Source organism: Nuphar pumila, chromosome 14 (genome assembly GCF_984573655.1).
Source record: "Nuphar pumila chromosome 14, dmNupPumi1.hap1.1, whole genome shotgun sequence".
Lineage (NCBI taxonomy): Eukaryota > Viridiplantae > Streptophyta > Magnoliopsida > Nymphaeales > Nymphaeaceae > Nuphar > Nuphar pumila.
The window spans coordinates 11,707,375-11,851,553 of record NC_143262.1 but is presented as its reverse complement, the minus strand read 5'-3'; the positions used below and the strand labels follow the sequence as shown (position 1 = coordinate 11,851,553).

Genomic DNA, 144,179 nt, shown 5'->3' with positions numbered 1-144,179 from the left:
CCAAGGGAGCTGAATGGTTAGGTCGCACTATCATAATCATGGGGTCTCATGTTTGAATTCCTTGAAGGGTGTCTCCCAACTTGCTTAACGAAAAAGAAAAAAGAACTGTGAAGATCAAGCATGAAGCACAAGATCTGTCCATCAAGAGGACATGATGCAGATCACTACTGCAGGGGGTCACCCACATTGCCAGTGGGGTGATTGTGAAGGCGCTGAGATGATGGCGCAGAATCAAACCCCAGTGGTGCATGGGTGTGTCAGTAGCTTTTAAATGTAGGTCACATAAGGCGGGGTGGTCATAGGCCCCCACCTCTCAGTAAGGGTTCCTGGTCATAAAATAAAAGACAGCTCACCATTTAGATCATGGTTGCAAAGTAACATTTTTTTTTTATAGGCAAGCTGGGTTTAGGCAGACCCCCACCAGTTACACAACATACCATTGGGTTTTGATCTTGCAACGTCCCAACACGTGGTGATGTGAAACAACAGCGCATACCAAACAAAAGGAGCCTCCGTTGGTTGCGAGAGAAGATCGGGTGCAATATGATTGCACAAAAATTATGCATTAAACACCCGATCCTCGTCCATCAGGTCTTGGCCCCCACACCTAACAGGCCCTGTCCCCAAGATAGAGGGTGATCAGGTGCTTAATGCACAAATATTTGTCCAATCATATTGCACCTGATCTTTTCAGGTTTATTGCCAAGTAAAGTTAACCACTAAATCCAGTAGTCCAAATCAGGGCAGAAGGGCCACAAGAGAACTGGCTAAATCCGGACCATCTTGTTTTTCCAAAATCAAGGGTCCACAATCCACATCAAGATCTCACACATGAAACCCATATATAGTCATCAGAACGTGTTTCAAAAATTCAACCAGCCAACTAATCTTTAAGAGACAAAGATGAGAAAATGAGGGGCTATTGTCGCTTGAAATGGTACATCATCTTAAAAAGTATTGGTAATTGTGGGTGGTGATTGGTGCTTGAGTTATGGCAGACATGCCGGTTGGGAGACCGTGTAATCCTTCAAACCCCAACCAACCCTCAAAAGTAAACAAAAAAGAGCCTTTCTTGGTTTTCAAGATGCAGCTGTGTAGATTGGATCCAAGCCAATGGAACCAGAAAAATAATAGAAACTGGGGTAATTTACCTATAGGCACCTAACATGTGGAATTTTTACATGTAGCTGCCTCAAGTTTCAAATATTGGAAAATACGGGCCTAGCTCTTTAAAAAATTGCTCAATGCCCGATGAGTTACTTTTTTGTTCACTCAATTAACTTTTATAAATTATGAGTTCAACCTTTCCATTAGGCAAGCAAGATGGAGGTTTCTTAAAGAATGAACTGTCTTTTTGTCGCGAGAAGTTTTTTTTTATATATATATTTACACGAAGAAACCGCCCTCAGGATCAAAGACCTAGTCACATTGGCTCTGTCTGCCATACTTACAATCACTCTCCTTAAAGCATAAAACTCCGTGGGCTTACCCTTTACCCTCATAGAATCGCCACTCTTTGGATTGCACAAGGGGTGACGTGACGCCCATGAGATTTGAACCTAGACTGCCTACCTAACAGCCTGGGCCCATCCCACTACGCCAAACCCCCTTGGGGCGGTTTTATGAGAAGTTGGTACATTGAGATTGTAGATGACATGTGGTTGCCCCGCGCGTGCACACACACACACACACACGGAAAGGCTACAGATAAAGAGCAAACAAGTAATTTCAAAGGGTAAATGTAGCAGGTAGCCAATGAAACATTTTCTGAAAAAAAGCTGAGACATTTTCTTTAAGTATTTGAAACTTTAAAGCGGCTAGACATAAATTCACCATAAGCTAGGCCCCTATATGTAAACAAGTCTAAAAACAAATAAAATGAGTTGTGTTTTCTTAGGTAAACAATTCCTATTTGCACCACATTCATGAAATTGCTACTATGATCATGAAACTGCTTCCTTTCGAGGTTGGTGGATGAGCGTTTGATGCTTCTAACGCAAGTAAAGTTGGTTATTGGTATAGGAAGTGCCCACTTGATTAGGAACACAAAGACTGAACATTTCTTCCCAAACATAGTAATTTTGGCTGTGATTTTTTTCTTAAAGTGGGTGCACAGCTTAGGTTCCAAAGGTGAGCTGGGTTAGGTCAAATCATATCCCCATTGAACGAGTCCACTTAGACTTATAATTCATCAGATATGTAGCTTACCAGCTAGTTTGAATTTTCTTAGTTGAAAGTTGAAACTACCCTTTTTTCCCTTGTCATTGTTGTTAATTTTGTTATTTCCTACCAATGTGGGGCACCCTGTGGTGGAACGTTGCAGGTTCAAAACTCAATGATAAGTTGAATAACTGGTGGGGGTCTGCTTTAACCCCAGGATCAGAAACCTAGTCACGCTGGCCCTGCCTGCCTGCCTTACAATCACTGTCCTGACAGCGTAAAACTTTCTGGGTTTACATATATAAAAAAAAAAACAAAACAATTTTTTTGTTATTTCTTGGTTGGTTAATAATTCAAAAATCACGGCTACCAGCCAAGTGAACCCAGAGCTGCAAAGCTTCACGTTCACCAACCCACCACCAACTCGTCACCAAGCTATGTTATGGTGGCGGCCAAAGCCATCACCATTAGCGACTGCCAAATCCATCGCCAATATAAATGGTGACGGCTAAAGCTGTCGCAATTACTAGTGCTGATGCCAAAGGCTCCTAGCATTTTCAGCGACGGCCTAAGGCTGCTGCTATTTCACTGTTACGGTGTAGTGTTCCCAAGAATATGGATGGCAGTGGACCGGGGCGAGGGCGGAGGAAAAGGTTTTCACCCTCGCCCCGTCTCAAAATCTTGCCCTCCATCTCCACTTTCATCCCCGCACCGGTTTTTATTTTAACCTCCATCCTCATTTCATGTCCTCCATTCCTGATCCAAACGGGGCAAGGCGGGGCCCCGTTTCCCCTCGATCTATTGCCATCTCTAAAAGGATTGGGGATGGGGCGGGGCAAGGTGGGGGGATTAGGTCAGCCATCCTGCACTGGTTTTGATTTTAACCTCCATCCCCATTTCATGTCCTCCTCCAAACGGGGTGAGGCAGGGCGAGGCCCGCTTCCCCTGGGTTCACTGCCATCCCTACCCAACAAAGTTTACTTCTAAATAAAACAAAAAATAAACACTTTAATAGGAGAATAAACTTGTGCAATATTTAAAATTTGAAGAGAAAAATAATAAGAAAATCGACAAAGCAATAGGTTTGACATTTGTAAAATTCCCAAGAATATGGAAAAATAAACAATTAACTAAATGAGAAAATAATACTAAAGAAAAGAAAATCGATAACTTGCATAAGATAGAAAATTTACTAGCTAAAAAAAGTAGCATATTTAGAAAATGGATCCTACCTCGAAATTTCATATATACGCCTCGTCCATGTGTACTTCCACGTTTACCCCTTGTGGTCAAGCATAGCCAAGAGAAGGAAAAAAAGAAGTTTTTTTTTAAATGTTTTACATTCAATGTACAGGTACACATGCAATTTTTCATGGGGATTAACTTTTATGGGTTAAATTAATCAAGGTGTTTGTGAGAAAGAATTTCTCCATAGAATAGATGAATACTTGTAAAATCTTTATGGGTTGTCTAGTAAATTCCTCGTAGTACGATAAATAAGCCAAGAAGTCAAAATTGGTTGTATTGCAAGATCCCAAGATTTGCAGCCATGTGTAAGTGAAACAAATTTTTTGCAAAGTTTGGATCATCTTTTTTCCAATCTGCCTAATTAAACATGAACACTTGTCAAGATAATAAAGCCATAGTGAGATTCTAGATCATCAAGTCTTACCCAAACCATATGGGGTCTGCTTTGAGAATCCTATTTCTCTATTTTTGTTTATCTAAAGCTACTACTTTAATCACTTTACAATCTTTCATGTCACCTTCAATTGCCTTCTTTTCAAGTCTTCAATAGTCTTCTTTTTTTCTTAATTTCTTCTACTTATACCTAAGGGTGTCAACGGGTCGGGTTTTGTTCGGACTCAGGTGGAACCAGGCTTGAATCAGATTTTTGGGTATGGTAAATTGTCCGAACCCGGGTCTAATTGGGTCTACTATAAGACAAATCATACCTAGACTCGATAAAAGCTACATGAACCAAAACCCGGACCATTCCCAGTAAAACCATATTTTTTATTATTTTTACATTGAAAAATTGTGGAGCTTAATCGGAACTCCGGTCGAGTCAGGGTCTGGTATAAAATTTTATAAACTATACCCGGGTCCATGTATTAATGGGACCTTCGGGTCTTCTTATTTATCACCATACCCGAACCCTATAGGGTTTCGTTCGGGTCGGGTCCTGGTAAACCAGGCCCGTTGATACTCTTACTTATACCATGTCAACCTATGGGTGGGCATCGGGCCGAACGAGGCCCGTTTAGAGCTTGACTCATTGAGTTTTAAGTTTGGTCTAATCCGAAGATGGCCCAGTTCTTAATGGGCTCGGGTTTGAAGAACAACCTATGACTCTTCCAATGGGCCAACATTTAGTGGGCCTGGCTAGCCCTGTCCAAGCCCATTTGTAGGTTATTTTCGAATGAAGTTTATAATTTATTTTTTATAATACCAAAAATAATGAATTAAATGAAATATTAATGCACCCATTTAATTGTTTTTTTATTTTTCATATAATCAATTATATGCAACTAATTAGGTAAATAGTAATAATTACTAAGTTATTATGCAACTAGCTACTGAAAAATTAATTAGGTAGCTCAGATCGGCTCTATAACCCATGGGCCGATCGGGCCTAGCCCATGTATATAATGTGCCAGGTTTCTGTCTTGTAGGGTCAACGCCTAATACCTCGACCCAAACCTGGCTCATGGTGGACAGGGTCGGCTTGGCCCACCAGGCCGCCCAGCCCATTGCCCCACCCCTATATGTCAACCTATCTCTACTTTGGTGCAATGCAAAGATTCGACGAGTCTGTTAGTAACAAATGAAAAAATTAAAACAAAAAACCCAGGGAAGTATTCTAAAGGAAAACTTTAAGAATTTTCTTATTTTATTATAAAAATCTACAAATGTATTAATTTATATTAAATTTTGATTCTTGGAAACAATAAAAGGAAAAAATAATCATAAAATCCAACATGCTCGTACAAAGTCCAAAGCATGTCTCCAAAAATCGATGACTCGTATCGTACCAAGCGGTTGTGGGGATCAAAAAGTTCCACATCCATTGCTTGGAAGCATCAGCTTTGTGGTTCATGAAAGACAGCTTTGTACGACCCCAGACACAGTGACAAAAATTAAAAACGGAAAAATATCGGCAGCCAAAAAACTCTGTGAAAATTTGTTTTTGTTTTTTTATTTGGGTAATAAAAAAATAACTTTTTATAAAAAAATATAAATAAAAATTATTTAAAAATAAAAACCACACAATTTTTTCATGAGAAATAACTGATAAACAAATAAATATCACAATTAAAAGGTGATATTTATGTTTTTGATGAAAAACTCATGATAAATTGATAATATCACGAGAAATTATCATTTTTAACTTTCAGATAATTTCTCACAATATTTTTTGTTTGTAGGAACGGGTTGCATGATTCTGGAACATTATAAAAAGGAGCTTTATTGGCTAATGTTGCCATTACCTACAAATAATTTTTTGTTTTTATTTATTTTTTATTGTTTCTCATGAAACTAACCTTATACATGTGATCTACATGTTTCATTTAGCAGGAATCTGCTTTTGAATTGTCCGATTAGGACACGTAGGCAGGACTTTATAAGACTTTAAAAATCAATGACCTACAATATGTGATACTTTCTCCCGTCATAAAATCATGGTTTTCATAAAAAAACATGATTTAAAAGCATGTTCCTGCTATTTTGAAAATGTTGAATCCATTCATAAGCTAGGTTTGGATCAAAACAACCTGTGCATAGGAGATCCAAACTTGTTTGTAGGTAATGTTGTCCTTCCAAAAGCATTGCCCATTATAAAAGGATCTTTATATATATAATGAATACCTACAAAATGGGCATCATGCTAAATGAAACATGATAATAAATTTCTAGTGTTTTTTCAAAATTCAGACCCCATAGATGTCGTCAACATAACTGATTTAATTTACTAAATGCATCTAATGGTTTAGATCTATCATAAAACACTTCAAACTATGGGGCTTAGTAGTGCAAAACTAGAAAGAGGGCCTAATATGTTCAACTTTCTCTTTCTCTTTCTCTTTCTCTCTCTCTCTCTTTATATATATATATATATATATATATATATATATATATATATATATATATATATATATATATATATATGTGTGTGTGCACGCGTGCGCGCATGGTAACTGGAATATGTAAATCAGGAAAATATGTAAACTCGTATAAACCAAGATTTTTATAAGGATTTTAGCAAATTTAATCTTGCATATGCATTGGTGTGGTCAATTTCCTTAGAATAGACTATTGGATCATCATAGTAGGATCAAGAAATGTGATTTTATATGCTTGAATATTTATGAAAATTCAGAGTCATTACATTTTAAGTCTTAAAAGATCCTTCTTATACATCATAATCGGATGATCTAAGAGTTTCTTTCTATAAAATCAAGCATCTAAACTGCATTAGTAAGGTGAAATTTTAGAAAAAAAAAAAACTATAAAAATCTTGGTGCATACCGGTTTACATATTTTGTTGGTTTACATATTTCAGTTACCCTATATATATCATCAAACACTTAGATTGATGAAAAGTGAGATGAAGCGTTGTTGTTGATTGCATGATATCAAACGGTGATGCTTTGTCATTTTTCTTCGTATTCACAATTTTTAGCGAATCTCTGAGGACAAAACAGAGAATCAGCAGAGACCACTGCTAATTCTAGATTTAAAAAAAAAAATTAATGTGCGTTTGAAGAAAAACCCTTTTCAACAAATAGGTTTTTCTATCTATCTATATATATATATATATATATATATATATATATATATATATATATATATATATATATATATATATATATATATATATATATATATATATATATATATATATATATAGTTATAGTTATATTTGTGTGTGTTTCCGTTAGGTTCATATATTTAATAAGCTAACTAGTGATATCCAATTGGATCATCACTTTGTAGAGCTACATGATTTGGCCTGATTCAAGAAGTAACAAATACATGAGGACACAAGCCCAAATGAGTCAATGCAAGACTTTGTTGAACGTCTGGCTCAGTTTGGGAGATGGCACTTGGAGGGATTTGCAAGGAATTGGGAAGAGTATAAATACTGGGTTCAATGGAAGTGGTTTTCAAGGGACTCCTATTGTTTGGAAACACTAGATCTTTGAAGGATTTAAGCTTTTAACTCCTGATTTCTTGACATGTTTGGAGAGTAATTTAATATAAAATACAATTTGGTTAGACTCCACTCAAATTTAATTTATAAAAAAATTAGATTTGGTTAAATTCTGCCAGGTTTTATTGATGCATTCGCCTTCAATAAAAAAATAAAATGCCTAAAAATGAATACTAAATGCATAAGTGCAATTAAAAATTGAATTGATGCCTTTCAAAAAAAATTAAAATTGAATTAAAATTTAGATTAAATACATTGAAATAGCAATATCAAGCATCCCAAAATAATCAACCAAAAAATAAGAATATAATAGAAATGAACAAATTTTGTGTGTGTGACCGCATGCTTAAACAAGAGATAAAACTCACCAAGTGTTAGAAAAAAAGAACGTGAAAATATCATGATAATACACAGTATTTTTATAAGTGTATGGTGTCAAGCGGATTACCGTTAGAGCTGCCTTTTACCTTATAGGCAATCAAAATTTTATAAGAAACAATTTAACACTTGGCCTAAAAACCTTTTTTTTTTTTTATAAGCAACCTGAGGTTAGATCTAGGTGGAAAAATACACAACCGGCCAACCCGCTTCTTAGGCGGGTTCGGGTTTGGCTTAAACGGGTTCGTGTCGTAAATGGGTCAACCCGCCTAACCCGTTTATTAAATGGGTCGGGTTCGTGTTAGGGGTATGCCAACCTGCCAACCTGGTTGACCCGTTTAATAAACGGGTTAGGCGGGCAGGTCAACCCATTTACCCTAACCCGCCCATTTACCCGACCCGTTTACTCGTACCCGACCCTCCCGCTAACCCGCCAACCTATTTACCTGACCTGTTTATTAAACGGGTTAACCGTGTCGGGTTTCCCGTTTAATAAATGGGTCGGGTTCGTGTTTGCCACAGCCGACCCATTTAATAAACGGGTCGGGTTCGTGTTGAGGTATGCTGACCCACCAACCCGCCGAAACGACCCGACAACCCGACCCGATTGTCATCCCTAGTTAGACCGACCTCTACCGGATATCTCTTAAGCCTCATGTGTCGGAGGGATTCGAACCTGGGCCTTCAGCTTGGACAGCACCCATTCAGAAACCTTAACTCAACCCAAGGGGTCAATTATCCGTGACAAGAAAAAACCTAATAACTTTAAACACGTGAATCAATGATGTAGAGAGAGAGAGAGAGAGAGCTTCGTGCGGTCCACCACCACCCCCAAAAACACAGCTTTGACCAAAAGCATGGCACGTGCAGAAGGCCCCACGCGTGCATCCACACGCGTTCACGAGACGCCCCAGTTGCCACAGAAGACCACAACAGTACAACCTCTCCAATAAGTTGCTAACCTCTCAATGGGTCGGGTTTACCCGAACCCGTACTGACCTGCTGACAGTACTACAATAAGTGTATGGACCTAGGATGAAACTGCTCCTATACCCTAAAGTAGTGGCGTCAATGGGTCGGATTTGACCCGGACTTGTCCCGTACGAAACCCTGTAGAGTTAAGGTTGGTAATAAAGAGGTCCCATTAGAATCTGGGTTGAACTTAAGGGTCCTAGAGTGGGGTATTGTTTTTCAAATTTAATACCAGACCCGGGTACGACCTGAGTTCTGATTCAAATCCATGATTTTTCAATGTAAAAAAGTTAAAAAATATTATTTTATCTTTTCCTGTTCATGTATTCCTTACAAAACCCCGGGATACTTTTTCTTTACGATATACCCGATTGAACCCAGGTGTAAATCCAGTACCAGCACCTTAAAGTCAGATCTGGGTTTGAGCTTAGTTTGGTTTAAACCAGATCCGACCCGTTGACGCCCATCCTCAATCAAGCAAATAAAGAAGAAAAAGTCTCAAGCCAAAGAGAAGCTGCCGTGGGACCCACCCCCACCTTCCCACTTCCACCCACGCACGCACGCACGCACGCACGCCCTTTCGGACGTCGTACGCAACCCTGCAGCCTATAAATACCAACGCCCCCCTTTCCTTCCTCTAACACTACAGAGAGAGAGAGAGAGAGAGAGAGAGAGAGATGGCGATACCATGGCCGTCGGATCTTCAAGGGAGGTGCCTGAAGCACCCCGACCGCCGTCCATCGCCGGGCGTCTGCTCAGTCTGCGTCAAGGAGCGCCTCACCAACCTCTCGAGCTGCAAGCCCTCGTCCTCCTCCTCCGCCTCCCTCTCTCCAACCCACTACTCTTCCTCCTCCTCCTCCTGCGACTCTTCTTCCTCGTCTCCCTCCCTTCCTTCTTCTTCCTCTTGGGCCCTGCCAGCCGGCGACGAGGAGACGAGGATGTCCGTCCTCATAAGCAAGGAAGGGCGGTTCCCGGAGAGGCCCGGGTGGCTGTGGCCGCTCAGGAGGAGCAGGTCGGTTGCGTTCGAGGGGAAGAAGCCGGCGGTCGAGAAGAAGAATAATTCCGGCGGTGGTGGTTTGTGGTCGTCGTTGATGCTGAAGGGGAAGAAGGAGGTGGCGGAGGAGAAGGCAAAGGGGCGGAGGTGGCGCTTCGCGCACTCCAAAGTGGTGAGAGACATCGTCTTCCTAGGTGTACGATGAGTATAATTATAGGCGTGGTTAGCTGATCTAGCCAAAGCACTTTATAAAGTAATCGTACTTCACAAAACACAAAAAATTGCTGCTGTAGAAAAATCACTACACGCACAGCAACTTGTGTATTGTGTGTGGTCCGAACACTTTGTATCATTAGATCTGCTCAACATAATTTAAAGTTTTTTGTTGTGACTTTGGTCAAGGTTGATTTGATGAGATCTGTGTGTAAACTGTAAGGTGTACAATATGTGATATATATCATATTACCAAGTTCGTTTCTTTTATATAATCCATGATTTTGTTGGTAGAGTTAATGATATTTTGGAAACATTGGTATGATCTTGATAAATGATAGTTTTTTTTTTGGAAATTTTCTCTATGATATTTCAAAACTTTGAAAATGTTATTGATTGTGATCTTGAGGATAGATCAGGAGATTTGACAAAACACAAATTTTTTGTGTTTGGAAATCACCACCATCCATTTGTGCAAGCAGTGGGACCCACCAATGTCATCATTTTTTGCATAGTGATTGAAGTGATGGATGTTATAGTGATTTTAAAACACAAAAGTTTGTGATTTGTCAAATCACGTGATTTGTATTCTTGCTAGACTCGTGGGTAAGGATTCAGGAACCCCTAATAAAACTGTAATATTTTTTACACATCCAGCCTTCCCGATGTGATTTGCATGTTTGAATTAATATAAATCAGGATCATGTCATTCTACTGGCTATATAGGATTTTGCAGAGGGTGAAAAATAATCGGCCTACAATATACTAAATTTTCAACCCTCATAAAATTGTGTTTTTATGTAGAAAAATATGAGTCGTTTCTTACTATTTTCACCATGGGGGTTAGTTTTGGCCAAAACAACCTCCTACGGCCCTACCTACATTCCAAGGGGTTCCTTACCCACGAGTCTAGCCAATGTTATCATTATTCAAACGGACGCTTCCTTCCCCCAGAAGAAAATGTACGAACCAGTTTTTATAGAAAATGGGTGTGTTTCCTATGAAAACATGAGGCCCACATGGCCCATTTTCATAGAATGTGAGCCTTTTGGGGTGAGATAAATGACCTCTTTTAGGGGGTCGTTTACTTGTGGTGCCGTGGCACCTCTTCCGTGGATTTCTCTGCTGTGGAACTGAATCGGATCCCCTCCCTTAATGAGAACCGTTTTCACAAAAAAGGGGGTCCAGCATGTAAAATGATACACCCCTCGAGGCGTTTCCACAGTGCCATGTTTGTTTTGGCATTGTGGGCTCTGCAGAAAGGCACACCCGACGCATTTTTGCAAAAAAAAAAACAGATTTTCCATGACACGCAAACGCCCCCTTAGGGAGCGTTTGTTACCAGCCGCCATAAGAAAACCCCTTCTTCGCCATGAAAGAGGTGTGCTGCACGGAAAGTCATTCCCCAGGAAAAGGGGTGCGACCTGGTTTTGAATTCCACATGATTTCTGTCAAAACAAAAAGCTGAGCTCTCTCTCTCTCACACATGGTGATGGTCAAAGATATTCATGATAAAATCTCCATGAAACATGACTAGGGGTGTGAACTGTTCGGGCTTGGTTCAGGCTCAGGTGGAATCAGACTTGGATTAGATTTTTGGGTAAGGTATCGAGTTTGGACCCGGGTCTAATTGGGTCTACTATAAGAAAAAACATACCCAGACTCAATGAGAACTACATGAGCCAGACTAGGACCACACTTGGTAAAATAATATTTTTTTTATCATATTTTTACATTGAAATTTGCAGGTCTTAATCGGAAATCAGGTCGGGCCCGGGTCTGGTATAAAATTTCACAAACTATACCTAGGCCCATGTATTAATCAAACCTTTGGGTCCGGACCCAAGTCTTAATCGGATCTTCTTATTTGTCACCATACCCGGACCTTATAGGGTTTGGTCCTGGGTAAACCCGACCCGTTGACACCCCTAAACATGACCCACAGAATGCTGGTCAAGTCTCTAAACCACCCTTAATGACATGGGATCCGATTCTCATAGTTATGACAAGTGCTTGGGGGAGAAACTGTGGTAGAAAACCACCACAACTTGAAGATTATGGTTTATGATGCTGTGCTGGGCCGAGCATAGTACCTCCACCAACAATAGTCATGGTTGATGGACCCGGGGGGCGTTCGTCCAGAACCCACCAGTGGCACAATGCATCCCGCGCTGACATGTAATAACCAGTCGCACGGGACCCTCTTTGTTCTGTGTGTATCAAACACAGGATGCCCACCGCTGGAACGCTTTGTCCCAGCGGTGGGATTTGTCTGGCAAGTCGAAGACAGGACCAACTTAACAGACTTGAGCATATCTACGATCGAGGTGGTTAACCATTGTCCAGCGGAGTCCTGTGTCATGCTGAAGGCCCAGGATCGAATTCTGCTGGCTCCTGGGGACGGTCGTTGCTTTATCATGGTTGGGGGCACATAAAGACTGTGTGGTCGTGCCCTCAACCCAGAGTTTTACCTCGCAGGAAGGTGAGCCTGTTAAGTGACTCGGTTCTAGGTGAGGGTTTCCTTTGGTCACTAAAAACACACACATGAGCTTGTTTGGTAATGACTCATGAGATTAAAACTCTGGTGCAAATGAGAGAATGAATCTCATTTTTTTTTTTTTTAAAGACGCTCACCAAGAACTGAGTCAGTTAATGGAACTGTCCCCTTATGAGGTAAACCCCAAGTGGAGTCACCAACTCCCAAACCCCAGAGTCCACCAGTTAAAAGCACCCGCACACTCGGTGAGGCTTAGAACCTAGGACGAAGGGGTCAGCACTTTCTCCCTAGACCTGATGCCTCTTCGGTAACCCTTTTGAGTTTTTTCGATAGAAGCATCGACAGTGAAAATATCGGCAACACTTTATTGATGGTGAGTTTTTCGGTAAAAGCATTGGGGTGAGATCTTATGGTATGGGTGAGATAGAAAATTAAAAGTCTGCAAGTTGTTCGTGAGTGTTGCATTTTCATCATGGAGAAAGTGTAGGATGATGATATAGAAGAATTCACTCTAACGAATTGTAATAGTTAAAAAGATGTGTTGGACGATGATGTAGAGTCGACGTATCTCGCAATCAACGTTCGTTCAATCACATGGTATAGGTGAGATAGGAAAAATCAGGAGAACAACACAAAATATAGAATAAACAATGGTATATTGTGTTTTCTCCCTATCAAACATGTGGTGCAATTTGACATTTTTTAGGCCGAAGAGATGAAGGTACCTATATACATACTTTGTTGTAAAATAATTGAATGAATGCAACCCATGAGATACTTCATTTTGTGAATGTATGAGATGAATGTAAAATGTTTGAACAACTTCATTTTGTAAAATAATAGAATGAATGAAATGTATGAGCAACTTCAATTTGTGAAAGAATGAAATGAATGAAATTTATGAGCGACTTCATTCTGTTAAAGAATTAAATGTATGCAAAATGTATGAGCTACTTAATTTTGTGAAAGAATGATATGAATGCAATATATGAGCAACTTCATTTTGTGAAAAAATAAGTCACACATATACATACAAATTCACACGTATATGTGCAAAATTCTTTCAAAATATGTGAATTTTCTACTTATGCAATATTTTTACTTTAAATTTTATTATTACAGAACAAATCCTTTAACAATTTAACAATACATATAAATAGAACTGAAATTTACAACTAAAATTCATCCATAAACATAACAAAACAAGTACAAATTTTGTTAACCTAACATGAAAAATTACAAGCAAGTTTTAAAATACAACAATGAATGACCTTTACATCTAAATGGCATCCAAGTTTTTAGTCATTTTGTCAAAATTACATCCTAAGAAGATATCCAGATGCAAAAAAAGGGTTTAAGACCACAAAAGCTCTAGGATTGCAAAAATAAGGCATCCATGTGCAAATAAGGGGTTGAAAAACGAAACATCATTTATCTAGAACAAAATTTTGCAAGAAGAAAGAAATTCACAATAATCATGCAATACTCGTCGCAATTTCTCAATATCGAACTTTCGCAAGTTTTCTCGTAATTTCGCAATACTTTTGTGAAAATCATTTAGAATTTCAATTTTGCAAGGTACGGACTTCCGCAACACTTCAAAGATTCTCGCAACGTGCCTTGCGATACTTGTCCCAAGTTTCGCAAGTGTTTTGAAATTTCACAATCTTTTTTGGAATATCACAACCTCATATGCGATTTTGTTGACGAGTTTCGTGGGTCTATCCACTTTCAGTGTCACGACCTGCGAAAATAAAAAATTTGCAACTGCAAGAAATAAAAGCATCAAAAAAAATAAAAACCTGCAAAATTGTCTATTTGACATATTTGGTAAACTATGAAGCATTTTTTTTAAATGTGTCATTTTTGTTGTACGGTCATTTCCCCTTAAACAAATATCAAAAAATGAGTGAGTGTTGACAAACCAACTCTCATTCTCAAAGGCAAATTGAGTCATTTTCTCATTTACATGTCTAAAGTGTTTTGTATAATTCTACAGTTTTTTTTTATTATATACTGGTAGGGGTCTGTCAAACGGCAGCTCAGCTCGAATTTAAGCATCTCTAAATGTTGGATTAATCGGATAATTACATAATCAGAAAGAAAAAGAAAAAGTGTAACCAAATCCATATCCAAATTTAATATCTATTCCAATTTCGCTGTTAGAATACGTACCATATCAAATCCGATCATTAATCAGATGTGCCATACTCATTGAGTCTGACCGACGGACTCAGATTTGGTTGGATATCCATCAAAATCCGATCAGTTGACATCCTTACAGGCAACAGCCAGCCGAAAGGACGGCATGGTGTATAATTCATACACGGTTGTTTGCATCAAAATTCAAATACCATACCCAGGGCAAGAAAGAGTAGTAGTCCACAACAGATCAAGCGATCCACACTATCATGTGGAGTCAGCGTGCACCCTCAAGCATACACAACACGATTGTACAAGTGCAAAGCGAAGCGAGATTGGATGCGACTACGCAATGCTACCGCTTCTCCGTCAAGCCTACATATGTGACACCGTAGTAAAGTGACACCTTTCCTGCAAGCCTACTGCGTGCTATGCAAGCTGTAACTGTGAGCAGTATACAACGTCCATACGCAAGATTGTGCTCGAAATGATAGCTTCAGCACGTTATGCTCTAATGCATAGGGACAACCTTGAGACCAAAGCAAAGGCTTTACAGGAGCCATGATTACCAAACGAGGACCTAAACACCGTACAAGAAATAAATAATCTTGTTCAGCAATAAAAAAAACCCACACAAACATATTAACAATCATCTCACTTATCCATACCATTAAGAAATTACCAGTCTTAAAGACGTTACAGAATGACACATACTTGTACATGATCAACAATGCCCAGAATGCGAGCGGTTTGCTCTTCGCAAACCTTTGCATGTTTTACATGCATGCTTACGTGACAAAGACTACCATGAATACAAAATCGCACACTGAACGGCTTTGGCTAAAGCCTCTCACAGACCAATAAGAGTTTGCAAATGCAAGGACTTGGGAGCTGTACAAGAATTTCAAATGATATTAAACACCTGCATTAATTCTTTACAGTAAATACTAATGTGATGCGAGTGTAGGGACACCTCGCTCGCATCATCATCATAATCGTGTCGATAGGTCTCCTTGCAGGCGTGTATTATAACTAATCTTCCCCATATTCAGGGAGTTAATCCGGCGATCAATCACCTTGATTTCCAAACATGGTGGGACTGAGCATCCCATTTCATATGTTTGGTTCATATAACTTGAACTGTTAGTGGTGTTAGATTGCAGGCCTGAAGACTCTTGTATGCATGTCAGTCATCGAAACCATACTCATCCCTCTCCCTCCCTGGTTGTTTTTTCATTCTTTCAAATATCTCATCCAGAGATTCTGATGATGGAGCAGAATTGAGTTTGTTTTCTGGGACCTGGCGCAGCGGCAAGAATCTCCTGGCCTCTAAATTTGCCCTGAAATTCTGGAAATTATTCTTCATTGACGCCCATCTACCTGCCAATCCAGATGGATTGCCTATCAAGTCTTTTGAATTAGGTTCATCTCTGGGGTTGCTTGCTTCAAGCAGGGACAATGAAGCAGAAGGCTTGGATTCTTTTCCCTGCTCATCATTGAGAGCAGCATACTTGCTCGCAATGCTTTCTCGGCCATTCTCATATCTCCAATCATCATCTTTGGGAGTTTTTAAGTGTGACCCTCTCCCATCATCCTTGGATAAACTGACTGCCACTGATTTCATCTCCAAGGGGACATTCTCTGCAGAACCATTCTCACTTCTGGCAGATTTCTGAACAGGATCATTGACCAAGTCACGTTCAGCATGTACAAAGATGAAAATGTCAATTGGTTATCCTTCTATAGTTCTATTAAATCAATCAACAAGTAATAGATATGAAACCATGCATAAAAAGGCCGCATCAACCATGTAATGGTTTTGAGTCAAAACAAGATGATGGGTTGATAATCTTTCTTGGATTTGTGGAAGTCCATTTGGAAGCAACCTGGGGTTTCATTGCACTGAAATATATTCTATCAAGAAAAAGCAGTACTTGAATTTCACAACATAGAAGGAAACGTACCATGGGCATGCTACCAGGTTCCACATCGGCACTTACATCATTGAAATTTCTAGCCAGTGGGATAACATGCTCCCCAACATTGGACCCTTGCTCAAGCCAGGACCGCTCTGAAGATAAACCAGAATCCAAATATATAAATATATATGGAACCATGCCATACTTTTTCGTCTGTGTTTTGAGTGGTGGTAAAAAATTTCCATGCACTTCGTCTACACCAATATATTCCCCAGATGCCTAGGCATATTGGTAAATAAATTTCACAGATTTGTTGAAGATTAAACAGGCACCCATGCTGGTGCCTATCGTAATCACACCCAATCAGCAGAATTTTTGTTTGACCAACTACGAGTGTTCCACAGATGTTGGTTTTAGCAGTGCAGAATATAAATACATCATTAATGAAATTCGCATGCCAAAGTTTTCAGGTATGTCCCGGCTTGAATCCAAGGGAGACCAGCAAATAATATTGAGGATATAATTAGATAAAACGATTCTTCTAGTTTACCTTTCTGGAGGATGATAACTCCTGATGGATCAAACCCATCCATATCTTCAGCATCATTTTGAAATCTGAGCCTTTTCCAGCTACCAAAAAAATTAATTACTCTATCAAAGAAATTGCTTGCAACCAACGATGTGTAAACAACCATAATGAGTGGGTAAATTTTGTTAAACCCTCGTCCAAAGAACGGGACAGCATCATCAATGTTTCCCATCCACTGCACACATCCAACAGAAAAGGTTACAGATTTCCGATACACAAAATTAAAACATTTGCAAAAGATAATGAAATACTCACAAACCACAATACTTATAACAGGATCACTTATTAGACAAGCTATGACAGAAAAAGGGATTGGAACATGCATCAGGAGACAAATAAAATACTCTAGATTGAGAACTATATTATCCAGTCACGATAAGACATGCATGATAAAGGTTGTGGTTAATGATGACAATGATGATGATAATATGAAGATAAAATGGTTGTATAGAAGGCCAAGGAAACATGATGACAATCATGACCACGGCGGTGGTTGCCATGATACAATGAAGCTGTCACTGTCGATAATGATGCTACTATGACATTGTGATGCTGATGATCACAGAGTGATCATAATGCCACTGCTTGCTGTTATTGGTAGTGGTGTTGATGATAATGATTCGCTTGGACAAATGTTGGTAATACTGATAATAGTATGATACAGGCAGATGATGAAAATGACAGAATGGAATAATACTGTTGCTAATGATATTATAACTAAACTACAGTTGGGACAAGCTGATGATGAGGAGAAAGCTATATAGTGCCTGACAAGTTCAAATAAGTATGAACCAGGATTTTACAGTAGCTTTAGATGCATCCCAGGTAACCACCCACAGCAATCTCCCTCTGCATCTTGGGGAAGAAAAATTCAGCTCAAGGAGAAAGGCTGAAAGGACACCCATAATTATCGGTATCATCCCTAGAGTCAGACCCAGTGATTAGTGATTACCAATCTGGGTTTCCTTAGTCCCTTTGAACCTCTTGCCTCTAAGAGGAACGCAACCTACTTAATCCACTAGCTCAATCTCCACCTACTAGAACAATGCTGCCACCAACCCAAGCAATCATGCATTAACTACACCATGCAGTATTAAAAGTTAATTCCAGAAGAAAAACCAGTTTTTCTGTTGCCATTTTTATTTGCATGTCTTCTTTTCATCTTTCCTGACTCTAAATATACATATTTAATCCATTAAAAAAAAGCCAAAGTGAACTTCATTTCCATCATGCTTATTGGTTATTTATACCTCTTTCACGTCTCACAAGCCTTAGGACCTATGTCACATGGATACTCCATTTCAACTCCCCTTCTGTATCCCCTTATATACAAGTCATATCAGAAACTTCATAAAAAATGGCTGTATTCCCATATCTACAGCTGTATCTGTGAAAATATCACAAAAAAGAGATAAAGTGTGCGATGAGCACAACACCACCAATGTGCACAAATGCACAAGAACACTTAGAACAAATGTACACAAAGGTACAATAAAGAAACTCAAATGCACAAAGGCATACAAAATATAAAGAATTTTATTGAGAAGCTTGGAGAACAAAAGCTCCAAGAAGTTTGTATTACAAAGGGGGAACTCCCCTATTTATAATGAGAAAGGAAGCCTTGGAGGGGCTCCACTAGCTGTTGGAGCCCCTCCAACGGTTAGAATTCTAACCGTTAGAGAGGCTCAACAGCTAGTGTTGAGCCCTCCAAGTTGACTTTGAGTCAACACAAAAAAAGGACAAAAATGAAAAAGAAAAAAGAAAAAGAATAAAAGTGAAAAAGCAAAAAGAATTACAGCATATTCATAATTATGAATATGCGCAAAAGGTGAATGACTAAAATACCCTTGCGGGTTTTACAAGAAAAGAAAAGAAACATACATATTTACATATATATATAAAGATAGATACATATACATATATACGTGATATATATATGTATATGTATCTCTCTTTATATATATATATATGTAAATATTTACATAAAGAGAGATACATTTTAACACCCTCCCTCAAACTTAGGGCACAATGACCGAAAGTTTGCTAAGGAGAAAGTTGATTCTTGGAGAGCAAAGCGCCTTGGTGAAGAAATCTGCCAACTGATATTCTGACGTTACATAAGGAAGGTCGATGACTTTTTGTAGATATGCCTCTCGGACATAATGGCAGTCCATCTCAATATGCTTTGTCCGCTCATGAAACGTGTGATTCTTAGCAATATAGATTGCACTCTTATTATCACAACACAACTTTGTGGGTTCTTGAATTGGAATCCCCATGTCTTGCAACAACTGATGAATCAGACAATCTCCATAGTTGTAGACGTCATGGCTCGATATTCTGCTTCGGTGGATGATAGAGACACCTTCTGTTGTTTCTTACATCTCCATGAGATCAGGGATTCACCTAAGAAAATGCAAAAGCCTGTAGTGGAGTGACGGTTATTTGGGTCACCTCCCAAATCAGAGTCAGTATATGCAATTAAATTCAACTCAGAAGAAGAGGAAAGGAAAACTCCCTTGTTTAAAGTTCCCTTTAAGTATCTGACAACTCGGAGAACGGCACTCATATGAACGGATGTAGGAGCATGCTGAAATTGGCTTGCAGTATGCATGGCATGAGAGATGTTCGGCCTTGTGATGCTAAGATACATTAGAGATCCCATAAGTTGCCGGTAGGGGGTAGGATCCTCCAAAGGTTTCTCATCATCGATCTTCATTTTTTATCCCACAACTTCAAGGGTCTCACAGATTTTATCATCAGTAATACCTGATCTGTCAAGAATCTCACAGGCAAGTTTAGTTTGAGACAAAAAATAGCCTCTATGAGAGTAGGCTACCTCGATACCAAGAAAGTAAGTCAGATACCCCAGGTCTGACATTTCAAACCTTTCTTTTAAAGTGGTTTTAATGTTTCTGATGCCCTTTATGTCACTACCTGTTATCAACATATCATCAACATAAAACAGTAAAATCACAATTCCTGTATCAGACTTTTTGACAAACAGAACAGTGTCAGTGTAGCATGAGGAAAAACCATTTTGAACCATTACATCAATTAATCGATCATACCAAGCCTTAGGGGCTTGTTTTAAACCATAAAGCGCTTTTTGCAAACGAAGGACTTTCCCCTTTGGTACGTTCATACCAGGAGGAGCATCCATGTAGACTTCTTCATTAAGATCCCCATTTAGAAATGCATTTTTAACATCCATTTGGTAAATATTTCATTTTTTAATAGATGCAATGGTGATCAAACACCTTACAGTAACCATTCGTGCAACAGGAGCAAAGGTTTCTTCGTAATCGATGTCGTATTCTTGACTATATCCTTTTGCGACAAGACGGGCTTTATATCTTTCGAGAGTGCCATCACTCTTGGTTTTGACTTTAAAAACCCATCTACATCCTATTGTTTTCTTTCCTTCTGGAAGACATTGAAAAACCCACGTTTTGGCTTTGTTGAGGGCTCTAAGTTCGTTGTCCATGGCATCCCTCCATTCAATCATTTCCTTAGCTTCTTTAAAATTTCTAGGTTCTTGATATGAGTGAATGGCACTAAGGCATGCCCTATGTTTTGGAGAAAAAAACTCATAGGATATAAATCTAGAAGGATTTTTCCTAGATCTTTCAGTTCTTCGAGAATTGTTGGAAGATTCACTAAGATCACTATATTTCTCTATTGCACTTCTAAAAGTGCCTTTATCTCTATGAGTATAGGTAATGGGTTCATTTATCATTTCTTCTTCATCATGAATGGTTTGAGGAATACTTTCACTTATATCCTCATTCTCTTTTAATTCATCATCGCTAAAAAAATCTTCATTTCTAGATAATAGTTCAAAGAAAAAAGAATAATTGGCATTATCTTCATGATTTTTGTGTTCTTCAAAACCACTTATGTTTTCTAAAAAGGTTACATTTCTTGAAACATATAGTTTATCATTTTTAATATCATAACACCTAAACCCTTTTTGAGTTTCCGAATATCCCAAAAAAGCACAAGGAATAGCTTTTGGAGATAATTTATCATTCTTATCGGTGAGAACAAAACATTTACAACCAAAAATCCTTAACCTATTGTAGTCGGGTTCTTTTTTATACAAGATTTCATATGGAGATATTTGATTCAAGTTTTTGGATGAGAGTCGGTTGATGAGATAAACTGATGCAAGAGCCGCTTCGGCCCAAAATCTTTTTGGAATTTTTTGAGAAATTAGTAAAGTTCTTGTAGTTTCAATTATGTGTCTATGTTTACGTTCGGCCAACCCATTTTGTTGGGGAGTTTTGGGACAAGACCTTTGATGAACAATCCCATTATTTTCAATATAACTTTTGAAATCATTTGAGAGATATTCTCCCCCGGAATTGGTTCTAAAAATTTGTAACTTACTATTGAATTGATTTTGTATTAACATGTGAAAGATCTTGAAAGTAGAAAAAACCTCATGAATAAATAAACTAACATAATATGAAATCATCCACATAAATAACATAATATGAAAAACCTCCCTTAGACACAACGGGTGCCGGTCCCCATACATCCGAATGCACAATTTCGAAAGGTTTGGTTGAAAACATAGTTTTTTGTCCAAAAGGTAAGCTTCTCATTTTACCAAGAATGCAATCATTACAATTGAAATTGTCTTTACATAAGGTTTTAGCAAAATGTAAATACGAAAGCTTGACAATATTTGGATGCCCAAGGCGTTTATGCCAAACATTTATATCCTTATGTTGGGCAACATTACAAAAAGAGGTTTTTGGAATTTGAAGAAACTCCATGAGATAAAGATCTCCCTTCCTAGAGCCTTCCCAATCAACTTCCCGGACCGGCGATCCTGTATCCAACATTTATTTGATGAGAATTTGATATCACACCCATGATCCGATAGTTGAGAGACGGAAAGCAAATTTAAATTTAGTTTTGGTATAAATCTAACTTTTGGAATAAAAAAACCTTGTCTTTCAAAATCACCAATTCCTTTTATTTCAAGAGAAGCCCCATCCGCGGTGGAGACAAAAGAAGGTGACAAATTTTTTGAGTATTTAGAAAGTGAAAAAACATTTGGAGTCATATGAAAGGATGCACCCGAGTCTAAGAGCCAAAGAGTCTTACCGGGAGGAGAGAAGGTGGTCATGGCGGCTCCGGAAACGGATCCCTTGAGGAGTGGTTGAAGAGCTTCCATGATTTGATTGAGAGCCAAAGTAGCATGATTGGAAGTAGAAGGACCTTCCTCCTTGGTTGATTGGAAAGTAGTAGACATAGCCACCATCTTCTTCCATTTAGGGCATACCGGTTTAATGTGACCCGGTTCTTTGCAAAAATGGCATATGATCTTACTATAATCTCTCCTTCCATAATGCCCACCATTTTCTCTTCCTCCTTGATTTTTGTTAAAATGAGGGGGTTTATAGATTTTAACATTATTCCCCGGTCTTGAGACGGCATAAGCACCCTCATCCTCATCTTTAGAGGGGACGGCCAACACACTTAGATTGGTTTTATTCATTCCCAATCTAGTTTCTTCTCCACTTAATTTGGTAAGCACATCTTCCAACGGAGGAAAAGAGAAAGAAGATAAGAGAGAGGATCTAGTTTGTTCAAACTCGGGTCTAAGCCCATTTAAAAAATTGAAGAAATGATCTTCTTCTAATTGTTTGGCTCTCAATTCAATAGCCTCACCACTCCATTTAGGTTCTTGGAGGGCAAGCTCATCCCAAATAGTGGATAACTCGGCGAAATACTCTCTAACGGACATTTCTCCTTGTTGAAGGGTTAAGGCCTTCTTTTGGAGATAGTATTTATGGGACAAATCTCTTGAAGTATACATTCTTTTAAGATATTCTCATACTTGACATGCCTTTTTGAACTTTAGAATATTGGCATTAATTTTGGTCTCAACCGAAGAGAAGAACCATGAGAGTATTTTGTAGTTTTTCATTTCCCATTCTTCATGCTTCTTATTGTAATCTTCAAAAGCCTTTTCTCTTTCTTCTCCCTCAAGAACCTTGATCTCCCCTTTGTCAAGGGTAGTAATTTTTGGTACGGGTTCGAGAATAGTTCCTTGAACATATCCCCAAAGACCCTTTCCTTTTATATGGGCCTCCATATTCCCGGCCCATACATGATAATTCGTTTCATTCAATTTGAAGCCAAGAGAGAAGTGAGAATCCTTTTCGCCCATTAGAGAGGATACAAAGAGAAATAAATGCGTACCACAATGCGAAATGAGTCCCTTCTTGATGTAGGAAGTTTCCAAAATATAGAATGAAGAGCCGAGTCTTCACTTCAACCACCACAACTTAATGGCACGCTTTACGAGGTATTCCAACGGAGATAAAAAAGAGCACGATCTTCTTTTCCTTTAAGCCTAGCTCTGATACCATGTGAAAATATATCAAAAAAAAGATAAAGTGTGCGATGAGCACAACACCACCAATGTGCACAAATGCACAAGAACACTTAGAACAAATGTACACAAAGGTACAATAAAGAAACTCAAATGCACAAAGGCATACAAAATATAAAGAATTTTATTGAGAAGCTTGGAGAACAAAAGCTCCAAGAAGTTTGTATTACAAAGGGGGAACTCCCCTATTTATAATGAGAAAGGAAGCCTTGGAGGGGCTCCACTAGCTGTTGGAGCCCCTCCAACGGTTAGAATTCTAACCGTTAGAGAGGCTCAACAGCTAGTGTTGAGCCCTCCAAGTTGACTTTGAGTCAACACAAAAAAAGGACAAAAAATGAAAAAGAAAAAGAATTACAGCATATTCATAATTATGAATATGCGCAAAAGGTGAATGACTAAAATACCCTTGCGGGTTTTACAAGAAAAGAAACATACATATTTACATATATATATAAAGATAGATACATATACATATATACGTGATATATATATGTATATGTATCTCTCTTTATATATATATATATATATGTAAATATTTACATAAAGAGAGATACATTTTAACAGTATCCATGCGACACAGCGGAGGACATTATTAACTAGAGTGACAAACATGGTTTCAAAACGAGCAATTGATCCAGTGACTTCACAAAATGAAGCAAGTTATCATCAGCATCTTCAGAAAAGGCAGACGCACCAAAAACATTACAACATATCAATGCTTGATAAAACAGGTCCTGAAACCCATCCATATTCATATTGGAACAGATGAGATCATTCCACCTATAATGTTTAAGAGTTCTGTAATACATCAGATATCATATTTGATCCTAGTAGCCACGAGTAAATGAATCTCACCTTTTCAAAGGTAGTTTTGGCATCTCCATCGAGTCGGATAAGATTTAAAAAGTTGTAAGATATTGGAGGAGCATACCGAGCAACCATCCTAACAAAGGCATTAAATACATGTGATTGATATTACAATTCAAAGTTTGGCATTGACAATGGCAAACCTCTTTGTAACTAGCATTGTCTGAGATACTTACGAACATATCATAAGCAAGCTCACTGAGCTTGTTTGCCTTGGAGTCAAGGAGTAGAACATCAGCATCCCAATCTTGAATAAGGAATAGTACGTACAAATACACATGTACATTAAAGGAACAAATGCAGCAATCTGCACAAGACTTGAACAAATTAATAACAGACCATACACTGAAAGGACTCATTGATGCATGAGAAAAAACAACATTATTGTGAGATGTTAGAATTATTAGTGTCATCACGCAGACTGACCACTTTTTTTGAGAGAGAGAGAATATAAAAAGACTGACCACAATTGTATAAACGTTGCTACTTTTCTATGAGAATATCTTGATGGAAATAGTATGTTAGAATACTAATTGAATGTAACATTAAAAAAACACCAGTAAGATAAAATATGATGGGTAAAATGAACATCCATCATAACCAAGCACAACCATAAGCCAAGACCAAAAACAAAGTGAATCCAACACAGGCTCAAAATTCCGAGTGGGACTGTAGCCATACTTGGCAACTTGTAAATCTAATTACATAGACACCATCCAAACTCAAATCCCGATTTTTTTCTGGCAAGGTCCATGCCCCAACTTTTGCCTCTTCAAATAAGGATGGTGACAACACTGAGGCTAACAACAGCATAAAAGAATGGCATGATAATGAAAACTATATCTACAATAACCTGCACAAGCATCTCTTGCTTTCCAACTGCTTTTATCAGAATGGAGAAAAGAGATAGATCAACACCACTTGGAAGAAGTGTAGCCTCTGCTAGAAGAATGGCAACTGACATACATCCAAGCAAGACAGCCAATAATTTCTTGAAGTGCTTCCTGAGAACGCATCGCCAAATCCACTCTGCAATATATACCAATAATAGAATATTAAACACCATAAGATTTAGGGGATCCACATTCACAGAAATGCAGAAGTGAGTCATTATGTTCAGTTTCTATTTTACAAGGGACATATTTTTAAATATTAAAAATACTAGATCTGGAGAAACAACTGAAATATCCCTTAGTTGGTTTTCTGGAATATGCAGGAGCCTTTCCTCAGAAGAATTCTTGCAAGATAGATGTCACTGTAATTGTAAATGTATGGACAGTATGGTGTATTAAATAAATAAATTCAGATGTCTAAAGAGTTGCTGCATGTTTTAAATGACAAAGCAGCAAAACCAAACTTTTTGCCCATTCAGAAAAATGCTTCCAAACACAGTAAATGGCACGTGCATTATGAAGCTGACAAATGGAAAGGAAACATGTACATTATCACGACACAGTACACAATACTGAGCCAGTGACTCAGGATTCAGGAACTCCAAAAATGTTTAAGACAACACACCAAAAAGGTTTAAGAAGACAACAAAAAGAAGACCAAAATAAGATTTAAAAAATTCTCTTTATCGGAAAAAAAAAATAAAAGTTTCTGAGACCAAGAGATCTTATAGAAGACGTAAACAAGACTGAAGACTCTCATTGTCACATAGCAGCCATGAATATCCAGAACAAGTAAAAATTAATAAATAGCAGAAACAGCCTCACTAATAAACCCATAAAGTAAGTACATAAATAGTTAATACTAAGTACAAAAAAGAAAATAAGCAACGATTGGAAATAGAACTCGTATAACTAATAGGCCATTAATTCATGAACAAGAACATAAAACAGTACAAAAATCAGTTGCACAATTACCCAGCGTATCCAAGAACGGTCCAGTAGTGCCAGTGCGAGCAGATCTGAAACTTGAAACATATTTCCTGCAACAACATGGACTAATAAATCAATCCTCTGCCAAGGCACCACAGACATGAAAGAAAGAGCAACATACAAGAAGGGAAACAGACAAGCAAGAAACACACCATCCTGAAGCATCCCCACGCTCATAATTTTTTATAGTGTCTTCTAATTCTAGGGCCTCAGTGACATATGTCATGTATTCACTGCAAGAACATTGACAGCGGACAATGAAAAGTTCGTGAAACAGGCTTACAAGTATAAAATATGTTTGCAATTCAAATAATTCTCAGAATAACATAATGATATCTGAACTCAAAAGAACCTCAATTATACATCCAGGCTATCCGATCAAAACTAGTCTTTTTTCAATAGTATTGCATGAAGTATGCAGTTCACATAATGATCAGATTCAAGCATCAATATCTTGACCATAATTCAAGTAATTAAACTTTTAGTGCTAGCTCATAAAAAATGGTGACAAATATGTAACAAGAAATTAATGACATCCTAAAATAAGTGGGAGAAAAAGAAATCAATTACACAAAGCAAGAAGGAAACCGAGAAGAGCAAGTGGCCAATACAAATAGCAAGAAGGAAACTGCTTTGTCAAACTCCTAAAACAATCAGCACCTTAAATTTGCAATTTTCTTCTACTTCTACAATCATTTTAAAGGGCTCTAATATTTCAATAAATATGACATTTCTGTGAAACAACTAGATGAGAGGACAAATGAAGAATGACATAGCTTCTTTGAAATATTTTTATTAAGCACACAACAAATGCATTAATCATACATCAAGTTCATTATTTGAACTGACAATCACATCCAATATATAATGGTAAAAAAAAGTGTTGTCATAATGTAAACACCCCAAATTTTCCAGGAGGTCCATTCTGGACACCCCCTTTTCACAGATGTCAACCTTCGTAGATCAGTGTAGGAGTCTAACCCTAGGTTTATACAAGTTTAAGTGTCATTTCACCCGCTTTGTGTCAGTAAAATTACCATTCTACCCCCAGCTCACCTTAGATCCGTGTCAGTTAGGTCCAACCAAGCTCATTTTAAGTTCAGAAGAGTTAGAATGTCAGTCATTTCTAGCTCTTCTGAGTTCACAATGAGCGAATCATGTTCATTTCTGATCATTTCAGCTAAAATTGGTTCATTTCTAGCTCGAATTTCAAGCCAATTGTCTCTGAGTCAGTCAATTCCGATCGGCCCTATTTCTTTGAGTCTAACTTGAGCTCGCCAAGAGTTCAAGTAGTCCAGTTCCAGTTCCAGTTCAAATTCATTTCTCATACCGATGGAGTTCACTTTAGTCCATCTTAGGTCATTTCAACTCATTTCAGCTAAAATTGAGCTAAGTCCAGTCAGCTCAGCTAGTGTTTGAGCTTCAGATTAAGTTCATCTTAGTATAACTGAACTTCATTACAGCTCAAACCCAGTACATTTTTGTAATTCACTTCACTCAAGTATTCATTTCTCACCATTTTCTCGAGAATTTTGTCATTTCTCGATCATCCAGTTTAGGAGTCTAGTTGAATCAGTGTCTTTTTAGTTCATCTGAGTTTAGGAACCTTAAAACCCAGTTTAAACCAGGTAAAACCTTGTTTTTCCAATGTCATTCCTTGCCCTGCAGGGGTAAAATCATTTCTCAGGTCATTTTTATTCAAAACATCAATTCTATCATTTTCCAAGCTGGTACAATTGTCAATCTGGGCCCGGATCAATTCATTTTCTAAAATTTTAGCTATATCCGAGATCCAATTCACATTTAGATATGATCCAATATCGGATCTGGCATCCAATACCCAATTTCTATCCTGAGACGGGAATTTTCAATTCCTTGTCTCTACCAGGGGTTTAGGACTTCAAACCCCTCCTCCAGGGTCTGCATTTCTCATGTCAATTCATAACATAACATTTCATTTTTGAGATCAACACTCTTGTTTTCAAAATACCAAATCCAGACTTGATTTTAAAACTTTCTTTCGAAATCAATTTCAAAAACCTGGGTTTTAAAACCAACTTTCGCCATTTGGCCAACCCCCAGGGCTTTACATTCCTTATTTCAAAGCATTTTCCTTAGAAAAATGATCTGGATTCGTATTAAACTTGATTCCCAATTTTTCAAATTTTCTTCAAGTGGGACCCACCCTGCAAGGGGTGTCAAACACTATTTTTTTCACCTTTATCCCATTTCATTTTATTTTCTTGTTTTGTTCATTTCAAAAATACGAAAAAATTCATAGATATAGGTGTCTTCTAAAGCTTCTTGAAAATCTTGTTTTTAACCCCTTTATTTTGCCTTTTTAAAATCGTTTTTGAAAAACCAAATGGGGCCCACATTAGGTGGCACCACATTTGAGAATACTTAAGTTAGTTTAGATTTTTAATTAGGGTTTTAATTAGGAGAGTCAAACCAAAGGCCATTAGGATTCCCTAGAGAAATCTCCCCCCTCTAGAGTTTATTTTTTTTTAGAATTCCGACAAAATCGAAACTCTTTAAACCAAAGCCCAAATTTCTTTCTAGAAATACCACTCCATAGGGGTCAACCCCCTCATGCTTTTACATCCTCTCTCTCCCTCTTTCCAGCTCTTCTCTCTCCCTCAAGCTCCAAGTTCCAGCAGGCCCCATTGAAGATCCAATGGTGAGCTCCTTCTTCCTCTTGCTTGTTTATTAATTTTTATTTGTTCTCTTTGGATTTTCCATGAAAGCTACCATTGTCGTCCATTGTAGTGTAGATTTTCCTTTTCTTTTCATTCAAGAAATCGTGTATATGATTCAAGAACATGATTTATTGATCATCTAATGTGTTTTACACGTTTTTGATCCATTAATCATGCTTATATCTTGTTTATTTTGTTAAACGCCTAAATAAAGAGTGAGATTCGATCCCTCTATAGATCGAATCCCCCTTTTAATGGCCAAATCAAATTTGATCCATACTCAAGTGATTTTCTTTATTTTTCCATGTTGTATTTATGTTATTTTCATCATCTACATGTTCATGCACGATCAAGAACCCTTGATCTCGTATTTTTATGATTTTTACATGCATAAATTAGATTAGAACATGTTTAGGGTTTTATTTCTGAGATATTCAATTCTGGTCGTCTGCTAATGTTGTTGTTTCGCATGTTTATGTTCGCTATTTAAATTCGAAATTTTTATGGTAGAATCATGCATCTGTCTACGACTTTCAATAAAAAAAATCAGATTTCTTTGAGATCTGTAAATCTGTTTTCAAAAATCAAAACCGAAGCCTGTTTTCTGAACCATAAAAACGCTTTGTAAATCCAGGGTCATCTTGTTGGAGGCATATCTCCCTAATCGGAGATCGCTTTTCTGATCCGTAAAAAGCAGCGCCCTCGTATCCATGTCTAGTTTATTCTGTGTAATTTTTTTAATTTTTCACGGTCATTTACCATCATGTTTTAACCCAAAACCGAACCCTGTTTTTCTGGAATCGTTAGGCATGTTGGAATCCCATCTCATATTGTCGGAGCAATATCTCCCTAACCAGAGATGATCTCTCTGATCCGTAAGAAGGGTTGTTTCTGCCTGAATCTCTAGTTTATCTTGTGTGATTTTCAGAAATTTTTATGGTAGATTGCTATTTTATTTTAGTTAAAAATCAGAGTCTGTGTTTCTGCAACTGTCAGTCGTTATTTAGATTAAAAGCCAATTTGCGCGGATCATATCTCCCTAACCGAAGATCGTAACCCTGATCCGTAAAAAAGAGTGTCTTCATCTGCATGTCTACTGTTTTCTGTAAAATTTTTATAATTTTTTATGATGTCTTGCTATTTTTCTTTAAACCGAAATCAGAGTCTGTCTTTCTTGAACTGTTATACATTGGCTAGAATCAAGTGCATCTTACCAGAACGATTTCTCCCTAACCGGATATTGTATTTCCGATCTGTAAGAGGGTTATTTTCATTGTGTTGTCTACTTTTTCCCTGTAAAATTTCATAATTTTTCATAGCTGATTGATATCTCATTCTAATCTGACACCGTGATAGGTACAAGAGAGCATGTTATTTCGTCTACTTTTCATCTTTTTATTTAATATTTATTTCTTGCATAATCATAAAAATTTATTTTTCAAGTGCATATTACTTTTAGGGTTATTAGCAGTATCCATGTCGATTTTTAGGATTTTTAGAGGTCATTTGATATGTTATTTAGTTATTTCATAAAAACAGGATGCCCGCGGAGTCCTGATTCAACTGAAATACGGGCAAAAATCATTTTTTCTATTATTTCATCTTTTTCATGAAAATTTTCATATTTTTAGGATTTGATCATCTTCATAATCATATCAGGGTGATCTCCACCCGATTTGGCATCGTTTTGAACTCGCTTGGTCTTCAGATTAAGCGTATTACAAAAATTTTCTGAAAAAAAACCTAATTTTCACCATATTTTGCAAATAACATCAATTTTCAAGGGTATTTTGGTCAATTTTCCATCAATTCCGAATTTCTAATTTGTTTATTTTTATTATTTACTTAGTCATGCATCATCCTTTATTTTATTTATTTTATTTATTTCACGGGAGCATGAAAAAAGGCTTATATCCGGATAAATCCCTCAATTTTCAGATATTGTTGGATAAATCCCGAAAAGCAGATATATCTCCACTAACAAGTTTGTTAATTTTGCAGAAAAACTCAAGGGTTTACTTTCTTTTTCCTTTATTTAATTTATTGATGTAAATTATAATTGTAATATTGGAATAATAATATTTTACTTTTCTGCTTAGCTTAGGATGCATTCACATATAGTTGGATTTTGATATATAATTGTTATTGCTTATTATTCATATGCACATATTGCAAATTTACAATGGTCAACACGAATGACATATGCACCTTCTTCTAAGGAGTTAATAAACTCAGTGAAGCTCGTATTTGTGGCCATAGTCAGAATATGAACGATACTCAGATTTATCTTCTTTTAAGTTACAAACAACCTACACTCTTAGGCTATCTTCAAAAGTCATTGCATATTTTCAAAATCTTTTCAAAACCCTCCTTTTAGAATCAAATGAGATATATCCAACTCATATTAGTGACCATAGTCAGGAATATGTGGCGAATCTATCTTATTTAAATTCTATAAGGCACATAAAATCCTTTTATTTTATACAAATTCGATTTCTGAAAGAAAGGAGATTTCTCAAAGCTTTTTCGAATTTTTTTTCTTCAAACATGATTTTATAAAATCACGTTTCATTCATCATATAGGTTAGTCAGCATTTATTTTCTAAGTTTTTTCCTCAAAATCGATTTTCTCAAAATCTTTTCAATTTTCAAAGTCCAAGTCACGATTTCTCAGGTTTTATTTTCTTCAAAAACATTTCCTAAGTCAGGCTCACGATTTTCAAAGCATATCCTTTTCCAAGTATTTTTCAAATATTCAAAGCATACCCCATGTTTTCAATCTGCATTTTTTCTAAGTCATAACACATGTTTGGTTCTTTGTGCATTTAGGAATAAAATAATGATTTAGACAATTGAGCAAAACAAAACATAAGATTGATCTTTGGTTCGATCACCCCTGGTTATGGCGTCATGAACGGTGGAACCTCATACCGACAGGCGAGTCTCATTCTACGGAATTTTTTCGCATTTTAAAATGGAGACGAGTTATTTTCAAAACTTTTTCAAAATGTCAGTTGACTTGCAAAAGTAAAATTTTTCAATGAAAACACATAAGCAACACATCCTTTAAGTATCTACTGGAAAAACAATGTTTCCCAAATGTTGACAAACTAACGAGTACAATGTTTTTTCTTTTCATGCACGCAAATTGCAAATAAAGGGTACAGTTTCTTGCTAAGGCTATATGAGATGCAACTTGTTATCACAAAGAAGATCCACAGAGAAAGGGTGTTTACAGAAAGTTAACAATCACAAAATCATAGTATAGCCATTTTGGATGTGAAATACCTTTTATACCGATAGTATTCTTCTCGAGCTCTTCTAAGTTGCCTTCTGAGCGTAGCCATTGACTTTTGATCAGCATCATAGTCCATGTCGCTTTCCCCTAATCTGCCTCCTGTTGGTTTGAAACCTGGATCTTCTCTAAACTAAATGAAACAGGAAACCATAAAGGTAGTTCTGAGAAAACAATTGCAAATATTATGAAGAAACTTTATACATAGGTGATACAAGTACCATCTGACGCAACATATCATCAATAACATCCATATAGGGCCTCAATGGGTCACGCTTAGACATCTGATTTGATGTTGCTTGAGCAATCTAACACAAAAAGCCAGAAGTGACTATACAATTCAAGAAAATAGAATAAAGTGCAAAAGTTTCTCAAAGTATGTTGCAATGAATAGAAAAAGTTTTGTTACATTCTGACAAAAACAGCAGTTATTGATCATCATGCATGAGATCAAAGTCCAGTTATGAAGATTCCAAGTTGAGCTAATTGTTTATATCGAAGAAAGTTTCTATAACTTAGACACCTATACCATGTAGCATTTCTAATTTAATTCCCATCCTCATTATTTTATGGGTTAAGAAGATGAACAACTCCATGACTATGGTACCTGGACACTCCATTTTGCCCTCCGTACCCGTGTCGACACGCGTCGACACCCAGACACGCCATTTTACCCTCCGTATATATAAGTTTGTATTTAATTTATATTTTCAGTTTATAACTTTATATTTTCAATATATAATATATATTTTAGATATAGCATATATATTTAGATTATATTCAATTTGTTTTGTATTTATGTGATATTTAATATATATATATATAGTCGTGTCCCTGTACCCACAGTTTTTGGAATTGCCGTGTCATACACACTGTACCCGTACCCAGGTTGACATAGCTCCATTATCAAGTTCAAATTCTGAAGTCAATAAAATAAGCATATAATGACTAGTCACCAATGTATGGCAAACTTGCTATGAATGAATATAGTGTCATGCTTGTAGTCATAGCCTACCTAAAGACAGCCACTTTCATAATCAACTAGCCAACAGATCAAGAGACAAAACATAATATAACAAAATAGGTTTCTAGACTAAGCAAGACACACTACTTACTACGATTGCATTGGACAAATCTTGGTGGGCATTGTCAAGATTCAGTGCCATTTTAGCAACTCGATGGGAAAGAACTTTCTGACGAGTTCCCCAGTTTGCATTCCTCCAAATGCTCTTTGGTATCTCACTTAATCCAAATCCCAAAAGAAAAGCACCAGTAACAAGCCCAAAGGTATTGGAACATGCCATAGCCAAGCCAACAACCCCTCCACCCCTGCATTTGAGGCAAATCATTCACTCAGATGAAAACACAAGTACTACAATACTTTGACCTAGAACTACATCACACAGCTTCAAGATGGTATCATATGCAACCAGGTGATAGCAATACACAGATATCCCAAGTGGTGTCCAGACACAGCAAAAGTACAAACAACTATATGAAACTTTCACAAGTTATGCATTATCAAAGATCAGGCCAGTGAAATTAAATCATGTAACAGTTACATATAGACAAGCTAAACAAAAACAGACAACAGGACAGTTCCCAAGAGCCACTATTTGAAATTCATGTTTCAACATTCATTTACAAAAACAAAAACAAAAAAAATCTATTGGAAGCATTCCTGTTTTTCTGGAGTTCAGTAACCCAAGATTACTTTCAGCCACATCTGGAATATCCCACATCAATACTACCACCAACTTAGGAAACAAAATAAATTTTAAATTTTAGTCATTATGGAAATAATATTTTACACAGACAAGTTAATCCATCTTACCAACAGAAACTTTAATCAGATTCTAGACAACCATATGCCTGTGTTTCCATTTGTATCTATTATCTAGGAACCTCCAGGTAATAAGCTTCAAAATTAAATGAACTAAGAAGATATTATCATGGGCTAGTTTCAAAAGGTTATGCAGCAATGTCAGCAGAAATTTTTTATAAAGGAAAAAAAAAAGATGCATGCCAGCAACAACACCACTTGCAATGAAAAACTAAGAAATTTTCAGAAAAGAGAATCAATTTGAAGAATAAGCATGCATATATTATACTTCATAATGGAAAAAAGAAGCAAAAGAGATAGATAAAAACAAAGACTCAACAACATCCATGTCGCCAGGAAAAGAAAGAAAAAGAACAAGGAATAAATATTAAAATCTTACCAGTTTTTGTGCATGATAATGAGTAGAACAAGTCCAAAAAGACCAATTGAACCAACACTAAGATAAAAGACAAGGTTCCCATGTACACTGGTCTTTAGTCTCTCTGTCACTGTGAAGTCTCCTGCATCTTCATAACCCTGGATAGTGGGCACCACAGCCCTGCTTAGACAAATACCATGATATGAACCATAAGGAATACGGAACAAAAGACGTGAAGCTTAGACAAATTACCAGAATCAAAGAAGTATGACAGTGAAGAAAAAAATTTACACACTTAGCAACAAATTACTCTGAATAGTAACATTCGAATTAATGTACATGGTCCAAAGCACAAATCGATAACTCAACCGATAAAAAAATTACCACATCATATCACCAAAAATTACAGTGTGAAATTTAATCCCAAATCGCATGTCCATGTAATGAAACAACAAGTGCACAAAGCCACAAAGTGACTACAAAGGTGCACACTCACAAGTACAAAATCCTCTAATGGGCCAAATACAAAGAGCCACTAAGGGCCAACACAATCTCTCAAAAGAGAACATGAACACATAAAAATAACAAGAGCCTTTATTCAAATATACTTGGCAACAAGCATAACAAATACAAGAGAGGGAGTGCCTAGCCATGCTTAAGGGGCTGGTCCAACAGCTAGTTGGACCAGCTCCCAACACCACCTGTTACATCAGTCAAACTAGATAAAAAAAAAACCTCGTCAGTCAAACTGACACCTATTACAAATTGAAATGATTGAAATACCCTCATGGGTATTTTAGTTTACATACACAGTGAAGTATATATATATATATATATATATATATATATATATATATATATATATATATCACATACAAATGTCTTATATAACAATACATTTTAACACCCCTTCAAACTTACGGTGTGATCATCGAAAGTTTGTCAAGAAGAAAATAAAATCAAATTGATGAAAGCGCCTTGGTGAAGAAGTCTGCTAGTTGATACTCAAAGGTAACATAAGGTAGAGTGATGGTGTGTCTCATAAATTCTTCATGCATATAATGGCAGTCAATTTCGATATGATTGGTTCATTAATGAAATATACAGTTTTTAGCTATGTATATTCCATTCTTATTATCACAGTACAGTCTGGAAGGTGTCTGAAGATGAACGCTTATGTCTTCAAGTAATCTCCGCAACCAAACGATCTGTGATGTGATTGTAGTCATTGCACGATACTCGGCTTCAGTGGATGATAAAAATACTTTATGCTGCTTTTTGCACTTCCACGACACCAGATAATCACATACAAAAACACAAAAGTCAGTAGTTAAGCGTCGATCATTTGGATCTCTTTCCCAATCTGAGTCAGAATAAACAATCACAATTCAAGAGAGGAAAAAGAGGTAGAGCTTTGTAAATATTTAACAATTCTCATCACAACACTCATGTGAACTATAGTGGGAGAATGTTGGAATTGGCTAGCAGTAAGGGGATTGAAAAAGAAAGAGCTACGAATGATTACAGAGAAACCTATAAAGAGTAGGAAGTAAGTCATGCCAAGGTTCTTTCTTTCTTTATGGATAATATGCATGATAAGCCTTGCCCTGATATTATTGAATTTGAAAGAAACGATGAGGCATGGGAATATGTTAGACAAATATATACCCAAAAAGATATGACACCACAAATGGAATATCAAAGACAAGGTACATAATTGCAAACAAAGTGATAAGATCACGAAGGAATACTATAGTACCCTCAAGAGGCTTTGGGATCAATTGGTTAAACTTGAGCCTACATGGGAGACTCTAAATGATGCTCAAGAACGAAAGAAATACAAATTTGAGGAACAATTGTTCTAATTTTTTAGAGGACTTAGACCCGAATTTGAACAAGTTCGGGTCAATATTATTCATAGGAAAAATCATCTTCTCTTACATGAAGTCTTGACTTAAGTATGCATGGAGGAGACAAGAATAAAATCTATGTCCGAATCTAAGGATACAAAGGATAATGTGTTGGCTGTCTCAAGACTGGGTGCCAATACAAATGTTTATAAACCACCCTATTTTTTAAAGCCTTACAATGGGAAGCCTAGATATGATGACAACAAAAAAAGAACTATATTGACTTGTCATAATTGTGTAGAACCGAGCTATATTAGGCTATTTTGCCCCAAGTTCAAAGGAAGAGAATACAAAAATGTAGCATCCGTGTGAGCGTCTCACGAAGAAAGAAGTGGAACCAATCTATATATATTTAAGAATGTTCACTTTCTCGAAAATAAAAGTTTTATTCAAAATGTGCATGAGAAATATGCTTATTCTTTTTTGTTTAAATTCTTGCCTTAAAGTTCTTCGTATGAGAATGATAGAGATGAAGAGACTCAATCAAATCCGGATGGTGAGAACATTGAAACTGAAGGACTCGACATAATTCAATATAAAATGTGTGACAATGATAGTCAACCAAATGCCTTAGAAAGATACTCTACCTTAGAAAATCAACAAACCGAAGAAGTCATAAGATCAAATAGAACTTCTAGAACACCGAATAGATTGGTTTCATATGAATCCCTTTCACCTCAATATAGGGTTTGTCTAGCTAGAATTTTGGCCTATTTTGAACCTACCACATATAAACAAGCAAAAGAATATCCCGAATGAGTGAAAGTTATGAATGAAGAATTATGAGCACTAAAAAAAATCATGATTTGGGAAGTTGTTGATTTGCCTAAAGGCAAGAAAACTATAGGTTGTAGATGGGTGTATAAAGTCAAACCTAAGAGTGATGAGACCCTAGAGAGAAACAAGGCTCGATTAGTTGTCAAAAGGTATGCACAAGAATACGTGATAGACAATGATGAGACATTTGCCCCAGCAGCTAGGATGACTACAGTTAAGACCATTATTGTTGTTGTTGCTATTAAAGGTTGGCCTATATACCAAATGGATGCAAAAAATGCATTCGTAAATGGAGATCTAAAAGAAGAAGTTTATATAGATTCACCCCGTGGATATGAAGTCCGCTTTGGTAAGGTACTTTGATTGAGAAAAACTCTTTATAGTTTGAAACAGGCATCCAAAACTTGGTATGATCGCTTAAGTTCTGTTATACTAAATCTTGTTATATTAGTTATGCTATGTTTACTAAGAAATATGATGCATGGATTGTCATACTTCTTTATGTTGATGATATGATCATTACAAGTGCAGACAAGCATGGAGTAAAGTATAATAAATGTATCCTTAAAAAATATTTTGAAATGATTAATCTTAGATTTTTTTTTGGAATTGAGGTTGCTTACTCTCCTAGGGGATACTTGCTTTCTCAAACGAAGTTTTTATATATGATATTATTGACAGGTCAGACATTATTAATGAAAAAAGGGTGGACACACCTGAAGTTATTAATGCCAAGATGAAGATTGACGATGAGACACCTCTAGATGATCATACTCCATATCACCAAATGATTAATGTTCTTATTTAACTATTACTAGGCATGATATTGCGCATGCATTCTTTGGATCCACCATTGGCTCCAATAACCAATTTTATGAGAATTAGTTATGGTTCCAATACAGATCCATCAACAAAATGTCATAAATCTTAATTCATGGGAATTCTTTTAACCGTTGCAGCCCACATGTAGTTTTTTCCATCAAATTTGATGGGAACAACCGTTACAATTTCTTTATCGGCTATAGTGGAGGAAAGAATGGAGATAAGAATGAAAAGAAAGCAAGGAAAAAGTGTTGAAGAAGTTTGATGGTGCGCTTTTCGATGCAACAAACAAACGAACCAACGCTCCACCAATCCCACGAATCTCCTCTTCAAGTTTTTGCCCAAAAGCACCAACAACACTGATACCATGTAATGAAACAACAAATGCACAAATACAATGCCATAAAGTGGCTACAAAGGTGCACACTCACAAGTACAAAAGCATTTAATGGGCCAAATACAAAGAGCCACTAAGGGACAACACATGATCTCTCAAAAGAGAGCAAGAACACATAAAATAATATGAGCCTTTATTCAAATATGCTAGGCAACAGGCATAACAAATACAAGAGAGGGAGTGCCACTCCCATGCTTAAGGGGCTGGTCCAACAGCTAGTTGGACCAGCTCCCAACACCACCTGTTACATCAGTCAAACTCAATAAAAAGAAATAAAAATAAAAACAGAAAAAAGAAACTCATCCTATTACAAACTGAAAGGACTGAAATACCCCTGATGGGTATTTCAGTTTACATACACAACAAACTATATATATACAAAACATAAATGTCCCATAAACAATAAATTTTAACAGTCCATTTTGTGTACTTTCATGCAAAGAGACTAATACAAAATATTTCCAAACATTCTGCCACAAATATGAAGCACATTGTTTCACCTTAAAGGCCCATTTATCCAAATAACCATAAGTCAGCATAATAAAATCAGAGACACAGGAAGGCATGGTAGACTGTCATCATTAAATTCATTTCATAAAAATTATTTAGAAAATGCTAGAGAAGCCATGTGCATGAATGTGACAAGAGGCCACCTGCCTCAAAAGCTATGTGACAGTGATACTCTAATTCACTCCCTTGTGCCCCCTTAGTTTTAACGAAGGACTACACAAAAATGGTATGCCCCACGTCCTTTTGCCCATGTCCATGTGATATAGCTCAAAAAGAATTCAGACAGTACAGTAATGGTATTAGGGGATCTTCCATACGGTGAAGTGCAGATTGGGCCACATTGATCTGATGTGGATCATGTTCAGGTTGACGTAATTTATAAGCGCTGCAATCCAAGAGGTGTTTGCTTTTGGTGACTTAGCACGTGAATAGAGTCAAGTTTGTCGTAGGTCAAGGATGGGCCTAGAGGCACGTGAATCAAGTTTGTCGTAGGTCAAGAATGGGACTAGAGTTTATTCAAACACTCAGATGAAGAAGCCTTCTATCTCATGCCTAAGCATTTTAAATTTCATACCATTCAGGGTATTCTAAAACTTTTCTAGATTAGCCTTCAATTTTTTTTATAGTATGACCAATAAAATAAGAGAAAATAAAAAGTAATAAACTATTGGATACCATTCAGGGAATTTTAAAATTTTATATAGATCAGCCTTCTAATTTATTGATAACTTATTATAACCTATAAAATAAGAACAAAATCAAAACTAACAAATTTTGGACACAAGAGAAACCATGGCTACTATTCTAATTTCCTTTCTGAAGCCAAAGGTGAAATTCATTCTCAAGAACTGAAAAGCCATGGATTTTATGGAGCAGATACTGCAAAATCACAAAATTAGAACAGTTTTGAATTTTTTCAGATAATCAAAGAAAAATGAAGAGTTCTAAAAACAGAAAGTGAAACCTGCACAATGAGGAACTTTTAGATTTTCATTACGACCTATACCTGGGAAAGGTCTTACTAGGCAAGTAAAACAACATGTACATTGTACACCCATTTCCAAGTTAAAAATGCCATATATAAGGACAAAAACTCAATAGTTAAAAGGAAACTACACAACTAATCAACATAAAATGAACATTCCCAGTTTCTTAATTCAGACATTTCATCAAAAAGGAAGAAAATTTTCATATGCTTTCAAGTTGTCCCATGCTTACCAAGTAAGAGCAAATGTACTCCAATATGACCAACCCCAGAAAAATGCAATACCTCCTTTGTCGTGGCCAATAATTGCCTGCACATAGTAGCAAAATCACTATATCATAAAACTGTAACATCCCAAACCACAATAAACGAGTCCTTCCACCTGAAATTTTAACAGCAAAGTTACCAAAACAATCACCAGCACAAGAATTAGTATCTTCATTATTTATAGATGCAGGTTACAGGTTTAGGTCAAGAAATATTAAGCATGTTGATCTGCACTCTCCTCAAATGGGCATTCGTTCTAACCCAGTAAACCTTGCAAAAGATACCGCTTCCAAGGACAAAAATGCCAACTTCCTCATTCCACATATGCTCGCATTGCAGGATCCAAGTGTTCTACAACCAAATGATATTTGAAGATGTGCAGATTATACACACTACCATGATCTTTACTAGTATTGCTGCTGTGATGGAGCATGTTTAACATATCACAGCTAATTCTACCCATTCTATTATCTCTCAATGGTATTATGCAGGGTGTTGTATCCCCTTCCCCACAACCCCTCCCTTAAAAAAAATGGTTGGATTTTTATAAAAATCTACAGTCTAAACTACTCAAAGTGGCAGGTCGGATTTAGCATGCAGGATGGAGAAGAGGTGATATTTCTGCATAGTGTAAAGAGTGGGATTGGTGGCCTGAAATTTTACAATTGAGCAATTCTTCACATAATATAATTATAACCTCTTGTCTTGGAGGCTTGGTCTGTGTCATAAACAGCTATATTGAAGTACGAGGGTGTCCTGGTTTCATCAATGAATTCGAATTGCACTGCCTGTACCAATTTAAAAGATTTAAGGTAATTCATGTTCCAAAAATGTATAAAGCTATAGCTCTACGCTAGCACGGTACGCCATGCCTAGTCCCATGAACACTTGGAAAGATAAACCTCCTGACTGGTCCCAGATGTACAAAACTTATAATCTTGTTCTTGTATATCCTTTCTTATTAATGAACTGGTAGGGATCTGCCTAACCCCATATTGCCTATGAAAAAGAAAGACCATCTAGGCGACCAGAATACAGTGGCTGCCAAATGTCATCTTCAGAAACCTATCACTCAGGTGAAATGATCCCACTAACGAACACAATCTTCAACCGACTTCAAAAGAAACAAAACTAGCAGAAATGGCCTGATTCTCTGATGATCAGCACGAACCTTGATTCACCACAGATGCACACCCAAGCTCTTCAACCACCAATCACAGAAGAACGAGCACAGAACAACATCATGTAAAAAGGGTTGATGCTACTGAGCTTCAAGCTTCTGAATCACAATTTATTAGCTGGGCTCCAGGACCGTACTCAGCCATACAACTCCAAATGTATAAACTCTGTAACTCGAAGCTCTATCGACAATTAACGGTTGGCTTCCACCAATTCGCTTCAAAGGCGTAACTTATCAACAACAATAATCAACTTCAACCAAAAAGGCACCACTGAGAACCAAATCCTATCTAATCCATGCTTCCGGACAAAAATTCGGAACCTGAGCTACGGCCTCAACGGCATAGAGATGCACGCATCAGCGAAAGATTTAATCAGCGTTGTTACAGCTCACCGAAATTAAGCACATATATACAAGTCTCCCAGATAATTGCTTAATCCACCGACTACCATATTTCAAAAAACGGACCCTCCAAATGGACAAACTACAAAATCCTCCACAAAGAACGTCCTTTTGCCCACAGATACCAAAATTCCAGATAAGCGCTAATCAACCTAGCGGAGATAACTCTAACAAAATAGACAGTCAGCAATTACGCGCATAATCAGCCAGAATAACTAATACCAAAGAAGAAGCTTGAATTCTGCGTTCTACAAGCAAGAAGCTAATACAACCCGCACAGGCTTCCCAGATCCAACTTCACCACCCAACAAAGAACAAAAGCTCTTCGGTAAAAAGCATTTCTCCACGCCCCACCGCCAAACAAAACGATAAACGAGCGGAAAACCCCAAAAAAGAAAAAATAATAAAGACATAGTTCGGGCTCTTCAAGCTCCATCCCAGAAACTCGTAGCAAATTCCTCCCAACCAAACACAATCCAAGATCGAGAGAGAGAGAGAGAGCAACAACGAGGAATCGCCCGATCGAAAACAAGAAAATCAGAAAAGAGCCGAAAAAAAAAGAAGAAAATGAAAACCTACCGTCCAGATATCGGCGGGGACGAGGATGATGATGGAGAGGGAGCAGAACCAGGCGTATCCGACGGTGAAGAGGACGTAGCGTGGGACGTCTGGCCCGGCGAAGTACCTGAGCGTGACGGACACCATCCCTAGGGTTAAGGGCAACGATATGAGGTAGAAGACCCACATCTTCCTCTCTCCCTCTATCTCTCCTTCCTTCCTCTTCCCTTGGTCTTCCCACAGGAGGAGGGAAGGAGAGAGAGGCAAGAAGGAAGCGAATGGCCTTTTATAGTGAGCGGAAGACCCGGTCAGACCCCGTCCGGAACAGCCCACGATTTGTCTTCCCCCGCGCGCGCGCCAACCCCCGTCCGCCGGAGAAACCTCACCCCTTTTGACGGGAGGACCTTCGGCGTTTGCTGCCAGGTTCGGTAAAGTGGCGCTTTTGTTTGGTTAGTGTTTGGTTCGCGCGAACAAGGGATGAGAATTCTCAGGGAATTCTTTTCCTTATTGAGAGAATAAATAAAAATAATTGAAAGCTGTGGATGAAGGACGCCGAAAGACGCGGTGAATTAGAACTGTCCCGTTCTGATGTAATATCATTTAATGATGTGTACGTATCATGGGGTTTTGTGATACGATTTACACATTTTCCAAATGGGATGTTTAACACTGAGATGTTCTGCTACTGTTTGTTATTTCACTTAAGAAAATGAGTATCTTTCTTTTCTTGTGATCGGTGAAAAATTGAATGAACTTGCAGCATGTTTGTTAACCTCTCACTGAATTCCAAATCTCATGCAAACTAAATAATGAGAATCTCATGTGATTTCAAGTCACAATGTGGAATGTATGATTTGAATTCACATCTCCAAACTACATGTGATTCCAAATCATATGAGAAGCATCCAAACATGCCCATGACACTATAAAGCTTTACTTTGGCACACTCGAGGGTACACTGCACACTAGTAATTCCATCAGTTTCTTAAAAATGTTTATGTTTTCATAAAAGTACCATGCACAGTGCGTATTTGGCATTGTTTGACTTGGTTGGTCTTGGTAGCTAGTAGGGATGTCAACGGGTCATGTTTGGTTCAGACCCAAGTGAAACCAGACCTGGCCCCGATTTTCAGGTATGGTATCGGGTCCAGACTCGGGTCTAATCAAACCCACTATAAGATAAACCATACCCAGACCCGATAAAAACTACATGAACCAGACCCCCAGGATATACCAGGTAAAATATTATTTTGTATAATTTATATATAAGTTGTGGGTCTTAATTGGAACTAGGGTCAGGACCGGGTCTAGTATAAAATTTCACAAACTATACCCGACTCCATTTATTAATTGGACCTTCAGGTCCGGACTTGGGTCTTCTTATTTATCACCATACCCGGACTCTATACCGTTTGGTACGGGTTCGGGTAAAAACCGACACGTTGACTAGTAGCTAGCGGGTCAATTATAGTAGTGGTGCAAGTGGTAGGTCTAGAGGGCCATTGATGGACCCAACTAAGGACAAGGTGTATAGAGAGAAAATAACAGTATAATAAGGCAAGCAATTAAGCACTAAGCAACCGAATGTAGAGTAATATTCACTTGAGATGCCAAGGTGGGGCTACCTTGAGTTACAAACCCCAACACCACCCGTCGGCGATATTTTCAAAATATGGAACAAATTATCGTTTTAAAACACATTGATAACTTTGGAAAATATGGGGTTATGGTTGTTTAAATGAAAATATTGTGGCTTTATCTCAAACCTTACACATGTATGACACATAATTATTGGTCTGATATATATGTAAAGATCGAGATAAAATAAATGTTTTCTCTTTATAATGAGAAAACATTTATTTTATCTATATGTGTCTTTCTTTTTTTCTTTTTTATTCATTTATCACAATTTTCAAAACTATTAATTTGTCTGACAAATTTTTCCCAATAAAAAACATGTGAAAAACTTTAAATATTAGGAAAAATGATCATGGGCGAATAATTGAATATTCGAGCCACTATATCTCTATTGGATAAAATTAGAAAGTAAAAATCCATTCAAGTTATTCCAATTGAAGCAAAGTGGATCTGAATCCAAAGGCCCTATCAAAAAGGAGCCATTTAGCATTGGGCTGGTGGTTTTATTATCCAATCAGGTCCGGTACCAAGTCATTAGTATATGGGTCTATATCCATTAAAGTATGTCTGGTTAACTAATAAGGTAATTAAACCAACAGGGTCCAAGTACCGAGGGGGAACCCTAATCTGGTCCCCATCGAGTTTACAATTCATACCCAAGTATAACCAGAGACCTGATTCAGATCTGAGAATTTTACACGTAAAATCTCAGAAAAGCTGCTTTTTGCAGATTAACCTTGTTATAGCTCCTGCCATCTGGACTCAGACCCAGATCCTATCAGGGAATGACTTGGACCCAGTATTAGAATTGGCTCATATCCAACATGTCCACAGCCTTAATTTAGTCATTCAGCTTCTGATTAGGATCATTGTCCACAGCCTAACCCCAACTTAGATTATCCAAATAAGAACAAAATGCTTACGAATTCCATGCAGAGATTTCATTTCTTAGAAGTTACGTGAATTATTTGGCAAGTTCTTAGTTTCAAACTCGTATACTTCATCACATGGTTTTGAAAATCTCCAGCATGGGCCACGTAAGGCAGGGTGATTGTGGGCCCTACTCGCTTCGGCAAGGGCTCTTCGTCATAAAAAAAAATCTCCAACATGACATTGCATGTTTGTTGGAATGCAATTGTCAATGCAGGTGACTAATCGATATGTGTGCATAATATAAAATATGAAATACATGCTACGACCTTGGTCTTGTGAGACAATCGATAGAAGGCATAACCAGGGGTTAGTCCGACTCTTACCAGTTATTCAACTATGCCATTGGGTTTTGAACCTGTAACGTCCCAACACTAGCTGCTCAACAAAGAGGAATTAGTGGTAGGTAGACTATTACCAGTTATACAAATATGCCATTGGGTTTTGAACTTGTAACGTCCCAACACTAGCTGCTCAACAAAGAGGAATCAGTGGTAGATTTAACTGGACAGTTGGTCTTTATAGAATAATTTACAAAAAAGGTGCTTAACTTTTAATGTATTTACAAACACACACATCCAAGTTTTGAAAGATTACATCTAACAGCCTAAGTTAAGAAAATAACTCTCATAGAGCCGCCTAAGTGACGGTGAGCAGCGGAAGTAAGTGGGTGTCAATGGGTCAGGTTTGTCCCAGACCCGACCCCGTACCAAACCCTATAGGGATGGGGTTTGAAGATAAATAAGAAGATCTGATTAGAATTTGGGTAGAACCCAAAAGGTCCGATTAATATATGGAGTTGGGTATGGTTTGTGAAATTTCACGCCACACCCGAGCTGACTCGAGTTTCGATTAAGATCTACATTTTTTTAATGTAAAAAATATTATTTTACCTGGTATGGGTCCGGGTCTGGTTCATGTAATCTTTATAGGATCCAAGTATGGTTTCTCTTATGGTGAGTCCAATTGAACTTTACTCTAGACCGGGTACCAACATCTCAAATCAGGTCTGGGTCTGGTTCTACAAGGGTCCAAACCAAATGCAGTCCTTTGACATGAAAAAAGATCAGGTGCAATGTGATTGCACTTTTAGTGTGCCGCTGCACCTGATCACCCTCCATCTTATGCAATGACAAACCAATTTTTACCTTTACCGTTAATTACAGTGGGGGGAAATCCTTACCTTCTCATAGCTGGTGTTGGCCGACGACTGGACTCACCTACCAGTCGGACACTAGTAGAGATGTCAACCGGTTGGGTTTGGTTTGAACCCAGGTAGAACCAGACCTGGCCCCATTTTTGGGGTATGGTATCGGGTCCAGACCAGGGTCTAATCAGACCCACCATAAGAGAAATCATACCCGAACCTGATACATGAACCAGGCCCGGGCCATACCTGGTAATACATGGACTGAGATATAGTTTGTAAAATTTGTGGGTCTTAATCAAAACTCGGGTTGGGCCCGGGTCTGATATAAAATTTTACAAACTATATCTCAGTCCATGTATTAATTGGACCTTCGGGTCTGGACTCCGGCCTTAATAGAGTCTTATTATTTATCACCGTACCTGAACCCTATAGGGGTTGGTACGAGTCGGGTCCGGATAAACCTGACCCGTTGTGACTCATGACTTGGCAAAAAAATTTGTTATTTGGTGTCATCTATTGTAATGAATCTCATCCATTGTTCGCTCTCAAACTTGCACAAAAAATTGATATCGATATCCTTGGGCCCAATACTAGAAACTGGATTTGTTGAGTTTGGCGTTGTTCTTTGTTTGAATTACCTGAGCAGCTACGCAGGTGGTTGATGAAGGCTGTTAACTGCCATCATTTTTTGTGATTTTTGCAACAATAGAGATCTGCACAAACAGAGATCTGAAGCTAGCACTCTTACCAGAATCCAAAAACAAATTCATAATCTACACATTGAATAAATGTGCAATTTAAGTTTGTGAGAAAGTCTAATAACATGATTACATAATGTTATGAACTTATAAGATCAAAAACTCAGATTGCAACGAGACCAATCCCGACAAGATGAAAAGGGGTTTCAGGTTTGGCAGTTCGTGATTCATCAATCGTTCTCCCAAAGGAGATCAAGATCCCACAATCAGATTCTTTTCTGGGAATCAACTGGGGATAGCTCGGTGGTGATGGGATTCATTATCACGGCGGCGGTAGCAGCAGGGAATTCCGATTACGGATTGGAGTCTCTCTCGGAAAAGAAAAATGCCTCTCCGTGGTGGTGGTGCAAAGCGTGAAGAGGAGGAAACGAGGGCAAGGAGAGAGAGGTTTTCCGGCCACTTCTCCTTCGCCGGCCGGTGACAAGCAAGCCCTACGAAGAGGGAGATGCTTTAGGGGCAAAAAAGTCATTTTATTACACTAACCTGCTTTAAACTCGGGTTTACTTAGCGGCGGTCCTGTGGACTGTGGAGCGGCTATTTGATACGAACTTTACAAAAATGAAGCGGTTAGTTGTAATTTTTGAAAAGTGAGGCTTGTTTTTGTAAATACATGAAAAGTTAGGCGCCCTTATGTAAATTGTTCATTTTTATATTTTGTCGGTCCCTGCCAGCTACAAGCCGGTACTGGGTCCATTTAAACAGTTTGTATTGAGTTAAAGCATGTTGTGAAGTGATGCTAAGCGAAGGGAAGCCACACCTTGAGATTATATCGGGACAGCAAACCTGATTGGAGGAGATCTAAATAGTTTTAACTTCCAAGTTCCAACGATTTAGGCCCCATTTGGTTGCCACTAAAAACCAGGTTTATAACCATCAATTTTTCAGGCGAAAACGGTGGTGTTTTCACGCAAACCCATGCAATCCCGTGCGTTTTTATGGAGCTCACCGATATGATGCAAACACGAGCTCTTCTTTTTTCCGTGAAAAGATGAGTTAGTTCTCGACGTTTCACCCCCTTTTCTACGGTAATTGTTCCCGTCAGGGGTGGTGGTCGGACTCCTCTTCCGTGGAAAGGCCGCCCTCCTCCGTGACACACAAACGCCTGTTAATAGGTGCAACATTTACCATGCCCAAAAGAATTAATTTAATTCTTTCATTAAAAAAAATCTCGATGTTTTCACTGTTACAAGAGTAGCCTAATATCCACAACAGCTTAAGAGAAAAGACTTCCTAGATAATATGAAGGTTACAACAGCAAGGAAACGTCTCCTTAAAAATTAGGAAGATTACAACAGATATTTGAAATTGAAATCTTAAAATACAAAAGTGAATCTGCCTCCAACCTTGCACATTACTGTTGTTGGAGATAAGATAACACATGGACGTTGAAGTTGCTGAAAATAATTTTGACACACCCCTCAAGTTGGCGCTTGAGGATGAATCAAGCTCAACTTGCCAAGCAAAAATTGAAGTTGATCTCGTCCGAGTACTTTGGTGGAAACGTCAACTCACTGATGTTTACTTGGGATATACTTTGTAGAAATGATATGTTGTTAGAGTTTTTTTACGAATAAAAAGACAATCGAACTCGATGTGTTTGGTACGTTTGTGAAAAAACGAATTTGCTGCATTGCGCAAAGTAGATTGATTGTCACCGTATAAAATTGCAGGTGTAATATGACAAAAATCAAGATATTGTAGTAAATACCTTAGCCAAATTATCTCACTGGTGGCCATGGTCATAAATCTATATTCAGCTTTTGTAGATAACTATGACACAATGTTTTGTTTCTTGGTTTTCTAAAATAGAAGGTTATCTCTAAAAAATGTGCAGTATCATGTAGTAGATCACCTTGTGATAAGACAACCGACCCAATCTGAATCGACGTAGCATGAAAGTTGCATGGTACTATTGGCACTCGATAGAATCTCTTTGCCAAGAGTTCCTTTCAAATATTTAAATAGTTTCATGGTTGTATGTCAATGAGGTTGACGAGGTTCATGCATGAATTGGCTTATAATATGGATCGGATATGTGATGTTGGGTCGTGTAATGGTTAAGTATATAAGCTTTTGCAGATTCTTCGGTGTGAAGTTGGATCTTTAAGAATATCTCTCGTATAAACCAATTTCAAGTGTTGCTTCATTGGGATGTCATTGGGTTTGGACCCAAGATATCCCACATCTTTCAATAGATCCAAAGTATACTTTCTTTGATTCAAGAATACCCCTGCTTTGGATTGGGCTACCTTAATTCCTAAAAAACATTTAATTTTTCTAGATCTTTAATATGAAACTGCTTATAAATGAAAGCCTTCAATTTAGATAGGAGAAGCACATCATTCCTAATAATAATGACATCAACAACATATACAAGATAGAGTACCCTCTTGGTTCCCATTATTAATAAAAGTAATGAATAATCAACCAATGATTGTTTAAAATTCACTTTCTTTAGAGCTTGTGAAAACTTGGTGAACCATTGTTTGGACGCCTGTTTGAGGCTATACAGAGACTTGTTTAGGCGGCAAACAAGCTTTTCCCCCTCTTTGATATATTCGGGCGGCATTCACATGTATATTTTTTCCTTCAGATTTCCGTGAAAAAATGAATTATTGATATCTAATTGGTACAAGGACCAATTAGAAATGACTGCTACAAATAATAATCATCTCATTGTGACAAGTTTGGTGATTAGGGTGAACGTATCATGATAGTCCAGTCCTTGTTGCATGTACCCCTTAGCCACAAAGTGCTCCTTGTACCTTTTAATGGATCTGTCATAATTATATTTAATTTTGAAAACTCATTTATTATCAATTGATTTCTTTCGAGAAGGTAAGCTAGTAATAGTCCAAGTATTGTTCTCTTTTAGCTCCTTGATCTAAGCTCTCATGGCCTCACACCATTTCTCATCTTTTACCGCAATGCGATAATCCTTTGGTTCATCATGACAATAAATAGAAACCAAAAAAGCTACACGTTCCTCAAGAAAATTGGAAAAAAAATATTAGTGTGAGAGTAGAAAGGAGGGACCCTTTACCTTTGAATTTGATGTGTGTACGTAAAGTGTGGCATACAAACAATAGTAGTAATTTAGGTACGTATGTCTGGTTTTGGTTTTGGTTTTGGTTCTGGTAGACTTCTTACATAGATATGGTTCTTCTATAGAAAGCGGAATGGATTCGGTTTCAGGTGAACTTTCATTTGGTTCGATGTGGGCCTAATTTTATAGGTTAGATATGATGGGTTTTGGGTATTGATTTTGGCCATTTAAGATAGGAATGGGTAAAACATGGTCACTAAGAGTTTTTTCAACATGTGAATGAAAGAGAAATACATCTTCATGAAAAATGATACAACGACACAAAAAGTTTTTTTTTTCAAGATCGAACACTTTATAGCTTTTTTATCCACGTGGATACCCAACAAAAACACACTTGCGCATCCGAGCATCAAATTTGTGTTTGTAATTGATATTGTAGGCAAAACATAAGCAACCAAAAACTTCTAAATGATGATATTTTTATTTGGTTTTGTGCTACACTTTATATGGAGTTTTAACGAAATTGTCATTCAATCCTAAGGTAGGTAATCTGTTTATCAAATAAGTTGTGGTGAGAACACATTTACCCCAAAATTTGCTTGGTAAATTTCCTTGAAATCTTAGGGCTCTAGCAATTTCTAGTAGGTGCATGTGCTTATGTTCAAGAACTTTATGTTGTGGTGTCAAAACACAAGTGTTTTTGTAAAATATCTTTGGTAGATAAAAAAATTTGCATATCATGAAAAAAAAATCAAAACCATTATCGGACCAAATGCATTTAACTTATGAGTTAAATTACAGTTTAATCATATTGATGAAGGTTTGAAGTGATTTCTTAGTTTAAGATCTGAAACACATAAAAAAAAACTAAGTGACACATGAGAAATCATCCACAACAATAAGAAAGTATTGTGCTCCAGTAATAGATAGAATATGATATCCTTCCCAAATATCAACATGAATTAAAAAAAAATACAAGAAGAATGTGAGTCATTATCAAAGAAAGGTAAACGAGTTTATCTCACTAACGGGCAAACATCATATTGATAATTATTAAAGGAAATCAACTCATTATTTTGGGATAAATGCCTTTGGAGTTAAGAAGATAGGTGACCTAGTCGCCAATGCCATAGAGTGAAAGGAGATACATGATCGGTGGAAACCTGGCTTTGCTCTATCTCTAGATAATATAGTCCTACATGCATTCTACCCACACCAATCATTCTCTTTGATTGTGGGTCTTGGATTTCATAATGAGTAGAAAAGAAATAAACATCACAATTCAAAGATTCAATGAGTTTGTTATATCTGGATAAATAATGATTTTTCCAACATGAGCCACATACGAAAGTATTCCATTTGAAAGCCTAATAGGTTTGAAACAGTGGAGTTGAATTGAAGATAGCTTGGGTAATGAGCAACACATATGATTGCTAGCTCTAGAATTAAGGATCCATGCGGTAGAAAATAAATGAATTAAATTTGCAAAACGATTATCTATCATGTTCACCATTGGTTTTTTACCTTTTAATATGAGAGAAGAATTTGTTCTATTGGTCCATGATGAGATAAAGAGTGAGACTATTGGTTAAAAGCAGTGGCGGAGCCAGGGTGGGCATGGGTGGGCGGTCGCCCACCATCACGATCGGTTTCGGGTCGGGTCCGGTTCCGGACCGAAGTGGATCCGAGAACCCAATAGGGTTAAGGGAGTAGGGTCGCGGGAAGGGACAATGCCTTTCCCTGCGCCGCCCTCCCCCTTCCTCCTCACCTCCTGCAGGCTGTAACAGCCATCGTCGGCCGTGCTCCTCTCCTCACCTCCCGTAACGGCCATCGTCGGTCGTGCTCCTCACCTCCCGTAACGGCCATCGTCGGTCGTGCTCCTCACCTCCCGTAATGCTGATCGTGCTCTTCACCTCCTGTAACGGCCATCGTCGACCGTGCTCCTCTCCTCACCTCCCGTAACGGCAATCGCCGGCCGTGCTCCTCACCTCCCGTAACGACCATCGTCGGCCGTGCGCACTGCGCCTGCTCCCTCTTCCCTCCCCTCTCTGTTTCCCTCAGGCCCTTCTGCGATTTCCGGTGAGCCGATGGCCCGATCCCAAAGCATGTTATCCCAATCTCAACTCACTCATTTACTCCATGCTCCAATACCCATTTTGCTAATCCCAGCCACAGATTTCATTGTTGTAAAACTTCAGTGATTCTCCTGAAGAGAACTGAAGCTTCAAGATCATTAACAGTAAAGAACGCAGCAACAAAACCTGCAAAAACTCCAGGTTTTTTGTTATTTTTTTGGTTAGTGGTCTTTTTTCTTTAAGTATATGTGTGTTTTTCTAATATTGGTGAGTGACTGTGGCTTTTTGCTTCATTTTAGCTGAAGAGGATTGGAAGATTAAGCGTGAGTTTTTTTTGAAGAAAAGGGTATATTTTTTCATGTCCATGTTGACTTAATTGCTCTAGAAATTTGGACTGCTTTGTTGGTTTTCAGGATTTTGATGATCTTGCTATCATGTGCGTGTTTTATTATTGTTATTATACTTTCCTATAGTAGTCCTTCGCTTTTCTGTGATTCATTTTTCACTTCTTTCTTTTGGGGTATATGATGGACAAATTGTGAACTTGGTCGTGTGGAGTGTATGTATTTGAAGTGTAACCTGCTGACTTACATCAATAGATGTTTCATAAGAAAGTTTATGTACACATATTCTCTCTCGGAATAAACAGGCAGGGGATTAACCTTAAGTGCCTAGGAAGCTAGTTGTTACCCACTTAATTTGCTTGCATAAATTGGCTATACATGTATTTACTTTTGCTATTTGATCTGGATGGTGCCAACCTTTTCTTTCAATTTGTGCCTTTTTGGTTGGGGATTGAAGAAGTCAAAACCTTTGTCTTTGGTAGTGAAATAATATGAACTGGAGAATGATAGTGAATACTCTGAACAATTTCAGTGAGCATGGCTAATGATGATGAAGTGCAAAATATTGGTTTAATGGCTAGATGACAATGAGTAATTTTGATAGATAACTGCCACTGAAAAGGGCATATTGGTTATTACTTAGTGATTGTTACTGTTTAGAACGTGATGCTTGTTTAATTGAATAGTGTGTTGGAAGCTGAGATAGTCTTTCTTCACGGTTGAATGTTTGGTTGTTTACTTGAAATTGTTGTTTGGTTCATTAGGTTGACTCTGTTTTCACGTAGTTTGCTTTTCGAAACTTTCTGTAGAATTACTGGGTATGAGATCATTTGGATGATGATTGTGAGACGCTGTTATTAAATAGTTATGATGTATGGCCATACATAGCCTGTCTAAAGCTTAACCCTCTTGCTGATTCCCTTTCATAGAGTTTTCTAAGAAGCCAATATTACCAAAATTCATACAATATCAGAGCATAAAAGTATATTTTCCATAAAAGTGCAGTCATCTAAACTAGTTTTTTTATGAAACATATTTTTGTTTTATGGTTTATTTAGGAAAATTCAAATGAAGCAGACACGATAAGAAGGTTTAAGTAATTTGAGTTTGGGAAAATCAATATAGGCTGTTTGAGTTAAAGGAATTAGAATATTTAACACATCTAGGGGAATAAAAATTTGTGGATCTAAAATGTATGATCAGAAGAAATGATCAATTTCTATCTAGTTATTACAAGATTACCATAATGAGAATATGCCTGGAAGTTTCAGCTTTGATCTTTCGATTGGCAACTGAACTGTGGAGAAACTGTAATGCTTGTGTTTATTAGGAAAAACGACTTTGAGGCTTTCTTGACTTGGGAGCTAAATATATCTTCAGTGATGTATGATTTGGGCATACATACATCTATTCATGATCCTTATCATTCTTTTTTCCATAAAAAATGATACCTATCGTGAGAGCTCATCTGTTATGATGCATGTTGAGACATTCCATGTTAAAAAAGATTAAGAAGAAGAAAAATGGATAACCTTCAAGAAGTGTGACCGTTATTATCTTCAATTTTATCTTCAATAGCTGCATTATTTTTGGCTTTTCATCATCTTGATTGTAAGTAAGATGGTCATGTTATAGTAAGAATATGCCCTCAAATTCTAATGTTGTAACAGAGAAACAGAATACTTAATGCACATGACTAAATGATATGATGCCAAAATACCTTTAACTTGAAACTGAAAACCATATTCTATGCGAATGGTGACACATTTACAATTTTAGTCTTGGCGTGTTACTTAAAATTTTCTGCATATTTTGCTACAAGAAGTGTTTCTTATGTCTGCTTCTTCACAGGAATAGCTACTACCTTATGGCTAGTTGGAGTAGAGAAGATACTAGCCTTTTAAGATGCTATTTTTTCACTATAATGATGACCAGTCTGTCATTTATGAAATGTTTTGTGATGTAAAGCATGTTATAGTTGTTTGCTACAAGAATTTATTTTTTGCTCACATTTGATATGTAAAGTTTTGGGAATAACTGATGACCTTTCACAAGCACTTCAGCGAAAAGATCAAGATATTGTGAATGCTATGAGTTTAGTTACTATATCAAAACAGTGCCTTCAAGGTCTGAGAGACAATGGATGAGACTCTCTCATAAACAAAGTGTTCATATTTTGTAAGTGATTTGATATTCTGATTCCTGATCTAGGAGACTCATATATACCTCAAGGACGACCAAGATGCAAGGTTGAAACGATCACCACATTGCCTCATTATCGTATTGATGTGTTTTATGTTATTATTGATTTGCAACTTCAAGAGTTGAATGATCGTTTCACTGAAGCAAATACAGAGCTCCTCCTTTAAATGGCATGCTTGAGTCCAAAGAATTCTTTTTCTGCTTTTGATAAAGATTAGTTGATTCATCTTGCTGAGCTTTATCTTAAGGACTTTTCTAGAATAAACATAATTAGACTTGAAAATCAATTAGATATATATATATATATCAGAAATGCAAAACAGTGATCAATTTTCAAGTTTAAAATCTTTAGCAGAGCTAGCAGAGATAATGGTAGCAACTTAAAAGCACATTTTATTTTCTCATGTGTATCTATTGATTAAGTTGGCATTAACTTTTCCAGTTGCAACAACAAGTGTTGAAAGGGCATTTTCAGCTATGAACAATATAAAAAATCGTCTACGTAATAGAATGAGAGATGGATGAATCAATGATGCTTTGGTTACTTACATAGAGAAGGAGACATTTGATACCATCAGTGATGATGCAATTATGAATTATTTTCAAAATATGAAAAATAAAAGATGCCTGTTGTAAAATTTTAATGAATTTAGTTGTTTGTATTTCTTAAGTGAACAATCTTTATTTTAGTTTACAAGTACAATTTAAAGTTTTATCTTATTATGTTCATAAATTTAGTTGTTTGTGTTTGTAACGATTATTATTTTAATTCAAAGGCTTATTTAAGTTTTATCTCTCTACGAATGACTCTTCCTCCATCAAAAAAATTCTGGGTCCACCACTGGTCCGAATAAATGGATCGTCCTTCAAGACCATAACATTGTCTTCGAGACCCGAAGTCTGCCCACCCAACGAAAAACTTCTGCCTCCGCCACTGGTTAAAGGTGGTGGCTCGGTTTGGACCTGCACTGCGAAGTTTAGAGATTGATAATTTGTCGCATTTTGAGTTAGCATGTTGATTATGAAAATTAGCATTCTTTGTTGGAAAACCGTGAATATAGTAGCAATGATCTCTAGTGGGACCTAACTTTTCACAGTTGTCATATTTCAGCCTTTCTTTTTGTCTTTTGCCTTTGACACGAGAATTGCCTTATGTGGACTAATTCAGTCTCCCACTATGATCGACAACAACAACCATATTATTATCAATAATTGGCATAACACAAAATTTTCTCTAACTTTCTTCTTGCAACAATAAGTTGTAGGCTTTATTAACTTTCTTCTTGCAACAATATGTGCAACAACCTAAAAAGAAAAATGACTTTCTACATAATAGGAAGGTTACAACAACAATAAAACATCTTCCTATAAATTAGGAAGATTACAAAAAATATTTGAAATTGAAATCTTAAAATACAAAAGTGAATATGCATCCAGCCTTGCACGTTACTGTTGTTAGAGATAAGATAACACATGGACGTTGGCGTTGTTTAAGATAATTTTGACAGTTTTGGCACTCTCTGTAAAACTCCATGTAACGCAAATACACCAAGGATTTTGTTGTACTTATGAATGTTTGGTCTTTTATATGTGTGCTTGCAATTATTCAGGATTAATTTATCAAAGAGTTCATATGAAAATAATCGAGTTTTGTTAAATATCAAATCCAAACAGGACAACTTATAATTTTGATAGTTTTGGCACCCTTAATGTGTTGATGTTTTCACCGCAAGGATCAACAATACCTCGAAGTGCAGTTCAGCATGGTCCTACATGCTGGCCCGATACTCATGCACACTTGAAAAAAGATCCTACCTTGGTGTACGGAAAGAATAAGCAAATCCAGTTCTCGTCACATGTACGGAGTCGAACAAACTCTGAGCTCCAACAATGGACTCCTTCCTCTAGTCGTCCAATATAGGAGAGAGAGAGAGAGAATCGTTGGATATGGAGGATTTGAGAGAAGAGAGGATAATATATAAAGAAAGAGAGGAGGAGAGGGAGAGATTTAGAAGGAGGGAGGGGCGTCACCTTCTTTCCCTATTGGTCCTTCATTCACACAAGGTAAGCCTTTCTTTTTATTTCTTCTTAACTTCCTTTTTCTTAACTCATTTTATGGTATATAAATTTATCATTATCTTCTTTTGTTTTCTATTATTTTGAAATATTGATAGAGATAGAGAAGTGGTCAATTCTGTCTTTGAAGGCAAGTGGGTAGGTCTCACAGGGGAGGCGACCCACACTTGCTTCATTTACTGTACTTCCTTCACTTTCTTTTTGGGGAAAGTAGATTAGGTGAATGATTACCCTAATCTAAAATTTTAGGAAGTTGTAAATCTCTCTCTCTCTCTCTCTCTCTATATATATATATATATATATATGAAAAAAATTAGATTTTCTTAACAAGGTAGGTGGGTCCCATAGGGGGGACGTGCCACTCTACCTTTCTCTCTCTCTATATATATATACTTTTTATTCTTATTATTCAAAGGATTCTAAATTCTCATTTGAACCAGGATTCAAATTGGATCCATTCTATTAGGATTGGAAACACTTCAGTCTTGGGTTGGACTCGGGATCCACCTGAGATCCACACCGACACACTGAATCCAATGGCTTGACAATGGATCACAGATCTCTTTAAGATCCAAATCTAAATCCAAGTTTTAACCCAATCACCAATTTAAACATGGTGTTCAAATTTCAAGTTTTAAATTCTTGGAACACTTAATTTCACTAGATTTCATGATTTAACTAATAACAATATTATTTGAAAGTTCTGCACCATCTCGAAATGAAAATTTTACAAAATTCACAGGTCTTACATAAATAATCACCATAAATATAGGCATACAAAGAGCAAGCTATATCGGTTGAAAAGAAACCGCTAGGCAGGCATAAGACTTTGTTGTGAGGATTTTCAAGATGGTCAGAATTGCAACACCAATAAATTCAATAGATTCTAACAGGGTAGAGAAAAATTGGGGCACATCGATTACCAAAACTAAGAAAACCATTGAGTACCAAAAGAAAAAAAAAGGAAACATGATTATGCTCAGCTGACATGGGGATGACACCAACATAGAGCTCTACGTTTCAAAAATAAATTCTTGAGTGTAACAATGCCACTAGGCAGTGCCACTTCAATGTTGCGCAGTTTCCTCTAACACCAGGAAAGACATCAATAAATGTCAAATTTATCATCAGAAATTCCCATAAAAGGCACATCTATTGTCAAATACTAAACCTACCAAATTTTTCAGATGCAAGCCCCACTCAAAAAGTTTATACAAGTAATACTAATGCTACCACCACCACTAATGTTGTCCTACAACAACAGGGGATGCAGTCCCCACTCAAATTATGTTGTTATATAACAGTATCTGCAATTTCAAAAAGTACTCCAAATTTGCATTCATATGTTGAAATTTCATTTTCAATCTTACGTTGCAAGCAACAAACTAGCCATTTTCCTACAAGTGGCAGGAACTATATGTTTTAAAACGATGAGAATAAATCATAAAAAGAAAATGCTTAATTGTTCCATTTATTTATGTTCCAAACCAAGTGACTGGAGTTGCACCAACATTCTTTGGAGAAAGGCATTGCTCTCATGACATTTACCAATTCATGCTTTGGTGACAAGAAAAAAACGTCCTTATGTAAGCATGAGCAGAGAACCACAAGGAGAATGCAATAATGTTCTTCACTGAGAACACCTCTTTCCATACTTTACTTTTCCGATGATACAACAGAACATGTCTCTGGGTAGCTAGGAAGACATACTCTCTGCTTTGGCTGATGGAAAAAATGCTAGATATGAACCCCTTAACACACCTGAGACTCACCCTATCAGCCACCACCCAAAACTGATTTATGCAACTTCTAAGTCAGAATTCCCCAGGAACATTCCACAATCTTTAGGAAAAATAAAATAAAGTAAAACACTGGTTCTATATACATGATGAAATACATATTGTCCTTTCAAAACAATGAAATTTTCGAGTATAAGCAATTTCTGGAAAAGAAGAACCATACTTGTAATGGGAACAAACTCAGATGATGACCTATCAATCCTGACTGCATTATCAATCGTCTTCACATGTAACTGCTTCCTATGCAAGCAACACCCACTTTTATCTGCATCTTTACACCTTTTAGTCCATGCTATGGGAATCTTGAAGGATAGCATATGCTTCCTTCTTAACTCAATATTGAGGCAAGTTAAGGTACTGAAATCATCTCTTTGATATGATGCAATACAAAACTGTGCCTGATCCCATCTTCATCATCTAGTCACTAAACCGTGCTACTAAAGCTTTGCCTCCGGGGAGTTGCCATGCTTCGGCTTTGGCTTGCGCAAGGGATGACACTCATGGGATTTGAACCTAGACCGCATGTCTAGCTGCCTAGGCATCATCCCAATCAGTGTTATAAAAAGTTGAGGTGTAGCGAGGCGCTCCACCAAAAACTAAGGTGAGGTGTAAGCCTTGAGGCATAAAAGGTAAGCCTCAATTTTTTTTTTGAAAATTTTAAAAAAATTTATAAAAAGTAATTAAAAATATAAATAAATAAAGAAATGCTTTATTGATGAAGCAACAACCAATAAGTATTAGAAAATCTCAAATAAGTACTAAAAAACATGAGATTAAATTATAAAAGTAACTAAGAAACTGATTACATAATTGAAAAACTAATTATATAATTAAAAAATATAATGTCCTATAAAGCAACAACCAATAAACAACAAAAAATTCTCAAATAAGTACTACAAAGTATGAGTTCTCCAACCAATAAGCAATAGAAAATCTCAATTAAGTACTAAAAAACATGAGTTCTTCTTCTTCTTCATGCCTCTCACCTTAGGTTGGCGCCTTGAGGCGTGCCTTTTGCGTGTTAAGGCGTGTTGTCCCAATACTCCGAACCCCTTTGGGGGCATAGGTTAATATTTATGTGAACCTCCTAACTTGAAAAAAGACAAGCAAATCAATATAGAGTGATAATTAAATTGAAGCATGATAAATGGTTTTTTTGAGTTGTTTTTTGTTTTATTTAACATCTTTTATTTAGCATATAAATTTATAAATAAATGACTTGCATGTTTTCATGGATACCTTTGTTGGGCTTAACCCGAACCAACGGGATCAAAATTGAGCTTCAGACTTGTCCACCTTATGCACACAATTAGTTACAGATATAATCCTAATCAATCATATTTCCATTCACCAACAAGAAGTAGGCAATGGTCTTCACTTTTCACCTTTTGTATGCAGTTCCATAAGGAAAGGTGCACACCAATGATTTAATGAAGCTAAACTCTCACTAGGGAGCAAATGGGTTTAAAAGTTCAGGCCCCGGTCAGACCCGTGTTGATGAACACAGTCCTACCACAACACTCAACAGTCAGTAACTCACATATGAATCTGGGTCGGATCCAGCAGGAAAGCTATTGGATCTATATGAATCAAGAACCAGGTCTAGATTTGATCATCTTAAACGGTTAATCCAGTATCCAGATGCAGGTTCGGCACGTTCCTGACCCGACCCATTTCGAGAGAGTTACCTATAATTGGGGAAGCGACAAAGTTTTTGTAATAACCACATTTAAAAAAAAAAATTTAATATTTTAGGCGTCGTGTGATTTCGGCATGGATCAAAGTTTCGGATCCAAAACCCACATATATATATATATATATATATATATATATATATATGTACAACCTCTTATACATATAACCTATTAAAAATATATATATAGATGTAAATAGAAATAAATAAAAAAAAAGATTGGAAAATATTTCGGACCCGAAGTGGATCCGTGGGGGTCCAAATCGCGGACCCTAATGAGCATCGGATCCGCAATAGGTTCGCGGGTCCCGGGTCTCAGTCCCGAACTGCGCCCCACGTTAAAAAAAAAAAGTATATCGGGGGCACTGTGCCTGCCCGATAAAAACCTGCTAGGGTTCCTTCAGAACCTTAGTGGGTATCAGTAGCGATGGAAGGGGGGAGGGGAGGTGCGTAGCCGCCGGGGTGAGGGTAACGGCCTCCCCCCTTTTCGGGAGGCCACCCTCCTACTAAAGGGGGTCCCGAATCCCTCTTCCTCCCTCACTCTCCTCTGCCTCTCTTCTCCTCTCACTCTGCTCTTACCGTCTCCCTCTCGGCTTCACCTCCCTGTGTGCGACTAAGTCGACGCCGTTGGCCACCCATCGACAACCGGCTCCCTCGCAGTGGAACAATCGACGTCGGCGACCTCCCAACCGCGGCGGCTGCTTCCTCCTCTCGCCGGACCAGGTAGGATACTGTTTTTCTTTTTGTGGTTATACCATATGCTCGGGTGTGTGTGGGGAGAGACGAGAATCCCTACTAAAAACAAGGGGATTTTCAGATTCATGGTGCCGGGAATCGCCAAACCTTAGAATTTAGGGATTTTGGAAACTTGAACGTAGAAGTTTGATGGGGTTGACCGCAAATCCCTACTTAACAAGGGGAGGGTAAGGGCTTACGACAATGGAAACCTCGAATCGACTGATTCGGGGAATTCAGAATCTCGAGTGTGGGGTTAGACGAATTGGGGGTTTCCATCAACCCTAATCCGAAAACCCAAATCTATGATTTGGGGGTTTCGGATTTCCATTGTGAAGGGGATGTACGATTTCGATTTTCTGCTAAAAGGGGGATGTCTGGTCTCAGATGTCTATTATAAGGGGAGTTTTATTCGACTTGGGGGTTAAATTGTATGAAATCAAATCTTTTAGTACTATCTGTCTGTTACTAGTTTATATCATGATAAATGTCTGCCGATGTGGCTATAGGGATTGTAGGTAGCCTGTTGCCAAATCAGCGCTTATACTGTCTGATGGTTATTATAAAATTGGTTTACCTGTGGTTTCATAGACTGTCTGCAAATTCGGTTACCAGTTAATGACTGTGTTTAGCCTTGGTTACATGTTATTCTCGTGTAGCATATTCAATTTATGTTTTTTTTATATATGATCAAGATGCTCATGATATTGCCTCTGCTATGATTGTACGTTGTACTGGTTCCCTATAAGATTTACATATTAAAGACAGTCTCAATCCACAATTTGCCCACTTTTGTAGGCCTATGATCATTTACCTGATTTCATGATTTTAGAACATCATCAGATTTCCTCTTCTGCCTTGGTGACCATTAGACCTAACATAATATAGGCTTCACAATTCTCGTAGTACTATGGGGCAAACAACTTGTCAATTTTACCTGTTTATTGAATTAAGTACAAAATGCAGTGTAGATTCTTTTCAGTTTGAGCATACAATTGTGGTCTTGGGTCGTTCTTGGTTTGTTTGATTAAATTTCAGAATGTTTAATTGTAAATTTCATTCTTTTTTGATGCAAGAAGAAATTTAATTATTAGTCAAAACTGTCTTACCATAAAGCTTTATGAAGATGTTAAATCTAGTCAAAAGATTAGACATCACAATAAGTCCTTTGAAACAAAAACCCAGATCCTGTGTAATGAGATGTTTGAATGTTCATGTGCTGGAGCATATTCAGTATTGATTTTTTTTTTGGTGAATTAGTAAGATGTTCTGGTTGTGATAACTGACCACACACACCTTTGCTGAACGTACACAAAAGCCTATGTGCTTAGCACTTGTTACATTGAGCTATCCATGATTCATGAAAAAAAAAGATATTACGCTCTTTTGGAGTCAGTGTTGTTTAAAAACGCGCCTCAAGACGCAAAAAGCGCGCCTCGCCTCGAGGCGAGGCCCTTTTCGCCTTGAGGCGCACTTAAAAAGCGCAACACCGTTAAGGCGTACGCCTCATGCGCCTTGAGGCGAGGCGCGCCTCAAAGTGAGGCGCGCATTAAAAATTGGATGGCCCGGACCCGAGTTCGACCCGGATCCGGGCCAGTATTCTCGAGAGATCGAAGCGCCTGTGTCTTTAAAAAAGACACAGGCGCTTCGGGGCGAGGGAAAGCCCTCACCCCTTCTCTCTCCACTCCGTCCCCTCTCGTCCCCCGCCACTGCTGTCGCCGGCCACCACTCGCCGCCAGCCACCACTCGCAGCCGGCCACCACCCGTAGCCGATCATCGCCGTGCGACCACTCGCCGCCGCCGTGCGACCACAACCACCACCGTGCGACCACTCGCCAGCGACTCACAGCCGTGCCAGCGACTCACAGCCGTGCCAGCGACTCACAGCCGTGCCAGCGACTCACAGCCACCGCCGTGCTACCACTCGCCGCCGCCACTGCTGTCGCCGGACACCACTCGCCGCCGGCGACCTCTGTGTTTTCCGGTAACAATTTTCTGGGTTTATTACCTTGGGCAAGATGAAGCGGTTGCTCCGCTCCCTTGGCAACCCTCATCTCGAGTTTAAGGTGCCACTTGAGATCAGAGCACCACTATGTCTAGTGCTTCCAAAAGAAAGCCTTTTCCGATTACATCCAAAGGCTGATTTTTTTCACTCACCCACATAACGATTGTGTCTTATGTTCTTCTCTTCATCGATGGAAATACATTGGCTCATTGTTGTCGCTGAGATTTTTTCTTTCTCGAGAAATTGTTTGATATTTTTGAAGACCAATTTTCACCATATTGCATGCTAGGCTGCTTGAATCTTTATGTGCAATTGCTTGAAATTTCTATTTATGTTTGTTACAATAGTTGACATGAATTTGCTGAATTTCTCTCCCCTCCTTAAACTCACTCATTTGATTCGTTGTGCGTTTAGGCTGTCCACATTTCTGGTACCAAGGGAAAAGGATCAACGACCCAATTTATCTCTAGTATATTGATGGGACCTTTCTCTTTTACTGTTCTCTTGTTTGTTATGTTCAGTGGACTTCACCTTCCACAGTGCTTGCTTTTATGTTTGTGTGTTATTTCCTTTTGGTTTTTCCAACTGTAGCTATAGAAAAAGGCTCAAGTGGATGTTTATTGTTCTTTGCCATTTATGTTACTTTTACATGTTAATCTAATATTTTTTTCGTATTTATTTGAGATTTTTTTATTTCGTGTTGGTTGGTGCTTCATCAATAAAGCATTTCTTATTTATTTATAATTTTAGATCATTTTTTATAGTTTTTTTTTAAGTTAATTTTTTTTGAGGCTTACGCTTTGCGCCTCGAGGCTTACGCCTCGCCTCAGATTTTGGTGGAGCGCCTCGCTACGCCTCAACGCTTTTCACAACACTGGTTGGAGTTTTAGCCAACTCAGTTGGCTGGACTGATCCCAGCCAACTGGGTTTGGTTGAGCTGGTTTGGCAGCCTCCTGCCAGGCCCAGTATTTTCATTAAGAAAAAAAAATTATACATAAAATGAAAGAGGGGTTTAAAAGAGTGTTTTCTTTTCTGACTCAGTGTTGGCCTAAGTGTATGTATTTTGATTCTGATTTTATGCTATGGATGAAATTTTGTTTCATATGCTTGGACTTAATATGATATGCTTTAACAATATATTATTGCAATCGGTTCCAAGTGCATGTGCACACATACTGAGAGTGTGTTCATTTATGTGATGTAGTTTTTAGATTTTACTAAGTAGGGATGGTTTGCCTTTATTGCCTGCTGATGACGGGACTTTGCACATGCCTACTTGACTCACCCTGCTTGCTTTTGTTTTGAATACAAATTGGCTGTCACATGCTTACACAAACTTCAAATGTTGAATGTTACAATATGTGCTTTCGTGGGAGTATGTTTTATACTTGATAAATGAAAGCATGGACATGGCATAGTGGGGTAAACTCATGCATACAAAGGTTGTAGATCATGCACATTGTTAAATTGGTATGAATGAATGTGCATTTGGAAACATGTTGGTATCATTGCATATATTGCATATTGTTATAATTTTTGCATACAATACATCGATGATCGAAATGAATCATCACAGGCCTGGAGAGCTTTGAGCTTTGGTTTGCTTCAGAGTTACCGGAAGCGCCTAGGTAAGTGGGGAAGCGCGAAACGTCGCGCTTCCGAAACACCTGGGGAAACACCACTTTTTAAGGGAAAGCGCGCTTCCCTCCCATCGCGCTTCCCCCCACGCTTCCCCCATGTTTCCCCCACGCTTCCCCCTCGCTTCCTTTACGTTTCCCCCTCACTTCCTCCATTTTTTTCAAATTTTTTATATATTTTTTTTATTTTTTTCTCGCTTCCCCCTCGCTTCCGATTTGCTTCCTAGGTCGCTTCCGAGACGTTTCCCAGGTCGCTTCCGAGACGGTTCCCGACTCACTCTTAAGTGGTCCCACGCTTCTCGCTTCCTAAAATTTTAAAAGTACCTCGCTTCTCGCTTCCCGTATCGCTTCTCGCTTCCCGTATCGCTTCTCGCTCCCGCTTTCTCAACTGGCAACCATGGTTTGCTCTCTCTTTAATTGTTTAAATGCATCGTAAAAATCACATTTATACCATGGTTTTAATTGCGCTGTTCTATTGTTGCCACGGGTGTTAGAACGTGAAGAGCTTGGTGTGCTGATTTGTGAGCTTATAGTTGCATGTTGATTTGCAAGCCGATATTATTAATTTTGCATGTTGATTTGCAAATGTAATTTTATTGCTCTATATTGCACTGTTCTATGTGGTTCCACGGGAGGGGGCCTCGTGATGGTTCTCGCAGAGGTAGATGCGAGCTCTTTTGCCTTGTTTTTGCATGCTGAATTGCAAAACTCAATAATTGGCTTTTAATAAAAAATAATGAATAAGAACAATGTAATATATGTTCTGAGGTATCTCATATGGAGCATGGGAATATTAGAGATCCGGTCTTGTGGCGACCGTGAGGATACAAAAATTCTGTGTGCTTTATTTTGTCCTTTGAACTCGATATTAAGGTTCTTTCTTCTGGCTACGGTTTTAAGGAAAGTCCGTCACTTTACTTGGGGGTGGTGTGTTTGACGCAACTGTTGTTTTTGGTATACCAAGGAAGTGACACTTGTGGGCATGGGGTGTCTCTGGTGTCCCCGACATTAGATGTGGAGGTCTAATGTTGTGATGGATGATGCTGTTTCCTGATATCGGTCGAGGGCTAAGTTTGGAACCCAGTAATAAAATACAAATTGTGTGTTAAGCTACCCTAGGAACCTAATTTGAGCTCGAGGATTTTACCCGTTTAGTGTATCCGTGGGTAACGGTAATTAATTAAAAAGAGAAACTTAAATTGAATGCATTTAATAGGGCATGCATATGGAAAGAGAAACTTTAATGAAAGATAATAAAGTGTTCATGCATTGCACATAAATCATGCATATTCATACTATCTATTAGAACATGCATATGTTATATGTTCCCTTAATTGTTATATGTTTGGTGAATGCGTGATGTTTAACTTCTAATGCATGTTAAATGTCCTGTTCTACTTGAATCGTAATTCATGGTATTGATTAATGTTCTTTTATGCCTAATAGAAGCATCATGTTGTAGGAGTGCTTACCTGAATTATGTAATTGTCATAATTGCATTCCTCTAAATCATTGCATGAATTCGTATTTGTGGTTATGGGATATTTAAATGCTGCTAACGATGTTACCTGCCAGTTAACTTTTGATAAATTGTTGTCTGTCGTAGTATAGATCTTTGCTTATTCTTATATATGCTGAAATCACACTCGACACTCACACCACATACTTGACACATGATATACCTGCAAAAAAAATTACATTAATTCCTACTTAGATAGTTGTAGTCTAATTTTTATAAATTTATCATTTTTCAGGTGAAGAGCAGAGTTTATGAGCGACTGCGGGATGAGGCATCAAATCTAGATTTTGGATTTACTGTTCCAGGGATAGTTTGAGAATTATTCATTGATAACGAAATAAATGTTTTGGTCTTGCTCCCCACTGTAATGTTCCAGAATGCTTAACCTTATAGTATTACTTGTTTCTGCTGTATTGAAAAAAAAAATTCTCAAAATTTGGGTTAAGATTTCGGGGCGTCGCTTCTCGTGAGAAGTAGGGAAGTGAACGATGGAGTTCTCGGCGGGCTGGAAATCCTTTTGGACCGTCGCCTCCGTCTTCCCGACGCCTCTCCTCCTAGCCGGAGACTCCGCCAAAACCTTAGGCCCCCTCCTCTTTTGTCCCTTTGGCCCTCCGACCGCTCTTCTCCCCTTTCCAGCGCCCTCTCCACCGATCTCCGACCCTCCCTCCGCCCCGACGCTCCGAGACTCTGTCGACGCCTTCCACCGGAGCTTCCATCAGTTCGTCTCCTTCTCCGTCCTCTCATCTGTCTCCCGCGAGGACGACAAGCTCAGCCGTCGGTTCTCCGATCAATTCTCCCCGGGCAACACCCTCCAAACACTGAAGTGCAGGAATGGCGATCTTTTGCTTCTTTTCCCCGTCGGAGATAACTTCGACCAGATCGGAGGTGTCCTCTTCTCCGGAGATGCGCAAGAAGATGTCCGGGAGAGGCTTCGATCGAAAGAGGATGGGTCCGTCTACAGATTGTCTCAGGGGTTCGGTCACCGGATTCTTCAGATTTTGGCGAATTCTAGGGTTTCTCCTCCTTCGTCGTCGTCGCATCCTGTATGCGATTCTTCCACCGAAGGCTTTCTTCTTGCTTGTACTTCCTACTCTGCTCATTGGTACAGAGTTGATATTAGGGATTCCAGGCCGACTTTAGTTCATTTGGCGTTCACGACGTTTCGAAACCACCTTTCTCATGCTTGTTGGAGTCCGCATGTGCCCGAAGACAGTGCCGTCATATTAGAGAACGGAGAATTGCGTTTGTTTGATCTGAATTCGTGTATCGGATCTTTTAAAGTGCCTCTAAGATTGCATGGTAGATCAATCGCTAGAGATTTAGGCCATTTTGGTTGCGATGACTCTGAAAGTGCGTGGTGGAGTTGTGATTTCTCTTGGCATCCTCGAATTTTCATCGTTGCTTGTGCCGTTGTGGTGATTTTGATCGATTCCAGAAGTAAGGATGCAAAAGTGAGTGTTATTGCAAAGGTTGAGGTTTGTGATTCGTTTAGGCTTCACGCTCTTGAAAACGATCGTTTGGTTGCATTTTGCAAGTCTAGATTTGATGATTTTCAGTTTGCTGTTGCTTCAAATTATTATTTGCTTCTTTTCGATACACGGCAGCCATTAGCGCCGCTTTTGCAATGGGATCATGGTATTTATAATCCTCGGTACATTGAAATTCACCGATTGTCTGATCTAAGGCCATCAAATGGCGAGTTTAAGTGGGCTTCTGATTCGGGGTTTGCGATATTTGTTGGTTCTTCCAGAGACTGTGAGTTCAGTATCTTCTGCTACGGTCCTCATCCTGATGCTGTTGCGTCTTTGGATTGCCCAAGCCTGGTATATGCATGGGAGCTTCCATCGGAGTTGACATTGCTAGGAAAAAACTGTTCTTGCAGTGTATGTATCGTTCAGAAGGAACTTCCCATCGAGGGTTCTGACCAGGAAAGGTTGTCGGGATTCTGTGTTGTCACTAATGAAGGGCGTTTTCCCATGAGTACTGAATCTGAATCACATAAAAACAAGGACGGTGGTTGTGGGGGATTTGGCATGGTGAAATTGTTCTCATCTGGCAAACTTGAATACCAAAACTACAAGGCCTCATGGAGCTTTTCATGTGTGGAAAAAGAAGTTACTTCCGATCCAGACGATCCACCTTTGTGCACGGAGGGACGACAAGGTGAAATACTTGTTAAGTTCAAGTTTTTTGATCTTCATTATCTCCTTTGTTACCTTAATGGAGGATCAGATCTCGCTCAGACCTTTGCTTCACGGAACCAAAACCTTGCTTTTGAAGGAGTGTTAAGGAATTGCATAAAGTTGTCTCATACTCGAACTTCTAGGGAATTAGTGAATGGCTTATTAGAGTGTGCAGGGGTGAAGATGACGGGTTCAATTCCTTCAGTTACAGATACTCTTCATAAATTAACTATCCCTAGCAGTATGTATGAAGTAGCCTGTGGAATGATGTGGACAGGTCTTCCTTTAGACCTATTGCAATTTGCATTCTTCAGATACTCAGACCTTTGTGCTGGCCAAGGTAGGGATATGCATTTTTTGGATGTCCCTTGTTCATCCGTCATGCAGTTTCCACCCTTTTTCTTGAGGATACCTTCAACACGAAATGAGAAATTGCCACCCAGTGCATTAAAGAGCCATGCTCTTGTGGGTCCAGTGCTTCCTCTTCCCATTTTACTCGCTCTTCGACAAATGGACAGCAAGACAGGTAATTATGCTTCACAAGACAAATTGGATGGTTCTTCTGCTGAACTGGAAATAGATAACCAGTGTGAAGAACTCCTCAAAGCTTGTGAGAATCGAGTATCTTTGGAAACTTCCCATACAGTGGTTGAACCTGTTGTGTCTCTTTCTGATGACAATGAAGCATATTTTGGTTCTCAGGAATTTCAAGGTGGGAATCTGTTGTTTTTTCATAAGCCCCCAGCTGTTATTGAGTCCCATCTCAATAATAGGCAGAACACTGAATGCTCTGAAGCACTCTGTAACCATTGCAATCATGCTTCCACAACATCACCATGCAATCATGTTGGCAGAAAGTTTGATGTTTTGGTTTCTCAGGTGCATAAAAGCCCCCCTGCTTTGGGTGGTGGGGAGAAGGATCTGGTGGAACAGTTTGATGATTTGTGCCCTGTTAAGTTGAGTTTTAGTGCTCCGAAATTGGAGATCACACCCGAAGAGACAAAGATATATAAACGCTTGATGAGACAATTTTCCCAATGGCAGGGCGGGTTCGAGCCATATGAAAAGTATCCACCTTGGAAGGAACATAGAAGAGTTCAGTAGTGGTTCATTATGTGTTTGTCTATCATGATATCTCATGGGATGTAACAGATCTAATATATGATTTGCTGATTTGCATGCATATCTTGATATTCCGAGTGAAGACACTGGTTTCCTTTTGTGATCTGAATTGTAGTTTGCAGTTGATCAGAAGCACACAAAGTTTGATTCGCCCACTAGGCATTGGTTTGGTGATGATGTTCTTCTGAGAGCAATAAAGTTTAAATACCTGCAGATAACCTTGAAATGGGTGTGAGAACTCGCTGAAGCAGGTAAGATTTCCACTTTCTGTGTTCAATACAGCAATTGGCCCCAGGAATTGCATGAAAACTTGACAAGCTGAAGAAATTGATAGCTCTTGTACAAGGAGTTTTTTGGTCTGGTGAACGTGAAGAGACTCCTTTTAAAAATTTAACTAGCCAATATCAATTATAGCATGAATGAAGTTGAGGCAAGCAATTTTAATTTTATGTTTATCTCTCTCTTGGAGGGGTCAAAGGAGATAGCTGGATGGTTAGGTTGCACTACCACAACAAAGGGGCATCTCGGGTTCAAGTCCATTGGGGTTGTTCCCCAGCTTCCCTATTCAAAAAGATTTCTCTTGGTGGACTGAATTTGCATGAAATTGATTCCTATCAGTATGTTGCAGGTTGTAACCATCTATTTCTTTTCCCCTGTAAGATTGACAATGAAATTGCAACATATGAATGTAAATTTGGAGTACTTTTTGAAATTGCAGATACTGTTGTATAACAATTTTTTTTGAGTGGGGACTGCATCCTGTTGTTGTAGGACAGCATTAGTGGTGGTGCTAGCATTAGTATTTACTTGTATCAACTTTTTGAGTGGGGCTTGCATCTGAAAAAAATGGTAGGTTTAGTATTTGACAATAGATGTGCCTTTTATGGGAATTTCTGATGATAAATTTGACATTTATTGATGTCTTTCCTGGTGTTAGAGGAAACTGCGCAACATTGAAGTGGCACTGCCTAGTGGCATTGTTACACTCAAGAATTTATTTTTGAAACGTAGAGCTCTATGTTGGTGTCATCCCCATGTCAGCTGAGCATAATCATGTTTCCTTTTTTTTCTTTTGGTACTCAATGGTTTTCTTAGTTTTGGTAATCGATGTGCCCCAATTTTTCTCTACCCTGTTTGAATCTATTGAATTTATTGGTGTTGCAATTCTGACCATCTTGAAAATCCTCACAACAAAGTCTTATGCCTGCCTAGTGGTTTCTTTTCAACCGATATAGCTTGCTCTTTTTATGCCTATATTTATGGTGATTATTTATGTAAGACCTGTGAATTTGGTAAAATTTTAATTTCGAGGTTGTGCAGAACTTTCAAATAATATTGTTATTAGTTAAATCATGAAATCTAGTGAAATTAAGTGTTCCAAGAATTTAAAACTTGAAATTTGAACACCATGTTTAAATTGGTGATTGGGTTAAAACTTGGATTTAGATTTGGATCTTAAAGAGATCCGTGATCCATTATCAAGTCATTGGGTTCAGTGTGTCGGTGTGGATCTCAGGTGGATCCGGAGTCCAACCCAAGACTGAAGTGTTCCCAATCCTAATAGAATGGATCCAATTTGAATCTTGGTCCAAATGAGAATTTAGAGTCCTGAGAATAATAAGAATAAAAAGTATATATATATATATATATATATATATATATATATATATATATATATATATATATATATATATATATAGAGAGAGAGAGAGAGAGAGAGAGAGAGAGAGAGAGAGAGAGAGAGAGAGGCTCGTCCCCCCTATGGGACCAACCTACCTTGTTAAGAAAATCTATTTTTTTTCATATATATATATATATATATATATATATATAGAGAGAGAGAGAGAGAGAGAGAGAGAGATTTACAACTTCCTAAAATTTTAGATTAGGGTAATCACTCACCTAATCTACTTTCCCCAAAAAGAAAGGGAAGGAAGTATGGTAAATGAAGCAAGTGTGGGTTGCCTCCCCTGTGAGACCCACCCACTTGCCTTCAAAAGGAGAATTGACCACTTCTCTATCTCTATCAATATTTCAAAATAACAGAAAACAAAAGAAGATAATGATAAATTTATATACCATAAAATGAGTTAAGAAAAAGGAAGTTAAGAAGAAATAAAAAGAAAGACTTCTGTGAATGGACCAGCAGGGAAAGAAGGTGACGCCCCTCCCTCCTTCTAAATCTCTCCCTCTTCTCCTCTCTTTCTTTCTATGTTATCCTCTCTTCTCTCAAATCCTCCCATATCCAACGATTCTCTCTCTCTCCTATATTGGACGACTAGAGGACGAACTCCATTGTTGGAGCTCGGAGTTTGTTCGACTCCGTACATGTGACTAGAACTGGATTTGCTTATTCTTTCCGTACACCAAGGTAGGATCTTTTTTCAAGTGTGCATGAGTATCGGGCCAGCATGTAGGACCATGCTGAACTACACTCCGAGGTATTGTTGATCCTTGCAGTGAAAACATCAACACATTAAGGGTGCCAAAACTATCAAAATTATAAGTTGTCCTATTTGGATTGGATATTTAACAAAACTCTATTATTTGCATCTCAACTCTTTGATAAATTAATCCTGAATAATTTCAAGCACACATATAAAAGACCAAACATTCATAAGTACAACAAAATCCTTGGTGTATTTGCATTTCATGGAGTTATACAGAGAGTGCCAAAACTGTCAAAATTATCTTCAACAACGTCAACGTCCATGCGTTATCTTATCTCTAATAACAGTAACGTGCAAGGCTGGAGGCAAATTCACTTTTGTATTTTAAGATTTCAATTTCAAATATTTTTTGTAATCTTCCTAATTTATAGAAAGATGTTATATTGTTGTTGTAACCTTTCTATTATGTAGAAAGTCATTTTTCTTTTTAGGTTGTTGCACATATTAGGTTGTTGTAAAAGTGAAAACATCAAGGTTTTTTGAATAACAAAATTGAATTAATTCTTTTCACATGGTATCATAGTGTGTGGGATATTTCTAAGGTACTGACCTCTGGTTTTTAGTAACCTTTCTGATAAGACGAGTGAAGGTGGTAGGTTGACGCAGAGCAGCGGATCTGGCAATGTGGGATTAGGCCAAGCTATTGGTGAGTCGAATGATAATTCATGCTTTCTGCATCATTTAGATAATGCAGACCAAATATTGGTTATCACCCCCCTCACGAGTGATAACTACGTGTCATGGAGCCATGCTATGACAATAGCTCTTTCAACAAAACATAAATGGGTTTTGTTGATGGTTCGATTGTGAAACCAGATGCATCTTCACCCAACATTGTTGTTTGGACCTAATGTAATAGCATGGCCCTTTCATGGGTCTTGAACTCATTATCAAAGGACTTAACATAAAACATTATATATGAAGAAACAACAACTAATTAATGTGTAGAACAAACTTCATGAGCGATTTTCTCAAACCAATGAACCACGATTTTTTGAAACTCGTCACTCCATTATGACACTACATCAAGAAAATCTCTCTATTACAGCTTATTATATGAAGATGAAAATGTTATTGGATAAATTGTCGACATAACTTGCCTTCTCTGCATGTGTTTGTGGAGATTCCAAATCTCTCTCCGATTTACTCCAGCAAGAAAGGCTCATGGATTTTTTAATAGACCTAAATAAATCCTATGCTTTCGTGAGGACTTAAATTTTGATCCTTGACCCATTGTCGAATGTTAATAAAGCCTACAACTTATTGTTGCAAGAAGAAAGGTAGAGAAAATTTTGTGTTATGCCAATTATTGAGAATAATATGGTTGTTGTTGTCGATCATAGTGGGAGACTAAATTAGTTCCCATAAGGCAATTCTCGTGTCAAAGGCAAAAGACAAAGAGAAAGGCTGAAATGTGACAATTGTGAAAAGTTAGGTCCCACTAGAGATCATTGCTACTATATTCACGATTTTTCATCAAAGAATGCTAATTTTCATAATCAACATGCTAACTCAAAATGCGGCAAATTATCAATCTATGAACTTCGCAGTGCAGGTCCAAACCGAGCTACCACCTTCAACCAGTGTTTTAAAACTTGCCGAGTCAACTCGGTGACTCGGCTGACTCGGCCCTCCAGCGAGTCAACCCGGCAAGCTTAACTCGGGCTGCGAAAACTCGGCTGCTGACTCGGCCAAACTCTGCCTGACTTGGGCGAGTTCTGGGATGTTTGAAATTTGATTTTTTGGGTATTTCACACACACATATTCATTTTTGTACTGAATAATACATCTTTCCCATGGACTGTCAGGAAAGATCTTTTTGAACAAATAACTGTTATAGTATATAAATCAAACAACAAAGCATTCTAGTCTATAAACCCAATTAACAAAGAATTCTATGCATCTAAAAGCAGGGATTTCTTTCAAGACACATATGGAGATTGGAGAGTTAGGACCTAAGGATTCCTTATCTGAATATCACATATTACTTTACATACATGATACAACTTCATAAAAAAATCTGCCTCTATAACTAACATTGCCCCATCACCACCCTTTCGTGGACCACTAGAGGTCCAAGCCTCCAAGGCAACTTCTAGTTTTCCACTTTATGTTCTTGTAAATGATAGTTTATCTTGTACAGTGATACTTTTCCCCAGTCTGTAGCATTTGGTGCAGCTTCTGGGCCATTTTACCAATATCATCTGTCTCTGTTTCTGCCCTTTGTCTAATTGAAATCTTTTTTATTTAAGAGCTGGGCATCATGAATCTAAGGCCTGCAACAATTTCACTTTTCCTAACCTCTAATCTTAGGCATTGAAAATTTTATTCTATCTTCTTTCGAGCTGCTAATAGCTGTTTGAATTCTTTCAAGGTGATGCATGGATCTGCCATTCTCTGTACATTGCATGATCCAAGTGACTGCAATCCATAATCACACAGGATACCAGTGCCATTGGGATCATGTAGTTCCCAAGGGCTATGAAGGTGTTGGCGTGATGAATCACTCTTGTTCTGAATAATACATCTTTCCCATGGACTGACAATTTAAATATTGTTTTTCTTTTAAAATGAAAAGTTAACAAAACCCGGTCCGAGTCACCGAGTTGACCCGCCGAGTCACGAGTCATTAAAGAACGAGTCGAGTTCCGAGTCACGGGTTTTAAAACCTTGCCTTCAACCAGCAGTCTCACTCTTCAGCTCAGCTCATCATGGACCAATACAACAAATTCTTCTCTCTCATATTAAAAGGTAAAGAACCAATGGTGAACATGATAGATAATCGTTTTGCAAATTTAATTCATTTATTTTCTAGCGCATGGATCCTTGATTCTAGAGCTAGCAATCATATGTGTTGCTCATTACCCAAGCTATCTTCAATTCAACTCCACTGTTTCAAACCTATTAGGCTTTCAAATGAAATACTTTCTTATGTGACTCATGTTAGAAAAACCATTATTTATCCAGATATTATGTTAGACCATGTTCTTTATGTGCTATAATTTGAATTCAATTTAATCTCTGTTAGCAAACTCATTGAATCCTTGAATTGTGATGTTTATTTCTTTTCTACTCATTATGAAATCCAAGACCCACAATCAAAGAGGATGATTGGTGTGGGTAGGGTGCATCTAGAACTATATTATCTAGAGATAGAGCAAAGCCAGATTTCCACCGTTCATGTATCTCCTCTCACTCTATGGCATTGGCGACTAGGTCACCTATCTTCTTAACTCCAAAGGCATTTGTCCCAAAATAATGAGTTGATTTCCTTTAATAATTATCAATGTGATGTTTGCCCGTTAGCGAAACAAACTCGTTTACCTTTCTTCGATAATGACTCACATTCTTCTTGTATTTTTTTTAATTCATGTTGATATTTGGGAAGGATATCATATTCTATCTATTACTGGAGCACAATACTTTCTTATTGTTGTGGATGATTTCTCATGTGTCACTTAGTTTTTTTTGATGTGTTTCAAATCTCAAACTAAGAAATCACTTCAAACCTTCATCAATATGATTAAAGTGTAATTTAACTCATAAGTTAAATGCATTTGGTCTGATAATGGTTCTGATTTTTTTTTCATGATATGCAAATTTTTTTATCTACCAATGACATTTTACAAAAACACTCTTGTATTTCGACACCACAACATAAAGTTCTTGAACATTACCACGTGCACCTACTAGAAATTGCTAGAGCCTTAAGATTTCAAGGAAATTTACCAAGCAAATTTTAGGGTAAATGTGTTCTCATCGCAACTTATTTGATAAACAAATTACCTACCTCAGGATTGAATAACAATTTCGTTAAAACTCCATATAAAGTGTAGCACAAAACCAAACAAAAATAGAAGTTTTTGGTTGCTTATGTTTTGCCTACAATAACAATTACAAACACAAATTTGATGCTCGTATGCGCAAGTGTGTTTTTGTTGGGTATCCACATGGATAAAAGGGCTATTAAGTATTCGATCTTGAAAAAAAATATTTTTTTGTGTCGTTATATCATTTTTCATGAAGATGCATTTCCCTTTCATTCACATGTTGAAAAATCTCTTAGTGACCATGTTTTACCCATTCCTATCTTAAATGGCGAAAATCAATACCCAAAACCCATCATATCTAACCTATAAAATTAGGCCCACATCGAACCAAATGAAAGTTCACCTGAAACCGAATCCATTCCGCTTTCTATAGAACCATATCTATGTAAGAAGTCTACCAGAACCAAAACCAAAACCAAAACCAAAACCAAACCTATGTACCTAAATTACTACTATTGTTTGTATGCCACACTCTACGTACACACATCAGATTCAAAGGTAAAGGGTCCCTCCTTTCTACTCTCACATTAATCTTTTTTTCCAATTTTCCTGAGGAACGTGTAGCTTTTTTGGTTTCTATTTATTGTCATTATGAACCAAAGGATTATCACATTGCTGTAAAAGATGAGAAATGGTGTGAGGCCATGAGAGCTGAGATCATGGCGCTAAAAGAGAATAATACTTGGACTATTAATAGCTTACGCTTTGAAAAGAAATCAATTGATAATAAATGAGTTTTCAAAATTAAATATAAATATGACAGATCCATTAAAAGGTACAAGGAGCACTTTGTGGCTAAGAGGTACACGCAACAAGAAGGACTGGACTATCATGATACTTTCACCCTAATCAACAAACTTGTCACAATGAGATGATTATTATTTGTAGCAGTCATTTCTAATTGGCCCTTGTACCAATTAGATATCAATAATTCATTTTTACACGGGAATCTGAAGGAAGAAATATACATGCGAATGCCACCCGAATATATCAAAGAGGGGGAAAAGCTTGTTTGTCGCCTAAACAAGTCTCTTTATAGCCTCAAACAGGCGTCCAAACAATGGTTCACCAAGTTTTCACAAGCTCTAAAGAAAGCGAATTTTAAACAATCTTTGGTTGATTATTCATTTTTTTTATTAATAATGGGAACCAGGAGGGTATTCTATCTTGTCTATGTTGTTGATGTCATTATTATTAGGAATGATTTGCTTCTCATATCTAAACTGAAGGCTTTCATTTATAAGCAGTTTCACATTAAAGACCTAGAAAAATTAAATGTTTTTTAGGAATTAAGGTAGCCCAATCCAAAACAGGGGTATTCTTGAATCAAATAAAGTATACTTTGGATCTATTGAAAGATGTGGCATATCTTGGATCCAAACCCAATGACATCCTAATGAAGCAACACTTGAAATTGGTTTATACAAGAGATATTCATAAAGATCCAACTTCATACTGAAGACTCTGCAAAAGCTTATATACTTGACCATTAAACGACCTAACATCACATATTCGGTCCATATTATAAGCCAATTCATGCATGAACCTCGTCAACCTCATTGACATACAACCACGAAACTATTTAAATATTTGAAAGGAACTCTTGGCAAAGAGATTCTATCGAGTGCCAATAGTACCATGCAACTTTCATGCTACGTCGATTTAGATTGGGTCGGTTGTCTTATCATGAGGCGATCTACTACTTGATATTGCATATTTTTAGAGATAACCCTCTATTTTAGAAAACCAAGAAACAAAACATTGTGTCACAGTTATCTACAAAAGCTGAATATAGATTTATGACCATGGCCACCAGTGAGATCATTTGGCTAAGGTATTTATGTTAAAATGTACCTATTATATATATATATATATATATATATATATATAAATTCTGTATATTACATCAATACCCGATAGGGGTATTTTTGTAATTTCACATAGTTGTTTTAGAAAACAACTATTTTTCTTTTTTGAATAAATGTAATTTTTATTTTTATTTTTTCAATTCTTTTTTTATTCTTTTTTGAGGACCTAAAGGGGCTCCAACATAGAAGTCGTTGGAGCCCCCAACGGTCACAAATGTGACCGTTGGGGGCTCCCAACGACTCTATGGGAGCCCCCTATTGGCTCTCCTTTTGAGGCCCTTTGGCCCTCCTTTTTCCTCCTCTTCCTCTTGTATAAATAGGGGTGACCCCCTTGTGTATTCTCATCTTGGAGAGCTTCTCTCTCTTTTCAATAAGAGGCTTTGTATATTGTTGCCTTCTTAAAGGCTTGTGCTTGTATTGTCTCTTCGTGGACTTGTGATATTTTCTCTTTTATTCATTATTGTATGTGCTTGTATGCACTCTTTATATTTCCGCAATATCTCATTACATGGTATCAGAGCCACTCGATTCTTGAAGGAAAGGTGTGGTTCGTGTATCTCATTTTTTAGTGAACATCTTCTCACTTCTTGGCAACATCATGGAGACAAAGATTGATCTTTCTTTCAAGCTCAATGGAAAGAATTATATGATGTGGGCATCGACAATGCAGAATAATCTCAAAGGAAAGAAGCTTTGGGGTTATGTCATGGGGACCGTTCCGGAACCTAAGCTTATGCTCACGAAGATGGAAGAAGATCAAGAAAAGGCTCTTGAGGGAGATGCTCGTCTCAAGGCCATTGAAAATCATCAAAAGGAAGTGGAAGATTGGGAAAGCAATCACGCAAAAATCCTTGCGTGGTTTATGAACAATGTGGAGCTTAAGGTATGTGCTAATATAGCTAAATTTCGTAGAGCCAATGAGGCTTGATCCTTTATGAGGGTTATGTATACCCAAAAGGATCTTGCAAGAGCATACTTCTTGCAAGAAAAAATTAGAACCACCAAGCAAGGTGATTCTAGCATTCAAGACTACTATAGTGCCCTAAACCCACTATGGGATGAATTGGCTCTCTTGGAGCCAAAGTGAGTTTCTATGGAAGATATTGATTTAAGACAAAAACAAATGGAACAAGAGCGATTGTTTCAATTTCTTTTTGGGCTACGTCCCGAATTTGAGCAAGTGAGATCCTCACTTCTCCATAGATCTATTTTTCCTCCTATTGAGGATGCTATTGCCGAAATCACTCAAGAGGAGACAAGGCTTGGCATGAGTAAGCATGTTGATGAAGTCCTTGCCGTATCCAAACCGGGTAACAATGTTAGAACCTATAAGCCTCCTCATTTTGGGAAACAAGGGAACTACAATGGAGGAAGAAAAATGATTGTTTGTCATTATTGCAATGAGCTGGGTCACATTAGACCCGCTTGTCCTAAGCTTATTGAAACCTTCAAGCCTAAAGTAGCCTCTCTTGAAGAAACCACCACCAAAGAAGATGAAGGCAAAAACAATGACATCAAAGAAGCTCTTGGACAAATATCTATGGCTCTCCAACAAATGCTAAAAGTTTCTTCCTCCACATCGGGTGCGGCTATTGCTTCATCATCTTCACTCGGTACGTATTCTTGGATCCTTGACTCTGGAGCTTCTTTTCATATGACCCCTCATGAAAATGCACTTGTTGATGTTTGCACCAATTCAAAGGACTCTTGTGTCTCAACGGCCGATGGAACTTTTTTGAAAATTTCAAGTATTGGCTCTTTTAAAGATTCACAAAATTTTTGTGTTCCAAAAGTAAGAGTTGTTCCCAAATTAAATTTAAACCTTTTTTCGGTTTCTCAAATTGCCGACCATGGATGTGAAATATCTTTCTCATCTAATGGTTGCTTTGTGCAGGATCTCCGGTCCAGGAAGCGGATTGGGCAAGGCCATAGAAAGGGAGACCTCTATTATATGGACCATCTTGATCTCCCTACAAACTTTTTTTGTTCTTATGTCCAAGAAAAAAATATGGAAACTTGGCATAAAAGACTTGGTCATCCAAGTTATTCCAAAATGTATCTCTTTCCTTTTGAAAACAAATTTTGTAAGGAAAAAGAAATTAATTGCAAAGATTGCATTTTTGGAAAAATGAAGTCTATTCCTTTTTCAACTAGATCTTTTCTCTCATCAAGGCCTTTTGAATTGATGCATTCAGATGTTTGGGGTCCTTCTTCGGTTATGTCTAAAGGGGGCTATTCATATTATGTTACGTTTATTGATGACTTTACTTGGTATGTTTGGATTTATTTCCTTAGTCATAAGTCGGAAGTATTTACTTTCTTTAAAGATTTTCATAAAAAGGTTAAAAATCAATTTCAAAGTAACATATCTATTTTAAGATCCGATTTCGGTGGTGAATACTTATCTCACGAATTCCAAAACTATTTAAACCAAAATGACATTTGTCATCAAAAGTCATGTCCTAGGACTTTTCAACAAAATGGCCTAGCGGAAAGAAAACATAGGCACATTATAGAAACCGCTAGAACATTATTTGTGTCTAGAAATATTCCAAATTTTTTTTGGGCGGAAGCCGTTCTTACCTCAACCTATCTAATCAATAGAATGCCCTCTTCTAAGTTAAAAAATGCTTCTCCCTATGAGAAACTCTTTAAGTTTTCACCCGATTTTAATCGACTTCGTATTTTTGGTTGCAAATGTTTTGTCCTACTACATAAAAGGGATAAGTTATCTCCAAAAGCAATTGAATGTGTATTTTTTGGATATGGTGAAAATAAAAAAGGGTATAGATGTTATGATTTTAAGAATGATAAACTATATGTTTCAAAAGATGTAACATTTCTCGAAGAAGAAAACGGTTTTGATAAAATAGAAGAGACAAATGAAATCGATAATATATTCTTATATGATCTTATTGATGACATACAAGAAGATTCTCTTGAAAACATAGATGACACTCACGAGGTATCCCCTCTTGACATAACACTCTCAAATGATAGTAATTCAAATACAAATGTTCATGATAGTGATGCCAATATAAATGTTTACTCAAGAAGAAATCAAGAAAAACCTATTAGTGCCCTCGAAAAATACTCTCAAATTTCCGAATCCATTGAGGAACCACAAGTTAGGCATTCTTCTAGAATATGAATACCCCCAAATAGGTTTGTATCCTATGATTCTTTAACTCCCAACTATCGGGCATGTTTGATAACTCTACATTCTTATTTTGAACCGGCTCACTATAATCAAGCTAAATCTATACCTCATTGGGTTGAAGCAATGCAAGTTGAACTACATGCTTTAAAAAAGGCCAATACCTGGGAAGTAGTTGATCTACCCTCACACAAAAAACCTATTGGTTGTTGTTGGGTCTTCAAAGTTAAAACTAAAAGCGATGGCTCTTTAGAACGATATAAAGCCAGATTAGTTGCTAAGGGATACTCCCATGAATATGGTATTGATTACGAAGAAACATTCGCCCCCGTAGCTCGTATGACTAGTGTCAGAACCTTAATAGCTGTCGCATCAACCAAAAAATGGCCTATTTATCAACTTGATGTAAAAAATGCTTTTTTAAATGGAAGTTTAAGTGAAGAAGTTTATATGGATCCGCCACCCGGAATAAATATTAAGCAAGGTCAAACACTTCGGCTTTTAAAGGCATTATATGGTCTTAAACAAGCCCCTAAGGCTTGGTATGATCGTTTTAGTGATATCATGATAAAATTAGGATTTCATTCTTGTTATACTGACACTGCTCTTTTTGTTAAAAATGCAGGTTCTAGTATCGTAATTTTGTTGCTTTATGTTGATGATATGATTATCACTGGAAATGATCAAAGTAGTATTATTAATGTTAAAAATATGTTGAAAGATAATTTTGATATGTCTGATTTAGGTTTTCTCAGATATTTTCTTGGAATTGAGGTTGCATATTCTTCTAGAGGATATATTTTGTCACAGATGAAGCTTGCTGCAGATATATGTTCTAAGTCTGGGATTTCTGATGATAAGAATGTAGAGACTCCCGAGGTTATTAATGCCAAATTGCGGTTAGAGGATGGGGTTCTTCTGGAAGATCCCACACCGTATAGACAAGTCATTGGGTCTCTTACATATTTGACCATCACCAGACCAGATATCACTCATGCGGTTCACTCAGTCAGTCAATTTCAGCATGCTCCTACAACCGTGCATATGAGTGCGGTTCTCCGAATCATCCTCTACATTCGGAATACCATCAATAAAGGGCTATTTCTATCCTCCTCTTCCCCTTCGAATCTTCTTGCTTATACTGATGCAGATTGGGGAGGTAATCCCAATGATCGAGTCTCAACTACTGGTTTTTGTGTCTTTTTAGGGGACTCATTGATTGCCTGGCGATGCAAGAAGCATCAGAAAGTTTCACTATCATCCACTGAAGCTGAGTATCGGGCGATGGCAACCACAACAATGGAACTTGTATGGCTTCGCAGTTTGCTTAAAGATATGGGAGTTGATATTACTGAAGCCTCAAAGCTGTGTTGCGACAATAAGAGTGCCATCTATATTGCGAGCAATCATACTTTTCATGAACGTACGAAACATATCGAAATGGATTGCCACTATGTTCGTGACGAATTTTTACGAGGAACTATTGCTCTGCCATATGTCACTTCAGAATATCAGTTGGCGGACTTCTTCACTAAAGCTCTTCCGGCTCCTCGCTTCATGTTTCTTCTTGGCAAACTTTCCGTCATTCCCCCGTAAAGTTTGAGGGGGGGTGTTAAAATGTACCTATTATATATATATATATATATATATATATATATATATATATATATATATATATATATATATATATATATATATATATATATATATATAAATTCTGTATATTACATCAATACCCGATAGGGGTATTTTTGTAATTTCACATAGTTGTTTTAGAAAACAACTATTTTTCTTTTTTGAATAAATGTAATTTTTATTTTTATTTTTTCAATTCTTTTTTTATTCTTTTTTGAGGACCTAAAGGGGCTCCAACATAGAAGTCGTTGGAGCCCCCAACGGTCACAAATGTGACCGTTGGGGGCTCCCACTCTTAAAGGCTTGTGCTTGTATTGTCCCTTCGTGGACTTGTGATATTTTCTCTTTTATTCATTGTTGTATGTGCTTGTATGCACTCTTTATATTTCCGCAATATCTCATTACAATTTACTACAATATCTTGATTTTTCTCATATTACACCTGCAATTTTATACGGTGACAATCAATCTACTTTGCACAATGTAGCAAATTCAGTTTTTCATGAACATACCAAACGCATCAAGTTCGATTGTCATTTTATTCGTAAAAAAACCGTAACATATGATTTCTACAAAGTATATCCCAAGTAAACATCAGTGAGCTGACGTTTCCACCAAAGCACTCGGACGAGATTCAATTTTTGCTTGACAAGTTGAGCTTGATTCATCCTCAAGCGCCAATTTGAGGGGTTGTGTGTAAACACCCCAAAATTTTCATTTTTTTTAAAAATTTCCTTTTTGCCCCTAGGACCCATCTTCTGAGACGTTCAGAAGATCCATTGTGTCAATTTCTATATATTTCTCGGATTCAACTGCTGAAGAACCGAAATCCAATTTTATTTTCCATATTTGACCCAATCTCGGATCCAGATCTGATATCTGAATCCAATTCTGAGTCCGAATCTTCTACTTTTCAAAAATAAAAAAATCAATTTTCTGAATGGCTCATTTCATCCAGATCTAATATCCATTTGGATCCACTCTTCTCTGCTCCTCAATTTGAGATCCAAACTCGAATAATTTCTTAAAATCCCGGATCCAGATCCATTTTAAAACCTAGGTTTTGAAATCTAACCATGTAAATTTCACAAATTCTCCTTTTGTAAAAAACCCTCAAATTTTAAAGCAAAAACATTTTATAAAACCTCATATGGATCTTCTCCATAATGTTCTTAGGTCTTTCTTTCAAAAACTTAAAAGAAAAACTTTCAGAAAAGGGGCTTTAACCTCATTTTTGAAAACCTTCCTTTTGAAACCCTCTTTCTGAAATTTCCTGAAATAGCAAGGGACCTTTTCTGAAATTTTTGTAACGGTCTCACCTTATTTAAACGTCCATCGGGGGAGGCTCTCGGCATCCGCTCTTCACCCTTCCACCCTCTCTCGATGATCCATTTTCACCCTTTCCCCTTCCTCTCGATCATCCGTTTTCACCCTTTCCCCCTCCTCTCGATCATCCACTCTTCACCTCTTCATCTTGCACGATCCATCTTTCACCCATCCATTAGGTATCGAGCTTGAGTTAATTCGTCTGGTTGAAAAGGAAGAAGATTGAACTCTTCTTTCCTCCCTCTTCCCCTCTTCGATTCTGAAATCCATCTCTCACACGATGCCTCTCTCCCCATTCCCTTCCTCTTTTCTCTGTCTCCTTGTCGCCTCCAGTGAAGAAGCCCCGTCTGGTAGCAGTAGCACTCAGCAGGAGTGTTTTCCTCCTCCCAGCAGCAGAGCCACGGTAAGTGACTATTCCCCTTTCCTTTTTGCTTTTCTGTAAAATCCTTCTTTATTTACAACATTTCCTTGTTTTGATTTCGTTTTTTTTTACTGTTCATCATAAGGCATAATTGGTAGGATCGACCTGCATATAGCAGTGTCGATCCACCTTGATTACATTCCGACATTTGTTTTCTCCTCTTCACAACTCATTTTCTGAATTTTCTTGATTTTGCGTACGTTTTGCATAGTTTGCAATTCATTTCTGCATCTGCATAATTTACTTTCTGTTTTAATTAGATTTCATCATCATCCATTCCTGCATCTCATTATCATCGGGTCTGCAAGCTCTGTAGCTTCAGATCCGTGCCAAAATTTCATTTCATCTACACCCTCTCCACATTGCTGACATTTCAATTTCTGGTATGCAACGCATTGCTCTATTTTCATTCATGCATTTTCCTGCATTTTCTGCATCATGGTTCATTTTTTTTTTCCGTTTCTGAGTCATTCATCATTGAACGGCATCCCCTTTTCAAGTGTAAGGGGTGCCTTCATCAACGTGAATATAACCTTCATACAATAGCCTCCTACCTTAATCGTATTGCATTTCTGAATTATGTTTCATTTTGTAATTTCGGATGCGCATCGTATCATTTTAATATTTCTGTGATTTGCTGTCTAATGTTTAGTATCGTTTTCCTCATTCAGTAAATTTCAGTTTCAGCAGCATCATTTGCATTTGTTCCGATTCAGTGATCCATCTTCACCACGAACGATCTGCTCGATGATTCTTCTGTTTTGTATTTTCCGTTTCCATCACCTATTTGCATTTCTTAGTCCGTTTGTGATTCAGCATCAGCATTGATTACCTGCGGAAATTGATGCTGGATTTCTGTATGAAATTATCACCTGTGTCTGGTCTGATCAACGCACTCCGTATTCCACCATTTCATCGGCATCAGATGCAATCAATGTCAATTCCTTCATATTGCATCGCTTTTCTCCATTTTGCATTTATAACCTTCCTCTGATCAGCATCATATGTTTTTGCTTTTGCCTGCCAGGGCATCTTAATCATTTCATTAATTACATTTTTGTATTAGCATCATAACATTCAGCACTCATTAGAAACTTTAGTCATTGCAATTTCCCTTTTGGCCACTTATGATTCCTGTACAATTCCTACAACCGATGTGGTTTTTGATCTGTAGTTATTTTTCATTTTTTTCATGCATCATGCTTAGTTGCATCATCATCGTTTTATCTTTTGTTTCATACTTTCTATCCAAGTAATTTCTAGTGTTCTTGCCCCTTGGTATTTTTAGATCATTAAAGATGTATTCGTTTTCTAGTGTTCTTTCGGGGTTTTAATTCCTTTTTCTCTTTCTTTTAAGACTCAGACAAATTCATCTTATCTTATATCAATGAACTAAATTGAGGAATAGGAAGATATATGTTCTTGGAAAATGTTTTTACCAGAGTCCTTTTCATGATTCCTACAGCAAACTATTCTTTAATGGCTTCACAAATCGATCCAGATGATAGAGCAAGGGTGCCATAAGGTCGAATTGACTTAAGGAGTTTGTCAAATACCATGCGAGATGTAATTGTGGCCAAGGAGGGTAGTGCACGATAATCATCAATCAGTTCACTTTCATTTTTTTTTTCTGACTACTATCACAATGACGTTTGGAGGATCAATCCATTGGATGATTCTAGATAGCATGTGCCTTTCAGCAGCAACTGTATTCTAGTCGCCTAGATGGTCTTTCTTTTTCATATGCAATATGGGTTTAGGCAGATCCCTACCAGTTCATTAATAATAAGAGATATACAAGAACAAGATTATAAGTTTTGTACATCTGGGACCAGTCAGGAGGTTTATCTTTCCAAGTGTTCATGGGACTAGGCATGGCGTACCGTGCTAGCGTAGAGCTATAGCTTTATAGATTTTTGGAACATGAATTACCTTAAATCTTTTAAATTGGTACAGGCAGTGTAATTCGAATTCATTGATGAAACCAGGACACCCTCGTACTTCAATATAGCTGTTTATGACACAGACCAAGCCTCCAAGACAAGAGGTTATAATTATATTATGTGAAGAATTGATCAATTGTAAAATTTCAGGCCACCAATCCCACTCTTTACACTATGCAGAAATATCAGCTCTTCTCCATCCTGCATAGTAAATCCGACCTGCCACTTTGAGTAGTTTAGACTGTAGATTTTTATAAAAATCCAACCATTTTTTTGAGGGGTTGGGGGGAAGGGGATACAACACCCTGCATAATACCATTGAGAGATAATAGAATGGGTAGAATTAGCTGTGATATGTTAAACATGCTCCATCACAGCAGCAATACTAGTAGAGATCATGGTAGTGAGGGGTTGGGGGGAAGGGGATACAACACCCTGCATAATACCATTGAGAGATAATAGAATGGATAGAATTAGCTGTGATATGTTAAACATGCTCCATCACAGCAGCAATACTAGTAGAGATCATGGTAGTGTGTATAATCTGCACATCTTCAAATATCATGTCGTTGTAGAACACTTGGATCCTGCAATGCGAGCATGTGTGGAATGAGGAAGTTGGCATTTTTGTCCCTGGAAGCGGTGTCTTTTGCAAGGTTTACTGCGTTAGAACGAATGCCCGTTTGAGGAGAGTGCAGATCAACATGCTTAATATTTCTTGACCTAAACCTGTAACCTGCATCTATAAATAATGAAGATACTAATTCTTGTACTGGTAATTGTTTTGGTAACTTTGCTGTTAAAATTTCAGGTGGAAGGACTCATTTATTGTGGTTTGGGATGTTACAGTTTTATGATATAGTGATTTTGCTACTACGTGCAGGCAATTATTGGCCACGACAAAGGAGGTATTGCATTTTTTCTGGGGTTGGTCATATTGGAGTACATTTGCTCTTGGTAAGCATGGGACAACTTGAAAGCTTATGAAAATTTTCTTCCTTTTTGATGAAATGCCTGAATTAAGAAACTGGGAATGTTCATTTTATGTTGATTAGTTGTGTACTTTCCTTTTAACTATTGAGTTTTTGTCCTTATATATGGCATTTTTAACTTGGAAATGGGTGTACATGTTTTACTTGCCTAGTAAGACCTTTCCTAGGTATAGGTCGTAATGAAAATCTAAAAGTTCCTCGTTGTGCAGGTTTCACTTTCTGTTTTTAGAACTCTTCATTTTTCTTTGATTATCTGAAAAAAATTCAAAGCTGTTTTAATTTTATGATTTTGCAGTATCTGCTCCATAAAATCCATTGCTTTTCAGTTCTTAAGAATGAATTTCACCTTTGACTTCAGAAAGGAAAATAGAATGGTAGCCATGCCATTCTCTTGTGTCCAAAATTTGTTAGTTTTGATTTTGTTCTTATTTTATAGGTTATAATAAGTTATCAATAAATTAGAAGGTAATCTATATAAAATTTTGAAATTCCCTGAATGGTATCCAATAGTTTATTACTTTTTATTTTCTCTTATTTTATTGGTCATACTATAAAAAAAATTGAAGGCTAATCTAGAAAAGTTTTAGAATACCCTGAATGGTATGAAATTTAAAATGCTTAGGCATGAGATAGAAACAATGTGCTTCATATTTGTGGCAGAATGTTTGGGAATATTTTGTATTAGTCTGTTTGCATGAAAGTACACAAAATGGACTGTTAAAATGTATTGTTTATATGACATTTATGTTTTGTATATATATAGTTCGTTGTGTATATTAACTGAAATACCCATCAGGGATATTTCAGTCCTTTCAGTTTGTAATAGGACGAGTTTCTTTTTTCTGTTTTTATTTTTATTTCTTTTTATTTAGTTTGACTGATGTAACAGGTGGTGTTGGGAGCTGGTCCAACTAGCTGTTGGACCAGCCCCTTAAGCATGGGAGTGGCACTCCCTCTCTTGTATTTGTTATGCCTGTTGCCTAGCATATTTGAATAAAGGCTCATATTATTTTATGTGTTCTTGCTCTCCTTTGAGAGATCATGTGTTGTCCCTTAGTGGCTCTTTGTATTTGGCCCATTAAATGCTTTTGTACTTGTGAGTGTGCACCTTTGTAGCCACTTTATGGCATTGTAGTTGTGCATTTGTTGTTTCATTACATGGTATTAGTGTTGGTGTTCTTGGGCAAAAGCTTGAAGAGGAGATTCGTATTGGTGGAGCGTTGGTTCGTTTGTTCGTTGCTTTGGAAAGCGCACCATCAAACTGTTAAAAAATAATACATATATGTATTATTTTTATTATTGTAATTTTTATTTTCTTATTTCTGTAATTTCACATTTTATTTATTTTTCTTTTTCACTTTTTGTTCCCTTTCTGTACACAGTCGGTAACTGACTGTGTCCACAGTCTGTCAAATAAGAGCCGTTGGGCTGATTCCCAACGGAATAGCCCAACGACTCTTTCAAAGTGTAATGTGTTATAAATAAAGGGCAATGGGCCCATTGTAATAGTGAATTAATGAAAGGGTTTATCCCCTCGTAGCAATAACACAGTGCATGTGAAGCACTTATTCTCCTTTGTGGTGTGAAGCTTTTTATGCTATTTTGTGTTGATATGTTTTGAATATCAAGTTATTTGGAAACTTGATTGTGTGCAAGACTTTTCACATGGTATCAAAGCTTGGTGTATGATCTACCGTGCATTGGTGGGTTGCCTCGAAAAGTGTGTTTATTCTCCTTTGTGGTGGTGATTAGTTTTTCTCTTCTAATTCACTATGGGTGAATTTTTCTCACACAATACAAGCAACTCCAACTTTATTCTGCCATTCAAACTTGAAGGAAGTAACTATAACATTTGGGCGGGCACACTTGGAGACATATTTATCAAAGGTCAAGGTTTGTGGGTATTCGTATGAGGTACTATTCTTGAACCTACTCCCAAAATTACATTAGGTGAAAATGGGATTGAGACTAGTCTTGACGAAAGAAACAAAGCCATGGAAGAATATTACAATAATTTGGATGAATGGAAAATGAATAGCAAAAATTCTTTCATGGATGCTATGTGGAGTTGAGACAAAAATTGCCTCAAACCTGTTATGCTACAAAAAGGCTAATGAAGCATGGAAATATCTTAGAGGCTAAGTCACAGAGACTCAGCTAACTGGGTGCTGCACCCGCGTCGACGCGACGCGACGCAGGTGCGGTCAACGGGACCCATGGTGTGGTCAACGCACCGAGGGTCATTTGTGTCCATTTTTTTAACAAAAAAAGATGCTCCCATGCCTCCAGCCGTTGCCACCCGAATGGGTCAAAGAGAGGGAAAAAGAACGAGGAGGCGAGGTGCTCAGCACCTCCCTCCCTGGCATACCCAGAGCCACCACGATGGTGGCTTTGGTCCATCGACCTGAGAACAAGAGTGTCGAGGGAGAAGGAGAAGAGAAAAGAAGACTTGGGGGAAGGGGGGTTTACCTGAGAGGGTCGCGGAGGGCGTTGAAGTCATCGGCGAACAAGGTGCCCATGGGAGGGGGTCAGCTGTCGAAAAAACGTCATGAGAGGGAGAAATGAGCGGTGGGGTTCGTTGGGGTTCCAGTGATTAAGGGAGCTCGAGAGGGAGGGAAACTCAGGGGGAGGAGATATAACACCCCAAGAATTTTAACCTTCATTATCGTTCAAATATTGAATTTTCGAAACCATTTTTTTTGATAAGTATAAGTAAATCACATCTTATAATGCGAAAACGATTTTTAAAAACGGTTAAGACTTTGGACGCGGTTACACTAAAGATTATAATCAAATCAAAATATACGAGATATATACATTTCAAACCACGTACAACATAAGACTGAAATATGAAGAGTTTTAATTTCATTTCAAATCGTAGTATAAAAACAATACTTGAGTCTCTATATGATCAAGTAATTAAAACGAAAACATCATGAATACCAAGATCGCAAGGTAAGAGTGGACCCTCGAGGATGCAGCTTGACCAGCCCTTCGCTCCAATTACTCATTATACTTTACCTGCATTACCTGTCCCCCATAAAACGAGGTCAGACTCTTTAAAGTCTGGTAAAGCAACCCAAACTCAAATTTAAAGAAAATCAAGCATTTAAAGGTAAATATATATTATTCATCTATCGTCAAGTGATAGACAAGGGAACAATGTCCTATGAGTCATCATTTCAAGCATTCGAATATAAAACATTTAAAAGCATTTCATCATTTAATATTCTATTCAACCTTAGCTCACATAATAAAACATAATCTATATCCATTCAAGTCATACAAGTCATCGCATAAATATATATATATATATATATATATATATATATATATATATATATATATATATATATATATATATATATATATATATGCATTTAAGATATTCATATCTTTGCATCATTTTCATATGAATTCATAATTCTTATAAATAACAAGTCAAATCACATTTGACCATTCTAGCGTGAAACACATCAATCATGATAGATAAGTGTGATATATTTACTCAGACAATCATAATGCAATCATTTGCAATGAAACTATGTAGGCATGATGTATCATTCACCTAATCAGTCAAAACTAGTTATTTGTAGGCGTGATATGTCATTCACCTATACGTTAACATAAGCGTCAGAATCATAACCTCATATCAAGATCTAAAATCAATAAGGATCTGATTATCATATCTGAGTTCAATATATAATCATGCTATAATAGAAAAGCCAAATCTATAGATTCATAACTGTCTATATCAATCAACTCAGAAGATCATCACAATTCATTATAACATTTCATTTATTCATAATAAAGATTTACAAAATCCACACCAGATCATTTGGTCTGGGAAATGTACAACCTCACAAGGAGTTATCACCCTAGATGGATGGTCTGCCTGGTCTTGGACAATGCACTTCCTCACAGGAATATACCGTCTTCACGGGCTACCCGCTCTTAGACAATGTACTTCCTCATAGAGACTTACCGCTCTAGCCGGATTACCTGATCTGGTCATGCACACCCTCACAGAGAATCCTTTGGGAACAGTTTCTCAACGGGTACCATATCCAGTGAAAACTATTGTGATACATGCATCAATACAATTGACCACTCTCAGGGTCGATAGCCATCAACACGGGCACAAGCATGTATACAATCAAAGCATCACATCATACATCACTTCATATGGCATTAAAATTATAAAATTACACATTTAACCAATAAGGTTTCATGAACCAAAGTTCACTATTGAACTTAAACATTTATCACATGCATTCATAATTTCATTTCACCTGGCATTTAAATCATATCATACAGAAGCATATTATCTTACGCATCATATCATCGCCACAAAGAACATTGCACTTCGTAAATTAAACCTCGAAGCATGCGTAAACAAAACATGAGTTCTATGCATGCATATGTGAACATGCACATTTCATAATACGAAGCAACTAAACATCAACATACATAACTCCTACATAGTTCGAGATTTGCACACACGATAAAAGTCATATGCAATTTTCACCACATGAATCGATATATCACCTTAGATATAATTGTGTAAGGGTTGGTCAAACTGTCATTGACCATCCTACCGCACATCATACACATATATTTCTCAAGCAAACAAGACATACAAGTTCAAAACAATTTATAACATTCGCATGCATTCTTCCATACAAAAATAAATGAGTCCATCATATGACAAGATAATATATATAACATTCACAATATGCATCGAACACGATTTATACATATCCATAGTAGTTATATGTGCACCATGTATCAAATTCATACAAACACACAAAGCAACATAATATGCGCAAACCAAAGTATGATGACACACATTGTGTATATATTATACATTCATAAGTGCACGGGCATTCAAACCTACACACAGGTGTACCTGCAGCAAACACGCTCCATATTCCGCTAACTACAATCATGATCTCCGAATTACATTTCTAATTTGGAGATAAAAAAACGAGTTCTTTATTTATTAATAATCCTTAAAAATTATGGGTTTTACAGGAGAGGGTAATAGAGAGAGGGAGAAGGAGAGGGACGAGCACAGGGGGGGAGGCTATCGGTCGGCACTTCGGCGAGCCGTCGGCTGGAGGTCGGACGAGAGAAGAGACCAGGGCATGCGGCAGAGGTGTGGAGGGTTTTCTCGAATAAGAAAACCCTAACCCCTATGTTGCTTTATAAAAGCACATGGGTGGGATATCCCGGGTCCAGACCTGACTCGGGTCTAACCCAATTTTTTTAAATCCTCCATTTCATGTATTAATCTGATGGTTTGATTAGAGAACAAGGGAGATAAAAGAATTCATAAAAAACATGATGGGGGTAAGTTAACTCTTAAAACATAAAAATTATATATATATATAATTTTTTATATTTTTGCCGCACCCTCGCACCCAAGTTTTTTGAAAGTGCCGCACCCCCGCCCCCGCACCCATGTGAAAGAAGATAGACTCTTCACTTTTCTCTATGGTTTGAGACCTCAGTTTGAACAAACAAGGGCCTCCTTGCTATCATCTTCGTCTCCACCTCCTATTCATGAGATTCTCACTAAACTTACTGGAGAAGAAACTAGACTAAATATGAGTAAAAATGTTAGTGTGCTTGCTACTTCTAGTAATGACCAAGAAGATGATTGCGCACTTGCCGCATCAAAACCAGAGCATCATATCAAGTCATATAAACCTCCTCATTTTAACAAGAATAGAGGAGAATAAACAATCATTTGCCATAACTGTAATGAACCTGGTCATATTAGGCCTCAATGTTCTAGATACAAGTATAGGCCTCAAGAAAAATGTGTTACCGCTGCACCATCAAAACAAGATGAGGATACTCTGAATCTCGAAGACCTCACCAAGTCATTAGCTCAACTAACGGAAGCATTGCAACCATTACTCAAAGGATCTACTTCAGGAGCAGCCATTGCATCCTCTTCTACTCCTGGATCGCTAGTCCAGGAAATTGATTGGGGAAGGTTTTAGGCAAAGGAGATCTCTATTATATGGATTTTCTTTGTATTCCAAAGGAATAATTTTGTAACACTGCCCAAACAAAAGATATACAGACTTGGGCATTCAAATATAAGAAAATTAAATTTTGTATCGGTTACCAAGAATCTTTATAAAGATAATTTTGAATGTAAAGAATGTTTACTCGGTAAAATGACAACCTTGCCTTATGGTCAAAGAACTTTTTACTCTTCAATGCCTTTTGAATTAGTTCATTCGGATGTGTGGGGTCCTGCTCCTGTTGTTTCTAAAGGAGGATTCTTCTACTACGTTGTGTTTATCGATGACTTCACAAGATATTGTTGGATTTACTTTCTTAAGTTTAAATTAGTTGTATTTGCAACCTTCAAAACATTCCATAACATGATTAAAAATAAATTTGAAAGTAAGATCAAAGTTCTCAGAACTGACTATGGAGGAGAATATCTGTCAAATGAGTTTAAACTTTTTTTAGAAAACGAAGGAATTTTACATCAAAAATCATGTCCTAGAACCCCACAACAAAACATAATTTCAGAAAGAAAACACAGGCATATTATGGAAACTACAAGAACCCTTCTTATTGCTAGAAATGTTCTTAAAAATATTTGGGATGAAGCTGCATTAACCGCAATATAACTCATAAACAAGATGTCTTCAAAAACTTTGTCAAATGAGATTGTTTTTGAAAAATTATTCGAATATCAACCTGACTATGAAAGACTGAGAATCTTTGGTTATAAATGTTATGTTTTAAATGATAAGGGAGATAAACTATCCTCTATGGCTATCCCCTGTGCGTTCATTGGTTACTCTGAAATACAAAAAGAATTTAAATGCTACGATATCAAAAATGATAAACTTCTTGTCTCAAGAAATGTTAATTTTGTTGAAAATGAAAGTGGATTTGAAGGAAACACGTCACAAGACATAAATTCTGATTATTCTTTCTTGTTTAAACTGTTGGCTAATGATGAAAGTAGTTATGTAGAATCTCCTATTGAACATAGAACAAAAAGAAATCAAAATACAACCATTGAAAGTGTAAATCAAAGTAACAATGAAGCATTAAAAATTCCTTTAGAACAAACCACCATTCATAAATCTGAACGAACCTCAAGATTTTCAAATAACTGTGTCTTATGACTCATTCTCTCCTAGACGTAGAGCATGTCTTATAGCTATTCATTCATAAATTCTGATTATTCATAGAGTGTGATAAACTTCTTGTCTCAAGAAATATTAATTTTGTTGAAAATGAAAGTGGATTTGAAGGAAACACGTCACAAGACATAAATTCTGATTATTCTGTTGTCTAATGATGAAAGTAGTTATGTAGAATCTCCTATTGAAGATAGAACAACAGTTGAACCAATAGTATACACTAGAAGAAATCAAAATACAACAAATGAAAGTGTAAATCAAAGTAGCAATGAAGCATTAAAAATTCCTTTAGAACAAACCACCTCCCGTAGATCTGAACGAACTTCAAGAATTCCAAATAAATTTGTTTCTTATGACTCATTCTCTCCTAGACATAGAGTATGTCTTATAGTTATTCATTCATATTTTGAGCCCTCATGTTACAATGAAGCAAAAAATTTATCCGAATGGATAAAAGCTATGCATATAGAATTAGGCGCTCTTAAATAAGCTAACACTTGGGAAAGTCTAAATTTACCCATTGGAAAGAAGTCCATAGGATGTAGATGGGTTTTTAAAGTAAAAACCAAAAGTGATGGATCATTGAAAAGGCATAAAGCCAGGCTAGTTGCAAAAGGATATTTTCAAGAATATGGAGTGGATTACGAAGAAACTTTTGCTCTTATTGCCCGGATGACCATAGTTCGAATGCTTGTAGCTATTTCAACTATTAAAAATTAGAATATATTTCAAATGGATGTTAAAAATGCCTTTTTGAATGAGAATCTCAATGAGGAAGTATATATGGATATTCCACCTGGATTAATAATTCCTTCAGGTAAAGTGCTTAAATTAAAAAAGGCATTATATGGCCTCAAACAAGCACCTAAAGCTTGGTTTGATACTTTTAACAATGTTATTGCTAGATATGGTTTTAAACCATGCTATACTGATACAACTTTATTTATCAAGAATTCTTCTGCAGGTATTATAATTTTACTTTTATATGTTGATTACAGGGAGTGACAAAGAAGGAATCAAGAAAGTAAAACAGTTTTTAAAAATTCTTTTGAAATGACAGATCGTGGGTTCCTAACATACTTTCTTGGTATAGAAGTATCCTACTCTAATAGAGGGTACATACTGTCACAAACAAAGTTTACTTCAGATATTATTGACAGGTCTGGACTATCGGATGATAAAGTTGTTGACACCCCAGAGTCTGTTGGAACGAAGATGCGAGCTGATGATGGAGTTCTTTTAGACAATCCAACTCCCTTCAGACAACTCATGGGATCTCTTATGTATTTGAGTATTACAAGACCAGTCATAGCTCATATTGTATATATAGCCAGTCAATTTCAACACGCTCCAACATCAGGTCATATGAGTGCAGTGATGGGAATCATCAAATACATTAGAAATACAATAAATAAGAGAGTTTTTTTATCATCTTCTTCCTCCTTAGATCTTATTGCATATTCTGATGCTGATTGGGGAGGGGATCCAAATAATAGACACTCAACAACTGGTTTTTGTGTGTTTCTAGGTGAATCTTTGATTTCATGGAGGTGCAAAAACAACAAAATGTGTCACTATCATTTACAGAAGCTGAATATAGAGCAATGACAACTACTACCACGAAATCGTGTGGCTCCAACAACTAATTTCAGATATGAAAATTCATCTTCAGAATCCTACAAGATTATACTGTGACAACAAGCGCTCCATATACTTTGCTCGGAATCATACGTTTCATGAAAGAACCAAGTATATAGAGATGGATTGTCATTTTATTCGTAAAGAATATTTAAAAAAGACTATTGATCTTCCCTACATGACATCAGAATATCAACTTGCGGATTTCTTCACCAAGGCATTGTGCTCACCAAGATTAAACTTTTTACTTGACAAACTTTCAGTGATTTCACCATAAGTTTGAGGGAGACTGTTAGAAAATAATACATATATGTATTATTTTTATTCTTGTAATTTTTATTTTCTTAAATCTGTAATTTCTCATTTTATTTATTTGTCTTTTTCACTTTTTGTTCGCTTTCTGTACACGGTCAGTAGCCGATTGTGTACAGTCAGCCACTGACTATGTACACAGTCTCTCAAATAAGAGCAGTTGGGCTGATTCTCAACAACTCTAATTAGAGTTGTTGGGAATAGCCCAACGACTCTTTCAAAGTGTAATGTGTTATAAATAAAGGGCAATGGGCCAGTTGTAATAGTTAATTATTGAAAGGGTTTATCCCTTCATAGTAATAACACAGTGCATTTGAATCACTTATTCTCCTTTGTGGTGTGAAGCTTTTTATGCTATTTTGTGTTGGCATATGTTTTGAATATCAAGTTATTTGGAAACTTGATTGTGTAAGACTTTTCACACAAACTTCTTCAACACTTTTTCCTTGCTTTCTTTTCATTCTTATCTTGATTCTTTCCTCTAGTATAGCCGATAAAGAAATTGTCAAGGTTTTAAAACCCGTGACTCGGGACTCGATTCGTTCTTTATTGACTCGTGACTCGGCGGGTAAACTCAATGACTCGGACCAGGTTTTGTTAACTTTTGATTTTAAAAGAAAAACAATATATAAATATGCACTAGAAGATAAATAGTTGAGAAATGATAAATAGTTGCTTCATCCTTGTGATTTGAGGTTTAATTTGGTTGGTGAGTCTGTTTTTCTCGGATCTAGTCATAATGATCATTCTTGTAAAGGAACATGAGAAATTCTCAGAACTGTTGATCACTTCTCCTTCTAAATCTGTTCTTTTTCTCATGCTGTTGTAACCATCTATTTCTTTTCCCCTGTTACCTTTATGTTCATCATTTATTTCAAAGAAGCTTTCTATTACAGTTGATATGCAATTTCTATGTTCTCCTTCATTGAACTTGTTATTGTAAGATGAAATGATTTGGACGTGTTGTCAAATGTGTTAGGAATGCACATCTATGTTATGTGTTGTTAAAATTTTACTGGTGCATTGTCTTTAATGGAACCTACAAGTCACGGGTTAACAGAAAATACACATACGTAGAATTGCAAACTCAAGGATGAAAGCACATAGTTGAGCGTGTGATCGATAAGACTTATATTTCCTTAATTTTTACCTTCAAAATATTTCTTATAGTAAGATGAATTGGATTGCTGTGGTCAAATCATAGTGATGGACTTCTCTTAAGTCTTGAGGTCCTTGTGATGCACACTGTAATCTAGTGACAATTATGTGATACTCCTCTCATGCTTCTCACTCACTTTTGTTGATTGCATGCTATAAAAGGCTTGATGAAATTTAGATAATGGAAATTATGACTAGGGGCATTGATGCATATCATGATATTTAAGGAAATAAATAACAGATTTCTATCTTAGAATTCCAATTATTTTCACTTGGCCTGTTGATTGGATGGTTGGGTGCAATTCTTCCTAGTGGTTCTTTAATTTCCCCTACTCTCCCTTGATTCTTCCATAACTCGTTACTCTCTCTCTCTCTCTCACACACACACACACATATTTTATAGTATACTTTGTTTACCTAGAGACAAGTATGAATGTCAGTGTTAAACACAGGTACAAGGTGTCAGACATGCCAAACTTTGAAAAATTAGATAGATAGACATGGATATAAAGGATTATACAAGCTCTCATGTTACAGTTATAACTATAAGAAGAAAAAGAAGCAAAAAAAAACATTTCAGCAAAAGATAGGTAAAAGAGGTGAGATAAAAGAGAAAGAAGGTTGCTAACTTGCTAATTCTCAACTAAGGGCCCAGCACTCGCCCGAGTCAGCCCGAGTCTTGGCAAGCCGAGTTTGCCTTGCTAGGTTGACTTGCAGGAGGGCCGAGCCGAGTCGAGTCATCATTAAAACCATGGTTACAGCAGCACGAGAAAAAGAACAGATTTAGAAAGAGAAGTGATCAAACAGTTCTGAGAATTTCTCATGTTCCTTTACAAGAATGATCATTATGACTAGATCCAAGAAAAATAGACCCACCTGAAATGAAATGGGGATCTTCGAAACACGTGCTTTGATTGACAAGAGCAAGTGTCAAGAATGACACTAAAGCACAACCCTTAAAAAGGGTATAACTGGAAACAAAATAAAAATAAAAATGTATTCTTTATTGATATGAAAAACCAATTGCTTAAGAAGCATTGGGGTAAAATACAAGAGGGGCTGCACCCCTTTATATACACAGCTGAAAGAGGACTCAATAGAGCTGTTGGGCACAGTCCAACAGCTCTATTTAGAGCTGTTGGAATGTGTCAGTCCAACAGCTCTATTAAGAGCTGTTGGACTCTGTCAGTCCAACAGCTCTATTGCTAGTCAAGTCTGGACAGGACTTGACTAGCAACAGTCATTCTAGTTCAAACTGAACTAGATGACATAAAGACAAAAAAATAAAAATAAAGGAAAAAAAATACAGAAAAGAAAGAAATTAAAAATGTATTTATATATATAATAATATAATATTATTATATATACATATATGTACAGTTTTACATTTTAACACTCCCCCTCAAACTTACGGTACAATGAGCGAAAGTCTGTCTAAGAGAAAGTGAAATCGGGGAGCAGCGAGAGGCTTTGTAAAGAAGTCTGCTAACTGATATTCTGAAGTGACATATGGCAGATCAATTATCCCGTGTAGATATTCCTCTCTGACGTAGTGACAATCCATTTCGATGTGTTTGGTGCGTTCGTGGAATGTTCTGTTACTGGCAATGTAGATCGCACTTTTGTTGTCACAACACATTTGTGAAGCCTTTGTTGCTTTAACTCCCATGTCAGCAAGCAGTCGTCGGAGCCAAACTACTTCCATGGTCGTAGTTGCCATGGCTCTGTATTCAACTTCGGTGGATGAGAGAGATACCTTCTGCTGCTTTTTACACCTCCACGAGATTAATGATTCCCCTAAAAAGACACAAAAGCCAGTGGTTGAGTGTCTGTTATTGGGATCATCTCCCCAATCAGCATCAGTATATGCAATTAAATCAAGAGAAGATGAGGAAGATAAGAAAAGTCATCGTGAAAGAGAGGACTTGATGTATCTGATAATACGCATGACTGCTCCCATATGAACAGAAGTAGGAGCATGTTGAAATTGACTTGCTGTATGAACATGTGCTATATCTGGTCTGGTAATGGATAGATAGGAAAGTGCCCCGACAAGCTGTCTATAAGAAGTAGGGTCTGCAAGAAGTTCTCCATCATCAATCTTCATTTTAACATTAACAACTTCTGGAGTGTCAACTTTCTTATCATCAGTAATACCAGACCTGAAAACAATATCAAAAACAAATTTAGTCTGAGATAATAAATATCCTCTAGGAGAATAAGCAACTTCAATGCCTAAAAAATATCTCAACAAGCCCAAATCAGTCATTTCAAAATGAGATTTAAGAAGTGTTTTGATTGTTTCAACTCCCTGTTTATCGCTTCCGGTGATGATCATATCATCCACATAGAGAAGAAACACAATGATCCCTGCATCAGAATTCTTAATAAACAAAGCAGTGTCAGTTAAACAGAATTGAAAACCAATATCAATTATAACACGACTAAACCTATCATACCAAGCTTTTGGTGCTTTTTTAAGTCCATAAAGAGCTTTTTCTAAGCGAAGGACTTTACCCTTAGGAATACTTAGACCAGGAGGGGGTTTCATATATACTTCTTCAACTAGCTTTCCATTTAAAAAGGCATTTTTGACATCCATTTGAAAATAAACCATTTTTTGATAGAAGCTAAGGCAATTAAGGTTCAGACAGTAGTCATACGAGCCACCGGCGCAAAGGTTTCTTCATAATCAATCCCATATTCTTGGGCATAACCTTTGGCTACTAAACGGGCTTTATATCTTTCAAGAGTACCATCACTCTTGGTTTTAATTTTATAAACCCATCGACATCCTATAGTTTTCTTCCCTGGAGGAAGATCTTGAATATTCCATGTAGAAGCCTTTTCAAGTGCATCTAATTCAACTTTCATGGCTTCTATCCATTTGATATCATTTTTTGCTTGAAAATATGTGGATGGTTCTTCATATGAGTGAATTAATGCAATAACTGCCCTATATGTGGGTGAGAAAGACTCGTATGATACAAACTTTCCTGGAGGCCTCGAGATTCGGGATGATTGTCTAGTTGGAATGTTAGAATATTTCTCAAGTGCACATTGAGGATTAGACTCTTGTCGCCTGGAATATTGAATACTAGTATCTCTATGAACTTCTTCATTTTCAACATTAAGATCAATAATTCTTTGATCATCATCAAAGTTACAATCAAGGTCATATTCATCAGATGTTGATGTTAGATCTAGCAAAAAGGAGTACTCAGTGACGTCTTTTAATTTTCTAAAATCAAAGAAGCTCTCCTTTTCAAGAAAGGAAACATTTCTAGACACATATAGTTTATTATTTTTGAAGTCAAAACATCTATAACCTTTCTGGTTTTCAGCATATCCTAAAAAGGCACAGGGAATCGCACGAGGGGAAAGTTTATCATTTTTGTCAGTAAATATGAAACATTTGCACCCAAATATTCTTAATCTAGAGTAGTCTGGAGAAATGTTCATTAGTTTTTCAATGGGAGTGATATTTTGTAACGAAGAAGATGGCATCCTATTAATGAGATAGGTGGCAGTTAAGGCAGTTTCTGCCCAAAAGTCTTTAGGGACTTGATTTGCTATTAATAAAGTTCTAGTGGTTTCTATAATATGGCGATGTTTTCGTTCTGCCAGTCCATTTTGTTGAGGTGTATAAGGACAAGATCTTTGATGTGTGATGCCATGCAATTTAAGATAATTTTGAAAATCTGTGGATAAAAACTCTCCCCCTGAATCTGTGCGAAAAATAGTAATATCATTTTGAAATTTGTTTTTAACCATATTATGAAAAGTTTGAAAGTATGAAAATACTTCAGACTTATGTTTGAGAAAGTACATCCACGTATGTCGGGAGAAATCATCGACAAAAATAACATAGTAAACAAATCCTCCTTTAGAAATTACTGGTGCAGGACCCCAAACATCCGAGTGTATTAATTCAAGTGGTCTTGAAGAGAAAAAGGTTCTGTTCTGAAATGGTAATCTTTTCATTTTGCCGAGAATACAATCTTTACAATCAAATGATTCAGAGTTACAAAATTTCCCTAGATTTGGAAAATGTTGGATTTTAGCTATATGTGGGTGACCAAGTCTCTTATGCCACAGTTCCAACTCTATTTTTTGAATATTATAACAAAAAGCTTTCTTCGGCATTTCCAAAAAATCCATGTAATAGAGTCCTCCTTCTCTATGGCCTTCCCCAATCAGCTTGCCTGACTGGCGATCCTGTACCCAACAACCATGAGAAGAAAAAGAAATATTACACCCATAATCAGAAATTTGAGATACAGATAAAAGATTTAAATTTAATTTGGGAACATGTCTAATTTCTGGAATAAAAAAATTTTTTGTTTTATAAATTTTTTCAAAATCTCCTATTCCTTCTATTTCAAGAGAAGTCCCATCAGCAGTAAAGACCTTTGACACACTTGTTTTATTTTTAACACATTTGGATAGACTTTGATTATTTGGGGTCATATGAAAAGATGCACCAGAGTCAAGAAGCCAAGAAATTTTACCTAAATCAGAAAAAGATGAGGCTGCTGCGCCGGTTGAAGCTTCAGATGAGGAAGAGGCACCTTTGATGAGAGGCTGAAGGATCTCCATTAGTTGGGCCAGGGAAACTGGTGCATCCTGATCTTTAGGCTCCGATCCAACAATTGCAGCTCTTTTTTCTCTCAGCTCCTTAAGTTTGGGACATTGTGGCCTGTAGTGTCCCGGTTCATGACAGTGATGACAAATAACTTTCTTCTTATCATAGTCACCATTTTGTCGGTTAAAGTGAGGAGGCCTATATGATCGAACATGATTCCCTGGTCTAGACACGGCTAAAACGGAATCATCTTCAATTTTTAAAGAACCTTTCTGGAGACGATTTTCTTCCATTGTTAACTCTTCAATAGTTTCAACAATAGAAGGAATTTTTCCCCGGTGAAGTAGGGCCGATTTAGTGGTTTCAAATTCCGGCCTTAATCCAGTGATAAACTGGTAAAAATGTTCAGCATCGAGTTGTTTCTGACGAAGCTCGATGTCTTCGGCACAATGCCACTTGGTTCTAAAAGGGAAAGTTCTTCCCAAAGTTCGGACAACCCATTGTAATATTCACGAATAGTTTTGTCTCCTTGTGTCATCATTCGAACTTTTTCTTGGAGGTTGCACACGTGTGCAATATCTTTAAGGGAATACATATTCTTAAGGTATTCCCATGCCTTATCGGCATCATCAAATTTGGCAAGACTTGAGCATTTTTTAATGTCAACGCTATTGATAAGCCATGACATTATCTTCGCATGAGATATTCTCCATTCTTTCCATTTCTTCTCGTATGAGGCAATAGCCTTGATTTTCTCTTCTTCCGATAGAGGGACCTCTTTATCTCCCTCCTTTTTAGTAAGAGATAGCTTAGGTTCCGAATCGGAACCATCCACAATCCCCCATAAGCCTTTTCCCCATATATGGTGCTTCATGATTGAAGCCCATGTTACATAGTTCGTATCGCTTAGTTTCATAGGCATGATGGTGACTTTATCATTGTCATCCATCGATTACAAGGAGAGAAAGAATAGGGATAGAAGAGAAACAAGAAGGAAAATGAGAAAGAAAGAAAAAAAACAATACAACAAGATGTGAAATCTTCTCCAATGAAGTGATAAAACACTTCTCTTCAAGTGGCGAACACTTTTGCAAACGGGCACGGAAACCGAGGCAGCTTTTCCTCAAGATTTAGTACTTCCGCGGCTCTGATACCTTGAAATGAAATGGGGATCTTCGAAACACGTGCTTTGATTGACAAGAGCAAGTGTCAAGAATGACACTAAAGCACAACCCTTAAAAAGGGTATAACTGGAAACAAAATAAAAATAAAAATGTATTCTTTATTGATATGAAAAACCAATTGCTTAAGAAGCATTGGGGTAAAATACAAGAGGGGCTGCACCCCTTTATATACACAGCTGAAAGAGGACTCAATAGAGCTGTTGGGCACAGTCCAACAGCTCTATTTAGAGCTGTTGGAATGTGTCAGTCCAACAGCTCTATTAAGAGCTGTTGGACTGTGTCAGTCCAACAGTTCTATTGCTAGTCAAGTCTGGACAGGACTTGACTAGCAACAGTCATTCTAGTTCAAACTGAACTAGATGACATAAAGACAAAAAAATAAAAATAAAGGAAAAAAATACAGAAAAGAAAGAAATTAAAAATGTATTTATATATATATAATAATATAATATTATTATATATACATATATGTACAGTTTTGCATTTTAACACCACCAACCAAATTAAACCTCAAATCACAAGGATGAAGCAACTATTTATCGTCTAGTGCATATTTATATATTGTTTTTCTTTTAAAATCAAAAGTTAACAAAACCCGGTCCGAGTCACCGAGTTGACCCGCCGAGTCAATAAAGAACGAGTCGAGTCACGGGTTTTAAAACCTTGTGTTAGATATGCTAACTGTTAATGGTTAGGAATTTGCTCTTTGATGTTACATAGCGCTTATCTGTTCTTGAGACAAGTTTTCAGTTGTGTGCGCTTGGTCTTGATCCAATCTCGTTTTGCTTTCCTGTGATGGTGGCGAGTTGTTTTTGGCTGCAGGTCTGTATATAACCCAGAAATTGTGGCTTCTTTTGACAATTGTGTCAAGGTAGATGAAGATCTGCATGGAGCTCATATGATGGAAGGAACCCGTTGTATTTGAGGTGGAGCTCGTGTCACTATTTAATGTGGGTTTTTTCTTTTTGAATTATCCCTGCTTGTCTCCACTTTGAACTTGGTGTCTTGGACACTGCATGCTTTCACACGATGCATGTTCATAAACCGTTTCCTTTTCAAACTTTAGAAGTGAACAATTGACCTGAATGCTCACAAGGGCTAGGCACGCCTGACTAGATGGGTTTGCCTAAGGTGATCAAGTTGAAGGATGTCGCAAGTTCCGCACCATGGTGTGTGTCCCTTGCCACAAGGTTGAAGCCAATGAAAAACTATTCCTATTGGATGCAGAGGGATGGTAGGGCGGGGGCACTGATGGACTTTTGCACCAAGGATGCCAAAACATGGACATGGTCAACTTTGCACCTCTCGGCCTGTTTTGATGGCTTGTCCATGAAATTACGGAATAGAAAAACAAAACGAACATAACACTGGTTTTGTTCGTTCCGTAACTGTACCAAGTTCAATGTTCGTTTGAAGAGTACTTGGATGCTGTGTTTCAAATGTGTGTTGTTTGATGACGATGTGCCGACAACTTTATTTTGGTTCGTATGACCCGATCCATCCATCATTTTATATATTTTAACAAGTTTATTATGGATTTTTGGCTTGAATATAGATCTAATTACTGAAGTATGTTTAAAACCATGTTTTTTTGTGTCGAATATAGATCTTGAATTGGATTTTTACTCTGAATATGGATTTTTGGCTCTAATATGGATCTTGACTTGGATTTTTTGCTCTGAATATAGATTTTTGCTTCTAATATAGATCTCGAATTGGATTTTTGCCTCGAATATATATCTCAATTTGGATTTATGAGTGTTTTAACATGTTTATTATGGATTTTAAAGTCGGACAAACCAAAAACTCTAAAATGAGTATTCATATTTATTTTATATACAAACCAAAAACCAAAATGCAACATGTTTATATACAAACCAAAAACCAAATAAATAACCTCCCTAATCAATGAAAAAAAATAAAAATAAAAATTCATATTTTTGTATATACAAACCCAAAACCCTAACATGCATATTCATCTTCATTTTATATACAAACCAAAAACTAAAAATTCAAGAAAGTAAATAGTATTCATATTTTTATACATATTTGATTCAAAGCCCTAATCAATGAAAATTAAAGAAAAAAACCTTAATTAATAAAAATCAAAGAAAAATCCCCTAATCAATGAAAATCAAACATAATCAAAGAAATAAAAAAAAAATCAAAGCGAACCTAATCAAAAGAAAAAAAAACCCAAATCAAGAAGAACTAAGAAGGGGGGAGAGAGAGAGAGAGACCAATCCAAACATCAAAAACCCATGGGAAATGATGCAAAAACAAATTGATTAGGCCTCATGCTACTTCTCCACATCTGTCTAAACAAATCCAAACATTCATTTTTTATCAAACACTTAGTGGGCATTTCATCCATCCATCTTTGCATCTGGTGGGCATTTCAAAGAATTGTGTCATGTAATGTGCGTCTGGTGGGCATTTCAACCATCCATCGATGCAATATATCATGTATCCTTGCTTCTCTGGTGGGTGGGCAATCAATGAAAGCATTGGATTTTCGTGTGTCTTAGGACAAAGGGAGCAATGGAGAGAAGTGAGGTGGGTCTCATCATTACCATGGGGTTGGTGGAGGAGGAGACCATCTCTGGTTGGGAATGGAGCAACCATGGGCGGCTTGGGTGAGCATGGTTGGAGTCTCCCTTTAGCTTGGCGATGGAGTGTTAAATTCAGGTGATCTTTGGGTGGGAAGAGACTTAGCTCGAGGAGCCACCACCATCTTTGTGTTTGGTTTTGAGTTCTCCCACTAGCTGGCCGCTGCACAGGAGAGAGACCCAGTCGGGCACTCTTGTCGAGTTAAGTTTTTTTTTTTCTTTGTTCCTTTCATCCCTGTTAGAGGGGTCAAAGGAAAAGAATGCCTAAAAACGTATGGGGCAGACATCATTTTGCGTGTTGGCCCGTCCGTTGTTTGATGATTTTACCATCCCCTGCGGCCAAAACGTCCCATTTCAGGTGGGGGACAGTGCATCAAATGCCCTAAAGGTTGTTTCTCCTCGTTATAAAGAAAAAAAGAACCACCAACGGGGGCGCTTGTCTGGTAGGAGCAGCTAGTGCATGCCACTTTATGTTGAGATGTTGCAGGTTCATAACCCAATGGTATAGTTGTATAACTGGTAGGGGTCTTCCTAATCCCAGCTTGCCTTTCAAAAAAAAAAAGAGAGAAGAAGAAACAATTGCCTTGAATGCTTGGTTATGTAACTGGGTCATTTTCAGTCTGATATATCATAAATTTTCCTTTGAAAATCTTCCGAGAGTATGGCCAGCTTTGACTTTCCGGCAAGGGATGCCACTCGTGGGATTTGAACTTGTCATGTCTAGTCAACTTGGTGACATTTAGAAGCCGTCCCTACCAGATGACCACCGGAGCCCTTGTGGGTCTTTTTCTTATCTGTAAAAAGATCAGTTCCTGCATAGGTGTCAGGCTGACCCTGCGGGTTTGATTTCTAGGCTATGTTCTTTGACTACATTTTCAAAACCATATATATGTTGATCAAAGCGAGGGTTTTGGTAGTGACACGTAGGCTTGGCTATAACCACCAGCTTGTGGGTGTGGCTGATAAATGGATCGAGCTTTCCTTGTTCTTTTGCTCAATGTGAGCCGAAGCTTAAGCTTATATTTACCTCATCATGAGCTCAAGGCATGCTCGACTTCTTTTTGCTCAACGTCAGCTAGAGCTTGAGCTCAAAGCCTCAAGGCTCAAGCTGAGCGATCAGCTTACTCATTACGATCCCGGGCTGGTTGATTTGAGGGGGGAAATGGCCAATTTACTTATAGGAGTCTAAAATATTGTAATTTTGCATTTGACGCTTAAGGTTTTAAACATTTGAAATAGGCACCCTTACCTTTGGGGAAGTCCCCCCCCCCCCCCCCTTAAAAGTTTTTTTTTTTTTAATACCCATCCACATTTAGCTCTAGTTAATGTTTAACGTTTTTGTTATTTTTTTCGATTTGAATGTTTAACTATTTTTAGTTAATTATAAAGATAACAACCTTACCTTTTTCTTTTTCTTTTTTTTAGAAAAAGATCATTTTTTTTGCAGCGCTCTGCAACTATTGACCATCCATCTCAACATTTCTTAAGATTAAAACCGCACCCATTTCAAGAAATGCTCATATAATGTGAAGTCTTTTCCAAATCCTTCAAAGTTGTTTTTCCCTTCTTACAACTCTACCTCGTTCTCTCTCTCTTTCCTTATGCACCTAGCAAACTCTCCGTCTTTAGGATCTCCATCTCTCACCATACCCTCAGCCTATTCTCTTAAATCGGTCAGTTCATTTGGGGGGCACCTTTCTTTATATTTACACAGAAGAACTGATCCTAGGATCATAAACCTAGCCGCACTGGTTCTGCCTGCTGCACCTACAATCACTATCTTTGGCAGCTTAAAACTCTGGGCTTGCCCCTTGCCCCAATAGAGTCTCCGGGTTTCAGCTTGCACAAGCGATGACACCCATGAGATTTCAACCTAGACCGCCTGCCTAAGGGCCTAGGCCCCATCCCACTATGTCAAACCCCCTTTGAGGCGTTTAAAAGGTCTGGGTGGGACCTTAGATCAGAGGATCCGAGGTTGTGTGGGATATGCTGATGTGACGTGACTCCATAATAGAATCTAAGCTTATTCAAACGAGTCTAATAAAAGGGAATAAAGGCTAGATCTTCATATTTGAGATCTGAAGCTTCTGAACACTGCCTCAGTGAATAGAGATACAAACTTGCCCACTTTTATAACCTGAGGGTTGTCCATTCCCTTTAGAATGTGAAAGGCATGCAAAGGAAATGACGTTGTTAAGGGCCTGTTCGGAATCTCGGCACTGGGATGGACGTTTATGCATTTTGGTGTTCCTGAGGCAAAATCTTGATCAAACACCCATGGTGGTCCCGTCGACACTAGGATGGGAGTTTATGCATTTGAGATTGGAAGTGAGGCCTTTTCTCTTTAGTATTTACACTAAGGAATACCTGGGACAACTGAGTTGTGTGTGTGTGTGTGAGAGAGAGAGAGAGAGAGAGAGCCTAAAGAAACATCAACATTACTAAGACAAAGGGTCAACAAACGTTGAGCCCACGTGCAAACAATTAGCAAACCTAAACAAAAGATCGAAAACACGAAAGCAAAAACAAAAATAAAAAAACAAAAGGACAAAAAGCAAAAAAAGAACGAAATGCCAGCAAATTCAGCCAGGGTCAGGAGGAAGAGAGAGTGGCTGAAGGCGGTGGAGACTAGGGCGACAAAGGCACAAAATTACCTACACATCAGCCAATATGCAATCCACGAGCTTATTGAAAACAACCGGAGTTTGACAGAATATCGCATTATTGCGAGTCATCCAAACAACCCACCAAGTAGTGAAGAGCCAAGTTCTCCAGATCAGCTGTCATCTCTTGCAATTGTGCAGTTGCGGCGGCCCCCATAGGAGATCAAGCGCAAAGGAGTCTTGTCGCACATCGACATCAGGTTTGTTTCACGTACTCTTGAAGAGATCCACAAAGATAGGGCAGGCTCAAGACAGATGATAGGTGGATTCTTCCGCCACATTACATAGGATGCACAGACTCGGAAGCTGAAAACTCACTCTTTTGAGGAAGTTGTCCGTCTAGACCCGATCATGCAGAATCAACCAAGCTAAGAACCGAGAGCACAGAGTTGGCCCTTTAGCTCATAACAAATGCTCAAGAAACCAGTCAGCTCCAAGTAGGGATGGCAGTGGACCGGGGACGGGAAGGGGGACAAGGTCTCCACCCCCGCCCTGTTTCAAAATCCGAACCTCCATCCTTGTCGGGGATGGATTTTAACCTCCACTCTTGCCTCCATCCCTGTTTCATGTCCTCTATCCCCGGTCCAAACGGGGGCAAGGCGAGGCGGGGCCCCATTTCTTCTTGGTCTATAGTCATCCCTTGAAGGATTGGGGACAAGGCGAGGCAGGGGAAAGCGTAAGTCCATCCCTGCACGCGGATTGATTTTAACCTTCATCCTTGCCTCCATCCCCGCTTCATGCCCTTCATCCTCGGGGGTGGGGGTGGGGGGGGGGGGGGTTGTCTCCAGGTCCACTGTCATCCCTAGCTCCACGAGGAAGAAGAGACCGATAAAGAGAGTTTGTGCAGAAAGCACTATTGGGCGCAATTGCCCGATGCAAAAGCTGGGTGAGAGGGTCGGGATCGCCCTCATTCTTGAGGATGAAAGACATGACTTTAAGCCACATGCGATGCACGTGAGAAGTAAGAAGCCTGTGATGATGGCAATAAAAAAAGAATGACTCAAGAGAGCCATATTTAACATGCAGTAATGGAGCACACAGATTGCCAGAACGTTGTGCCATCCAACATTGCTTCATGACGAGAGCAATACTTCTAAGTCTCTGAGCAATAATCTTCAAACCCGCCATACACCTAGGGAGCAACAGAGAGTTCCAACCCACCATATGACGCTTAGTCTAAGGATGACAGCCAGACCAAAGGAAATCCACCCTCAAACGGGAGAATTTCTTCTCCATGCTCGTGGGCATCAAGAACATAGACATAAGGAATTATGAGATAAAGGATAAGACGTACTTGATGAGGGTAAGCCTACCTACCTGCGATAAAAAAGTAGGAAGCCTGTCAGGAGGAAATTTTGGTATGAACTTTTTGAAGAGTGTCATTCCAAGCGGCTGAGGGGATGCACGTAAGTTGTAAAGGGAGACCCAGATAGGAAATAGGAGGATCTGAGGAAGCGCAACAAAAAATCTGTTACCCAATGGCCAACAAGGAATGGGGGGCATTGAACATGGACATGCAACATTTACTGTCGTTCAAAGATAAACCTGACAGAGAGAGAAAAAATTGAAAGATGAGCTTGAATCTCAACATTTGTTGCATGGAGGCGCAGTCGAAGAGAATCATATCGTCAGCGTAGGTGAGAATATGATGGGGAAATTCTTGGATACCGAGGGGATCAATAAAGTCAGAATCCGCAATCCTCTTGAACAAAACCATGAGGCCCTCATCAACGACGTTAAATAACAAAGGGGAAAGATGGCAGCCTTGCCGAATACCGTGCCCAAGCATGAACTGCGATCCTCTAACTCTGTTGATCTTAATCATAGAATGAGCATTTGAAACCAGCTCACACCTATCGAGAGAAACGATGACCGATACAGAAGTTGTCAAGCATATGGAATAAGAAAGGCCAATCGAAGGCTTTATGAAAGTCAAACTTGAGAGAGAAAAAAGATTATCCGCTGATATTCAAAGAGTGCAGGACTTTCGAGGCCAGAATGAAGGAGTGATAAATTCGTCTAAGGGGGATAAAATCGAACTCGGAATTCGAGAAGCGATGGCTCTGAGCCTGTTAGCCAAAACCCTAGCAATAATGTGGTAGATTTCTCAAAAAATCGAAATAGGATGAAATCTCGAGATATCAGAGAATGCCACATCCTTAGGGATGAGAGAGACAATGGCTAAGTGCTTGTGGACCGACAACCGACAATTACGATGAAATTCAGCGGAGACTTTGATAACGGCATTCTTAATGCATGACCAAAAGATACGGAAGAAGTTCACGAGAAAGCCGTCAAAGCCAGAAACTTTTCAACCTGGCAGGTTCTTAATAGCCGAAAAGATCTCATCTTCAGTGAACGGAGATTGCATGGTTCTGAATTGGGCTAGGTCAATAGTCTGAACGAGGAGAGGACCAATAGAGTCGTTGATGGAAGGCTGGGCAGCATAAAGGGCCTTGAAGTAGAGAGAAACTGAGGAGATGATATTGGTAAACTGGCCAGTTTCTTTATGTGTGTGTGCACGAGCAACTTGTACATGTGCACTATCAAGCCCTTAATTAATTAACCCTAAGCTCAAGTTCTAGCTCGACTCAATTATTAAACAAGCAAGCTTAAGCTAAACAAATAAAGCCTCTTATGAAAAAACTGAGCTCATTGCCCAGCCTAACAATTTACCCAACATTAGGTGGACTTCAAAATTATTTTAGTGGCTGCTTTGTAATTCTCCCGCATGCTTATCCACAGTCATGGCTACGTAGATGGCGATAGCAACATATGCCCACTACTAATGACAGTGGACCGGGGGGGGGGGGGGGGGGGGCACCACCCTGCCTTGCCCCATTTGAACCAGGGATGGAAGATATGAAACAGGAATGAAGGCGAGGATGGAGGTTAACATCAAAACCTGTGCAAGGATGGAGGCGGGGATGGAGGGCGGAATTTTGAGAGGAGGCGGGGGTGGAGGTCCCCGCCCCCGCCTCCACCCCGGTCCACTGCCATCCCTACCCACAATGTAAGAGAGAATACCCTGTGCAAATAAGAGAAAACCAAAAGGGTAAAAAATCGTCCAATCTTGGAGGGGGTAAGGATTGACCAATTCAGCTTTTTAATATCACTTATTTTATTTATTTATTCTGATATCGACACTGTTACTACTTAAGAAAGCTCACGCCCTTTGCAGTTTACACAAGGAAGGTTATTGGAAACTCTACTTAATTACATGTGGGAAACTCCTTTCTTGGGAAGTCGTCTCCACAACTGGAAACCTAGTGTTTCCAAAACCTATGAAAAAACTCTTAAAAATGCATGGGAAGCCTGTTTCGCATTGAGTGAGAAACCTGTTTCACATCACGTGAGAAACCTATGTACTTTATGTTAATTTTCCTTATTTGGAAACATACATTCTTTCATGTTTCTCATAAATACTAATTTTTTAATAAAAAATTGAGATATGTGTTACTTAAAATTTTAATTATTTATTTTAAAAAACTAAACTTTATATAATAAAAGAGTATAATGTATTGGATTAAATTAAAAAATTTCAAGTCTTTAATAATATCGCCCATATTTGTAACCTAGGGCTTGGTAAACTGGCCAAACGAACCGAACAAGGCATGTTCGGGCTTGGCTTGTTTACTAGTGGATTGAGCTCGTGGCTCTGCTTGTGTTCAATTTTAGCTGAGCTGAGCTTAGCTTGAGTATCCTCTTTAAGGTTGTTAATGGATGTGAATTGTCATAGGGTTCAGGTATGGATCTTACTTTGAGGTAGGGTTGTCAACTTTGTAGGTTTGAGTTGAATTTCCAACCAATATGGATCCATTTAGTCAGATTGAGTAAGAGTTTCAGATTCGACTCCATAACAGGTTCGGATTTGGTTTTTATGTTTTTTAACTATGAATGCAACTAGGTCTGACTCTATGTACAGGTATGTTTTTAACTAATTATGTTAAACATCTAGTTGGATATTGAGTTTGGCAAAGGCTTTCTTCATCCATATCAGAATGTCTTAGATCCAATCCAAATTTGGTTTCATGGGAACTTTCATTTAAGAAGCCATAACCTGAAATAGGTCTGATGGGCTGTCTGCAATTAAGTCAGTCCAAGCTTGTTGTTAGATTGGTGTCCCAAACCAGACCCAATTGACCAACCCACTTAATGACCAAACATTCTTAAGCACCAACCAAGCTGTTTTCACATGCTTTGGATAGCAAGCAGACTATAGTCACAAATATCGCTATTTTCTTCAAAATCACGTGAGATTTGCAAAAACCGAAACAATAAAAAAAAGGGACATTTTTTTAAAATATCGCCTATTTGAAAATATCACATTTTTTATCTTGACATTTTTGTGTTATTAATGTGATGTATATATTTTTATATGTTTTTAGAGTTTTAAAAAACAATTTTCTTAAAAATGTCTCGCAAGATTTTCCTTTGCCGATAAAATCCCGATAACAAGATTTGTGACTGTGAACTTAACTAGCTATGTTAGTGTCTACATCACCTCATGTTGATGCTGGATCCAGCAACAACCCACCTCATTTTGCTTTTCTTAAAGAACATACCTAAAGCAAAAAAGCAAAAGCAAAAGCCAATTTACATAGCGCACAACCTAATAAAGCAGGTGGAAGGAGAAAGACTTCTGTAAGATACCTCCAAAAATGTGAAGGCGATATGCCACAAATATTGCCTTTCCCACTTACAGCAAAACAAGGAAAAACTGTCAAGAACCACATTTATTGAAAGCTCCCCCAGTAGGTCTCTTTTTTTTTCTTGTTTTTTTCTAACTTTTTTTTTCTTCTCTCCCTTTCCCCACTGTACCCATCAATGCTTGGCAGGTACATTTTTGGCCTTAACTTGGGAACCAATTCAAGGATTTGGTAATTGATTTTCATAATAGTTAAAGGTCACATCTGTTCTGTTTTCTCTAGTAAGAGAAAGAGAGAAAGGACCAAGAGCAGATGATGAACACTCATGCATGTGGGGGGTTGTGTTCTGATGATGTTAGGTAGAGTCAATTAGGATGTATCCAATACAGCCCATGGGGACGCATGACATCCTACCAAATGATTCGTGTCTTTAGATGTGTTTCTCAAATTGTTGATAAATTATGAAAATAAATAGTTGTGCCAACTTGGAATGCAGTGTAGATTGCATGGCTTTGGAATAACTGTTAATTTTCCAGAGAATATATATATATATATATATATATATATATATATATATATATATATATATATATATATATATATATATATATATATAGAGAGAGAGAGAGAGAGAGAGAGAGAGAGAGAGAGACCCTCCAATCAAAGGAAGGTACAAGCGTTCAAACCACTTTTTGAAAATTGATTTTAAAAGTGTTTTTTTGGTAAATATAACTGTACCGATGTGATCTTCACGGTAAAAAAAAAAAACTTAGGGCAGACTCTTTTAACATTGTTTTTCAAATAGGATTTTATAACGAGCTAAAAAATTAAGGGTTTTAAAATTTTGAAGTTTTCTAAATCATAAAAGTCTGATTTATGCATAAAAAAAAGTTTACAATAAGAGTGAGTTCTTAGGTTTTTTGGTTACGAAGATTACATCTGGGTGTAGGGGTGTCAAAGGGTCAGGTTTGGTTCGGACCCATGTGGAACCAGACCTGGTCCTGATTTTTGGGTATGGTATTAGGTTTGGACCTGAGTCTAATCGGACCCACCATAAGAGAAACCATATCCAGACTCGATAAGAACTACATGAACCAGACCCGGGTTATATCCAGTAAAATAATATTTTTTATCATTTTTACATTGAAAAATTATGAGTCTTAATCGAAATTTAGGTCCACACCCAGGTCTTCTTATTTATCACCATACTCAGACCCTATAGGGTTTGGTTCAAGTAGGGTCTAGGTAAACCCAATCCATTGACACCCCTATCTTTGTGATTGAATTTGTCAAAAAAAACTTTTAAATATGATTTTTAAAAGTAGTTTGAATGGTTTGTACCTTCATTTAGTTATATATTTATATATAGCCAGAGAGAGAACACATTAATAAGTAAATTTAATATTTGGTTATGTCATTAGTACTATACTATGGTGAGAAATCGTAGGTAACCACTGTACCAGCTTTATTTGTTAAATCCTAACCTATGGGTGCATTGAGCATGGTTGGTTGGTTTAGTAGGAAACAAACGCTTCCAACTGAATAGTTTACTGTAGATTTTTTTTTCATCAAATGTTAATGTGCTGTGATTTGTTGATTTGTGAAGACCAAAGAACCTGTTTTTTTATTTATAACCCCAAAAAACCGCAACAAAGACATGGTTGTGTTGGCTCAGCCTGCCATACCTACGGTCGTCGTGCCCCAGCATAAAACTCCAAGGCTAGGACCCCTGCTTCGGCGCGAGTTCCGGCAGATGGACAATGCCCATGAGAATCGAACCTTGACTGCCGGTCTAGCAGCCAAGGCCCAACCCCACTACGCCAACTTCCTTGGGGCCAAAAAACCTGTTTACACAGAGAAATTGCATCATCCAAAATATATATGTTTTTATGCTAACCAAGTGTATTAGTTACAAGACAAGCAAAAAAACCAATACCCAATACAGTTCATACTATACAGTATCGTACCAATCACATGACAGTATCTTATTTCATCCGCATTTAATTATTTGACACATTAATGTTTGGAACTAAGAGAAACACGCAAAAAAGATGTGAAAGTTGAGAAGGCAAGTTTTCAGCCGTTTCCAACAAAAGAAAATTTTACATATGAAAATATTTTCTCAAGACCATAAGATTTTTCATGTGAAAATTTTCCTCTCAACACTCTCTCATGCATTGCTCTCATTGCATCGTGAATCTCTCTCTTTCTTCGTAAAATATTTAGTAGTGTGGCCTCCAAAAGTCATGGGCTCATGTTGTTTTGTTCCAATCAAACCGCATAGATGTGTTTAGCATGTTTCAAACAATAGAAACTACATTTTGAATCATGTTTTTCGACGAGAAAATATGATTTTATAACCTGAAAAAGTATTGTACATTGTAGGCTCTTGATTTTTGAACTTTTAGAAAAACAGACTAACATTTCCAAATCTGGCTTTTCAAATTCGGATTCCCACCAAGAAAAACATGTAAATCACATCTATAAAGTTAATTTCATGAAAAAAAAATGAAAACATAGGCATTTGTACCTCAAGATGCTATGACCAAATGTTCCTCCCGATTCAAGTGCTCACACACGGAAAATAAAAAAGTCATGTTGTGCTAAGTCCATTGCATATTTCCAATGGGAGGGCACAAAACCATCTCCCTCCTCTCCTGACCCCTCCTCTCCTCCTCTTTCTACGGCATCCGCCATCCCCGACCCTTCCTTTCCTTTTCTTCTGACGGAGGCGACGGCCACAACCCCTACAAAGGTATCTCTCTCCCTTTCATTAAAATGTTGTATGGTCTCATAGTGGACTACTGTTTTTGTAATGTTTTTTTGCTTTGTGTAATCCTTTTATAGATTTGCTATTTGTATTTTTGCTTGTTCCAAAACATATGATCTTGAAAGTTTGTTTATTTAAAATTGGCTCGTAAGACTGATATTACTTTTAAAATTGGTCAAAAATCATTTCTTATATCTTTCGCTGCAAAAATAATTTATAGTCCATGGTATTAATGATGTTGAAAATCATTAATAGATATATGAGTGCATAATTTTCCTCACATTTTTCTAACTCTATGTTTCTTGACAAGCCAACGAAGTACAAGAATTCATATGAAAGCTTTTCACGTGTATTTTTCTTTATAAATTTTTTTTTGGCTCCAAACATGGTCTAAAGCAATGTCAGTGTGTATCGGTAGAAAATAGATGCACACTGGTTATTTTTTAATAAATATAAAAAATACTAAAATAATTTTTAGTATTATTTAAATAGTTTTAACACGTGTTACTTTATGATTAATATGTAATATATTTTATTATTTTCTGGCCCATACATAACGATTCACTCGAGTATGGGTATTCGGCCGATACAGCTGAATCGGTGGCCCAACGATTCAAGCCCACAACCATACTGACAACATAGCTGATACGGAGTACGGTACATTTTTTTTTCTTTCTAACGATTTAAAATTTATATGAAACAAAGTAAGCACAAGAAACTCTTACTCTAATAAATAAATACCTTATTAAATAAATTGATTTTTTATAGGCAGTCAGGACAACGATGGTAAGTACGACAAGCAGAGAGCCAGGCTTCTTTGATCCTGGGACGGTTTCTCCTTGTAAATATAAAAAAATAATGGACAGAAAGAGAGAGAATCCGGACGGTGAATAAGGTAAGTAGGAAGAGGATGGAACAGACCTGACAGGATCAGTCCGGGACACTTTCGATGAATCAGGGGGAACACTGGAACTCCGTGATGCCATATGAGTTTGGGAAAACGTGTAGTTTAGTGCCACATATTTCACACCTCCTTGTCCGCTGTTCTTCTTCCTTCGATCAAGGAGTTTTTTGTGACAATAGTACCCTTTTGTTTTTGTGCAGGCAAATGGCATTGAATTGAACTCTCTGCTCCCCTCTTGGTTGGCATATAGGGGTGTCAACGGATCGGGTTTACTCTGATTCGACCCAAACCAAACCCTATAGGGTTCGGGTATGATGACAAATAAGAAGACCCGGGTCTAGACTTTAAGGTCCGATTAATCCATTGACCCGGGTATAGTTTGTGAAATTTTGTAGCATACCCGAGTTCTGATTAAGACTCATAATTTTTCAATGTAAAAATGATAAAAAAATATTATTTTGTTAGGTATGGTTTCTCTTATAGAAGACATGATTAGACCCAGGTTTGAACCCGATACCATACCAAAAAAGTCTCGTTTCATGTGGGTCCGAACCAAACCCGACCTGTTGACACCCTTATTGGGCAAAGGGACCGACCTAAGTGCCTCATTTTTGTTGACTCTTTGCCCTCGTTTACCCTAAATTAGACATACATATGTAGTGTTACAAACATTTAATAAGTTTCATGTTTGGATATAAATTGCTGTTAAAAGTGAAAATTAAGTTGCCATGGGGAAGTAAAAAGAGTATTTTATAGAATTTTGGATTTTTTTTTATTTTTACTCGAAGAAACCACCTCAGGTGCAAAGACCTAGTCGCGCTTGCTTAGCCTGCCATATTTACGGTCTCTATCCATGTGGGCGTAAAACTTTAAGGGCTTACCCCTCGACCCTAAGGAGTCGCCAAGCTTCGGCGCATGAGGGTGACACTCATGGGATTTGAACCTAGACTGCTCGTCAAACGGTCTAGGCCCCATCCCACTATAGGTCAAACCCCTTAGGTCTGAATCTTGAACTTCTTGCTATAATGTGTTGAATGACTTTTTTAATACTTATTCTTTTGTATAATGTTAACCCTAATTTTGTTTAGATAACAAGAAGAAACCGCCATTAAAGTTATGGATATCTTCTTTTTTTTTGACAGAGAAAGCTGGCTTTAGGCAGACCACTACCAGTTATACAACCATACCATTGGCATTAGAACTTGCAATGTTTCAGCACAAGGTGACGTGCACTAACTACTCCTGCCAGAGAAGCGAAACCCCAGGCTGAGAGGTGTCATGTTGATTGTAGTACCTGCAGTATAAAACTCCACGAGTACTCCCTCCTGTTTGTCAAGGATAATATGCCGTTGGGAGCGACCGATGATATGCACTTTAGATATCGAACTCACAATGTCCTTCAACTTGAATGCGGAGCCCTTATGGGCATTGCCAACTCTGAATTTACAAGGCAAAATTTAGTGATTCTATGATACAGGCCTTCAATTCCATGAACAAGCATGCTAACGACATGAATTTTTATAAACAATTTCATACAGTTCATGACAGAAATACCTGGTGGAATATAAGTTGATTTGTTTAGGTAACCTACTTGGTCATGATACTCAATACATCCCAATATTCTAATCAAAAGAGCCTCAATTTTCTAAGTAAAATTTGCATTATTATTAAGTTGGTGGTTATCATCATTAAAGCTATGTCACACTTAGAGCCCACAAACCCCATGGACGTGGTCCATGTCGATTAAGGCCAAGTTGACCCACATCATTTTCAATTGCCATCGTCGCCATAAATAGATAACCAACAAAGAAAAAAGAAAAAGAGAAGTTGATCTTTATGAAAAATAAAAAAACATTTCATTGGCAAAAAACAAGTCCTGCCCACCCAGCTTTGACCTTGCGGCAAGGGATGCCACCCATAGGTTTCGAACTTAGTAGTCTCGTCAACTTGGTGACATTCGTGAAAACTGCAGTTGGTCCTCATGGTTAGTTGGATAACAATAACGGGGCTCCCTTTGTTTTGCAAGAGCTGTCAGTGCACGTTACCTTGTGTTGGGACGTTGCAAGTTCAAAACTCAGTGGTACATTGTATAACTGGTGGGGTCTGCCTAAGCTCAAAAAAAAAAAAAAAAAAGGAGTTGGACAGCAATAACAAGCCACATGAATAATAGAGGGACATGATTGGTACGAAATTTGATTAAAGCTAAGCCCAAGAACCTTTGTTAAGGGATGAAACGGTCATTTGACACATATCCAGGGGGCCATAACAGACCATGCTGATGTTAGAGGTCTTTTTCCGTCTTATATAAAAAGTCAATGTACAGTAACGTAAATTTCTACATAAGCGCCGGACTACAAAACCTCTCTGGTGGTCTGCAAAAACGACATTGTGCGCAGCATTTTTCTTCTTGAACGAAATTCGAGGAAAAACAAAGAAAAAGAGGAGGGAGAGAGTTTTCCGGCAACCGGAATCATACTCCGGCAAGCTCCCCTGTTTGAGAGAATTCGAATTCAGGCCGTACATAGAATAAATCCGGCTGGAGTCTTCTGCTCTGAACCTCTAGGAGAGTAGGTCTCAATTCCGGTCGTGGAGAGAAGTCCCCCCCCCCCCCCCCCCACACACACACACACACCGGGAAACCTCGTCAGAGGGTATCGCTCTGCTTCCCGACGGGTCTGTGCAGGTTACGGCAACGGTCGGAAGAACTCAGTCCGTTAAACTCGCTGGAAGCTTTTGCTTTTTTCCCGGCGTGTAAATCCAATTTCAGGCCACGAACTGAAGAAATTCCGCCGTAAATCTCGCCGGAGTATCCTCCTCTGCTCACTGTGTAGTTGTTTTCGGTTTTGGCCACAGAGAGGAGGAATACCGCCGGAAAACTTGCCGGAGCCACTTACTCCGCCCTCTCCGGAGGCGGAATTTAAGGAAATGACGGGAAACGAGTACTCGACCTTCCGTTCTCTTGTGGAGAAGGCAAATCGGAAGTTCGTTAGGGTTAGGGATTTGCCGGCTCACGGACGGGACCGGTGTGACGCCTACTTCCGCAAGGTTTTTAAGGTTTACACGAAGTTGTGGCGGTTCCAGCAGGAGAATCGGGCGAGGCTTGTCGAGGCCGGGTTGAAACGGTGGGAGATCGGTGAGATAGCGTCTCGGATCGGCCAGCTCTACTATCAGCAGTACCTCCGGACGAGCGAGACGCGGTTCCTGCTCGAATCGTTCGTTTTCTACGAGGCGATCCTGAAGCGGGACTACTTCAAGGGATACTGCAGGAACCTCTCTCTCGCGCTCAAGGAGTTGCGATTTCTAGCGAGGTTTCTGATCGTCTGCTTGATTCTGAATCGGGTGGAGATGGTCCAGCGTCTCGCTGATCGGTTAAAGGCGACGGTGGACGAGTCCAGGAAGACGATTGAGGTTAGTGCTGCACTTGTAATGTATTCGCTTGAGTTATCTCTGTTATATTGCTTAGTCGAAATGCTTCACTTTTTCTTTTTGAGATTTCATCCTTTTTATTTTGATTCGGAATGGTGCGAGTCTCAATCGGCAATTATGGGATTGGCTAAGGTTGGTTTAACCGCCCAGATCCGCCCCTATGGGTGAGAAATTTCCAATATATCGGATATTCGGCCCACATCCTAGACACATGATATGTGTGACTGTGAGAGTTTCTTTTCTCCTGTATATGAGGAACGCATCAGACATCAGTGTCGGTCAGTTATGCTTCTTGCAAGTGTGGTGGAGTTTTTGGATTTTGGTTCTCTTTGATATTCCTTTTTTTGTTGCGGAGTGTTTGGCTCACTGTAGTGCGACTGTTTCTCTTGTTTGCAACAGAGTGAGTGCAATTCATGTGACCCATATAGTCAGTTTCTTATTTTATTTCATGTCATTTTATTTATTCACTGTGCAAAATTCGTCGAAATTCTGACATAAATTAGACTATGATCAAAGGCTTAGAAGTTCATGTTTATCGAGTGGTTGATGACAAAGGTGGAAAGGGTGGATTTTCTCTCGCTCGGTATGGGAGACTTGGAACCATGATTGGGTTTGGTTTTCACGTTTCCTTTCACTAAGCAAAATTCTCGCAGGCTTTTGTTTCAATATTTAAGTTTGGTCTATCTATCCCATATCCTATAGGCATTGTTTTCTCTACTGATCATGAACATCCAGTGCCATAGCTTGGTTAGGGTTCTCGTATATAAGGGTTTAGTTACTAGCAGTTGTGATAATCAATTAGATATTGTCCAGGGGATGCTGGTTCTTGGTTTTGCATTTTGACTACTACATTGGTTTGTGCTTAATAGGATATTTCTTGTGTAAGATTATTGACAAAAGGGTGTTTGTAACTGTCTTTCATCAGATCACTTGCAAGGTTGGAACCTTTGGAGACTTTGATTTCCTTTGCTGGTAGAAATTGTAGTGGAGATAGGGCAATAATCAACTGGTGATGTAAAATGTAGATCTAGGTTATGATCCAACAGGTACAATACAATGCCTTATACCACCTAAATGTACTACATTAAGCAGAGGAATCATCCTTATTGTGATGAGAGAAGACAAGTGCAAAATGTTTCCCATTGATAACTACCACAACATACAAACTGGTCACTGGAAATAGAAAAAATAGAAACCAAAATCTGCTTCTGTAACAATTGAAAAGGTGTTCTTCCACTATACATTAGGTGTTTGTCAGACATGGCTTTTTATTTGATGGACTGATGAATGAATGACAAAATCTGTCATTTAGTGCATTGATGTGTTTGTCTATTTGCATTTCTTTCTTTCTTGTGGTAAATGCTTCTTGTTGATGGCATAGTTCCATGTTGGTTGATCTGGAGTCCTTTTACTGGGTGCTTTTGGCATTATATATGGTGTTTATAGAGACATATCCTCTCTCTTAGATCAGCAAGCAGCAACATTACTTGCTTGTTAAAGTGTTGGGGCTGAATATTGTTCTATGATCATTGCTGTAACAAAACTCTTGGATGGAATATCTACTGCTTTATATCAGAACATTTCCTTCCCCACATTTTATGATAATCATGGCATTAATGAGAATGATACTCATTAAAATAAAACTTACATTTATTGAAGGAACAATTGAAGACCAGGAAATGTAAGCATGTTTTGGAGGATTTAATATTAAGTTGCTGATTCCAATGCAGTTTGCTTATGGTCATCATTGGTCTTCTGAAGTCACTGGCAGACTGATGCACAATGAAGTGGAGGAAAACTAGTAGTGTATTGTTTGATAAGTTGCTGCACCTTTGACTGAAGTGGCATCTTTATAGCATGTCAGTAAGAGCTGTATTATTATGTGGTGCAAAGTGTTAGGCAGAAATAGAAGAGAGAACACAACTACATGGGATTAATATTCATGTGTTTAGGTCAATTTTTCGAGGTAGATAATCATGAAAGAAGAAAAATAAGGTACTTGATTACCTTGACCAGGCTTGCCTAATGCAGCTGACTCTATAGAATAAAACTATAGCTTGAAAAAACAGCAACTGAGAGAGTGAGGTATTCAACCCATACTGCTAAGCGTGATCATGTCTTCTCTGCAACGCCCTTAAGTAGGGGCTTCACCTTATTGAATATAGCTGACATATTCAGACTATTTTTACTTTTTAAATTTATTGTGTGGACTTTGTTCAAGTCAGATTGTCCAAGGTTCCAAACAATTGAAGTAACCTAGCATTTAATATTTGCATGCTGTTTGTTATGTACACTGTTTTACTTTTTAATTCATTTTAAATAAAATTTAGGTGGCTATTCTTTCTTCGTGCATCTTTTTTCTGGATTAGTTCTTCATTGAATCTTTTTAACCTTTGGCATTTTCCCACTCAAAAATATCTTTTATCCTAGCTTCTTTGCTTTTTATCTTTAGATCTTATTCTTGCTATTTATTTAAAATTGCCTTTGATATTGCTAAAATAAATTTTTATTTTTATTGCCCAGGATAGACATTTTAATGAATGGAAGCAAGTGGTCCAAGAAGTCATCAGGTTTATGAAAGCTGATGGAGCATTTATGAATACCAGGCCCTTGAACTATCATGAACATGTAGCTGCCGATCTAGGTTTGGGTCATTTGCCTAATTTCCAGTTGGGGAAATCCCTGAGACTACAAGAAGCATTGCTAACAAGTTATCACCCTAATGAGGTAACCATAAAAGTGAACATAAAACTCCTCTTATATAATCTACTATAAATTAGAAGGATGTTTATCTTTGTAAGATTTTTATGACAAAATTATGTCATGCTAAAAGGTTGTTTTGGCACTTAGCATGCATCATCATTTCCACTGTCAGGTCAAGTTTACAGAGCTTACTCTGGACACTTTCAGAATGCTGCAGTGTTTGGACTGGGAGCCTAGTGAATCCTTTTTCCAGATGTGTTCTACAGAATCATGTGACAATGACGTCTCTGGTGATCTCACTGCGGCAGCTAGCCGTGTGAACCTCGAAGATGATGCATCAGACCCAACCCTGCCTGCAAGCCCTAGAAAAGCTATTCTTTATCATCCATCAGTCACAAATTTGATTGCGGTAGGTTTTAAACTGCTTTGTTATTTCTTAGAATGTGTCCGCATATATATTCAGATTAGATGGCTTTTAGTAGAAGAAACACTGAAGTGGGCATATATTCACAACTTCTGTGATTTGTTTAACCACAGTTCCATATGTGGTTTTTAAGGCAAAAGCATTTTCAACTAGGTTGTCCATAAATTAAATCAGTATGCCAAATCACAGCTTGTATGTTTTCCTTCTCAAGTTATGGCTACATTAATTGTAGCCCGGAATCTATTCCATACAAAAATGTTTGATTTAGTAATTCTCCTTGAAAAATTGAATTTTTCTTTATAATTGCTAGAAGTTCTTTCTTTATAGTAGAATAATTCTTTTGAGCATCATTCCATAATTCTGAAGTAAATCTTACCATTTTTCTCAGGCTGCAATTCTTTGCTTTAGAATGCCTCTGTACCTTATTTCAGATGCATCTGTTTCTACTATTTTAAATGCATCTTGGTTTAGTATTTGCAAAAATGGAAGAGGTTTTACTCAGTGTTTAATATTTTTGACTGCCTTGGAATGTGCTTCTGTCCATGTCAGAGGGTAGGGGTGGACATCGGGCCAGGTAGCCCGGCCCGGGCCCCAATTTCAGGACCCTGCCCGATAAAAGTAGAGACGACCCGATATCTTATCAGGTCGGGCTCGGGATGGGGTCCTGGCGTGAGTCGGGCCTTTATTATTGTAAAAAATATTAAAGAAAGTATTTTCCATTTTAAAAAGTGTGATCCCCTCTCCCCTTCTCGCCCTTCACACATTTTGGAAAAAAAAAGTTGGTGGTGGCCATTTGTTAGAGTGAAATGACTGGAGAAGGAGAGGGAGACACATGTCTCTCTCCCTCTCCTTTCTTGGGAAGAGTAATAATCTCTCTCTCTCTCTCTCTCTCTCTCTCTCTCTCTCTCCTCTGTTGCTGGTCGGAGAGGGGGTCAACCCCTTTTCGGCAAAGGCCTCTCTCTGGGTTTCGGATGGGTTATAAGCATTGTTCCCAAATCCTGACTCAATTAGCGTCATGCGGAGCTCAACTGGTAATATCTCAGTTTTTTGTTTATTAGTGAGATAATTGTCCCACCAACCTCTACGTTGTTTTGAGAATCCTACAATAATTAGGTCTGTTGTTTCGGTGTCTATATGCCCCTGAGCTTTACAAGCATTAGAGTACGTGAATATTTAATGACTGTAAAGATTTGATATTTTGTCATTCCATCAAGTTTTCATTACACTATGGGCCTACTGTCGAATTGTGTGGGCAAAGGAGTGTCTGCAGTCTCTTCTATTTGCAAACCAGCATAGGTTGGTCTCCTGTAACAATTTTTATTTTACTGGTTCTGATTATTTTTTGTAGAGCCTTATATATATATATATATATATATATATATATATATATATATATATATATATATATGTTTGTGTGTGTGTGTGCCCGTGCGCGCGCGCGCCTGTTAGGTTATACTATCCGAGCAATTACTGGTTCCAATCAAATTCGTAAATAATTCCTAGCCAAATAGGTTATAATTGCTCGGATAGTCACAAGATGAGTCACTTGTTTTGCTTGAAGATTCAATTTCTTGAACTGAACTATGTAAAGTTGAGCACTTATTGCTTGTCAATGTTGAAAGATGATATTATCGGTAGGCTGCATCAGAATCATCAACTTTCTTCTTTCTTTTATGTTCTTAACATTAATTCCAATTGGTATTGGTCCTTGTCGCATACATGGATTGAGTTTGTAATGCAAGTATGTGTAGTTGTTGCTTTACCATTTAGCTGTCAGATATCAATTTGTCTTCCTATTGTTTTTTTTTGTCACTTCTGTGGCACTTCTGCGAAATGATTGTCCGACTGCACTGTTTTTTTTTTTGAGAATCAAGACCCCTTCAAACTGCTGGAACATGTGAAAGTATGATAACATTTTTGTCAGCAAGTCTTATTAGTTCCTGAAATATAACTGACCTTGTATGTGTAGTCTGCATTGTTGGCTTGAGTGTCGGATTATATTGGTGAGTACTCACCTATCATCACTCCTCTTCGGATACTTAAACATACTTATTGCATCTGGATACCTTTATTGGATTGTTCTGGTGGTTATGCAAATTGAACAGAAAATTTTTGCTGGTGTTTCCCGAAAAATATGTTTTTGCTGCATCTTCCCCTTCCCATGTTTTTTGGGTGGATGGACACCTGGTTCTGCTATTATCAGTGATTCAAGTCGACCAGTCAATGCTTGTACTCGTGACTGGTGTAGTTGAATCATTATCACTTGGCACATTCTTTTCTGTAGGTGATTCTCTACGTTTTCTTTGTCCATCAGAGCTGCTGGAAACACATTTCTTGAGGTTGATAGAACAGGTTTTCCTATTTCAACTTCTTGTCATTTGATTCCTTCTCATAGCATCCATTGTTCTAAGTTTGTCCTACCACCTTTTTTTGAAACCCCAGTGTCATTGAGATAATGTTAAGAGTGCTGTTTACTTTTTACAATTATGTTTTGGCACTATAGTTGATTGAGGGCAGTTGTGAGGTGTATTTAGTGTATGCATGTTAACTTGTATTACAACAGTCATCTATAGATGCCATTTATGGCTGCTCTTTCTGTTTCCTTAATGTTTTGTTTTAGACTTTCCCTACACACAGCAGTGTTGGTTCTTTTTAAAATTTTCCCCTCTTTGTCTTTACTCTTTAAGAAAATAAACAACTAAACAAAAGCTCCTTACTGAACTTGTAATGCCTTTTAGCGCCTGCAATTTTAATTGTTTCATCAGAGGATTAGCTGGAAAACTTGCTAATAATGCATGTTTCTATTTGAGCAGGTGATTGCTACAATATGTGAAGAGCTTCCACCAGATGGCATTTTCCTCTTATACATATCAACACCAGGTGGACTTTCTTCCCTATCCAGGTTTCTTCCAAACTACTTAAAAGTGTTATAAATCTCTTTTCATGATTTTGATGAGATGACAATTCTCCAGGGAATGCCAATCATAATATTGCATCATCACCCGCTGTGAAATCCTTCAGACATGTAAAAGGGGGTCATCAAACTCTTGATCACTCTTCAAGAGTGGATTCTGTTTCTCAAACGCGTACTGCAAACCATCATGAAAACAATCATTCACATTCTCATCCTCTTCATCAGAAGATGGGAGACACCAAGGACCATCTTGGTGGCTTTTTATGGCTTGGTCCTCGGGGAAATAGAGGTACACCATGCTTATCTGAAGGCCTAATAACCTTTGTTGTCAAGAAGCCCGAGTAATCCTTCTTTCATTATGTAGAATCCCTTTATTGGGTTAATGCAATAAGAGATCTATAATTGAGATATAAAAATTATAAAAGAATCTGGAAAAACTGCTATTTGACTTATATTTGGCATTTGTGTCAGGTTTGAACAACTTATATCCTGCTGATATAATTCCTTTTACACGGATACCATTGTTCCTGATAATTGATAGTGACAACAGCCATGCATTCAAGGCAGGTTTGTCAAAACTTGTGTCTGACTTGATTGGTGTTTGTTTGAAACAAGGTCTCTGAAAGGTATTAGCTTATTTTCCTTGGGTATAAGGTGATGTCTGACAATATAGAATGGTGATTTGGACTTTATAAATGATATCTGGTAAATATGACCTGGTAGTGAGACATTACAACTAACAAAATAGGAAATTCTATCTTGTACATTAACTTCCTTTGTGCAGTAACACATATTGAATGCATTTAATCTAAATTGGATCAAATACTTATGTCTTTATTAGGTTGCCTAGGTTAAGGCAGAAAGTAACTTCTGGTAGGCTTGCAGTTATTCCTGATGATGGATCTGAAGTATTTTGAGTTCTCTTTTTTTCAATTTCTCTGATTCAACATGGAACTAATCATAGTGAACATTAAGTATGTCTCTACTGGTTTCCTCAATCAGGTTAGTCAAATTGCATCACCAAATATACTCGAACCTTACTTGAGTTGACTCAACTGCCTACTTCTAATAGATTGATTTGGAAGTAGATAACTCTTGCTTAGTTCACAATGAATAAGAAAATAAAAATGCAAAACTCAATTTACTAAGAGAAGTACCTTGGAAGTAATATGCATCATGATAAATTTGGGCATATAGACAGTTGATTTAAATTTTGAAAACATAATAATCTTCACCTTCTCAATGACTAACGCTCCATTTAAACCCTTTATTTGTTGCATGTGAAGAGGTGTTTCAGTAAAATTTAAAGAAAGCTTCAACTTTATCAGATGGGTGGATCTTCTCAACTATTACTCAAAAATTTTCGGGGAATTGTATTTTTGTTTGTATATGTCTGATTTAATATCCTTTCTGTTGTTATGCTTGTCATGTAACGCCCAAAAATTTCGAACCTTATAAATTCCTTGAAATAGTTGGAAAATACCTTTTCTTTACAGAGTTTATTTCTAAATCAGCGGAAACGATTTCTTTTAAAAGAAAAAAGACGGGTTTGACAACCTTGGGCACGTTAGCGAGAAAACAAAGATTTACCATGGACGATCTGCAATAATACTTAGGAAACCATTCCTTTTATTTAAAGAGAGTATCAAGTTTGTACAAAATTTGGGTTTCCTCAAGGGAAAACCGTATCAAAAACCAAAAATGTCCAGGAGAAACACTACGAGCAGAAACAGTGGATCCTTAAATCATCTCGCAGTCGCGCCATCGCCTGATGCACCTAATCGTCACCTGTGCCCATGAAATGGGTTAGTTTTGCGAAAAACTAGCAGGAGAGTACAAAGACAGAAAGAACTAAATTAGGCATAGATAATTTATGCAGCAGGTAGTAACGAGCAAACTAAGCAGATAGACTGGAGGAATAAGCTAAGTACAACAAACTGAAAAGGGTGTGCATGCTCAATTTAGTTATTACTTGATAACCGACCATGCGGGTACATACATAGCACGTGAGTCGAAACAGTCGAGTCCAAGCCGAGTGTTCATTATGTTAAGTATTTTAATATACCTCGGTTGTCTGACTGAATCCTATTCCTATGGAGACGACCGATGGTCGAGAGAGTAAGTCCCCAAGGCCTGATAGGGATGCATCCAACTTCTGCAGAAGTGTTAGGCTAACTTATGTAGCCCCTATCCCTCCCCCTAACCTCCGATGACTGGGGAAAAACGGGTCTTTTGCCCTTTTTGAAAGCCATAAATGGACTGTCTATCAGAGTTGGTACCCTTCGTCCTCTCTCTTGACGAAGCAAGGTTGAATTGAGCGCGACGGGGTTTCTTAGCCGTTGCCTCATTCTTCATGCTCTGGTCCATTAGACCGAAACGAGCATCTTGCCTATGAAGGCGATCCCACTCTTATATGTGTTTTCAACAACCTGCACTAAGCATTAATCGAGGTCATAAGACTCTCTCATCCAATCGTCGTAGTACTAACATGTCTCGCATGTTTAAGAAGTACACTTACGAGAAAAGGGATACAGGTCCTTAATAGGAGCCTCGGGAGTGTGTTTCGCAAAGATATAATGTTTTTTAAAAACTATTTTAACATATCAAATCTTTCGAAACCACACACAATCTTGCCAACATAAGGCATGTGATTTTCTCGAATCTGACATCCGATGACGCAGTGTCTGGGTGCTATGTAAGTCACGACACTGGTTTTGGTAAATGGGTTTCACAAAGGAACCTATCACCCAACAACTTGGTCTTGCCCCAAATCAAGGGTTTTCCCAAAACATATCGGGTGGAAAGAGGAATAGGTATACCTCTCGAATACACTGAGTTTATGGCAAGGAAAAGAAACAAAAGATAATAATGCGAAAAGGAAGTGCATGGGCGCGAAGCGCGACGGCAAACAGGAACTGCGAAAGCAAGGGACAAGGATCGCGAAACCGCGTCCTTGAATTAAAAGACAGTAAGTAGTAACTATGAAAGCAAAAGCCTGGGCGCAAAGCGCGACGGCAACAGAAACAGAAAGTGCGTAAGCAAAGGACAAGGACCGCGAAACCGCGTCCTTGAATTAAAAGACAATAAGCAGTAAATACGAAAGTAAAAGCTTGGGCGCAAAGCGCGACGGCAAACTGAAATGCGAAAGCAAAGGACAAGGATCGCGAAACCGCGTCCTTGATTTAAAAGTGTACTTATATACATATAAGTATATAAATATATCATTAAGTCCTTTCGATTATCAATTATTTAAGCTTGATTTAATTATTTAAGTCCTTGTGCAACTTCTCCTACCTTGGGGTATTGCGAGGATGGAGTCTTCTACGAACGTAAGTGATTGTCGGTTTAGTTCGCGGGGCGCGAACGGACTCTGTTGCGTAAACTGCAAAAATACGTAGTTTAGCATGCATAAAATGAATATAGGTAGGGAGAAAGCTCGGTTTCTCCGCAACTCAATGAGGGGTCATCGGCCCCTACCGTTGCGAAAGAGAATGGGGTAGGGTCCAATGACCCATGCCGTTAAAGGAGATGGGTGCAGGGGCCAAATGGCCTTTGTCGAGTTTTGCTCGACAAGAAAATGGGACAGGGACCAGAGGCCCCTGTCGGTCTAGAGAGGGGCAGGGGCCATTGGCCCCTGCTGGGTTTTTAAAATGAGCGGCGACTCCTGCCAGCCTTCTTAAAAGAAAGGGGCAGGGGCCGATGGCCCCTGCCAATGGAACGAGTAGGGAGGAGGGAGCGCAGGGGCCAAAGGTCCCCCTGCGGCTCAAAAGGAGAGGAGGTAGGGGAGTGCAGGGGCCAAAGGCCCCTGCCGAGCCCTTGCTCGACAGAAAAGAGACAGGGGCCTCTGGCCCCTGTCGGTTTAAAAGAGGGGCAGGGGCCAAATGGCCCCTGCTTGGTTTCCGAGGGGTGGGGCAGGAGCCTTCGGCTCCTGCCCCCCTCTCTTAAGGGGAAGGGTAGGGGCCATCGGCCCCTACGTGGAAAGGGAAGGGCAGGGGCCATGGCCCCTGCCGGAAAATTAAAAGGGCAGGGGGCTCCGCCCCCTGCCTGCTAAGAAGAGGAAAGCAAGGGGGCCGGAGCCCCCTTGCTTGTCGAAAAAGAGGAAGGCAAGGGGGCGGAGCCCCTTGCCTGTCGTGAAAAAAAAGAGGAGGAAGGCTCGGCAGGGGCCGCCGGCCACCTGCCGGCCTTCCGGCGAATCAGGGGGAGGAAAAAGGGGGGAAAAGAGGGGGGAAAAGGAGGGGGCTACCTGGGCTGCCGTGAAGGGGGGTTCGCCGGAGAGGGTGGCGCCGTGAAGAGGGGGGGGGGTTGTTTTGCGTCGGCAAAAAGGGAGAGGGAGATGGAGTCGGGGGAAGAGAGAGCAGAGGGGAGAGAGACGAGAGATGAGAGAGAGAGTCGGGGGGGGTGTCGGGGGAGGCTCGTAGGCCCTCCCCTCTCCCCTCTCGTCTTTTAATAGGGAGGGGGCGCACACAGGGCTCGCCCCCTGTGTCGCCGGAGGCTCCCCTCCCCCTGTGGGCTGCCAGTCCCCTCGAAAAGGGTTTTCGAGGGGCTGGCACAGGTTGGATCCGGGTCGGGTCTGGACCCGACCCGGGTCCGATCTTAATTTTTTTTTTTAACTGGTTTTACATCCAACCCTCCTTAAAATAATTTCGTCCTCGAAATTAAATTGAACTTAACGATCAAAGTACAAGTCAGGGTATTTCTCCCTAATAGCAGAGTCAGGCTCCCAAGTACATTCCTCTATTCCATGGTGCTTCCAACGGACCTTTACAAGAGATATTGTCTTAGATCGAAGCACTTGATCTCGACGATCAACGATCTCGACTGGTCTTTCCTCAAAAGACAAATCCTTCTGAATGTCTACATCATCATAATGGATGATGTGTGATGGGTCGTGAACGTATTTCCGAAGCATGGATACGTGAAAAACGTTATGGATCTGAGCGTACTGAGGAGGTAAAGCCACACGATAAGCTGCTTCACCAATTCGTTCCAGGATCTCGAACGGTCCGACAAATCTAGGGCTTAGCTTTCCCTTTTTCCCAAAACGAAAAACGCTCTTTGTGGGAGATACCTTAACAAAAACCATATCTCCTATCGAGAAGGTGAGCTCTCGACGACGACGATCCGCGTAACTTTTCTGCCGATTCTGTGCAGTACGGAGTCACTCTCGTATCATTTGCACCTGCTGAGTGTAGTGTTGTAGCACTACAGGAGATTCCATCCTTCGCTCGCCAACCTCGTTCCAGTAGAGAGGCGAACGACAGGGCTTTCCATACAAGGCCTCGTAAGGGGCCATCCCGATGCTAGCGTGGTAACTGTTGTTGTACGCGAATTCGGCCAGACTGGTATGAGAATCCCATTCTCCCTTCCAGTCTATCATGCACGCACGCAGCATGTCCTCCAAAGTCTGAATTGTGCGTTCAGACTGTCCGTCAGTCTGAGGGTGAAAGGCGGTACTGTACTTTAAATTCGTACCCAAAGCGATTTGAAGTTGTCCCCAAAACCTCAAGGTAAACCTCGGATCACGATCGGAGATGATAGATACCGGAACACCGTGCAACCTCACAATCTCACGAATGTAGAGATCCGCCAAACTGTCTAAGGACTGACTAATACGGATAGGAAGGAAATGAGCCGATTTGGTGAGTCGATCAACGATCACCCAAATCGCATCGTTCTTTCTTCGTGTCCTTGGCAAACCGACGATAAAGTTCATAGTGATGTCTTCCCACTTCCATTGTGGGATCTCCATTTGTTGCATCACTCCGCCAGGTCGTTGATGCTCGATCTTAATCTGCTGGCAAGTCAAACACTTAGAGATTCGGCCACGTCTCGCTTCATTCCGCTCCACCAAAATCTGCGCTGCAAGTCTTTGAACATCTTCGTGCCTTCCGGGTGAATCGTATATTTGGATTTATGGGCCTCTACGAGAATTTCGTCTCTCAAAACGGGATCATTTGGGACCCAAAGACGATTTTTGAGCCAAATGCTTCCATCGTCCTTAAGTCGGAAAGGAGTATCGGTCTGTTGTGTACGAGCCTTCAACTTCTCGTACTGCGCATCAGTCTTTTGCCCAGCAAGGATCTTGGCTAACAGCTCAGGTTGAGCTATCAGATTAGAAAGACTGATAGAATTTGATGAGACTGCAAACGGTTTCCAGGAAACCAAATCCTCAATCAACTTCCAACCAACGTATAATAGGTTGACGGAAATGCTAGAAGTCTTACGGTTGAGAGCATCAGCTACCACGTTCGCCTTTCCTGGATGGTAGCAAAAGGGTGAAATCGTAATCCTTGAGAAATTCTAGCCACCGTCGTTGCCTCATATTAAGCTCCTTCTGTGAAAACAAGTACTTGAGGCTCTTATGATCCGTAAAAGCCTCGAATTGTTCCCCGTACAAGTAGTGTCGCCAAATCTTTAATGCGAAAACCACTGCCGCTAATTCCAAGTCATGAGTCGGATAATTCTTCTCATGAATCTTAAGTTGACACGATGCGTAGGCGATTACCTTACCATTCTGCATTAGGACGCAGCCCAAGCCTGTCCCGGAAGCGTCAGTATAAATTACGAAGCCGCCTTGTCCCGAAGGCAAGGCTAAGATAGGAGCGGTAGTAAGTCGTTCCTTCAGCAACTGAAAACTGTTTTCGCACGAATCGTCCCACACGAACTTAGCCTCCTTCTTTAGCAGCTTTGTCATAGGCAGAGAGATTTTGGAAAAGTCTTGGATAAATCTTCGATAATATCCAGCTAATCCAAGGAAACTTCTGATGTCACGAACATTCCTCGGTTGCTGCCAGCTTAGTACGGCCTCCACCTTTGCAGGATCTACGGATACGCCTTTCTCGGATATAACATGTCCCAAAAACATAACCTCCTTGAGTCAAAACTCGCTTTTAGATAATTTAGCAAACAAACGCTCCTTCCGCAAGGTTTCCAAAATGATGATCAGGTGTTCACGATGTTGATCCCAGGTCTCTGAGTACACCAGGATGTCATCAATGAACACGATGACGAAGGTGTCTAAAAAGGGTTTAAACACACGGTTCATGAGGTCCATGAAGGCTGCAGGAGCGTTGGTGAGTCCGAAAGGCATGACAGTAAACTCGAAATGCCCATACCTGGTTCGAAAAGCCGTCTTGGAGATGTCATCTCCCTTAATTCTGAGTTGATGGTATCCTGACCTAAGGACGATCTTTGAGAAAATCTTGGCATTCCGCAGTTGATCGAACAGATCTTCGATACACGGTAACGGATATTTATTCTTTATCGTGGCCTGGTTGAGCATTCGATAGTCGATGCACAACCGCAATGATCAATCTTTCTTTTTAACGAATAAAACAGGAGCTCCCCAAGGCGAGACACTGGGGCGAATGAATCCTAGATCCATCAATTCCTGTAGCTGCTTCTTGAGTTCCTCGAGCTCGGCTGGCACCATACGGTATGGAGCTTTAGAAATTGGCGCAGTACCTGGTAGCAACTCGATGTTGAATTCAACCTCTCGTGGTGGGGGAAGTCCTGGCAGCTCCTCTGGGAAGATGTCTGGAAAATCCTGAACCACCTCCAGATCTCTAATCGAAACTAGTGTCGGTTCGGACTGGACGACACTGACTAAAAAGGCAGTGCATCCCCTTCTCAGGTAATGTTGTGCCTTTAGCGAAGAAATCATCTTGCTTGCACGGACCGCCTTTACGAACTTGAATTCCACCCTAGGCATCCCTGGTGGAGATAACACAATTTTGCTTTCATGGCAAAAGATCTTGGCATGGTACTTGTGCAGCCAATCCATGCCTAGGATGACGTCAAATTCGGTCATATCTAGAAGGATAGTGCAGGCCGGATAATGTCGATCTGCCAAGACTACGTCCAAAGCTGGCACGTAGGTCGCACAAATAGTGCTCTTCCCAATCGGGTTATAGACGTTGAGAGCATTATCTAACGAACTTACAGGTACGTGCAAGAGTTCAGCAAATTTTACAGAAATAAAAGAATGAGTGGCACCGCAATCAAAGAGTACGAAAGCTGCTTGGTTAGCAATCAAGATGGTACCTTGCACAAGCTCGCCCTTGGTCAGTTGTTCGACCGTGGCAGTGTAAACGCGCCCCGGTGCTTTCTTCTGGCCGCTGGACTGAGGTTGTTGCGCCTGATAAGAATGTTGTTGTTGTTGTGGTTGCGGCGGTGGTCGAGGGAGCAGAGATGCTCCATTATTCCTTCTGAGGTCGTCAACCGCCTTCTTGCGGCACTCGCGTGCAAAGTGGCCCATCTTGCCACAGTACAGGCATCCGCCTGTAAGAAGAGGGCATGCTTGCCCGGGGTGAGGTCGTCCGCATTTGGGGCAGACATCGCCCGCCTGCTGCCAGGCGGGAGGGTTGCCCTGAGGACGCTGACGTTTGGAAGGAGGATATGACTTTCTTCCACCTTCCTTGTTTATGAAAGAGGGCGGTCGCTTGGCTTGACCGCCAGAGGGATATCTCTTTTGATCGTTACCCGCAACGGGTGGCTTCTTGCTTTGGGTGCTCTTGGAGCGTTCCCAATCCTCAGTCAGGAGAGTGGCTGCAGCAACAGCTGCGGAGAGAGTTGATGGCATGCTGTTTAGGACCCTTGGTCGGAGTTCTTCCTTTAATCCGCGGATGAATTTACCCGCCCGCTCCTGATCATCTGCAAATAAGTTGGGGCAATGACGCTCCAACTCCTGGAACCTGGAGATGTAGTCCACCAGACTTGACGAACCTTGGCAAAGTTCCAAGAACTCCACCTTTTTCCTCTCCCTTGCATGAGGAGGAAAATAGTTCTCCAAGAAAGCCTTCTTGAAAGCCTCCCAAGGAATAAACGAGTCTGTCGGGAACTGTATGTTCCGAGTCGTGTCCCACCAATGGCGGGTGGCACCCAAAAGTCTGAAAGTACCATAAAGGGTCTTCTTGTCTTCTGGGACTGTCAAAACTTGGAAAACTCGTTCTATTTCCAAAATCCAGTTTTCAGCTGCATCGGGGTCGGGCTTGCCTGCGAAGGTTGGAGGATCGAGCTTTAAGAACTTTTCATATGATACTGTCGCAGGGTGGCTTGGTTCTGGGGTAGGTACTTGGCTGTGCGCTTGATTTCGCATGGCGCTAGCCAATGCGCTCAACGATTCCATGATGAATCCCCGTTGATCTGACCATTCGTCAGACGAACCTTCGTTCGACCCTCGAATCATCCTTAAAATACCCAGATGATACATAAGTCAATACTTTGAAAGAGAAGAGTAATATCAAAAGGTTTATCATATTTCCGAGTAATAGAGATTACAAAAAGCCCAGCAGTGCTGGTATAAGAGGGCACTTACAAAAAGTTAAAACAAAAACTGTCCACGGGTACACAAACCAACGAGTTTATATCTTTTAGGGATGATGATGAGAGTACTTCCTCAAGTACTCTCTTGCGATACCCGTGCGCCTTAACCCGCGCAGAGGGGGAAAAGGATGCAAATCCTCATTCGGGACTTCTTGCCCGTGAAGAGTAGTGGGGGAGTAATGTGGCGAGGCATCCGGTGCATAGGGCGGCGAAGCCGGAGTGTACACCGGAGAATTCGGTATGTACAGCGGTGGAGCTGGTGTGTACACCGGGGAATCTGATATGTATAGCGGTGAAGCCAGAGTGTTTACCGGAGTATCTGATATATATTGTGGCGAGTCTGGGGATGGTGTGTAAATTGGTGAGTTGGGGGAAGGCATATGAGTGGGTGGAGTGATGTCCTGAGCACTCTCTAGGGGTAATATTTGTCCATCACATGATGGTGTGTCATAAGTACCCTGGACAGAGGATGCTGTGTCTTCCAGATCTTGTGCTGCAGTCCCTCTTCTATCGTATGCTTCCCTGAGTTGACAATTATCCATCGTATGTCCTTCTTCGCCGCAGAAATTGCATCCCATCTGGGCTTGCCAGGGGGATTCTGCTTCAGAGGATTCCCGAGAAGTGTGTCGATTAACTAAAACATGATTTGGCACACGACTTCCTTCCCGAAAGTGCACTGCTGCCCATGTCGCGGCTAGCGGTGCCTGGTAGGTATCCGGAAGCGTAAAGCCCCAAGAATCCGCAAAAGTGGGAGGGGGCGGCCCGCTGGTCCAATGATCTGAACCGATAGAAGAACGCTCAAGTCTTCCTACCACAGAGCTTCTGCCCCTCACAGAACGACAGCGCGTTCTTCTTACGCCCCTTCTGCGTCCCAATCTTTCACCATCCGGAGGGTTCATTTTCTTTGGACAAGAAAAAATCTCAAATACTCATGTAAGGTATACTCTAGTCTAATAGTATAGAAAAAGAGAAATTAAATTACTTACAGCGCGATGCGGATGCTCGATGACCAAGAATCACTGTTTCGATCTGCTCTGATACCAAGTTGTAACGCCCCAAAATTTCGAACCTTATAAATTCCTTGAAATAGTTGGAAAATACCTTTTCTTTACAGAGTTTATTTCTAAATCAGCGGAAACGATTTCTTTTAAAAGAAAAAAGACGGGTTTGACAACCTTGGGCACGTTAGCGAGAAAACAAAGATTTACCATGGACGATCTGCAATAATACTTAGGAAACCATTCCTTTTATTTAAAGAGAGTATCAAGTTTGTACAAAATTTGGGTTTCCTCAAGGGAAAACCGTATCAAAAACCAAAAATGTCCAGGAGAAACACTACGAGCAGAAACAGTGGATCCTTAAATCATCTCGCAGTCGCGCCATCGCCTGATGCACCTAATCGTCACCTGTGCCCATGAAATGGGTTAGTTTTGCGAAAAACTAGCAGGAGAGTACAAAGACAGAAAGAACTAAATTAGGCATAGATAATTTATGCAGCAGGTAGTAACGAGCAAACTAAGCAGATAGACTGGAGGAATAAGCTAAGTACAACAAACTGAAAAGGGTGTGCATGCTCAATTTAGTTATTACTTGATAACCGACCATGCGGGTACATACATAGCACGTGAGTCGAAACAGTCGAGTCCAAGCCGAGTGTTCATTATGTTAAGTATTTTAATATACCTCGGTTGTCTGACTGAATCCTATTCCTATGGAGACGACCGATGGTCGAGAGAGTAAGTCCCCAAGGCCTGATAGGGATGCATCCAACTTCTGCAGAAGTGTTAGGCTAACTTATGTAGCCCCTATCCCTCCCCCTAACCTCCGATGACTGGGGAAAAACGGGTCTTTTGCCCTTTTTGAAAGCCATAAATGGACTGTCTATCAGAGTTGGTACCCTTCGTCCTCTCTCTTGACGAAGCAAGGTTGAATTGAGCGCGACGGGGTTTCTTAGCCGTTGCCTCATTCTTCATGCTCTGGTCCATTAGACCGAAACGAGCATCTTGCCTATGAAGGCGATCCCACTCTTATATGTGTTTTCAACAACCTGCACTAAGCATTAATCGAGGTCATAAGACTCTCTCATCCAATCGTCGTAGTACTAACATGTCTCGCATGTTTAAGAAGTACACTTACGAGAAAAGGGATACAGGTCCTTAATAGGAGCCTCGGGAGTGTGTTTCGCAAAGATATAATGTTTTTTAAAAACTATTTTAACATATCAAATCTTTCGAAACCACACACAATCTTGCCAACATAAGGCATGTGATTTTCTCGAATCTGACATCCGATGACGCAGTGTCTGGGTGCTATGTAAGTCACGACACTGGTTTTGATAAATGGGTTTCACAAAGGAACCTATCACCCAACAACTTGGTCTTGCCCCAAATCAAGGGTTTTCCCAAAACATATCGGGTGGAAAGAGGAATAGGTATACCTCTCGAATACACTGAGTTTATGGCAAGGAAAAGAAACAAAAGATAATAATGCGAAAAGGAAGTGCATGGGCGCGAAGCGCGACGGCAAACAGGAACTGCGAAAGCAAGGGACAAGGATCGCGAAACCGCGTCCTTGAATTAAAAGACAGTAAGTAGTAACTATGAAAGCAAAAGCCTGGGCGCAAAGCGCGACGGCAACAGAAACAGAAAGTGCGTAAGCAAAGGACAAGGACCGCGAAACCGCGTACTTGAATTAAAAGACAATAAGCAGTAAATACGAAAGTAAAAGCTTGGGCGCAAAGCGCGACGGCAAACTGAAATGCGAAAGCAAAGGACAAGGATCGCGAAACCGCGTCCTTGATTTAAAAGTGTACTTATATACATATAAGTATATAAATATATCATTAAGTCCTTTCGATTATCAATTATTTAAGCTTAATTTAATTATTTAAGTCCTTGTGCAACTTCTCCTACCTTGGGGTATTGCGAGGATGGAGTCTTCTACGAACGTAAGTGATTGTCGGTTTAGTTCGCGGGGCGCGAACGGACTCTGTTGCGTAAACTGCAAAAATACGTAGTTTAGCATGCATAAAATGAATATAGGTAGGGAGAAAGCTCGGTTTCTCAGCAACTCAATGCAGGGGTCATCGGCCCCTACCCTTGCGAAAGAGAACGGGGTAGGGTCCAATGACCCATGCCGTTAAAGGAGATGGGTGCAGGGGCCAAATGGCCTTTGTCGAGTTTTGCTCGACAAGAAAATGGGACAGGGGCCAGAGGCCCCTGTCGGTCTAGAGAGGGGCAGGGGCCATTGGCCCCTGCTGGGTTTTTAAAAGGAGGGGCAGGAGCCTTCGGCTCCTGCCAGCCTTCTTAAAAGAAAGGGGCAGGGGCCGATGTCCCCTGCCAATGGAACGAGTAGGGAGGAGGGAGCGCAGGGGCTCAAAAGGAGAGGAGGTAGGGGAGTGCAGGGGCCAAAGGCCCCTGCCGAGCCCTTGCTCGACAGAAAAGAGACAGGGGCCTCTGGCCCCTGTCGGTTTAAAAGAGGGGCAGGGGCCAAATGGCCCCTGCTTGGTTTCCGAGGGGTGGGGCAGGAGCCTTCGGCTCCTGCCCCCCTCTCTTAAGGGGAAGGGTAGGGGCCATCGGCCCCTACGTGGAAAGGGAAGGGCAGGCCCCTGCCGGAAAATTAAAAGGGCAGGGGGCTCCGCCCCCTGCCTGCTAAGAAGAGGAAAGCAAGGGGGGCGGAGCCCCCTTGCTTGTCGAAAAAGAGGAAGGCAAGGGGGCGGAGTCCCTTGCCTGTCGTGAAAAAAAGAGGAGGAAGGCTCGGCAGGGGCCGCCGGCCACCTGCCGGCCTTCCGGCGAATCAGGGGGAGGAAAAAGAGGGGGGAAAAGGAGGGGGCTACCTGGGCTGCCGTGAAGGGGGGTTCGCCGGAGAGGGTGGCGCCGTGAAGAGGGGTGGGGGGGTTGTCCTGCGTCGGCAAAAAGGGAGAGGGAGATGGAGTCGGGGGAAGAGAGAGCAGAGGGGAGAGAGACGAGAGATGAGAGAGAGAGTCGGGGGGGGGTCGGGGGAGGCTCGTAGGCCCTCCCCTCTCCCCTCTCGTCTTTTAATAGGGAGGGGGCGCACACAGGGCTCACCCCCTGTGTCGCCGGAGGCTCCCCTCCCCCTGTGGGCTGCCAGTCCCCTCGAAAAGGGTTTTCGAGGGGCTGGCACAGGTTGGATCCGGGTCGGGTCTGGACCCGACCCGGGTCTGGACCCGACCCGGGTCCAATCTTAAATTTTTTTTTAACTGGTTTTACATGTCAAGTTGTCTCCTATGTGTTTTTGACAATCCACAATGATAATTTTGAGAAGGCTAAAATAAAATTCTGCATTTAACATCGAAATGAGTGTGGACGTTTCTGTGGAACTTCTAATAAAATATTTTGTGAAATTCTCAACTTCCATTGAAAGCAAAGCAGTAAGGAACCTTTAATGTATCCAATGCCTTGGATGATGGTGCAAGCTGCTGCCCCTGCAAGGTCCGAGTGTACCTGGTATAGAACAAATAGGGAAGAAGAAGAAAAAGAATTAAGTAAAAAGGAAAAACAGTACATGCATGAGTAGAATTTGTGACTTTGCGCATTTGGGCTGTTCAACCATTATTTACTACAAGCTGAATGAAGCCATTGATTCCTTTCTGGTGATGGGATTGGTAACTATTTCTTCTTCAAAAAGGAAACCAAAATGAGGATAATGGAAGAACCTACATGGAATATACCCTCCTATTTTATGTTTCCTTCAATTCCACCCTTCCAAACAGTTTCACATAGATTTGTGAAGCTTGATTCCCAAAAACTGTCTCCTGTTCCTCCCAATTCTTTTTTTACGATCACTTCCGTGTCTTATGGGGAGGCCTTTTCTTGCATTACTTTAGCAAAGATGTTACTAGTTTCTTGAAAACTGGGCATCAGCCTGGACCTCAGTTAGACTGCTTCAAAACCATAGTGATGCCCCATGGTATGCATATAGGATAACGGAGCAGTTCTTTTTGTGGTGTTCTCTGTTCTTAAAGATAGTACATATAATCACAAAGTGGGAGTGATAAGGGAGTATCCCCTTGATTTAGGTAAGGAGTGGTTTATGCTTTACTTGTATGAACATGTGATTTTGAGTGCATTTTGAAGAATGTGGTGGATGGATCCATGTTATTGTTGGCCTCACAAGTACTTTCTAGATGAAGTTTGAGAGAACTCAATTAGGTTTAGGAGTATGTTTCTGTATTGCTCTTTGTCTATCACTTTGTGGTATGCGTAGAGTAGTCTCAACACACAGAATAGTCCTATAAAAGGGGAAATGGAAACGGTGAATGTAAAATATCTAACTGGTGTCTAATGGTCTATTTGGAGGTTGAGGAATAATCTTCTGGCTATTAAGGAATTTGATTCCAGCTTTAACTTGATATGGCATATTTCATCTTCCCTTCTTCATGGACCTTCGTAGCTTTCTTGTGCCCAATAAATTTGAATTGTTAAATGTCAAATGACGTGTGGCTTGAACCACAAGACACTGAACATACTTATTCTAAATTTAGTTGGCCAATCATTGCCTGCAGCCTACATTTTCAAGATCAACTCTGACAGCTTTAGGTGCATTAGAGCACTAGCGAGTTTCTTTAACTCTTCTTTGAGAGGGGGTTTTGGAGGGTGGTTGGCTTTGAAATCTAAGCTCCTCTTATTTATGGTACTTTGTATATTTAGTTTTTGTTATTCATGTTCTTTTCAGGCTGTACATGGTGCAGAGAGAGGAGAGACTGCTGCTTTGCTCCTTTCTCCTTTGAGACCAGCATCACTTGGGTCGTCAGCAATTGATCCAACACATGATGGAAGCCAGTTCACTTTTTTCCTGACTTCTCCTTTACAAGCTTTCTGTCAGCTAGTTGGTCTCTGCACTGCAAGTATTGATGTGGTAGGTTTAGGACGTCGCTTTGGTGTTTGTTTCTTCTAGTCACTTGGTCTAACATATTATATAAATGTTTCAGGATGTGTACAAAAGGGCAGAGATCGTCTTTTCCTCATTATTATCTGAATGGGAAGCAATATTGTGTACGTCTGACTGCCTAGATCATGTCTGGGCACGAGTTTTGTGTGATCCATTTCTGAGGCAACTGATTCTTAGGTATACGTTCCTCACGCTCTGATTGTAGTTTCTGAATAATATCATGTATTAAATTTTAACATGGGATGGTGAAAACAATCTTGTTTAACATGTGCAACAACAAACTGCATATTTTCAAAGGATCTTATTTTATATCTCTAAAATTGAAAATTGGCATGGGTTCAAAGGAGACATTTTTTTCAAACAAATCTTTTAATTAGAAATATGGAAGGAGTGGGGTTTCGTATGCCGAAGGGAGGTAATCCACAATGGTGAGAAGGCGTGTGGGAATCATTTATTCTTCCATCTAAGCAGACCAACCTCATGGAAATGCCTTTGTTTTTTTGTGTTAAAACCAAAATGACAGCATGCTTTATCCATCTTTTTGGAGGTAAAATAGGCATCCTCAAAAAATAAAAAGTTTGTGAATATGAATGCTACAGGCTAGCACCAACATTGTTACTCAGGCGAACTTAGTATTAGTTACCACCCACGCCCACCCCCGCATGTCCCCTCATGATATTTATATTCTTTTGTTTTACTTTCTTTTCAGGTTCGTCTTTTGTAGGTCGGTCCTCTCTCTCTTCATGTTATCTCATAACAACAGTCAGTATTTGCCATCTTGCCTGCCTGATCTTCCGGATTCGCTTTCACCTTCCTCTGCAATTACCCAGTCAAGCATCCATCGGCTAGCTAGCAGTCTCAGGGTTGCTAGCTACTTTATTTTCTCCAACACCATCAGTGACATATCCTTGGACACAACTTTTGAATTGTCTGAAATTCAAGAAGTTGGTTGATAACCATATGGCCGTAAATGAAAGACTTTCTCTGGGAAGATTCCACACAATTTTCCGGCTTTCAGGCTGAGAAGGGGCTAAACGTGCTATTCTTGCAAGCTAGTTAACCTGCTGCTAATGTGAGTTTGTTGTCTTGCATTCTGTCTTCCAAAACTGCTTGTCGGCCATGGAGGGTCATACTCTGTAAAGTAGGTGTACCCTTCAGAGGGTGGTTGTGTATGATCATCATTTCTAAGCTGGAGCTCCTTTTTTGAATTTATTCTTTTTGCTGTATAATTTGATTGTTACTGGTTGAGTCCTGTAAAAAGATGCAGATGATGGTTCAACCCCGTCTGAATAGTGTATAATGGTTATTTATTCTTTCTTTCTTTCTTTTAAATACTTATCTGCCCATTTTGGTGTAATCTGAACGTTGTAGAGTTTTGTGGTCTGGTTTGATGAATGAAGTTATTCTCTTGCTTTCTTCCATATCAAATTATGCAATCTGTTACTGTGATCTCTCTCTCTCTCTCTCTCTCTCTCTCTCTCTCTCTCTCTCTCCATGCATGTGCGCCAATTTCTGCAAAAGAATGCACCTAAAAGGGTTCAAATGGAGCCCGAGAGGTCGAATTCTTGATAACACTCTAAAACCGTCCTGGTGCCCATGTGCATGCTCAGGCAAAAAGGATTCATGGCTGGTGTTACGGTTGTTTGGTTTTCTTTCTTTTCCTTTTTTTTTTTAAACTTACTGTTCCCATCTTCATAAAATGCCCTCTTCTTTATGGAGAAATCTGTTAGTATGGGTGCAAAATATGCATATAGTTTGTCTGACTTGTAGATTTTATCATCATTATCGTCACTGTCAAAGTTCAAACCTTGTTCTATCCACATGATCTTGGTTTCTTCTTTCGGTTCTAGATCACAAGTTCTCTTTTTTTTTTAGTAACCAATCTCGGGGATTTGGATGTTTGTTCTATACCTTGAATTTTGGCGTGGTTTCACGTCAGATTCAAGATGTGCATTAGAGATCTACGGTATTCAAATGCATCCTTACAAACAGTCACCTACGTAGTCATCATCACCATCACGTTGTCAGGTGGTTAGCTTTTTTGTGGGAAGAGGTAGTTGTTGCTTCCGCCTACGAAATTATCAGTTGCAAGTTCTCTTTTACGTTTGAATTAGGGATGGACATTGAGTAATCATACGGATTTTATGCCACCATGATCTATGGATGAGGTTGTGGTGGAATCTTTCGCTTTTTGTTCTCTTTTTTAATTATTTTATATCTATAAGCAGCTCCAAGTACCCTTTCTAAAATAGCCCCAAGGGGTTTGGCGCAGTGGAGGGGGCCTTACCTAGGCGGCTGTGGTCAGGGTTCCTTTCTCATGAACGTTGGCCCCTTAGGTTAACGTGGGCAAAGCATAAGTCCTTGCTCAATCGAAGCTTCGCGACTCCCTGGGGGGCAAGGGGTATACCATGGGTTTGCACCGTCAGAACAGTGATCGTAAGTTCAATGCTCCTTTTCGAAGAAGTATCAAGAATGTCTACTAAAATGCATGATCTAAGGCTTGTCAAGTCAAGCTGTATGAAGGCCATCAGCATCAAGAAAGCCTAAAGCAAATTTATATGGGATATTTTCATTTATTTTAAACCACCGCACGATCTTGGGGGGGGGGGGGGGGGAGTCCTGCAGCACACAGTAAGTATTGAAGCTTGTTGACTAACTGATACTATTTGTTTTTGCAGTATCGTTGAGGATCAGACTCCAGCCAGTTCATCTCAGTAGGCGGCTAATGGTGGATCAAGACAACTAAAGTTTATGACTTTATGGCAATTGTCCACTAACTTATGGCTTTGGCCGCCCAGAATCAACATCTTTGGACAGACTGACAGGCTGAACTTGATTTCTTAATGAAACGTATGAATCTTGAGCATGTTTGATTTGTGGGGGAGCAAATCCTTGAATCTGTGACAATGCCCTTTGAAATCACTCAAAGAAATTGAGAAATACTCCTAGATAATGAATGCTTGTGAGAATTTCTTAATTTTCTTGCGTTTATGATTTCAAACCTTAATGACAACAAAGCTTAAATAAACGTTCAAATTTTCACTTTA

General features: G+C 38.7%; 4 protein-coding genes across 9 annotated transcripts; 3 read left to right on the top strand and 1 right to left on the bottom strand.

The window, feature by feature from the left end:
* Window positions 1-15,213: 15,213 nt before the first annotated feature.
* On the bottom strand, window positions 15,214-42,727 carry LOC149816391 (uncharacterized). 3 transcript variants are annotated; one of them, XM_089988228.1, is made up of 14 exons: window positions 42,266-42,727; window positions 40,071-40,147; window positions 34,458-34,616; window positions 33,351-33,564; window positions 32,457-32,543; window positions 32,229-32,368; window positions 26,394-26,474; window positions 26,227-26,291; window positions 25,212-25,387; window positions 24,535-24,665; window positions 24,347-24,434; window positions 17,041-17,254; window positions 16,536-16,642; window positions 15,214-16,243 (listed from the first exon to the last, which is right to left on the bottom strand). In XM_089988228.1, the coding sequence occupies exons 1-14, from the start codon at window positions 42,431-42,433 to the stop codon at window positions 15,758-15,760; spliced, it is 2,193 nt and encodes a 730-aa protein (XP_089844354.1). In that variant the 5' UTR covers window positions 42,434-42,727; the 3' UTR covers window positions 15,214-15,757. The 3 variants fall into 3 exon arrangements, with proteins under 3 accessions (XP_089844354.1, XP_089844356.1, XP_089844355.1); XM_089988230.1 differs by lacking the exon at window positions 16,536-16,642; XM_089988229.1 differs by lacking the exon at window positions 32,457-32,543.
* Window positions 42,728-51,520: 8,793 nt separating this feature from the next.
* LOC149816389 (uncharacterized) lies at window positions 51,521-104,405 on the top strand. Its single transcript, XM_089988226.1, has 6 exons — window positions 51,521-51,845; window positions 51,942-52,042; window positions 52,141-52,187; window positions 66,087-68,014; window positions 86,670-86,743; window positions 103,659-104,405. Exons 4-6 carry the CDS (start codon window positions 66,340-66,342, stop codon window positions 103,668-103,670), a joined length of 1,761 nt encoding a protein of 586 aa, XP_089844352.1. The 5' UTR covers window positions 51,521-51,845; window positions 51,942-52,042; window positions 52,141-52,187; window positions 66,087-66,339; the 3' UTR covers window positions 103,671-104,405.
* LOC149816390 (uncharacterized) lies at window positions 68,021-69,891 on the top strand. Its single transcript, XM_089988227.1, has 2 exons — window positions 68,021-69,407; window positions 69,635-69,891. The coding sequence occupies exon 1, from the start codon at window positions 68,218-68,220 to the stop codon at window positions 69,136-69,138; it is 921 nt and encodes a 306-aa protein (XP_089844353.1). The 5' UTR covers window positions 68,021-68,217; the 3' UTR covers window positions 69,139-69,407; window positions 69,635-69,891.
* A 14,233-nt stretch (window positions 104,406-118,638) lies between the features above and the next one.
* On the top strand, window positions 118,639-142,555 carry LOC149816388 (uncharacterized). 4 transcript variants are annotated; one of them, XR_016427596.1, is made up of 9 exons: window positions 118,639-119,839; window positions 122,381-122,584; window positions 122,733-122,969; window positions 125,798-125,864; window positions 125,957-126,187; window positions 126,370-126,465; window positions 140,917-141,099; window positions 141,173-141,309; window positions 141,842-142,555. XR_016427596.1 is itself a non-coding variant. In XM_089986851.1 (9 exons), the coding sequence occupies exons 1-9, from the start codon at window positions 119,357-119,359 to the stop codon at window positions 142,083-142,085; spliced, it is 1,878 nt and encodes a 625-aa protein (XP_089842977.1). In that variant the 5' UTR covers window positions 118,639-119,356; the 3' UTR covers window positions 142,086-142,555. The 4 variants fall into 4 exon arrangements, 3 of the variants coding, with proteins under 3 accessions (XP_089842977.1, XP_089842978.1, XP_089842979.1); XM_089986851.1 differs by having other exon boundaries at window positions 126,370-126,461; XM_089986852.1 differs by having other exon boundaries at window positions 125,798-125,886; window positions 126,006-126,187; window positions 126,370-126,461.
* The last annotated feature ends 1,624 nt before the right edge of the window (window positions 142,556-144,179 follow it).

What these genes read in the sequence shown, in the direction of transcription:
- LOC149816389 (XM_089988226.1), top strand. Translation starts at nt 66,340, where the DNA reads ATGGAGTTCTCGGCGGGCTGGAAATCCTTTTGGACCGTCGCCTCCGTC. An exon ending in GTGCACGGAGGGACGACAAG is followed by an intron (nt 68,015 to 86,669) that starts GTGAAATACTTG and finishes TACTACGTGCAG; the next exon opens with GCAATTATTGGCCACGACAA.
- LOC149816390 (XM_089988227.1), top strand. Translation starts at nt 68,218, where the DNA reads ATGACGGGTTCAATTCCTTCAGTTACAGATACTCTTCATAAATTAACT.
- LOC149816391 (XM_089988228.1), bottom strand. Translation starts at nt 42,433, where the DNA reads ATGTGGGTCTTCTACCTCATATCGTTGCCCTTAACCCTAGGGATGGTG. An exon ending in ATTATCATGCACAAAAACTG is followed by an intron (nt 33,565 to 34,457) that starts GTAAGATTTTAA and finishes CCTCAAATGCAG; the next exon opens with GGGTGGAGGGGTTGTTGGCT. An exon ending in AGCTTGCTTATGATATGTTC is followed by an intron (nt 24,435 to 24,534) that starts GTAAGTATCTCA and finishes TGCCTTTGTTAG; the next exon opens with GATGGTTGCTCGGTATGCTC.
- LOC149816388 (XM_089986851.1), top strand. Translation starts at nt 119,357, where the DNA reads ATGACGGGAAACGAGTACTCGACCTTCCGTTCTCTTGTGGAGAAGGCA. An exon ending in CAGTCACAAATTTGATTGCG is followed by an intron (nt 122,970 to 125,797) that starts GTAGGTTTTAAA and finishes CTATTTGAGCAG; the next exon opens with GTGATTGCTACAATATGTGA. An exon ending in CTGAGGCAACTGATTCTTAG is followed by an intron (nt 141,310 to 141,841) that starts GTATACGTTCCT and finishes CTTTCTTTTCAG; the next exon opens with GTTCGTCTTTTGTAGGTCGG.